Source organism: Salvia hispanica, chromosome 3, assembly GCF_029641045.1.
Source record: "Salvia hispanica isolate PSC_SH4W2 chromosome 3, Shi_PSC_v1, whole genome shotgun sequence".
Lineage (NCBI taxonomy): Eukaryota > Viridiplantae > Streptophyta > Magnoliopsida > Lamiales > Lamiaceae > Salvia > Salvia hispanica.
The window spans coordinates 52,609,869-52,749,517 of record NC_142694.1 but is presented as its reverse complement, the minus strand read 5'-3'; the positions used below and the strand labels follow the sequence as shown (position 1 = coordinate 52,749,517).

Sequence of the window (139,649 nt, the reverse complement as noted above, 5' to 3'; positions counted from 1 at the left end):
ATTTGGAGAAATCTTTAAGATGCATTTTTCTGATATTATATTTCCGTATGAATCTTCAAAGCGTCGTGGAAATGGCTGTGATATACAAATGAAATATAAAGGTTATATAATTATTTAAAATAATACGTTAATTACATTTAATAATTATCCTACTCCTATTATTGTAAATATCTAAATTAAATGATTGACTTTTTACTCATTCTAATTTAAATGATTTAATTTCTGTTTTGTTCTAAATTAAATGAGTAAATTTCTACTTATGATAAACATAAATTTAAATAAAATATTTGTTGTATATGTAATACTCCTATATAGATTGTAAAGTAATCAATTGTTACCATCATTTTTGTATGTCTGGAAGGATTGTAAACTTTGTGGAAAGTTGGTCTCCACTTGCATAATATTAACACTGTTTCAGATGAAATTTTGGTTGGTCTGCAATATTCAAAATAATGTGTATGGTTTTATATGTAAACAAAAGTTTCGAATTTATTTAAACAGATTGTGTTAAAGATGGAGTAATATAATAATAAATTTTGTGCTTAAAAAAATTAAATTTTTATCGTGTTGTTTCTTCAGAGTCTTCATGTTCATCTTCGTATGCTGGCTTCATTTGATTTTTTCCTTGTGATTTTTGATTTGAGTTTTATTCCAAATTGTTTGGTTGAGGTGTTAGAGTAATGAAGTCTTCAAGATTTTATGTTGCATTTGCTTCAATCCAACCATAGCATGGACGATGTACTTTGAAGTTTTTTGGTTGTTTAGAGTAAGAAGACATGGTTTGTTGAAAAAAATAGTATTTTGGTAGCAATATGGTAGTAGTAGTAGTATATAACTAATAGATTCTTGGAAAATTAGATTTTGTTTAATTTGTTGGTTTATGATTAATTATGAAATGACATTTGTCAGTTTTTGCTATGAATGTAAAGATTGAGTCTTTTCAATCTTTTTAATAAATGTTGGTAGTTATTATTTTTGTCATTTCGAGTGTTTTCACATTATTTATTGAGTACTAAATCATTTAATATAGTATTAGATTTTGTTATTGAAATTTTATTCATGTAAATTGAATCTCTGTGATTTAATTAGGTGATTTTTTGATTTTATTCTTTTTTGGAAAGATCGTATTTTGATCAAAGTTGATGATTTCATGGTTATTTATCATTAATTAATTTTATCCCTATAAATTTAGTTGAAGTACAATATGCATACAATAAAATTTACATTTGTAATTTTAATTTAATGTTATCAGTATATTTACTTCTATTGTTTCAAGTACTATGAAGTAATTTAATTTGTTTTATTAGTGATTTATACACTATGTATCGGATTGAACGCGTCACATAGTTAGACAGAGAAGCAAAGTCATTTAATTATTGATATAAATAGGGTTCTAGGTTTATAGATATATGATAAGACTAATTTCATGCAATGGTTATGGGGTTATATTCTATAATTTCCCGGGTCTGACAAGGTTTTGTAAGCCAGGTGTGTAGAGAAAAGGCTAGATCCAGGAAGAAGATGAAATCGCCTGGAGAAGGAAGCTGGCAGAGGAAGCAAGTAGAAAAGGGAAGAAATTTACTAGACGGAGGAGAATTCTAGACAAGGGCAGAATGGGAAACACAAGGAAGAGTCTAGAAGCTCCATCCCTTATAAATAAGAGCACGCGACCTACATGGAACATCCATCATCCTTTAGCTCTTAGCTTAGCTTTCTCACTCTCTACACACACACACATTTGGGGAAATCAATTTTGGGGGGTTCACAGTCAGAAAATTCATCGGTAGTTGTGTAACACCGTCTCCACGGGAGGCGAAGATACAATCTATTTCCTGCTTTTAGTTTATATTTCCGAACTTCCCGAGTCTTCGCTGTTCGAAGCTCGGTCGTATTTTGTTAAATTTCCGTTGGATATTGCACTCTTTTGCTATGGAATTCACTGCTATGGTTTTGTTTCATGTTATCGCTGTATTTTCCATTTACTTTTGATGCTTTTTGGTGATTGATCTGAGTTTGGAGTTGAATTGTATGGAGATTGTAGTTGATCGGTTGAATCTGGTTAAATCTGTGTGATCGGAGATGGAATTTTCTTTGGTATGTTGTGGATGGCTTGGATCCGGTGTTTGGATCTGTTCACATCTGCATGGTTTTGATGATTAATTTCTGTTTTCTCGTTTACCTCGTCTAGTAATAGTAGATCTGCTTTAGTTTCAGTAGTTGATCGCATTAATCGGTTTAATTTCGTTTGCTCTGTTTCGCTCTGTGTTTTTGCTCTATGGTTCCTCTGCATTTCATGATCAAAGTTTTTGAAAAGATGATGTCGCTGTTAGTTAAGCCTTTAGTTAGTTAATCTGTAGCTTTTTATTCGTACCCTGCTATTGTGGGAAATGGTCCTCACGCTCTGTTTTTCCTCTGTCTAGGCATTTTAGGAAGTTGTTTACCAGGTCTAGTAGTTGTTTCCGCTCTGGGAGAATTTGAGTACGTTGGTTTTTCGTCATGCATGTCCCGTCATTCCTGCCTAGATCTAGCTGTTAGGATAGAGCATTTTGTTTCCCCAGTCTAGTAGTTAAATCTCAACCCCAAAAATGCGTGGCAGCCGCCAAAAACAGTTTTCAGGTGTCCTTACATGTTTACATACGCATCCATCTCTGTGGGATTCGATCCCTACTTCCCTGTACTATTCCTTTTTAGCATAGTGGGTTGAGAGTTTTGAAAAGCAGGAAGTGATTGTGTGCCCAACGACAGGTGATTTCGAGGGTTCTCTGAGTTCCTAGACCCTGTGATCTAGTGGATTCTCTGGATCTGAGAAGTTTGAATATATTGACATACTCGCACGAGAATTTCCTAGCTCTTCAAATGACGCCGTTGCCGGGGATGGATGGCGTAGTTTGTTTACGTGCTTAGAGATTTGGTGTAAATACTTTTAATTCCCTTTTATTGTTTTTCTTTGCAGTTTATGAGCAAAGGCTCACGGTTTGGAAACGGGAGTAACTCGTCTGGGTTAAGGAACGTTCAATTCAGGTGGCAGGTTGATAAGACTAATTTCATGCATCGGTTATGTGATGAAAAATCACCATTTACTGGGTCTAACACATTGTTTAAGCCAGGTGTGTGAAGGAATTCGCCAGGTCCAGGAAGAACTGAAGGCAGTGGACCAGCGAAGGAAGGAGGTGAAAAGTGAGCAGAATCAAGGAAGAAAATGGCTAGACGAAGGGAGTCCGAAGCTGAGGGCAAAGAAGACTATTCACACAAAAGAGCCCCTGCTGGACCCACTTCCACGCCTATATAAGAAGGAGCATGCAACACACATGATAGAAGATATAGCTCTCAGCTCACACACACACACACAGACTTGGGAAATGGGAATCTTGGGGTAGAATAGTGGTTTCATCTTCGGGAAAATTTGTGCAACACCGTCCTCAAGGAGGACGAAGATACAATCATTTACTTTTCAGCACTTATGTTTGTTTCTGTCGAACTTCGCCGTTTCGAAGTCGATTGTCCGTTTTGCTACTTGCTTTCTATCTATGAATTTTATTTCATAGTGGCAGGCGAATGCTTGCGATATGAGGTAAGCAACCGTACGTTCCTCGAAAAGCGGAATTTGAAATTCCAAATGCAACCGTCATCCCTCCAATTTGCAAGAATCTTCCTCCCCCTAGTAACAATTATGAAACACCAAATTCTCGGGTCGGAGATCATAAGTGACAAAACAATTTCCCCAGAGAGTTTGGTGCTTCGAAAAATATTTTTGGGAAGAACTTTTTTTTTTTTTTAATTTGTTTGGGTTTTCTTATATTCGAAAGCAACTGAACTATTTACATAGCAAATGAGTATCCTCAAGATTTCTTAGGTCAGTGTAAAAATAAATTTTTGTTCCCCACTTTACCTGACCTAGGAATTCATTGAGGATATCCACTTGCCTGACCATCTTAAGATATAATAGCAGATGCATGTAGTGGCGTCTCTTCCACCACATGCATATCTGTATTATCTTTGTATACCTTCACTCTTTGCCCATTTACCAGGAAAGGAACTGAGTTTGGGGCGCTCCCTTGAATCTCTACAGCTCCATTTGCTCGAAGGCCAATGATCGTGTATGACCCTATCCACTTGGATTTCAGCTTACCAGGCATTAGCTTTGGCCGGGATTGAAAAAGGAGTACTTTCTGCCCTACCCGAAGTTCCTTGACTCGGAGATTCTTATCATGCCAGAGTTTGGTTCTTTCTTTATACCACATGGCCGAGTCGAATGCCTCCAGTCTTAGTTCCTCCAATTCCTGTAGCTACAGTTTCCGTTCCTCTTCACAGGCATGTGTCTTCATGTTCATCTCTTTAACGGCCCAGTAAGCTGTATGTTCCACCTCCACGAGTAAATGACACATTTTCCCGAACACCGATCTATACGGTGACATCCCGATTGGTGTTTTGTAAGCAGTCCTATATGTTTTTGATTTCTCTGTGGTGTTCACCGTCTTTTCCAATATGTTTTTGATTTCTCTATTCGAGATTTCCGCTTGACCATTCGACTGGGGATGATAGGGTGTAGATAACTGATGATGTACACCATATTTTCTCATCAAAGCTTCTATTGTGCGGTTACAAAAGTGCGTTCCCTGGTTCGAGATGATGGCTCTGGGCACCCCATACCTATTGAAAATATTGGTCCGCAGGAATTTAGCTATCTCCTTTGACTCGCAAGTGGGCGTAGCCTTTGCTTCTATCCATTTGGATACATAATCCACCACAACCAATATGTATGTATTCCCATATGAAGATGGGAAAGGGCCCATAAAGTCCATGCCCCAAATATTGAAAATTTCACAGACTATTATCGGATTCTGTGGCATCTCATCTCTTCTAGAAATTCCCCCGGTCAGTTGACATCTTTCACAGACTTGACAAAACTCAAAAGAGTCCTTGTTCAGAGTCGGCCAATAAAATCCATTGTCCAAAACCTTCCTGACAGTTTTCCTAGGCCCAAAATGACCCCCACAGGCTAAGGCATGGCAGTGGTTCAAGACATCTTTCTGTTCCTACTCCGGGATGCATCGTCGGATAACCTGGTCTAAGCACATCTTCCAGAGGTAGGGATCATCCCAGAAGTAGTACTTGGCTTCACTCTTCAGCTTCATTTTCTGGGCCCGGGAAATTTCGTGGGAACCTGGCAGTTCTCCAGTGACTAAGTAATTAGCCAGATCAGCGAACCATGGCTCTGCATTCATCGGTCGCTTACCCCTGTCTGATGTTCCTAGACCTGTTACTGTTAACACTGCTTCCCAGTCAATAGATCTAGCAGACTTCCATATATAATAAAGATGTTCCTCGGGGAAGGCATCAAGTATAGCTTCATCTGTATCCCCTTGGAATATTCGGCTTAAATGATCTGCAACTTTGTTCTCCGTCCCTTTCTTATCTTTTACCTCCCAATCAAATTCTTGCAGCAACAACACCCATCTAATCAACCTTGGCTTAGACTCCCTCTTGGTCAGGAGATACTTAATCGCAGCATGATCAGTGTAGACTATTACTTTCGACCCTAATAGATACGGTCGAAATTTCTCGAATGAGTACACCACTGCCAACATCTCATTTTCTGTGGTATCATAGTTCTTCTAAGCCTGGTTGAGGGTCTTCGACGCATTAAAAATGACATAGCTTTTCCCGTCAATCCTCTGACCTAGGACCGCTCCCACTGCAAAATCACTCGCATCGCACATTACTTCGAAGGGGTAATTCCAGTCTGGTGCGCGGATTATGGGGGCGGAGACAAGTCTATCCTTCAGCATCTGGAACGCCTTCTTGCATCCTTCATCAAAATCAAACTCCACATCATTGTGCAAGAGATGCGTTAGCGGTTGGGCAATTTTTGCAAAATCCCTGATGAACCTCCTACAAAAACCTGAGTGACCCAGGAACCCTCTAACCTCCTTCTGATTTGTGGGGTAGGGCAGTTTCGAGATTACATCCACCTTGGCTTTATCCACTTGAATTCCTCTCTCAGAGACTACATGACCGAGGACTATTCCTTCTGGTACCATGTAATGGCATTTCTCGAAGTTTAGGACTAAATTCTTCTCCTGACACCTTCTCAATACCAGATCCAAATTAGCCAAGCATGCATCGAAGAATTCTCATACACCGTGAAATCATCCATAAAAATTTCAATGCACATTTCCAACAAGTCTGAGAAGATGCTCATCATACAATGCTGGAATGTACTCGGTGCATTGCATAATCCAAACGGGCAGGTAAAGGTTGTCTTCTCCTTATCTTCCGGATCCACATATATCTGGAAGTATCCACTGTATCCATCTAGGAAGCAAAAATATTGCTTTCCAGCCAACCTCTCCAACATCTGGTCAATGAAGGGCAAAGGAAAACGATCCTTTTTAGTGGCTTCATTAAGCTTCCGGTAATCGATGCACATTCTCCATCCAGTCACCAATCTAGCAGGCACCAACTCATTCTTATCATTTTCTACAACTTGTATTCCCGACTTCTTTGGTACCATGTGAACTGGGCTGACCCATTCGCTGTCTGGAATGGAGTAAATAATCCCCAATGATAGCAGCTTCAAAACTTCCTTCAGAACCTCTTCCCTCATGTTCGGGTTTAGCTTGCAATGTGGGTCTCTACGCGCCTTTGCCCCCTCTTCCAGTTGGATGTGGTGCATGCAAAGGTCTGGGCTGATTCCCACCAGGTCGGAGAGCGTCCACCCTATGGCCTTCTTGTTCCTCCGGATCACTTCCAGTAGATCATACTCCTGTTCCGCTGTCAAGTGGTTGTTGATGATCACTGGCAATGTTTCATCTTCCCCAAGGTAGGCATACTTAAGGGTCTCGGGTAGTTTCTTCAACTCTTTCTTTGGTGTGATAGCTTTCTGGGGCAGGGGGGTTTTCTCTAGACCTCCTGTTGCCATTTCACCCAAGTTGGTTCCCTTGTCTGGACCCTTAACTTGAACAGACCCCGTAGACTCGAATGACAGTGGCTGTTGGCAAAATGCCATGATCGCTTCACTGATCTGTTCGTCTGTCAGGTTCTGAGTTAATAGGGTTTCACACCATCCTGCAACCTCCATGTCAACAGACTGACTCAGCTCCGAATTTTTAAACTGTTCCTGCATTAATTCAGTCTCAAGATATTCCTGGACCAGGGGGTTAATGATATCGACAGAATGCAAATTCTCAAAATCCAATGGCTTTTTCATAGCTTCATCGATGTTAAATGTATACTTTTCCCCATGATAGTCCAGGCATATTGTTCCATCAAACACATCAATAATAGTCTTAGCGGTGCGTAAGAATGGCCTTCCTAGAAGCACTCTGCTAGACTCAGCAGATTCATTATCACTCATCTTTATCACATGAAAATCAGCTGGGTATAGGAAATCATGCACTTTTACTATCACATTCTCCAGCACACCTTCGGGTGAAATGCATGTTCTATCGGCTAACTGAATTACCACTTTCGTATCCACCAGACTCACTCCTATCAACTTCTTATATATCGAAAGTGGTAACACAATTATCGAGGCTCCTAGATCACACATAGCATGCTCAATTTTTATGTCACCCAGAGAAATGGGCAAAGTGAACATACCTGGGTCTGTGCATTTTGATGGTATCCTCCTCTTCTGTATCACAGCCGACACATTTTCTCCAATTCTATTTTCCTGTCGGGCTTGGTTTTCCCTGCTATGAACTCCTTGATGAATTTACTGAATGTAGGTAGCTTCAAAGCTTGTAGGAAGGGCAGGTTGATCTCCAGCTTGCCGAAAATCTCCATGAAGTCTTCGGTGTCGTCCTTCTTCTTTTTGGCTTCCCCCCGATGAGGGAATGGCTTCATGCACTTCAACGTTCCTGTTGGACCTGGGACTGACGATTCTCCGACTTCTTTGCTTCATTCCTCAATCTCCACTCTAGGCTCTGGGTCTAGGAAAAATGGATCAGCCATCCGAGGTAGTGGTTTCTCCAGATCCCCTTTTTGAAGACCGTGTTCTACTCTGATATCCCTTACCTCAGTATCCTCTAGGACAGGAGTTCCGCCTTCCTTGCTCGTCTAAAGAGGTGTACTCTCATCACCGGACCTTCATAGCCCCGTCCTGACCTCAAAATTATCTGACTAATATTTGCCCGATCAGGTGGTTTGACTGAAGCTGGTATCCTTTCCTCGTGTCCCCTCATCTCATTCAACGAAGTGGCCAATTGTGACATTTGTTTGGCTAACATATCCATAGCAGACTTATGCTCTTGTTGAGCATCTTGAATTTTGTATACCACATCATTGTTTGCCTGCATATTGTTCTGCATGTGTTGTTGAGAGCTGACTTGGTCATGTACCATCTCATCCAGATTCCTCGGAGGCTTGTAGTTCGATTGATTTGAACTTGACCCTGATTGTGGCTTGGTCCACTCCCCTGATTTGGGCGATAATTACCCTGACCTCCTTGATTGTTACCGAACTTGCTCCCTGACCCTTGATTTCCCGGGTGTGTATGCTGAAAATTCTGATTGTTTCCAGTGGCATTCCTATGATGTGGTGGCACATAAGAACTCCCTTGATTACTCTGGTTCCTGTTGTTCCAATTGGACTGGTCCCCTTGATTGTGATAACTCCAGTTATTCGGTCCTTCCTGGTTTTTCCCTGACCAGTTTGAATTATGCTGGGGTCCGTCCTGACCACGGTTAGGCCAGTTTTGCTGGGCCTCTGCTGGACCTGGGTACTGTAGCTGGAGTTGTTGGTTTCCGTCTGCCCACCTAAAACAAGGGTTGTCTCTCCATGGTGCCTCCTTGATCTTCTACTAATTCCAGCTTGTATTGTGATTATTTTGATTCCAATTCCCCACTGCATCTACCTGGGCTTGGAACTCTCCATCGGGCGGTGGACCGTAATAGAGCTGGAGTTGATTTTCCTCTGGACCTGGCGGTTTCTCTTTCTCCTGCGAGGTCGGGGAATTCTTTTTCTCAATTGCACTCAGAAGTGCCTTCTCCAACCGATCTATCCTGTCCCCAACTCTTTCTCCTTCTTGTTCCTTGATTGCGTTGGCTGAACCTCTCCTTATGATACGGGGGTGGTCGTATGCCTTTTTTGCGTCGATCAACCTTCCCAAAATCTCACGTGCTTCATTTGCCTTGTTCTTTGTAAAATTCCCCCCCGCTCGAGGAATTCATTAAATCCTTTGACTCAGGATTAGCTCCTTCATAGAATAGGTAAAAGGTCTCAGCCTCCATCATCCTGTGATTGGGACAGGCGTCGAGCAGCCCCTTAAAACGAGATCTGTACTGACTCAAGGACTCATCGTAATCCTGCTTGCATTCCTGAATCTCCTTCTTCAGGGCATTTGTTTTGTTGGACGGGAAGAAATAATCTAGGAATTCCAGCTTGAAATCCTTCCATGTGTTGATTGAGTCTGGTGGAAGCCTCAGCAGCCAAGTATTAGCCTCCCCTTAAGGGCAAATGGGACTGCACGCAGGCGGTAGTCCTCCTCAGTAGCCTCGTTGGGTCGCTTTTGGATACTGCACAGCTTACTAAACTCGTTTAGGAATTCGTAAGGACATTCATTCCTTCGTCCAGAGAATGTAGGTAAAACACCCAGCACATTTGTTTTGATATCAATAGACCTCTAGCGCTGGTTCGAGACTATTGCATGGGCGGGTTCACCGTCCAGATGCGCGGTGAGTGAACCTCTCTCCGGGTTGGGATCCTCCAGGTGTGCCATATCTATGTCTTCCTCCTCCTCAGTTTCGGAGTGCTCGGTTTCTGTAGACGACTACGGGTCCTCTCCTCCTGACGAGTTCCACTCCTTCTCACTTTCTGATTCGAATGGGAATGGATCTACTGTCGTAAACCCTGATCTGGTGGTGATGGTGGATGTTGATTCCTTAACCTTCCACCTGACTTGAGCGTCCCTGACCCATACGGGTTACTCCAGTTCCCAAATCGTAAGCCCTTGCTCATAAAATGTCAAAAAAAAACAAATAACACAAATTAAAACTATATACACCAAATCCTCAAACACGTAAATGTGTTTGTGGTGAAGAGCAATGGTATTTATTTAGCACATGATGATCCGGGGTCATCTTTGAAGAAATATGCTTCATGGTAGCTTTGATTCGATTGTATTCGAGTATCATCTGAATATTTAGTGCTTTATAATTTGAATACACAATAATGAGAATTTGTATGCAGCATTTCCAGCGACTAATTTGTATTCCAATTTATCATTAATGCACGTTTGAACACTCCAATATTTATTTTCTTTGATGCGAGTTTAAAATGGCCTATGGAATTCAAAGTGTTACAAAAGTACATAAAAGAAATGAAGAAGGTTGAAAAAAATGAATTCTTGAATATGCAAGAGCAAATTTCGTTAAGATCAATAACATTATTTTCTCATGCAAAGTGTTTGCCAAGACTCTACAAAAGAGCTTACATTCACAATTCAAAATAAGCTTATATTCTCCATCACAAAACTCTTGGAGAGAAATAAAGTGTTAGGATTAAGTGTCACGACTGCATTTTTTAAGAATATAAAACACGATTGATCGTGACTATGGGGGGATTAAAGAAGCGGGGAAAAAGGGCGCGAATCGACCATAGTTCGAAATAAATGTGAATAGCTGGAATAAAATCAGAGTATCATTTTGATGATCAACAACTCAAAATTAATATCATCTTAACAATACATGAAATTAAAAAAAAAAAAAAAAAACATTGTTTAGCGGAAGCGTACGGGAGAAGAATAATTGAAGTGCTGAAAGTTTAATGGTCAGCGAAAGAGTGTTCAAAATTAAAAAAACCCTCGATCCAGAAAATCCGCTAGACACTGGGTCTAGGAACTCAGAGAATCTTGAGCTACCTGTCGTTGGGCACACAATCACTACCTTAACTCCCCCTTCAATAAACCCTCAACCCACTTTAGCTAAGAAAAACTAGTACAGGGAAGTAGGGATCGAATCCACAGAGATGAATGCGCAAGTAAACATGTTCGAAGACTTGGGAACTATTTTTGGCTGCTGCCACGCAATTTTTGGGGTTGAGCTTTAATTCCTAGACTTGGTAAATGAAATATTCTACTCTAACAGCTCGATCTAGGCAGAGACATAAAAGCATGCATATTAACCGAAATAGAGCGAGACAATTACTGGACTAAGCAGACAGCTTCCTAAGCTAACCTAGACTTGGGAAAAGCTAAACGTGGGGACCATTCACCAAAACAGCATAGTACGACTGAAAAGCTGCAAAATAACTAACTAAAGGACTAACTAACAGCGACATTATCTTCTCCAATATTTATCACAAAACAACCAGTTAAAACAAAGCAAAACGAAGATCGAAGCAAAGTAAACGAAATTAAACCGATAGAAATGAAGCTAAAGCAGATCTACTACTACTAGACGAGGCAAACAAGGATGCAGAATTTAAACAACAAAATCAAGTGAACACAAGCAGATCCATCCACGGGACGCTTAATCCACTCCGGATCCAAGCCATCCACAACAACCAAACATTATTTCCATCTCCGATCCTCACAAGTGTACGTAGATTCAACCGATCAACAACAAATTTCTTATAAACCAACTCCAAACTCAAATCAACCAACAATAATCGGCAAATCAAACCAACAACACCACAATAAAACAAACGAAATAAAAGTAGCGACATCCATTGCAAAATATGAAGTATTCAACGATGATAACGAAACAGAGCCGAGCCTCGAACAGCGAGGACTCCGCGAGTACGAGAAGTAAACAGAAAAGCAAAAGATGATTGTTTCTTCGCCTCCGTAGAGACGGTGTTGCGACACTATCGAACTGAAATGTGAACCCCCGCACCAAATTCCCCGTGAGTGTGTGTGTAGAGATGTGAAAACTAAGCTAAGAGCTGAAAGTGATGATGCTCATGTCAAGCGCATGCTCTTATTTATAGTGGACGGAGCTTCCAGACTGTTCCTGTAATTTCCATTTTGCCCTATGATTTGATGCTCCTCAGTCTAGTGACTCCTCCTTTTTCTACTTAACTTTCCCGCTAGCTTCTTCTCCCCGGAAATCTTCATCTTCTTCCTGGGGCTAGCGTTTTCTCTACACATCTGGCTCATAAAACCTTGTTAGACCCATGAAATCACATAATTTTACCCCATAACCAATGCATGAAATTAGTCTTATCAATAATATTATGTATGAAGACATATATATTCAGAACTATTTGTCATCTTCTTCACTTTCATGCTCAACACTCACCGTGCTCGTCACAGCTCAACCTGCACATAGGTAAAATCCATGCAGGACTGAGTACTTGATAAACCCAGTGGACTTATGCCAAATCATTTTAGTATACAACACTTATGTCATGTCACCATTGAGTGAACTCAAGATTTTAACCTTGAAAAGCTTTGACACACTAAAATTATTTCATAAGCATAAACTTTCGAGTCATCATCAAGTCTTTTTCCACATAATTTCAAAAACACGACCATTTCTCCTTAAGTTATTTGAGCCATTGTCATAATTGTTCTTTCACGAAATCAAAATCGGCCGACACATTCGATGACTCACGGTCTACATCATGTACACTAGTCCAAATAGGGACTCACCCTTACTAGTACCCAAATTCGATTACTATCATCATGCATAGTAGGATCACTCCCCTCCCTATCCCATCATCAAAATTATCAACAACATCTTGTGAAACGAAAATGTGGCCACAAACTCGACCACTGGACTGCCTGACCCAAAAGATGGCTCATGATCCCCATCGATGTATACTAGCCTGAATAGGGATTCACTCCCTAGTCAACCCCAAATTCTATTGGAATAGGTCTAGTAGGGATACTTCCATTGCTAAACAAACTGATAGACATTTCTCAAAATAAAACATGACATGACATAACCTTCACAACTTTAATTTTCTCATATAACGAATCTGAAACATAAACCATATTCCAGTCAGGGTCGATATCAAATCAAATCATGTCGACAAAGTAGAGCAACTGACAAACCACTCAAAAGCTATAAATACACCCATATGTATCGAACCATTCAAGGCATACCAGTATTATTAAAGTTTTTGATAGTGTTGTTTGAATTAAATCACAATTTTAAAGTTGGCTAACTACATAGTGAAGACCAAACTATATGCAAATATAAATGAGGCTAAGAGCGAACCTTGTGCCGAATAGGTTGGGCAGGCCCAAGCCAAGCCCATGAGATCCGAACAATGTAATCAAGAAAATTACTACTTACTATTAACCATTTAAAGTGAAAATTTATTAGTAGATTGGATATTGACTTTTTATATATTGATTATTTCAGTTTATCGGCATTAGTTATTGTTAATCTTATAGTGATAGATTTTGTGTTTAGTTATAAGATTGTTGTGATTGTTTTTGTTGAATTTTGAGACGTTTGAGTATATAGATAGTATTTCCACATAAACTATTTTTGGGTCGATTCTATATATATTAGGGATGTGATCAATTGCTAACTAATTAATAATTCAGAATTAATGCTAAGTGGATTATATTTTAAATTCAAATGTTTATTAAATAAAATTAAAGGGTATTAATCTCAGTTTTCTTTTATTAAAATTATTCCAAAACTTTAAATTTACGTAACTCTCTTAATTTAAATTATTTTTTCGTAAAAAATATATCAAATTAAAGATACTTCATTCACTATAAGATTATGTTAAGAAATTGTGTGGGATGCATACACGTTTGAAATCTTTGATCTTGTTCCTCTTTTTCAGGCTGTTCCAGATTGGGTTGCATATTCGAAGTGGGCTTAAAATGAAAATTAATAAATGACTTGGACTCATAACATAAGGTTTCCTTAATGATGAGCCCAAGGTTCTTATTCCCTTCCCTCATTAAAATTGGTCCAACTAATTAAATAAGAAATTGGTCCAAAAGGATTTAAAAGTGGAGCCATACTTTTCATGATTTACTAATCAAAGTCTAACGAGGAAAGGAGGCATCACACTCTCACATCTCCCTCTCGTCTCTCTCTTTCATCCACCATTTCCTCCCTCCAACCAACTCTCTCTGTCTCTCTGCCTTACACCCTCCCTCTCTCTGCACTTTCTAAATCACCACATGAAGAAAATTATCACTAGATGATTAATTGATGGTAGTATTTTTGTGGTGAATCAAAAGAATTAAAGTGGGAAGAAGTTAGGAGAAGTAGTGGGTGCATGAAATTTATGGATAAAAGCTTGATTAAGGAGGAAATGCATTGTCTAATGGTAAGAACTTTTTACTAAAAGGAATAAGTAGTCACTTCTCATTCTCACTATCAAATTAGCAAAAATGTTATGTTTTGTTGTCTTATAAAATAATGGCTATCTAGTTCAATTGTAATTCGGAAAACGTGCGCCGTCATTTGAGAAACGTGTTTGATTTGATGTAATTTTGTCGAACATCTTGTCTTGATTTGATGTAAAAAAGTATTTAGACGTGGTCTATTCTTTCGTGTAGAAAGTCCATAGGCGTGCAATGCGGTTGTCTGGTGCGAGCTCACGTGGCTGCCCGGCGTGGCACGGTCCCTTGTGAAGTCCAACGATTAGTTGTTATTTGAAACTTTGTTTTTATCTCGTTGTAAAACATTGATGAACTTTTATTTGAAGACTACAGATTATTGAAACGTTTGTTACTCAAAACGACAAACAACTATTTTTCATTCACCATTCGATATTGTATTTATCTCGTTGTAAAACGTTGATGAACTTTTATTTGAAGACTACAGACTATTGAAACGTTTGTTACTCAAAACGACAAAGAACTATTTTTCATTCACCATTCGATACGTACTTCAAACATGATACTTAATCAAAATTGGTAAAAGCCAAAAGGGATTAAGTATGAATAATTTAATACTAAGTTGTTTTCCCAAAACACTTAGGAAATGAAAGGGCAGACGTTACACTCAACACTCAGGAAATGAAAGGACAGACGTTACACTCTTGCAATTGATTAAAAGGCATTCAGAAAAGAATATAAAAAATTACAAGATCTATAAATACCACATATTGGAAAATAGAGAGAGTAGTGTATATAGAATATTGTTAACGGTGACAATTTAAATATTCAATCGTAAATGCCACTTAATCAAATTAATTATATTATTGGAATGCAAGAATAAGTGACGGGTACATGATCATGAGGACGTGGGTGATTGTTACTTGATAATACAATAATTATTACTCTCAATTTATCATTGTTATATTCTTGGAATTCCATGTATGAAAAATAGTCCATGAATGTCATTTTGATCCTGAAGCAATTTCTATGGTTAACGTTAACATTTGAATCGAATATAGAATATAGAATATTCTGTATAGAATATTGTATATACAAGAATATTCTATAAAAAGTAGAATATATAGAATATTGTTAACTGTGACTATTTAAATGTTCAATCATAAATGCCACTATTAAATTAGTTTTATAATATTGGAATGCAAGATTAAGTGACGGTTACGTGATCATGAGAACGTGGGTGATAGTTACTTGCTAATACAATAATTATTACTCTTAATTTATCATCGTTATATTCTTGGAATTCTATATATGAAAAATAATCCCTGAATGGCATTTTAACCCTGAAGCAATTTCTATGGTTAATGTTAACATTTGGTCGAGTATAGAATATAGTATATTGAATATTCTATATAGAATATTATATATAGAAGAATATTCTATATTCTATATAGAATATTGTATATACAAGAATATTCTATAAAAAGTAGTGTATAAAGAATATTGTTAACGGTGATAATTTAAATGTTCAATCATAAATACCACTTAATCAAATTAATTTTATATTATTGGAATGCAAGAATAAATGACAGTTACGTGATCATGAGGAATTGAGTGATAGTTACTTGCTAATACAATAATTAAGACTCTTAATTTATCATCGTTATATTCTTGGAATTCCATGCATGAAAAATAGTCCTTGAATGACATTTTGACCCTGAAGAAATTCCTATGATTAATGTTAATATTTGGATCAAATATAGAATATAGAATATAGAATATTGTATATACAATAATATTCTATAAAAAGCAGTGTATATAGAATATTGTTAACGGTGACGATTTAAATGTTCAATCATAAATGCCACTTAATCAAATTTTATATTATTGGAATGCAAGAATAAGTGACGGTTACGTGATCATGAGTACGTGGGTGATAGTTACTTGCTAATACAATAATTATTACTCTTAATTTATCATCGTTATATTCTTGGAATTTCATGTATGAAAAATAGTCCCTGAATGGCATTTCGACCCTGAAGCAATTTCTATGGTTAATGTTAACATTCGGGTCGATACAAATTTCAATGCATAATTGATAAAATAAGAAAGAGGTAGGAAATATATATATATATATATATATATATATATATAAAGTATTGTTAGTAGATAATAGGTCTCACTTTATTAAAGATAAAAAAAAAGATTCTAAAATTAGAATGTTTATACTTTTCAGGGATAAACTAAAAATAAAATTTGTCCATACTTTTCAGGACGATAGTATAAAATTACAAATTCTAATGATACGATTCAAAATGTAATAAACGTAAATTATCAAAAAATAAATTCTAATTAATCAATTTTGGTCCATCACATAGCTTTAAAAATAATATTAGAGGAAATTAATATTTTCTTAATCTTCTCATTGATTTTGATTAGAGGAAATTGTCTAACCGAAAGTGAAATACGTAAACTTAATCCTACAATTTAATTCTAGACGGATAATCATATGATAATTAGTCATAGTCATCCACTCCAACTAAAACAATCTCACGATTTAATATATCCTAAATTGATAATAATATAATAATGAGTCGATGTACGATTTGTAACATCTATATCTTCGATGAGCTAAATTTAGCAAGTAAACCTTTTGTTGGCCTATATAATGAAATCAATGGGGTGAATTATTTGATCACCTTACCCTCTCATTTTCAACATGTCCAAGACTTATTTAGTTGTTTATGTGATACCAATCATTTTGCAGTCATTTGCTGCTCAAGGCTGCTTCCTCCGAAAAACTGATAATAGGGTTCGTATTATAAATTCTCTCCCGGAAAAGTCCAAACCTTTAACATTGCACTGTGCATCCGGGGATGACGATTTAGGGTTTCATAAAATCACTGTAGGTGAAAATTATTCGTGGAAGTTCTGCCCTAATATTTCGGGCTCTACTTTATTCTTTTGTCATTTTTGGTGGAATTCGAAGCAAGTAGCTTTTGATGTTTACAAAGTTAGAAGTTACAAACTTAATCATACCTTAAATGTGTTTGTGGTGAAGAGCGATGGTATTTATTTAGCGCACGATGATCCCGGGTCATCTTTGAAGAAATATGCTTCATGGTAGCTTTGATTCGATTGTATTCGAGTATCATCTGAATATTTAGTGCTTTATAATTTGAATAAACAATAATGAGAATTTGTATGCAGCATTTCCAGCGACTAATTTGTATTCCAATTTATCATTAATGCACGTTTGAACACTCCAATATTTATTTTCTTTGATGCGAGTTTAAAATGGCCTATGGAATTCAAAGTGTTACAAAAGTACATAAAAGAAATGAAGAAGGTTGAAAAAAATGAATTCTTGAATATGCAAGAGCAAATTTCGTTAAGATCAATAACATTATTTTCTCATGCAAAGTGTTTGCCAAGACTCTACAAAAGAGCTTACATTCACAATTCAAAATAAGCTTATATTCTCCATCACAAAACTCTTGGAGAGAAATAAAGTGTTAGGATTAAGTGTCACGACTGCATTTTTTAAGAATATAAAACACGATTGATCGTGACTATGGGGGGATTAAAGAAGCGGGGAAAAAGGGCGCGAATCGACCATAGTTCGAAATAAATGTGAATAGCTGGAATAAAATCAGAGTATCATTTTGATGATCAACAACTCAAAATTAATATCATCTTAACAATACATGAAATAAAAAAAATAAAAATAAAAAAACATTGTTTAGCGGAAGCGTACGGGAGAAGAATAATTGAAGTGCTGAAAGTTTAATGGTCAGCGAAAGAGTGTTCAAAATTAAAAAAACCCTCGATCCAGAAAATCCGCTAGACACTGGGTCTAGGAACTCAGAGAATCTTGAGCTACCTGTCGTTGGGCACACAATCACTACCTTAACTCCCCCTTCAATAAACCCTCAACCCACTTTAGCTAAGAAAAACTAGTACAGGGAAGTAGGGATCGAATCCACAGAGATGAATGCGCAAGTAAACATGTTCGAAGACTTGGGAACTATTTTTGGCTGCTGCCACGCAATTTTTGGGGTTGAGCTTTAATTCCTAGACTTGGTAAATGAAATATTCTACTCTAACAGCTCGATCTAGGCAGAGACATAAAAGCATGCATATTAACCGAAATAGAGCGAGACAATTACTGGACTAAGCAGACAGCTTCCTAAGCTAACCTAGACTTGGGAAAAGCTAAACGTGGGGACCATTCACCAAAACAGCATAGTACGACTGAAAAGCTGCAAAATAACTAACTAAAGGACTAACTAACAGCGACATCATCTTCTCCAATATTTATCACGAAACAACCAGTTAAAACAAAGCAAAACGAAGATCGAAGCAAAGTAAACGAAATTAAACCGATAGAAATGAAGCTAAAGCAGATCTACTACTACTAGACGAGGCAAACAAGGATGCAGAATTTAAACAACAAAATCAAGTGAACACAAGCAGATCCATCCACGGGACGCTTAATCCACTCCGGATCCCAGCCATCCACAACAACCAAACATTATTTCCATCTCCGATCCTCACAAGTGTACGTAGATTCAACCGATCAACAACAAATTTCTTATAAACCAACTCCAAACTCAAATCAACCAACAATAATCGGCAAATCAAAGCAACAACACCACAATAAAACAAACGAAATAAAAGTAGCGACATCCATTGCAAAATATGAAGTATTCAACGATGATAACGAAACAGAGCCGAGCCTCGAACAGCGAGGACTCGGCGAGTACGAGAAGTAAACAGAAAAGCAAAAGATGATTGTTTCTTCGCCTCCGTAGAGACGGTGTTGCGACACTATCGAACTGAAATGTGAACCCCCGCACCAAATTCCCCGTGAGTGTGTGTGTAGAGAAGTGAAAACTAAGCTAAGAGCTGAAAGTGATGATGCTCATGTCAAGCGCATGCTCTTATTTATAGTGGACGGAGCTTCCAGACTGTTCCTGTAATCTCCATTTTGCCCTATGATTTGATGCTCCTCAGTCTAGTGACTCCTCCTTTTTCTACTTAACTTTCCCGCTAGCTTCTTCTCCCCGGAAACCATCATCTTCTTCCTGGGGCTAGCGTTTTCTCTACACATCTGGCTCATAAAACCTTGTTAGACCCATGAAATCACATAATTTTACCTCATAACCAATGCATGAAATTAGTCTTATCAATAATATTATGTATGAAGACATATATATTCAGAACTATTTGTCATCTTCTTCACTTTCATGCTCAACACTCACCGTGCTCGTCACAGCTCAACCTGCACATAGGTAAAATCCATGCAGGACTGAGTACTTGATAAACCCAGTGGACTTATGCCAAATCATTTTAGTATACAACACTTATGTCATGTCACCATTGAGTGAACTCAAGATTTTAACCTTGAAAAGCTTTGACACACTAAAATTATTTCATAAGCATAAACTTTCGAGTCATCATCAAGTCTTTTTCCACATAATTTCAAAAACACGACCATTTCTCCTTAAGTTATTTGAGCCATTGTCATAATTGTTCTTTCACGAAATCAAAATCGGCCGACACATTCGATGACTCACGGTCTACATCATGTACACTAGTCCAAATAGGGACTCACCCTTACTAGTACCCAAATTCGATTACTATCATCATGCATAGTAGGATCACTCCCCTCCCTATCCCATCATCAAAATTATCAACAACATCTTGTGAAACGAAAATGTGGCCACAAACTCGACCACTGGACTGCCTGACCCAAAAGATGGCTCATGATCCCCATCGATGTATACTAGCCTGAATAGGGATTCACTCCCTAGTCAACCCCAAATTCTATTGGAATAGGTCTAGTAGGGATACTTCCATTGCTAAACAAACTGATAGACATTTCTCAAAATAAAACATGACATGACATAACCTTCACAACTTTAATTTTCTCATATAACGAATCTGAAACATAAACCATATTCCAGTCAGGGTCGATATCAAATCAAATCATGTCGACAAAGTAGAGCAACTGACAAACCACTCAAAAGCTATAAATACACCCATATGTATCGAACCATTCAAGGCATACCAGTATTATTAAAGTTTTTGATAGTGTTGTTTGAATTAAATCACAATTTTAAAGTTGGCTAACTACATAGTGAAGACCAAACTATATGCAAATATAAATGAGGCTAAGAGCGAACCTTGTGCCGAATAGGTTGGGCAGGCCCAAGCCAAGCCCATGAGATCCGAACAATGTAATCAAGAAAATTACTACTTACTATTAACCATTTAAAGTGAAAATTTATTAGTAGATTGGATATTGACTTTTTATATATTGATTATTTCAGTTTATCGGCATTAGTTATTGTTAATCTTATAGTGATAGATTTTGTGTTTAGTTATAAGATTGTTGTGATTGTTTTTGTTGAATTTTGAGACGTTTGAGTATATAGATAGTATTTCCACATAAACTATTTTTGGGTCGATTCTATATATATTAGGGATGTGATCAATTGCTAACTAATTAATAATTCAGAATTAATGCTAAGTGGATTATATTTTAAATTCAAATGTTTATTAAATAAAATTAAAGGGTATTAATCTCAGTTTTCTTTTATTAAAATTATTCCAAAACTTTAAATTTACGTAACTCTCTTAATTTAAATTATTTTTTCGTAAAAAATATATCAAATTAAAGATACTTCATTCACTATAAGATTATGTTAAGAAATTGTGTGGGATGCATACACGTTTGAAATCTTTGATCTTGTTCCTCTTTTTCAGGCTGTTCCAGATTGGGTTGCATATTCAAAGTGGGCTTAAAATGAAAATTAATAAATGACTTGGACTCATAACATAAGGTTTCCTTAATGATGAGCCCAAGGTTCTTATTCCCTTCCCTCATTAAAATTGGTCCAACTAATTAAATAAGAAATTGGTCCAAAAGGATTTAAAAGTGGAGCCATACTTTTCATGATTTACTAATCAAAGTCTAACGAGGAAAGGAGGCATCACACTCTCACATCTCCCTCTCGTCTCTCTCTTTCATCCACCATTTCCTCCCTCCAACCAACTCTCTCTGTCTCTCTGCCTTACACCCTCCCTCTCTCTGCACTTTCTAAATCACCACATGAAGAAAATTATCACTAGATGATTAATTGATGGTAGTATTTTTGTGGTGAATCAAAAGAATTAAAGTGGGAAGAAGTTAGGAGAAGTAGTGGGTGCATGAAATTTATGGATAAAAGCTTGATTAAGGAGGAAATGCATTGTCTAATGGTAAGAACTTTTTACTAAAAGGAATAAGTAGTCACTTCTCATTCTCACTATCAAATTAGCAAAAATGTTATGTTTTGTTGTCTTATAAAATAATGGCTATCTAGTTCAATTGTAATTCGGAAAACGTGCGCCGTCATTTGAGAAACGTGTTTGATTTGATGTAATTTTGTCGAACATCTTGTCTTGATTTGATGTAAAAAAGTATTTAGACGTGGTCTATTCTTTCGTGTAGAAAGTCCATAGGCGTGCAATGCGGTTGTCTGGTGCGAGCTCACGTGGCTGCCCGGCGTGGCACGGTCCCTTGTGAAGTCCAACGATTAGTTGTTATTTGAAACTTTGTTTTTATCTCGTTGTAAAACATTGATGAACTTTTATTTGAAGACTACAGATTATTGAAACGTTTGTTACTCAAAACGACAAACAACTATTTTTCATTCACCATTCGATATTGTATTTATCTCGTTGTAAAACGTTGATGAACTTTTATTTGAAGACTACAGACTATTGAAACGTTTGTTACTCAAAACGACAAAGAACTATTTTTCATTCACCATTCGATACGTACTTCAAACATGATACTTAATCAAAATTGGTAAAAGCCAAAAGGGATTAAGTATGAATAATTTAATACTAAGTTGTTTTCCCAAAACACTTAGGAAATGAAAGGGCAGACGTTACACTCAACACTCAGGAAATGAAAGGACAGACGTTACACTCTTGCAATTGATTAAAAGGCATTCAGAAAAGAATATAAAAAATTACAAGATCTATAAATACCACATATTGGAAAATAGAGAGAGTAGTGTATATAGAATATTGTTAACGGTGACAATTTAAATATTCAATCGTAAATGCCACTTAATCAAATTAATTATATTATTGGAATGCAAGAATAAGTGACGGGTACATGATCATGAGGACGTGGGTGATTGTTACTTGATAATACAATAATTATTACTCTTAATTTATCATTGTTATATTCTTGGAATTCCATGTATGAAAAATAGTCCATGAATGTCATTTTGATCCTGAAGCAATTTCTATGGTTAACGTTAACATTTGAATCGAATATAGAATATAGAATATTCTGTATAGAATATTGTATATACAAGAATATTCTATAAAAAGTAGAATATATAGAATATTGTTAACTGTGACTATTTAAATGTTCAATCATAAATGCCACTATTAAATTAGTTTTATAATATTGGAATGCAAGATTAAGTGACGGTTACGTGATCATGAGAACGTGGGTGATAGTTACTTGCTAATACAATAATTATTACTCTTAATTTATCATCGTTATATTCTTGGAATTCTATATATGAAAAATAATCCCTGAATGGCATTTTAACCCTGAAGCAATTTCTATGGTTAATGTTAACATTTGGTCGAGTATAGAATATAGTATATTGAATATTCTATATAGAATATTATATATAGAAGAATATTCTATATTCTATATAGAATATTGTATATACAAGAATATTCTATAAAAAGTAGTGTATAAAGAATATTGTTAACGGTGATAATTTAAATGTTCAATCATAAATACCACTTAATCAAATTAATTTTATATTATTGGAATGCAAGAATAAATGACAGTTACGTGATCATGAGGAATTGAGTGATAGTTACTTGCTAATACAATAATTAAGACTCTTAATTTATCATCGTTATATTCTTGGAATTCCATGCATGAAAAATAGTCCTTGAATGACATTTTGACCCTGAAGAAATTCCTATGATTAATGTTAATATTTGGATCAAATATAGAATATAGAATATAGAATATTGTATATACAATAATATTCTATAAAAAGCAGTGTATATAGAATATTGTTAACGGTGACGATTTAAATGTTCAATCATAAATGCCACTTAATCAAATTTTATATTATTGGAATGCAAGAATAAGTGACGGTTACGTGATCATGAGTACGTGGGTGATAGTTACTTGCTAATACAATAATTATTACTCTTAATTTATCATCGTTATATTCTTGGAATTTCATGTATGAAAAATAGTCCCTGAATGGCATTTCGACCCTGAAGCAATTTCTATGGTTAATGTTAACATTCGGGTCGATACAAATTTCAATGCATAATTGATAAAATAAGAAAGAGGTAGGAAATATATATATATATATATATATATATATATATATAAAGTATTGTTAGTAGATAATAGGTCTCACTTTATTAAAGATAAAAAAAAAGATTCTAAAATTAGAATGTTTATACTTTTCAGGGATAAACTAAAAATAAAATTTGTCCATACTTTTCAGGACGATAGTATAAAATTACAAATTCTAATGATACGATTCAAAATGTAATAAACGTAAATTATCAAAAAATAAATTCTAATTAATCAATTTTGGTCCATCACATAGCTTTAAAAATAATATTAGAGGAAATTAATATTTTCTTAATCTTCTCATTGATTTTGATTAGAGGAAATTGTCTAACTGAAAGTGAAATACGTAAACTTAATCCTACAATTTAATTCTAGACGGATAATCATATGATAATTAGTCATAGTCATCCACTCCAACTAAAACAATCTCACGATTTAATATATCCTAAATTGATAATAATATAATAATGAGTCGATGTACGATTTGTAACATCTATATCTTCGATGAGCTAAATTTAGCAAGTAAACCTTTTGTTGGCCTATATAATGAAATCAATGGGGTGAATTATTTGATCACCTTACCCTCTCATTTTCAACATGTCCAAGACTTATTTAGTTGTTTATGTGATACCAATCATTTTGCAGTCATTTGCTGCTCAAGGCTGCTTCCTCCGAAAAACTGATAATAGGGTTCGTATTATAAATTCTCTCCCGGAAAAGTCCAAACCTTTAACATTGCACTGTGCATCCGGGGATGACGATTTAGGGTTTCATAAAATCACTGTAGGTGAAAATTATTCGTGGAAGTTCTGCCCTAATATTTCGGGCTCTACTTTATTCTTTTGTCATTTTTGGTGGAATTCGAAGCAAGTAGCTTTTGATGTTTACAAAGTTAGAAGTTACAAACTTAATCATACCTTAAATGTGTTTGTGGTGAAGAGCGATGGTATTTATTTAGCGCACGATGATCCCGGGTCATCTTTGAAGAAATATGCTTCATGGTAGCTTTGATTCGATTGTATTCGAGTATCATCTGAATATTTAGTGCTTTATAATTTGAATAAACAATAATGAGAATTTGTATGCAGCATTTCCAGCGACTAATTTGTATTCCAATTTATCATTAATGCACGTTTGAACACTCCAATATTTATTTTCTTTGATGCGAGTTTAAAATGGCCTATGGAATTCAAAGTGTTACAAAAGTACATAAAAGAAATGAAGAAGGTTGAAAAAAATGAATTCTTGAATATGCAAGAGCAAATTTCGTTAAGATCAATAACATTATTTTCTCATGCAAAGTGTTTGCCAAGACTCTACAAAAGAGCTTACATTCACAATTCAAAATAAGCTTATATTCTCCATCACAAAACTCTTGGAGAGAAATAAAGTGTTAGGATTAAGTGTCACGACTGCATTTTTTAAGAATATAAAACACGATTGATCGTGACTATGGGGGGATTAAAGAAGCGGGGAAAAAGGGCGCGAATCGACCATAGTTCGAAATAAATGTGAATAGCTGGAATAAAATCAGAGTATCATTTTGATGATCAACAACTCAAAATTAATATCATCTTAACAATACATGAAATAAAAAAAATAAAAATAAAAAAACATTGTTTAGCGGAAGCGTACGGGAGAAGAATAATTGAAGTGCTGAAAGTTTAATGGTCAGCGAAAGAGTGTTCAAAATTAAAAAAACCCTCGATCCAGAAAATCCGCTAGACACTGGGTCTAGGAACTCAGAGAATCTTGAGCTACCTGTCGTTGGGCACACAATCACTACCTTAACTCCCCCTTCAATAAACCCTCAACCCACTTTAGCTAAGAAAAACTAGTACAGGGAAGTAGGGATCGAATCCACAGAGATGAATGCGCAAGTAAACATGTTCGAAGACTTGGGAACTATTTTTGGCTGCTGCCACGCAATTTTTGGGGTTGAGCTTTAATTCCTAGACTTGGTAAATGAAATATTCTACTCTAACAGCTCGATCTAGGCAGAGACATAAAAGCATGCATATTAACCGAAATAGAGCGAGACAATTACTGGACTAAGCAGACAGCTTCCTAAGCTAACCTAGACTTGGGAAAAGCTAAACGTGGGGACCATTCACCAAAACAGCATAGTACGACTGAAAAGCTGCAAAATAACTAACTAAAGGACTAACTAACAGCGACATTATCTTCTCCAATATTTATCACAAAACAACCAGTTAAAACAAAGCAAAACGAAGATCGAAGCAAAGTAAACGAAATTAAACCGATAGAAATGAAGCTAAAGCAGATCTACTACTACTAGACGAGGCAAACAAGGATGCAGAATTTAAACAACAAAATCAAGTGAACACAAGCAGATCCATCCACGGGACGCTTAATCCACTCCGGATCCAAGCCATCCACAACAACCAAACATTATTTCCATCTCCGATCCTCACAAGTGTACGTAGATTCAACCGATCAACAACAAATTTCTTATAAACCAACTCCAAACTCAAATCAACCAACAATAATCGGCAAATCAAACCAACAACACCACAATAAAACAAACGAAATAAAAGTAGCGACATCCATTGCAAAATATGAAGTATTCAACGATGATAACGAAACAGAGCCGAGCCTCGAACAGCGAGGACTCCGCGAGTACGAGAAGTAAACAGAAAAGCAAAAGATGATTGTTTCTTCGCCTCCGTAGAGACGGTGTTGCGACACTATCGAACTGAAATGTGAACCCCCGCACCAAATTCCCCGTGAGTGTGTGTGTAGAGATGTGAAAACTAAGCTAAGAGCTGAAAGTGATGATGCTCATGTCAAGCGCATGCTCTTATTTATAGTGGACGGAGCTTCCAGACTGTTCCTGTAATCTCCATTTTGCCCTATGATTTGATGCTCCTCAGTCTAGTGACTCCTCCTTTTTCTACTTAACTTTCCCGCTAGCTTCTTCTCCCCGGAAATCTTCATCTTCTTCCTGGGGCTAGCGTTTTCTCTACACATCTGGCTCATAAAACCTTGTTAGACCCATGAAATCACATAATTTTACCCCATAACCAATGCATGAAATTAGTCTTATCAATAATATTATGTATGAAGACATATATATTCAGAACTATTTGTCATCTTCTTCACTTTCATGCTCAACACTCACTGTGCTCGTCACAGCTCAACCTGCACATAGGTAAAATCCATGCAGGACTGAGTACTTGATAAACCCAGTGGACTTATGCCAAATCATTTTAGTATACAACACTTATGTCATGTCACCATTGAGTGAACTCAAGATTTTAACCTTGAAAAGCTTTGACACACTAAAATTATTTCATAAGCATAAACTTTCGAGTCATCATCAAGTCTTTTTCCACATAATTTCAAAAACACGACCATTTCTCCTTAAGTTATTTGAGCCATTGTCATAATTGTTCTTTCACGAAATCAAAATCGGCCGACACATTCGATGACTCACGGTCTACATCATGTACACTAGTCCAAATAGGGACTCACCCTTACTAGTACCCAAATTCGATTACTATCATCATGCATAGTAGGATCACTCCCCTCCCTATCCCATCATCAAAATTATCAACAACATCTTGTGAAACAAAATGTGGCCACAAACTCGACCACTGGACTGCCCGACCCAAAAGATGGCTCATGATCCCCATCGATGTATACTAGCCTGAATAGGGACTCACTCCCTAGTCAACCCCAAATTCTATTGGAATAGGTCTAGTAGGGATACTTCCATTGCTAAACAAACTGATAGACATTTCTCAAAATAAAACATGACATGACATAACCTTCACAACTTTAATTTTCTCATATAACGAATCTGAAACATAAACCATATTCCAGTCAGGGTCGATATCAAATCAAATCATGTCGACAAAGTAGAGCAACTGACAAACCACTCAAAAGCTATAAATACACCCATATGTATCGAACCATTCAAGGCATACCAGTATTATTAAAGTTTTTGATAGTGTTCTTTGAATTAAATCACAATTTTAAAGTTGGCTAACAACATAGTAAAGACCAAACTATATGCAAATATAAATGAGACTAAGAGCGAACCTTGTGCCGAATAGGTTGGGCAGGCCCAAGCCAAGCCCATGAGATCCGAACAATGTAATCAAGAAAATTACTACTTACTATTAACCATTTAAAGTGAAAATTTATTAGTAGATTGGATATTGACTTTTTATATATTGATTATTTCAGTTTATCGGCATTAGTTATTGTTAATCTTATAGTGATAGATTTTGTATTTAGTTATAAGATTGCTGTGATTGTTTTTGTTGAATTTTGAGACGTTTGAGTATATAGATAGTATTTCCACATAAACTATTTTTGGGTCGATTCTATATATATTAGGGATGTGATCAATTGCTAACTAATTAATAATTCAGAATTAATGCTAAGTGGATTATATTTTAAATTCAAATGTTTATTAAATAAAATTAAAGGGTATTAATCTCAGTTTTCTTTTATTAAAATTATTCCAAAACTTTAAATTTACGTAACTCTCTTAATTTAAATTATTTTTTCGTAAAAAATATATCAAATTAAAGATACTTCATTCACTATAAGATTATGTTAAGAAATTGTGTGGGATGCATACACGTTTGAAATCTTTGATCTTGTTCCTCTTTTTCAGGCTGTTCCAGATTGGGTTGCATATTCAAAGTGGGCTTAAAATGAAAATTAATAAATGACTTGGACTCATAACATAAGGTTTCCTTAATGATGAGCCCAAGGTTCTTATTCCCTTCCCTCATTAAAATTGGTCCAACTAATTAAATAAGAAATTGGTCCAAAAGGATTTAAAAGTGGAGCCATACTTTTCATGATTTACTAATCAAAGTCTAACGAGGAAAGGAGGCATCACACTCTCACATCTCCCTCTCGTCTCTCTCTTTCATCCACCATTTCCTCCCTCCAACCAACTCTCTCTGTCTCTCTGCCTTACACCCTCCCTCTCTCTGCACTTTCTAAATCACCACATGAAGAAAATTATCACTAGATGATTAATTGATGGTAGTATTTTTGTGGTGAATCAAAAGAATTAAAGTGGGAAGAAGTTAGGAGAAGTAGTGGGTGCATGAAATTTATGGATAAAAGCTTGATTAAGGAGGAAATGCATTGTCTAATGGTAAGAACTTTTTACTAAAAGGAATAAGTAGTCACTTCTCATTCTCACTATCAAATTAGCAAAAATGTTATGTTTTGTTGTCATATAAAATAATGGCTATCTAGTTCAACTGTAATTCGGAAAACGTGCGCCGTCATTTGAGAAACGTGTTTGATTTGATGTAATTTTGTCGAACATCTTGTCTTGATTTGATGTAAAAAAGTATTTAGACGTGGTCTATTCTTTCGTGTAGAAAGTCCATAGGCGTGCAATGCGGTTGTCTGGTGCGAGCTCACGTGGCTGCCCGGCGTGGCACGGTCCCTTGTGAAGTCCAACGATTAGTTGTTATTTGAAACTTTGTTTTTATCTCGTTGTAAAACATTGATGAACTTTTATTTGAAGACTACAGATTATTGAAACGTTTGTTACTCAAAACGACAAACAACTATTTTTCATTCACCATTCGATATTGTTTTTATCTCGTTGTAAAACGTTGATGAACTTTTATTTGAAGACTACAGACTATTGAAACGTTTGTTACTCAAAACGACAAAGAACTATTTTTCATTCACCATTCGATACGTACTTCAAACATGATACTTAATCAAAATTGGTAAAAGCCAAAAGGGATTAAGTATGAATAATTTAATACTAAGTTGTTTTCCCAAAACACTTAGGAAATGAAAGGGCAGACGTTACACTCAACACTCAGGAAATGAAAGGACAGACGTTACACTCTTGCAATTGATTAAAAGGCATTCAGAAAAGAATATAAAAAATTACAAGATCTATAAATACCACATATTGGAAAATAGAGAGAGTAGTGTATATAGAATATTGTTAACGGTGACAATTTAAATATTCAATCGTAAATGCCACTTAATCAAATTAATTATATTATTGGAATGCAAGAATAAGTGACGGGTACATGATCATGAGGACGTGGGTGATTGTTACTTGATAATACAATAATTATTACTCTTAATTTATCATTGTTATATTCTTGGAATTCCATGTATGAAAAATAGTCCATGAATGTCATTTTGATCCTGAAGCAATTTCTATGGTTAACGTTAACATTTGAATCGAATATAGAATATAGAATATTCTGTATAGAATATTGTATATACAAGAATATTCTATAAAAAGTAGAATATATAGAATATTGTTAACTGTGACTATTTAAATGTTCAATCATAAATGCCACTATTAAATTAGTTTTATAATATTGGAATGCAAGATTAAGTGACGGTTACGTGATCATGAGAACGTGGGTGATAGTTACTTGCTAATACAATAATTATTACTCTTAATTTATCATCGTTATATTCTTGGAATTCCATATATGAAAAATAATCCCTGAATGACATTTTAACCCTGAAGCAATTTCTATGGTTAATGTTAACATTTGGTCGAGTATAGAATATAGTATATTGAATATTCTATATAGAATATTATATATAGAAGAATATTCTATATTCTATATAGAATATTGTATATACAAGAATATTCTATAAAAAGTAGTGTATATAGAATATTGTTAACGGTGATAATTTAAATGTTCAATCATAAATACCACTTAATCAAATTAATTTTATATTATTGGAATGCAAGAATAAATGACAGTTACGTGATCACGAGGAATTGAGTGATAGTTACTTGCTAATACAATAATTAAGACTCTTAATTTATCATCGTTATATTCTTGGAATTCCATGCATGAAAAATAGTCCTTGAATGACATTTTGACCCTGAAGAAATTCCTATGATTAATGTTAATATTTGGATCAAATATAGAATATAGAATATAGAATATTGTATATACAATAATATTCTATAAAAAGCAGTGTATATAGAATATTGTTAACGGTGACGATTTAAATGTTCAATCATAAATGCCACTTAATCAAATTTTATATTATTGGAATGCAAGAATAAGTGACGGTTACGTGATCATGAGTACGTGGGTGATAGTTACTTGCTAATACAATAATTATTACTCTTAATTTATCATCGTTATATTCTTGGAATTTCATGTATGAAAAATAGTCCCTGAATGGCATTTCGACCCTGAAGCAATTTCTATGGTTAATGTTAACATTCGGGTCGATACAAATTTCAATGCATAATTGATAAAATAAGAAAGAGGTAGGAAATATATATATATATATATATATATAAAGTATTGTTAGTAGATAATAGGTCTCACTTCATTAAAGATAAAAAAAAGATTCTAAAATTAGAATGTTTATACTTTTCAGGGATAAACTAAAAATAAAATTTGTCCATACTTTTCAGGACGATAGTATAAAATTACAAATTCTAATGATACGATTCAAAATGTAATAAACGTAAATTATCAAAAAATAAATTCTAATTAATCAATTTTGGTCCATCACATAGCTTTAAAAATAATATTAGAGGAAATTAATATTTTCTTAATCTTCTCATTGATTTTGATTAGAGGAAATTGTCTAACCGAAATTGAAATACGTAAACTTAATCCTACAATTTAATTCTAGACGGATAATCATATGATAATTAGTCATAGTCATCCACTCCAACTAAAACAATCTCACGATTTAATATATCCTAAATTGATAATAATATAATAATGAGTCGATGTACGATTTGTAACATCTATATCTTCGATGAGCTAAATTTAGCAAGTAAACCTTTTGTTGGCCTATATAATGAAATCAATGGGGTGAATTATTTGATCACCTTACCCTCTCATTTTCAACATGTCCAAGACTTATTTAGTTGTTTATGTGATACCAATCATTTTGCAGTCATTTGCTGCTCAAGGCTGCTTCCTCCGAAAAACTGATAATAGGGTTCGTATTATAAATTCTCTCCCGGAAAAGTCCAAACCTTTAACATTGCACTGTGCATCCGGGGATGACGATTTAGGGTTTCATAAAATCACTGTAGGTGAAAATTATTCGTGGAAGTTCTGCCCTAATATTTCGGGCTCTACTTTATTCTTTTGTCATTTTTGGTGGAATTCGAAGCAAGTAGCTTTTGATGTTTACAAAGTTAGAAGTTACAAACTTAATCATACCTTAAATGTGTTTGTGGTGAAGAGCGATGGTATTTATTTAGCGCACGATGATCCCGGGTCATCTTTGAAGAAATATGCTTCATGGTAGCTTTGATTCGATTGTATTCGAGTATCATCTGAATATTTAGTGCTTTATAATTTGAATAAACAATAATGAGAATTTGTATGCAGCATTTCCAGCGACTAATTTGTATTCCAATTTATCATTAATGCACGTTTGAACACTCCAATATTTATTTTCTTTGATGCGAGTTTAAAATGGCCTATGGAATTCAAAGTGTTACAAAAGTACATAAAAGAAATGAAGAAGGTTGAAAAAAATGAATTCTTGAATATGCAAGAGCAAATTTCGTTAAGATCAATAACATTATTTTCTCATGCAAAGTGTTTGCCAAGACTCTACAAAAGAGCTTACATTCACAATTCAAAATAAGCTTATATTCTCCATCACAAAACTCTTGGAGAGAAATAAAGTGTTAGGATTAAGTGTCACGACTGCATTTTTTAAGAATATAAAACACGATTGATCGTGACTATGGGGGGATTAAAGAAGCGGGGAAAAAGGGCGCGAATCGACCATAGTTCGAAATAAATGTGAATAGCTGGAATAAAATCAGAGTATCATTTTGATGATCAACAACTCAAAATTAATATCATCTTAACAATACATGAAATAAAAAAAATAAAAATAAAAAAACATTGTTTAGCGGAAGCGTACGGGAGAAGAATAATTGAAGTGCTGAAAGTTTAATGGTCAGCGAAAGAGTGTTCAAAATTAAAAAAAACCCTCGATCCAGAAAATCCGCTAGACACTGGGTCTAGGAACTCAGAGAATCTTGAGCTACCTGTCGTTGGGCACACAATCACTACCTTAACTCCCCCTTCAATAAACCCTCAACCCACTTTAGCTAAGAAAAACTAGTACAGGGAAGTAGGGATCGAATCCACAGAGATGAATGCGCAAGTAAACATGTTCGAAGACTTGGGAACTATTTTTGGCTGCTGCCACGCAATTTTTGGGGTTGAGCTTTAATTCCTAGACTTGGTAAATGAAATATTCTACTCTAACAGCTCGATCTAGGCAGAGACATAAAAGCATGCATATTAACCGAAATAGAGCGAGACAATTACTGGACTAAGCAGACAGCTTCCTAAGCTAACCTAGACTTGGGAAAAGCTAAACGTGGGGACCATTCACCAAAACAGCATAGTACGACTGAAAAGCTGCAAAATAACTAACTAAAGGACTAACTAACAGCGACATCATCTTCTCCAATATTTATCACAAAACAACCAGTTAAAACAAAGCAAAACGAAGATCGAAGCAAAGTAAACGAAATTAAACCGATAGAAATGAAGCTAAAGCAGATCTACTACTACTAGACGAGGCAAACAAGGATGCAGAATTTAAACAACAAAATCAAGTGAACACAAGCAGATCCATCCACGGGACGCTTAATCCACTCCAGATCCAAGCCATCCACAACAACCAAACATTATTTCCATCTCCGATCCTCACAAGTGTACGTAGATTCAACCGATCAACAACAAATTTCTTATAAACCAACTCCAAACTCAAATCAACCAACAATAATCGGCAAATCAAACCAACAACACCACAATAAAACAAACGAAATAAAAGTAGCGACATCCATTGCAAAATATGAAGTATTCAACGATGATAACGAAACAGAGCCGAGCCTCGAACAGCGAGGACTCGGCGAGTACGAGAAGTAAACAGAAAAGCAAAAGATGATTGTTTCTTCGCCTCCGTAGAGACGGTGTTGCGACACTATCGAACTGAAATGTGAACCCCCGCACCAAATTCCCCGTGAGTGTGTGTGTAGAGATGTGAAAACTAAGCTAAGAGCTGAAAGTGATGATGCTCATGTCAAGCGCATGCTCTTATTTATAGTGGACGGAGCTTCCAGACTGTTCCTGTAATCTCCATTTTGCCCTATGATTTGATGCTCCTCAGTCTAGTGACTCCTCCTTTTTCTACTTAACTTTCCCGCTAGCTTCTTCTCCCCGGAAATCTTCATCTTCTTCCTGGGGCTAGCGTTTTCTCTACACATCTAGCTCATAAAACCTTGTTAGACCCATGAAATCACATAATTTTACCCCATAACCAATGCATGAAATTAGTCTTATCAAAAATATTATGTATGAAGACATATATATTCAGAACTATTTGTCATCTTCTTCACTTTCATGCTCAACACTCACCGTGCTCGTCACAGCTCAACCTGCACATAGGTAAAATCCATGCAGGACTGAGTACTTGATAAACCCAGTGGACTTATGCCAAATCATTTTAGTATACAACACTTATGTCATGTCACCATTGAGTGAACTCAAGATTTTAACCTTGAAAAGCTTTGACACACTAAAATTATTTCATAAGCATAAACTTTCGAGTCATCATCAAGTCTTTTTCCACATAATTTCAAAAACACGACCATTTCTCCTTAAGTTATTTGAGCCATTGTCATAATTGTTCTTTCACGAAATCAAAATCGGCCGACACATTCGATGACTCACGGTCTACATCATGTACACTAGTCCAAATAGGGACTCACCCTTACTAGTACCCAAATTCGATTACTATCATCATGCATAGTAGGATCACTCCCCTCTCTATCCCATCATCAAAATTATCAACAACATCTTGTGAAACGAAAATGTGGCCACAAACTCGACCACTGGACTGCCTGACCCAAAAGATGGCTCATGATCCCCATCGATGTATACTAGCCTGAATAGGGATTCACTCCCTAGTCAACCCCAAATTCTATTGGAATAGGTCTAGTAGGGATACTTCCATTGCTAAACAAACTGATAGACATTTCTCAAAATAAAACATGACATGACATAACCTTCACAACTTTAATTTTCTCATATAACGAATCTGAAACATAAACCATATTCCAATCAGGGTCGATATCAAATCAAATCATGTCGACAAAGTAGAGCAACTGACAAACCACTCAAAAGCTATAAATACACCCATATGTATCGAACCATTCAAGGCATACCAGTATTATTAAAGTTTTTGATAGTGTTCTTTGAATTAAATCACAATTTTAAAGTTGGCTAACAACATAGTGAAGACCAAACTATATGCAAATATAAATGAGACTAAGAGCGAACCTTGTGCCGAATAGGTTGGGCAGGCCCAAGCCAAGCCCATGAGATCCGAACAATGTAATCAAGAAAATTACTACTTACTATTAACCATTTAAAGTGAAAATTTATTAGTAGATTGGATATTGACTTTTTATATATTGATTATTTCAGTTTATCAGCATTAGTTATTGTTAATCTTATAGTGATAGATTTTGTGTTTAGTTATAAGATTGCTGTGATTGTTTTTGTTGAATTTTGAGACGTTTGAGTATATAGATAGTATTTCCACATAAACTATTTTTGGGTCGATTCTATATATATTAGGGATGTGATCAATTGCTAACTAATTAATAATTCAGAATTAATGCTAAGTGGATTATATTTTAAATTCAAATGTTTATTAAATAAAATTAAAGGGTATTAATCTCAGTTTTCTTTTATTAAAATTATTCCAAAACTTTAAATTTACGTAACTCTCTTAATTTAAATTATTTTTTCGTAAAAAATATATCGAATTAAAGATACTTCATTCACTATAAGATTATGTTAAGAAATTGTGTGGGATGCATACACGTTTGAAATCTTTGATCTTGTTCCTCTTTTTTCAGGCTGTTCCAGATTGGGTTGCATATTCAAAGTGGGCTTAAAATGAAAATTAATAAATGACTTGGACTCATAACATAAGGTTTCCTTAATGATGAGCCCAAGGTTCTTATTCCCTTCCCTCATTAAAATTGGTCCAACTAATTAAATAAGAAATTGGTCCAAAAGGATTTAAAAGTGGAGCCATACTTTTCATGATTTACTAATCAAAGTCTAACGAGGAAAGGAGGCATCACACTCTCACATCTCCCTCTCGTCTCTCTCTTTCATCCACCATTTCCTCCCTCCAACCAACTCTCTCTGTCTCTCTGCCTTACACCCTCCCTCTCTCTGCACTTTCTAAATCACCACATGAAGAAAATTATCACTAGATGATTAATTGATGGTAGTATTTTTGTGGTGAATCAAAAGAATTAAAGTGGGAAGAAGTTAGGAGAAGTAGTGGGTGCATGAAATTTATGGATAAAAGCTTGATTAAGGAGGAAATGCATTGTCTAATGGTAAGAACTTTTTACTAAAAGGAATAAGTAGTCACTTCTCATTCTCACTATCAAATTAGCAAAAATGTTATGTTTTGTTGTCTTATAAAATAATGGCTATCTAGTTCAATTGTAATTCGGAAAACGTGCGCCGTCATTTGAGAAACGTGTTTGATTTGATGTAATTTTGTCGAACATCTTGTCTTGATTTGATGTAAAAAGTATTTAGACGTGGTCTATTCTTTCGTGTAGAAAGTCCATAGGCGTGCAATGCGGTTGTCTGGTGCGAGCTCACGTGGCTGCCCGGCGTGGCACGGTCCCTTGTGAAGTCCAACGATTAGTTGTTATTTGAAACTTTGTTTTTATCTCGTTGTAAAACATTGATGAACTTTTATTTGAAGACTACAGATTATTGAAACGTTTGTTACTCAAAACGACAAACAACTATTTTTCATTCACCATTCGATATTGTATTTATCTCGTTGTAAAACGTTGATGAACTTTTATTTGAAGACTACAGACTATTGAAACGTTTGTTACTCAAAACGACAAAGAACTATTTTTCATTCACCATTCGATACGTACTTCAAACATGATACTTAATCAAAATTGGTAAAAGCCAAAAGGGATTAAGTATGAATAATTTAATACTAAGTTGTTTTCCCAAAACACTTAGGAAATGAAAGGGCAGACGTTACACTCAACACTCAGGAAATGAAAGGACAGACGTTACACTCTTGCAATTGATTAAAAGGCATTCAGAAAAGAATATAAAAAATTACAAGATCTATAAATACCACATATTGGAAAATAGAGAGAGTAGTGTATATGGAATATTGTTAACGGTGACAATTTAAATATTCAATCGTAAATGCCACTTAATCAAATTAATTATATTATTGGAATGCAAGAATAAGTGACGGGTACATGATCATGAGGACGTGGGTGATTGTTACTTGATAATACAATAATTATTACTCTTAATTTATCATTGTTATATTCTTGGAATTCCATGTATGAAAAATAGTCCATGAATGTCATTTTGATCCTGAAGCAATTTCTATGGTTAACGTTAACATTTGAATCGAATATAAAATATAGAATATTCTGTATAGAATATTGTATATACAAGAATATTCTATAAAAAGTAGAATATATAGAATATTGTTAACTGTGACTATTTAAATGTTCAATCATAAATGCCACTATTAAATTAGTTTTATAATATTGGAATGCAAGATTAAGTGACGGTTACGTGATCATGAGAACGTGGGTGATAGTTACTTGCTAATACAATAATTATTACTCTTAATTTATCATCGTTATATTCTTGGAATTCTATATATGAAAAATAATCCCTGAATGGCATTTTAACCCTGAAGCAATTTCTATGGTTAATGTTAACATTTGGTCGAGTATAGAATATAGTATATTGAATATTCTATATAGAATATTATATATAGAAGAATATTCTATATTCTATATAGAATATTGTATATACAAGAATATTCTATAAAAAGTAGTGTATAAAGAATATTGTTAACGGTGATAATTTAAATGTTCAATCATAAATACCACTTAATCAAATTAATTTTATATTATTGGAATGCAAGAATAAATGACAGTTACGTGATCATGAGGAATTGAGTGATAGTTACTTGCTAATACAATAATTAAGACTCTTAATTTATCATCGTTATATTCTTGGAATTCCATGCATGAAAAATAGTCCTTGAATGACATTTTGACCCTGAAGAAATTCCTATGATTAATGTTAATATTTGGATCAAATATAGAATATAGAATATAGAATATTGTATATACAATAATATTCTATAAAAAGCAGTGTATATAGAATATTGTTAACGGTGACGATTTAAATGTTCAATCATAAATGCCACTTAATCAAATTTTATATTATTGGAATGCAAGAATAAGTGACGGTTACGTGATCATGAGTACGTGGGTGATAGTTACTTGCTAATACAATAATTATTACTCTTAATTTATCATCGTTATATTCTTGGAATTTCATGTATGAAAAATAGTCCCTGAATGGCATTTCGACCCTGAAGCAATTTCTATGGTTAATGTTAACATTCGGGTCGATACAAATTTCAATGCATAATTGATAAAATAAGAAAGAGGTAGGAAATATATATATATATATATATATATATATATATATATATATATATATATATAAAGTATTGTTAGTAGATAATAGGTCTCACTTTATTAAAGATAAAAAAAAAGATTCTAAAATTAGAATGTTTATACTTTTCAGGGATAAACTAAAAATAAAATTTGTCCATACTTTTCAGGACGATAGTATAAAATTACAAATTCTAATGATACGATTCAAAATGTAATAAACGTAAATTATCAAAAAATAAATTCTAATTAATCAATTTTGGTCCATCACATAGCTTTAAAAATAATATTAGAGGAAATTAATATTTTCTTAATCTTCTCATTGATTTTGATTAGAGGAAATTGTCTAACCGAAAGTGAAATACGTAAACTTAATCCTACAATTTAATTCTAGACGGATAATCATATGATAATTAGTCATAGTCATCCACTCCAACTAAAACAATCTCACGATTTAATATATCCTAAATTGATAATAATATAATAATGAGTCGATGTACGATTTGTAACATCTATATCTTCGATGAGCTAAATTTAGCAAGTAAACCTTTTGTTGGCCTATATAATGAAATCAATGGGGTGAATTATTTGATCACCTTACCCTCTCATTTTCAACATGTCCAAGACTTATTTAGTTGTTTATGTGATACCAATCATTTTGCAGTCATTTGCTGCTCAAGGCTGCTTCCTCCGAAAAACTGATAATAGGGTTCGTATTATAAATTCTCTCCCGGAAAAGTCCAAACCTTTAACATTGCACTGTGCATCCGGGGATGACGATTTAGGGTTTCATAAAATCACTGTAGGTGAAAATTATTCGTGGAAGTTCTGCCCTAATATTTCGGGCTCTACTTTATTCTTTTGTCATTTTTGGTGGAATTCGAAGCAAGTAGCTTTTGATGTTTACAAAGTTAGAAGTTACAAACTTAATCATACCTTAAATGTGTTTGTGGTGAAGAGCGATGGTATTTATTTAGCGCACGATGATCCCGGGTCATCTTTGAAGAAATATGCTTCATGGTAGCTTTGATTCGATTGTATTCGAGTATCATCTGAATATTTAGTGCTTTATAATTTGAATAAACAATAATGAGAATTTGTATGCAGCATTTCCAGCGACTAATTTGTATTCCAATTTATCATTAATGCACGTTTGAACACTCCAATATTTATTTTCTTTGATGCGAGTTTAAAATGGCCTATGGAATTCAAAGTGTTACAAAAGTACATAAAAGAAATGAAGAAGGTTGAAAAAAATGAATTCTTGAATATGCAAGAGCAAATTTCGTTAAGATCAATAACATTATTTTCTCATGCAAAGTGTTTGCCAAGACTCTACAAAAGAGCTTACATTCACAATTCAAAATAAGCTTATATTCTCCATCACAAAACTCTTGGAGAGAAATAAAGTGTTAGGATTAAGTGTCACGACTGCATTTTTTAAGAATATAAAACACGATTGATCGTGACTATGGGGGGATTAAAGAAGCGGGGAAAAAGGGCGCGAATCGACCATAGTTCGAAATAAATGTGAATAGCTGGAATAAAATCAGAGTATCATTTTGATGATCAACAACTCAAAATTAATATCATCTTAACAATACATGAAATAAAAAAAATAAAAATAAAAAAACATTGTTTAGCGGAAGCGTACGGGAGAAGAATAATTGAAGTGCTGAAAGTTTAATGGTCAGCGAAAGAGTGTTCAAAATTAAAAAAAACCCTCGATCCAGAAAATCCGCTAGACACTGGGTCTAGGAACTCAGAGAATCTTGAGCTACCTGTCGTTGGGCACACAATCACTACCTTAACTCCCCCTTCAATAAACCCTCAACCCACTTTAGCTAAGAAAAACTAGTACAGGGAAGTAGGGATCGAATCCACAGAGATGAATGCGCAAGTAAACATGTTCGAAGACTTGGGAACTATTTTTGGCTGCTGCCACGCAATTTTTGGGGTTGAGCTTTAATTCCTAGACTTGGTAAATGAAATATTCTACTCTAACAGCTCGATCTAGGCAGAGACATAAAAGCATGCATATTAACCGAAATAGAGCGAGACAATTACTGGACTAAGCAGACAGCTTCCTAAGCTAACCTAGACTTGGGAAAAGCTAAACGTGGGGACCATTCACCAAAACAGCATAGTACGACTGAAAAGCTGCAAAATAACTAACTAAAGGACTAACTAACAGCGACATCATCTTCTCCAATATTTATCACGAAACAACCAGTTAAAACAAAGCAAAACGAAGATCGAAGCAAAGTAAACGAAATTAAACCGATAGAAATGAAGCTAAAGCAGATCTACTACTACTAGACGAGGCAAACAAGGATGCAGAATTTAAACAACAAAATCAAGTGAACACAAGCAGATCCATCCACGGGACGCTTAATCCACTCCGGATCCAAGCCATCCACAACAACCAAACATTATTTCCATCTCCGATCCTCACAAGTGTACGTAGATTCAACCGATCAACAACAAATTTCTTATAAACCAACTCCAAACTCAAATCAACCAACAATAATCGGCAAATCAAACCAACAACACCACAATAAAACAAACGAAATAAAAGTAGCGACATCCATTGCAAAATATGAAGTATTCAACGATGATAACGAAACAGAGCCGAGCCTCGAACAGCGAGGACTCGGCGAGTACGAGAAGTAAACAGAAAAGCAAAAGATGATTGTTTCTTCGCCTCCGTAGAGACGGTGTTGCGACACTATCGAACTGAAATGTGAACCCCCACACCAAATTCCCCGTGAGTGTGTGTGTAGAGATGTGAAAACTAAGCTAAGAGCTGAAAGTGATGATGCTCATGTCAAGCGCATGCTCTTATTTATAGTGGACGGAGCTTCCAGACTGTTCCTGTAATCTCCATTTTGCCCTATGATTTGATGCTCCTCAGTCTAGTGACTCCTCCTTTTTCTACTTAACTTTCCCGCTAGCTTCTTCTCCCCGGAAATCTTCATCTTCTTCCTGGGGCTAGCGTTTTCTCTACACATCTGGCTCATAAAACCTTGTTAGACCCATGAAATCACATAATTTTACCCCATAACCAATGCATGAAATTAGTCTTATCAATAATATTATGTATGAAGACATATATATTCAGAACTATTTGTCATCTTCTTCACTTTCATGCTCAACACTCACCGTGCTCGTCACAGCTCAACCTGCACATAGGTAAAATCCATGCAGGACTGAGTACTTGATAAACCCAGTGGACTTATGCCAAATCATTTTAGTATACAACACTTATGTCATGTCACCATTGAGTGAACTCAAGATTTTAACCTTGAAAAGCTTTGACACACTAAAATTATTTCATAAGCATAAACTTTCGAGTCATCATCAAGTCTTTTTCCACATAATTTCAAAAACACGACCATTTCTCCTTAAGTTATTTGAGCCATTGTCATAATTGTTCTTTCACGAAAACAAAATCGGCCGACACATTCGATGACTCACGGTCTACATCATGTACACTAGTCCAAATAGGGACTCACCCTTACTAGTACCCAAATTCGATTACTATCATCATGCATAGTAGGATCACTCCCCTCCCTATCCCATCATCAAAATTATCAACAACATCTTGTGAAACGAAAATGTGGCCACAAACTCGACCACTGGACTGCCCGACCCAAAAGATGGCAAATGATCCCCATCGATGTATACTAGCCTGAATAGGGACTCACTCCCTAGTCAACCCCAAATTCTATTGGAATAGGTCTAGTAGGGATACTTCCATTGCTAAACAAACTGATAGACATTTCTCAAAATAAAACATGACATGACATAACCTTCACAACTTTAATTTTCTCATATAACGAATCTGAAACATAAACCATATTCCAATCAGGGTCGATATCAAATCAAATCATGTCGACAAAGTAGAGCAACTGACAAACCACTCAAAAGCTATAAATACACCCATATGTATCGAACCATTCAAGGCATACCAGTATTATTAAAGTTTTTGATAGTGTTCTTTGAATTAAATCACAATTTTAAAGTTGGCTAACAACATAGTGAAGACCAAACTATATGCAAATATAAATGAGACTAAGAGCGAACCTTGTGCCGAATAGGTTGGGAAGGCCCAAGCCAAGCCCATGAGATCCGAACAATGTAATCAAGAAAATTACTACTTACTATTAACCATTTAAAATGAAAATTTATTAGTAGATTGGATATTGACTTTTTATATATTGATTATTTCAGTTTATCAGCATTAGTTATTGTTAATCTTATAGTGATAGATTTTGTGTTTAGTTATAAGATTGCTGTGATTGTTTTTGTTGAATTTTGAGACGTTTGAGTATATAGATAGTATTTCCACATAAACTATTTTTGGGTCGATTCTATATATATTAGGGATGTGATCAATTGCTAACTAATTAATAATTCAGAATTAATGCTAAGTGGATTATATTTTAAATTCAAATGTTTATTAAATAAAATTAAAGGGTATTAATCTCAGTTTTCTTTTATTAAAATTATTCCAAAACTTTAAATTTACGTAACTCTCTTAATTTAAATTATTTTTTCGTAAAAAATATATCGAATTAAAGATACTTCATTCACTATAAGATTATGTTAAGAAATTGTGTGGGATGCATACACGTTTGAAATCTTTGATCTTGTTCCTCTTTTTCAGGCTGTTCCAGATTGGGTTGCATATTCAAAGTGGGCTTAAAATGAAAATTAATAAATGACTTGGACTCATAACATAAGGTTTCCTTAATGATGAGCCCAAGGTTCTTATTCCCTTCCCTCATTAAAATTGGTCCAACTAATTAAATAAGAAATTGGTCCAAAAGGATTTAAAAGTGGAGCCATACTTTTCATGATTTACTAATCAAAGTCTAACGAGGAAAGGAGGCATCACACTCTCACATCTCCCTCTCGTCTCTCTCTTTCATCCACCATTTCCTCCCTCCAACCAACTCTCTCTGTCTCTCTGCCTTACACCCTCCCTCTCTCTGCACTTTCTAAATCACCACATGAAGAAAATTATCACTAGATGATTAATTGATGGTAGTATTTTTGTGGTGAATCAAAAGAATTAAAGTGGGAAGAAGTTAGGAGAAGTAGTGGGTGCATGAAATTTATGGATAAAAGCTTGATTAAGGAGGAAATGCATTGTCTAATGGTAAGAACTTTTTACTAAAAGGAATAAGTAGTCACTTCTCATTCTCACTATCAAATTAGCAAAAATGTTATGTTTTGTTGTCTTATAAAATAATGGCTATCTAGTTCAACTGTAATTCGGAAAACGTGCGCCGTCATTTGAGAAACGTGTTTGATTTGATGTAATTTTGTCGAACATCTTGTCTTGATTTGATGTAAAAAAGTATTTAGACGTGGTCTATTCTTTCGTGTAGAAAGTCCATAGGCGTGCAATGCGGTTGTCTGGTGCGAGCTCACGTGGCTGCCCGGCGTGGCACGGTCCCTTGTGAAGTCCAACGATTAGTTGTTATTTGAAACTTTGTTTTTATCTCGTTGTAAAACATTGATGAACTTTTATTTGAAGACTACAGATTATTGAAACGTTTGTTACTCAAAACGACAAACAACTATTTTTCATTCACCATTCGATATTGTTTTTATCTCGTTGTAAAACGTTGATGAACTTTTATTTGAAGACTACAGACTATTGAAACGTTTGTTACTCAAAACGACAAAGAACTATTTTTCATTCACCATTCGATACGTACTTCAAACATGATACTTAATCAAAATTGGTAAAAGCCAAAAGGGATTAAGTATGAATAATTTAATACTAAGTTGTTTTCCCAAAACACTTAGGAAATGAAAGGGCAGACGTTACACTCAACACTCAGGAAATGAAAGGACAGACGTTACACTCTTGCAATTGATTAAAAGGCATTCAGAAAAGAATATAAAAAATTACAAGATCTATAAATACCACATATTGGAAAATAGAGAGAGTAGTGTATATAGAATATTGTTAACGGTGACAATTTAAATATTCAATCGTAAATGCCACTTAATCAAATTAATTATATTATTGGAATGCAAGAATAAGTGACGGGTACATGATCATGAGGACGTGGGTGATTGTTACTTGATAATACAATAATTATTACTCTTAATTTATCATTGTTATATTCTTGGAATTCCATGTATGAAAAATAGTCCAGGAATGTCATTTTGATCCTGAAGCAATTTCTATGGTTAATGTTAACATTTGAATCGAATATAGAATATAGAATATTCTGTATAGAATATTGTATATACAAGAATATTCTATAAAAAGTAGAATATATAGAATATTGTTAACTGTGACTATTTAAATGTTCAATCATAAATGCCACTATTAAATTAGTTTTATAATATTGGAATGCAAGATTAAGTGACGGTTACGTGATCATGAGAACGTGGGTGATAGTTACTTGCTAATACAATAATTATTACTCTTAATTTATCATCGTTATATTCTTGGAATTCCATATATGAAAAATAATCCCTGAATGGCATTTTAACCCTGAAGCAATTTCTATGGTTAATGTTAACATTTGGTCGAGTATAGAATATAGTATATTGAATATTCTATATAGAATATTATATATAGAAGAATATTCTATATTCTATATAGAATATTGCATATACAAGAATATTCTATAAAAAGTAGTGTATATAGAATATCGTTAACGGTGATAATTTAAATGTTCAATCATAAATACCACTTAATCAAATTAATTTTATATTATTGGAATGCAAGAATAAATGACAGTTACGTGATCATGAGGAATTGAGTGATAGTTACTTGCTAATACAATAATTATTACTCTTAATTTATCATCGTTATATTCTTGGAATTCCATGCATGAAAAATAGTCCTTGAATGACATTTTGACCCTGAAGAAATTCCTATGATTAATGTTAATATTTGGATCAAATATAGAATATAGAATATAGAATATTGTATATACAATAATATTCTATAAAAAGGAGTGTATATAGAATATTGTTAACGGTGACGATTTAAATGTTCAATCATAAATGCCACTTAATCAAATTTTATATTATTGGAATGCAAGAATAAGTGACGGTTACGTGATCATGAGTACGTGGGTGATAGTTACTTGCTAATACAATAATTATTACTCTTAATTTATCATCGTTATATTCTTGGAATGTCATGTATGAAAAATAGTCCCTGAATGGAATTTCGACCCTGAAGCAATTTCTATGGTTAATGTTAACATTCGGATCGATACAAATTTCAATGCATAATTGATAAAATAAGAAAGAGGTAGGAAATATATATATATATATATATATATATATATATATATAAATAAAGTATTGTTAGTAGATAATAGGTCTCACTTCATTAAAGATAAAAAAAAAGATTATAAAATTAGAATGTTTATACTTTTCAGGGATAAACTAAAAATAAAATTTGTCCATACTTTTCAGGACGAGAGTATAAAATTACAAATTCTAATGATACGATTCAAAATGTAATAAACATAAATTATCAAAAAATAAATTCTAATTAATCAATTTTGGTCCATCACATAGCTTTAAAAATAATATTAGAGGAAATTAATATTTTCTTAATCTTCTCATTGATTTTGATTAGAGGAAATTGTCTAACCGAAAGTGAAATACGTAAACTTAATCCTACAATTTAATTCTAGATGGATAATCATATGATAATTAATCATAGTCATCCACTCCAACTAAAACAATCTCACGATTTAATATATCCTAAATTGATAATAATATAATAATGAGTCGATGTACGATTTGTAACATCTATATCTTCGATGAGCTAAATTTAGCAAGTAAACCTTTTGTTGGCCTATATAATGAAATCAATGGGGTGAATTATTTGATCACCTTACCCTCTCATTTTCAACATGTCCAAGACTTATTTAGTTGTTTATGTGATACCAATCATTTTGCAGTCATTTGCTGCTCAAGGCTGCTTCCTCCGAAAAACTGATAATAGGGTTCGTATTATAAATTCTCTCCCGGAAAAGTCCAAACCTTTAACATTGCACTGTGCATCCGGGGATGACGATTTAGGGTTTCATAAAATCACTGTAGGTGAAAATTATTCGTGGAAGTTCTGCCCTAATATTTCGGGCTCTACTTTATTCTTTTGTCATTTTTGGTGGAATTCGAAGCAAGTAGCTTTTGATGTTTACAAAGTTAGAAGTTACAAACTTAATCATACCTTAAATGTGTTTGTGGTGAAGAGCGATGGTATTTATTTAGCGCACGATGATCCCGGGTCATCTTTGAAGAAATATGCTTCATGGTAGCTTTGATTCGATTGTATTCGAGTATCATCTGAATATTTAGTGCTTTATAATTTGAATAAACAATAATGAGAATTTGTATGCAGCATTTCCAGCGACTAATTTGTATTCCAATTTATCATTAATGCACGTTTGAACACTCCAATATTTATTTTCTTTGATGCGAGTTTAAAATGGCCTATGGAATTCAAAGTGTTACAAAAGTACATAAAAGAAATGAAGAAGGTTGAAAAAAATGAATTCTTGAATATGCAAGAGCAAAGTTCGTTAAGATCAATAACATTATTTTCTCATGCAAAGTGTTTACCAAGACTCTACAAAAGAGCTTACATTCACAATTCAAAATAAGCTTATATTCTCCATCACAAAACTCTTGGAGAGAAATAAAGTGTTAGGATTAAGTGTCACGACTGCATTTTTTAAGAATATAAAACACGATTGATCGTGACTATGGGGGGATTAAAGAAGCGGGGAAAAAGGGCGCGAATCGACCATAGTTCGAAATAAATGTGAATATAGCTCGAATAAAATCAGAGTATCATTTTGATGATCAACAACTCAAAATTAATATCATCTTAACAATACATGAAATAAAAAAAATAAAAATAAAAAAGCATTGTTTAGCGGAAGCGTGCGGGAGAAGAATAATTGAAGTGCTGAAAGTTTAATGGTCAGCGAAAGAGTGTTCAAAATTAAAAAAACCCTCGATCCAGAAAATCCGCTAGACACTGGTCTAGGAACTTAGAGAATCTTGAGCTACCTGTCGTTGGGCACACAATCACTACCTTAACTCCCCCTTCAATAAACCCTCAACCCACTTTAGCTAAGAAAAACTAGTACAGGGAAGTAGGGATCGAATCCAAGAGATGAATGCGCAAGTAAACATGTTCGAAGACTTGGGAACTATTTTTGGCTGCTGCCACGCAATTTTTGGGGTTGAGCTTTAATTCCTAGACTTGGTAAATGAAATATTCTACTCTAACAGCTCGATCTAGGCAGAGACATAAAAGCATGCATATTAACCGAAATAGAGCGAGACAATTACTGGACTAAGCAGACAGCTTCCTAAGCTAACCTAGACTTGGGAAAAGCTAAACGTGGGGACCATTCACCAAAACAGCATAGTACGACTGAAAAGCTGCAAAATAACTAACTAAAGGACTATCTAACAGCGACATCATCTTCTCCAATATTTATCACGAAACAACCAGTTAAAACAAAGCAAAACGAAGATCGAAGCAAAGTAAACGAAATTAAACCGATAGAAATGAAGCTAAAGCAGATCTACTACTACTAGACGAGGCAAACAAGGATGCAGAATTTAAACAACAAAATCAAGTGAACACAAGCAGATCCATCCACGGGACGCTTAATCCACTCCGGATCCAAGCCATCCACAACAACCAAACATTATTTCCATCTTCGATCCTGAAACATAAACCATATTCCAGTCAGGGTCGATATCAAATCAAATCATGTCGACAAAGTAGAGCAACTGACAAACCACTCAAAAGCTATAAATACACCCATATGTATCGAACCATTCAAGGCATACCAGTATTATTAAAGTTTTTGATAGTGTTCTTTGAATTAAATCACAATTTTAAAGTTGGCTAACAACATAGTGAAGACCAAACTATATGCAAATATAAATGAGACTAAGAGCGAACCTTGTGCCGAATAGGTTGGGCAGGCCCAAGCCAAGCCCATGAGATCCGAACAATGTAATCAAGAAAATTACTACTTACTATTAACCATTTAAAGTGAAAATTTATTAGTAGATTGGATATTGACTTTTTATATATTGATTATTTCAGTTTATCGGCATTAGTTATTGTTAATCTTATAGTGCTAGATTTTGTGTTTAGTTATAAGATTGCTGTGATTGTTTTTGTTGAATTTTGAGACGTTTGAGTATATAGATAGTATTTCCACATAAACTATTTTTGACACTCTCACATCTCCCTCTCGTCTCTCTCTTTCATCCACCATTTCCTCCCTCCAACCAACTCTCTCTGTCTCTCTGCCTTACGCCCTCCCTCTCTCTGCACTTTCTAAATCATCACATGAAGAAAATTCTCACTAGATGATTAATTGATGGTAGTATTTTTGTGGTGAATCAAAAAAATTAACGTGGAAGAAGTTTAGTATTTGTAGAAGAAGTGGGTGCATGAAATTTATGGATAGAAGCTTGATTAAGGAGGAAATGCATTGTCTAATGGGTAAGAACTTTTTACTAAAAGGAATAAGTACTTACTTCAATCATTCTCACTACCAAATTAGCAAAAATGTTATGATTTGTTGTCTTCTAAAATAATGGCTATCTAGTTCAACTGTAATTCGGAAAACGTGCGTCGTCATTTGAGAAACGTGTTTCATTTGATGTGATTTTGTCGAGCATCTTGTCTTGACTTGATGTAAAAAAGTATTTAGACGTGGTCTATTCTTTCGTGTCGAAAGTCCATAGGCGTGCAATGCGGTTGTCTGGTGCGAGCTCACGTGGCTGCCCGGCGTGGCACAGTCCCTTGTGAAGTCCAACGATTCGTTGTTATTTGAAACTTTATTTTTATCTCGTTGTAAAACATTGATGAACTTTTATTTGAAGACTACAGATTATTGAAACGTTTGTTACTCAAAACGACAAAGAACTATTTTTCATTCACCATTCGATAAGTACTTCAAACATAATACTTAATCACAATTTGTAAAAGCCAAAAGGGATTAAGTATGAATAATTTATTAATAAGTTGTTTTCCCAAAACACTTAGGAAACGAAAGGGCAGACGTAGAGTTTTCAACTGCGGCCCAGGCTCGGCCCACTAATGAAACGAAGTAGGTCTGGGCTGGGCTCATTAGTTGAGATGGGCTCCAATTGGGCCGATTTGTAAACCCAGGCCTAGCCCAGACCCATGACCATCTGAAGCCCAGCCCAGGCCTGGGCCCATCAGAGGTCCACCTTCTATAATTAGTGTTTTTTAATGTAATTAGGTGATTAATTACTAATAATAGTATATTTTCCTATTTATGCATGTTATCTTGTGCACGAGACATGTTAATTTTGTCTAATATTTCAATTTTTTTGGTGTCTCCGAATGAATTGAAACAGTAAATAGTTTAATATCAACAAAAGTTTCCTACTAAATCATGATTGCGACATTCAATTTTGACTATATCTAATTTTTTTCTTATATATTTTTTTTATCTAAGAGGTAAAAAAGATGGTTTTGAAGTTTAACTTTAAGAATATTACGTGTTCAAACCTTGATATTTGATGAATAATTATAAATTTTTTTAAATTTGTTAGGTTCGTATACTTGTAATTATAAAATGCAACATCAACTCATGTGTCATTATCTACTAACAAAACTAACAATATTAGTTATTCCTTTAATTATACACTTTCTTTTAAATAGAATAAAAAATATGAAAAATATTGTTAATACAAAGTCAATAAAATGAACTTAAACACATTATTTAAATTTAGATTTAGTTAATGAGATATAAATACAAGTTATATGTTTTATTTTTGCGTATAATACATTTACGATATTTTAAAAATACAAATACACAAAATTGAAATAAAGCCCAGCCCAGCCCACCCCTGCCCAGCCCAGCCCGCCTCAGACATGGGCCTGGGCCTCGGTGGGCCCGGGTTGAGCTGGGCCGGCCCGGTCCACTTGACATCTCTAGGCCGGCGTTACACTCAACACTTAGGGAATGAATGGACAGACATTACACTCTTGCAATTGATTAATTTTCTGATATGAATATTTTATTTAAAACTTGAATAAAACATTAATAAAAAGAAAATAAATAAATAAAAAAGGAAAAAATAAGAGTGATCAACTAAATGGTTGTTTAAAGAAGTGCAGAAACAAATTTCTTGAAAGAAATAAATGCAAAATAGATAAAGTGGGCAAGATGAATTTACTCCACCATAAAAGTTGTGAGCACTAATTCCGATTTTTTTTACTACTGTATCTCCAACACGCTCATGACCTGCATATCACACTTGCGTGCGTGGTTCTTGATCATATTAATCAAAACAGAGGAAGAAGAGAAATTATCACGATTTTTGGTGGATTTGGTTAAAGAATTAGTAGTAATCAGGTTGAACGCCATGGGTTCTACTTCTGAAATTGGTAAGTTGATTACAAAACCCTTTCTGTTTCAATTATCACCAAACTCATTTTACAATCGGTAAAAATGGCAGGTGCAGCGATTATTGAGGCTGCTGCTTATGGACACCTTAACCAACTTAAGGGTGAAGTCTTCTTCTTTCTTCTTATTTCTTGATTTCTGCATTCTCGCTTTTTTCTGATACTACTACTTTTTTAATTTCTCAGCAATCAGAAAAAAGGTTGATGATGAGTGGGAGTTCCGAAAAATATGCGATGAATATAGTGACTTCTCCACTGGCCGGAATGTCTTGCATCACGCCGCTGAAATTGGTCATTTTGAGATTTGCAAATTCTTGATTAACAACGTCAAAGTTTATACAGATGCCTTGACTTACAAGAGTTCTCTCTTTCTCGCTTCTTCTTAATACTCTTATTAATTTCACACTTACTATGATTCTTGTATACTGACACAATCAAACTGATTCAGGGGTTACTCCTCTGGCAGAAGCTGCCAAAAGGGGACATGTCAAAATTGTGGAGCTTCTCATCAAACATGGTGCTGATATTAGTCTTCCAAATATTGCGGGAGTTTCTCCGTTGCACCATGCACTTCTAAAAGGTCACTGCTTTTGTGGTTGTAGCACTTTGCTAATAGTGTTATATTCTCAAATTAATTGGTGTTGTTTCAGATAATATGGAGCTTGTGGACATGTTGCTGGTGGGAGGTGCTTTAGTAGAAGTAGATTCTTCACATGGAACACCTTTACAAATTGCTATTTCTCGTGGAAATGTTGAGGCTGTCCGGGTTCTCTTGTTTCTTAGCGCGGATGTGGGCAACCGCAACCTTCAGTCTTGTTTAAATCATTGTTTGTTATTAGTCCAGCAGTTTTTCTGTCTTATACGATGACGAATATAATTGTTAAACTTTTGATTTGTATAGCATGTGAAGTTTGGTTCTTTAGCTAATCACAATGATCTGATCCTTTGACTTAATATAATCTTGTGAGATAATACCCTTTGCTGCTTTCCATTTTGTAGCCCAATTTTTATCTTGAAGTTTTGGACACCCCTCTTGTATGTGCAGTCAAGTCTCGCTCATCTCGCGCATTTGAATGCCTGAATATGCTGCTTGAGGTATGCTTTTGTGAAATGGAAATACTCGAAAGGAAATATCTCAGGTTTCTTTAGCTCTGTTCCTCATTTACAGGTTTCTTGAATTGCTTTTCAAGTGTTATCATATCGGTTAAGAAGTACTTTCTCTTTGCAGGTTGGTGCGGACCCAAATTTGTATTGCGGTGGGTCAAGTCCTTTAACATCTGCTGCAAAAGAAGGCGACACAAAATTTCTCAAGCGTTTACTTGAAGCTGGATCAGATCCAAATTCCTTAGTTAATTTCTCTGTTTCCCTTTATTTACCTGTGATATCTTCAGACATCCTTATTTGAAACCAACTAATTCTCGTGTCTTTTCACGACTCAAAGAATATAAATTTGGTGCGTTCTGTCCTAATATCTCGATTTGTATTGATATGACAGGATATCTTTAAACCTATTGAGGAAGCTGCTATTGTGCATAATCGTGCAGCTGTGGAGATTTTGTTTCCAGTGACTGAACGAATTGCACATTATCCAAACTGGACTGTCGATGGCATAATCGAGTACATTGATTCAGAAGACTTTAGAACAATGGTCTGAAACTACTTTTACATTGTATCAACCTTCCTCTCTCACTCTCTCTCTCATCACATCTCTTGCAGAGTGTGGAGAAACTGACAATGGGGTTGACTGAACTAAAGCTCGGAGGCATGCATGACGCGAGCAACAAGGAATACGAGCAGGCAATGATGAAATATAAAATGGTAAACTTTTGTTCTTCTAAGTGAGTTGATCATCTCGTCTGTAAATAATATATGTGATGCGTTATGCGTAGGCTAGTCATCTTGATCCATCTAACCCCACATTGATATCAAAGCGAAGCTTGTGGGAAGCGCACTTGGGTTTAGGCAATTATGCAGTTATAGATGCTCTGAAATGGTTTAGACTCAAGCCAGACCTCACCGACCCCATTCATCTAAACAATGCTGCTGCAGCGAATGAGATATTCAAGGTGATCATCAAACTCCATATCTGCATCACTGGTATCAATTCAGCATCTAACAGTTAATGCGTGTGTTTGTGAAGAAATTCCTCTTGGCAGGCCTTGCCTTCTCGTTAGATCCTCACGACAACGAAGCCTGTTTTGCATTGGGGTATCTATACAAATTCTAATATTGTTTCATTTCTTTGTTACTAAAATACTTATAGTGTTGTGTTTTTTGTTGACAGATTTACTATGTTTGATTGCTTTGCCTTGTTGTGTCAGATGAGCAGCCCCCACGAGATTATGGACTTGTATTGTTTCCCCAATTTTAGATCATAGTAATTCTTGTCACACTCATGTAGTACATTTGATTCATATTCCACTGCAAATATTTGTTGCCAACTGAATCAAATTTGAGATACTAAATTCAAAATGTATGCACTCAAATATTTGTTCTACTTTCCTCCGTACAACCACCTGTTGTTTTCCTAGCTTCCGGTTCTTTCCGCATCAAAACTTCCACTTCATGCTATGGTGTCTGATCCCGCCTGCCCCACACAATGATTTTGCTCAAGCAATTGCGCAAAATATTATTGAAAAAATATTGTATGATTTCAAAATACTTATCCTCTTGTTTCTCTCTTGATGTGCATATCTCTCTCACATCTTCTATTTCTATTGTCAATGTCACAACGACGACATTTGCACAAAAATATCTCAAAAACGTTAATAGTTAGTAGTTTGGACCCTCCAACATAAGAATTCTAGAACCTCCCGTTCACTGCTAATTATGGACAAAGCACTTATATTTGTTTTGTTTTTATTTTAGAAAGAGGAATTTTTTTCAAATGCATCTTTATAGTTGTATAGTACGTATAATTTTTGTTTTATTGGCATTGGAATAATAGTTTTGGGCATTTTGCTACAAAAGAAAAAAAATAAAACGCTGCTAAACGATCTCCTGCCCAATTTTGGCGGCACTCTATAAATAAGGTGGAGCGGTTAAAATCAATTTCTCTTAAGAATTTGAATGTCATGGCTTCAAATTCTGAAAATGGTAACTTGCTTAGCTCCCGTTCTGTTTCAATTTCTTGCGCCATATCTCTTCTTGATTCAATTTTACAGTTGGTGAAAACGGCAGGTTCAGCGATTTTCCAAGCTGTTGCTAATGGAGACCTTGAACAACTTAGGGGTGAAGTTTTTTCTTGATTTCCGATTATAGTTTTTTTTTTAATGTCGGATTCTAGTACTTAGGAAAAAGGTTGATGATGAGTTGGAATTCCGCTAAATTTGCGATGAATACAACGAGTTTTCTACTGGCCGGACTGTCTTGCATCACGCGGCTGGAATTGGACATTTTGATATTTGCAAATTCTTGATTGAGGACGTCCAAGTTCATATAGATGCCTCGACTTACAAGAGTTCTCTCCCCTCATATATTCATGCTATTTTGAGTCAATTTGATCTGAGGATTGTAATGTTTGATCTGAGGATTGAATACTGATTCAGGGGATACTCCTCTGGTAGAAGCTGTCAAAGGGGAAAATGTCAAAATTGTGGAGTTTCTCATCAAACAGGGTGCTAAAATTAGTCTTGCAAATGTTGAGGGATTCACTCCGTTGCACTTTGCAGTTCTAAACAGTCAGTGGTTTTGTAGTTGTAATGCTGTGAAAGACTGTGCTGTTGGTGTTATAAGCTCTAATCCAGTGGTTTGGTTCCAGATAAGATGGAGCTTGTGGAATTGTTGCTGATAGAAGGTGCTGTTGTAGATGCAGATTCTGTAGATGGAACACCTTTGCAGATTGCTGTTTCTCGTGGAAATGTTGAGGCTGCCAAGGGTCTCTTGTCTCGTGGCGCAAATGTGGGCCACGAGATTAATCCCTTTGTCGATGATAGTTATGAATATCTTTATTGTACTCGCTTATGATATAATCTGGTGAGAATGATCCCTTTGCTGCTTTCCATTTTGCAGCCAGCTTATTATTATGCAGTTGCCGACACCCCTCTTGTATGTGCAGTCAAGTCTTGCTCATTTGAATGCCTAAATTTGCTTCTTGAGGTATGTTTTTGTGAAATGGAAATATCTGTCTTGTGTAACTTTCTGTTAGCCATGTCGTTGTTTTGAGATTGGGGGATGTCCGTTGATAAATTATGCACTACATGTTGCTTTCTCTTTGCAGGCTGGTGCAAACCCAAATTTGTATTACACTGGTTTTAGTCCATTGGCATCTGCTGCAAAAGAAGGCGATAAAAAATTTCTTAAGTGTTTGCTTGAAGCTAAAGCAGATCCAAATGCATTTCAATCAGTTAAATTCTATGTTTACTTTGCTATGATTCATTTTCTACTTGTGATATCTTCAGCCTCTCTTGTTGCAGGCATCCTTCTTTAAAACCAATGAACCGTCGTTTAATCTTGTAGATTAATGTTTTCAACTGGACACTTATTGTATTGATAATGACGACTCACAGGATATTATTAAACCTATTGAGGATGCTGCTATGGTGCTTAATCGTGCAGCTGTGGATATTTTGTTTCCAGTGACTGCACGGCTTCCACATTATCCAAATTGGACTGTTGATGGCATAATCGAGTACACTCATTCTGAAGAATTTTGGTGCGTAATTCATTCTGAAGAATTTAAAACAAAGGTTTGAAACTAATGTTCCTCTCTCTCTGTCTCTGTCTCTCTCTCTCACATAACATGTGTTGCAGATGGAGAAGAGAATGAGAATCTGCCTGGCAGTATTAGACCTCAGAGGGGAGCAGGATGCGAGCAATAAGGAATACAACCATTCCATCGTAAACTATAGAATGGTAAGCTTTTCTTCTTCTTAGTGAATTGTTCATCTCATCCTTGGCCATGTGTTATGTGATGTGTGGGCTACACAGCTTGAACCATCAAACCCTACGTGGGTATTAAAATGAAGCTCGTGCGAAGATCGCATGGGTCTACGCAATCATGCTCTGTTTGATGCTCAGAAATGAAACAATAATAAGAATACCATAAGTTTGATTATGACTGCAAAGATCATTACTTACCAAATCTCTCTAAGTACATACATTCATTCATGCTAGATAGAAATAGAAGAATAACTTAACCACCATTCCCCTTGATAGTAAAGAATGTCTTATCCCATGCATGAGAACTTGATTTTTTTAATAGTACTTATTATTATTAATAGTATAATAGTACTTTTTAAAATAATAAATTTAAATTTAATTTTCTAGTTGCGGTTAAAATAGAAGCACAGATTTCTAAGAAATTGAGCGCCATGGATTCTTCTTCTGAAATTTGTAGGCTAATTTGAAAACCCTCTTCGTGTATACTTCATGATCCATGTGTGTGTATGTGTGGGGCTTCAAGAACTCATTTTGCCGTTGCATCGATTATCGAAACTGGTGAAAGTGGAGACCTTTACCAACTTAAGGGTTAAGGCTTTTTTTCTTGTCAATTCTAGACCTTTTTGTTGATTTACGTGTTCTTAATTTTTTGAATGTCTGATTCTTGATTTCGCAGCAATTAGAAACAAGTTTGGTGATGAGTGGGTGTTCCGGAAAATTTGCGATGAATACAGTGATTTCTCCACTGGCCGGAGTGTCTTGCATCACGCGGTTGGAATCGGACATTTTGATGTTTGCAAATTCTTGATAAACAACGTCAGAGTTGATATTGATGTCTTGACTTACAAGAGTTCTCTCTCCCTCTCTCTGCTCTCTCGCTTCTTCTTTGGATATTTATACTAATTTGAAAAAAAAAGCAGTGCTTAATACTCTTATTAACTTTGATGTGATTCTTGTATACTAACACCATAAACTGATTTAGGGGATACTCCTCTGGCAGCAGCTGCCAAAAGGGGACATGTCAAAATTGTGGAGTTTCTCGTCAAATATGGTGCTGAAATTAGTCATCCAAATATTGAGGGATTCACTCTGTTGCACTATGCAGCTCTAAACAGTCAGTAGTAGTGTTTTAAGCTCTAATTGATTGGTTTTGTATCAGATAATAAGGAGCTTGTGGAATTGTTGCGGATAAAAGGTGCTCATATAGAGACAGATTCTGTAGACGGAACACCTTTACAAGTTGCTGCTTCTCGTGGAAATGCTGAGGCTGTCAAGTCTCTCTTGTCTCATGGCGCAAACGTGGGCAAGCAAAACTTTCAGTTGCACTTTTTGCTGGTTTAAATTATTGTTTGTTTTGTTTCTTGTAATAACTTTAACTGGTTTCACTTGGGGTTTGAGAAATAGTCTTAAATCATTAATTTTTTGCATGTGGATAAGTGATTGATTTGTTTAGCCAAACACACTAATATGATCCTTTGGCTTACTGTATTAACTTATGAATATATAATCTTGTGAGATCAATCCCTTTGCTGCTTTCCATTTTGCAGACAAATTTTCTTGTGCAGTTGTGGACAACCCTCTTGTATGTGCAGTCAAGTCTCGTTCATTTGAATGCCTGAAATTGCTGCTTGAGGTATACTTGGTGAAATGGAAATGCCTGTCTTGTTTAATTTTCTGTTAGAGATAGAAGTATGTTGTTTTGTGATAAATTATTCCATGTTTAGTGCATTTAATCAAATGGAAATCCTTTGCAGGGTAAAGCAGACCCAAATTTTTATGTTGCTGGATTAAGTCCTATGCAATGTGCTGCAAAAGAAGGCGACACAAAATTTCTAAAGTATTTGCTTAAAGCTAAAGGAGATCCAAATTCATCTGACAAAGTTAATTTCTATGTTTCTCTTTGTTTATTACCTTCTTTGGATCTTGTTGTTTCATCCTGATGTTATCAACAGGAAACTTATTTGTATTGCTAATGACGACTTTCAGGATATACATAGACCGATTGAGGAAGCTGCTTTGGTGCATAATTGTGCAGCTGTGGAGGTTTTGTTTCCAGTGACTGAACAGCTTGCACATTATCCGAATTGGACTGTTGATGGCATAATCGAGTACACTCATTCTGAAGAATATAAAAAAATGGTCTGAAACTACTCTGTCATTGTATCACAACTCAACAACACTTTGATTTCTCATCACATATCTTGCAGAGTGAGGAGAAATTGACAAAGCGCTTGAGTGCAATAGACTTCCGAGGGTTGCTTGATGCGGGCAATAAGAATTACTACCGAACAATCTTTCATTATAGAATGGTAAACTTGTCTTCTTCCTCATGAGTTGGCAGCCATGTAGTAAGTAATACTATATGTGATGCGCAGGCTTCTCATCTTGATCCATCTAATGCCACCTGGGTATCGGCGCGAAGCATGTGGGAAGCACGCACGCATAAAAGCATTAATGCTCTGTTAGATGCTCAGCAATGCTTTAGGCTCAAGCCAGACTGCCCCGTCCCTTACCACAGAGGAGACGATGCTGCTGCAGCAAATGAGATATTCAAGGTGATCGTCAAACTCTATATCTGCATCAGTGGTATGCATTTGTAATCTAACGTTTAATGTTGTGTTTTTGTGAAGAAATTCCTCAAGGCAGGGCTCGCCTTCTCGTTGGATCCTTACAAAAGAAAAAAGTGTCATGCATTTAGGTAATATTCTTCATTTTTTTGGTTACCAAAATATACAGTAGAATTTGTGAAAGCGATAATAGGTGTTTTGGTTTTTGGTTGCAGAGTTACTACTTTGCTTGGTTGAGTCAGATGAGCAGCGCCGAAGAGATTTTGAGTTTTAGCTGTGATGATTAACGCTGTAGAGTTTCCCCATTTCTTGGAGTAGATAATATTACTCAATTTTCAATGTGCAACTTTTCAATAGGAAAAAAAAACCTGAAACACTGCAACTTTTCGATAGGCAAAAAAAGAAACTGAAACACTGCCGCACAATAGAATCGAACTGCCTACCTCTAGGCTAGTAGAGGCATAAGCAAACCAGCTCTGCTGCATGTAACTTTTTTAACTTATATTTGAATATAATATATATACATATATATTTCAAATGGCTGGGGGGTTCTCTCTCTATCAAATTCGAACCATTTACATAAAACCGACGAGACCACTTTTTGGTAAAATCTCAAATGGTAAGAATTCCTTGAACATTTTTGGTGGCAATCGATAAACAAGGTGGAGCAATTAAGAGAGTAATCACATTTCTCTGAGAAGTTGATCACCATGAGTTGTACTTCTGAAATTGGTAAGCTAATTTGAAAACCCTCTTCTGAAAATGTCATGTGTCAGAATGACTTGAAATTTGCACGATGTTTGAAGTTTGAAATGCTTGAAATTCGCACGATGCTTGAAATTAGCCATTGATTTTGAGATCTTTGCTACTTACATTTTCGTCCTTAGAATAGTTAATAATGTAAGGACGATGACCGAAAACGGGCTGAAAATGTCATGTGTCGGAATGACTTGAAATTCGCACGATACTTAAAATTAGCCATTCATTTTGAAATCTTTGCTACTTACGTCATTTTCGTCCCTAGAATGGTTAATTATGTAAGAAAGATGACCGAAAACGGACTGAAAATGTCATGTGTAAGAATGAGTTGAAATTCGCACGGTACTTGAAATGCTTGAAATTCGCACGACACTTGAAATTAGCCTTCTAACATCGTTCCCGAAAAAGATGATTTACTACTTTGGAGAGCGATCGGAGAAGAAGGCTACAAACTAGTCAAGGAAGATCCGAGGAGAGTAATTCATGCGAAAAAGATGATTTACTACGGTGTCTTCTTCCAAGCATCGGGCGTCGACGGATTATTGACCATCACGACCGTCATGGGCGTATTCGAGTACACCGTGGGTAAGTACTTTCTTGCGGTGGGAGCCAAGGCACAAGAAGTTCCGGTGCTGTCACCCATGGGACCAATACCTCGTGATCGGGTCGGCTACCCAGGAATGCGCCTACAAGATTGAAGGGCACAGCAGCTACCTCGTCGCGGATGTGCAGACGCCAATGGAGCTCCGGATGAAGATCCAAGACTTATGCACGAATATCAGCTTCGAGTGCGGCTTAGCCCTAAAGGAGGTCGCGGCCGGGCTTCGGACGATGAAGTCATCTGTGTACATCGAGATACACATCGCGGACGCGAAGGCCGCAGCCGAGACGCTCAAAGGCATGATGGACACCGAGTTTTGGCACCGCGGGGAGTTCCGGGACGCACCCCAGCTGTGACGGTGGCGACACATCTGATCGAGATCGTGGCATGCACGACGAAGATCCTAGACTCTGTGGAGGTGCTGTCAACACAGGCCAAGTTCGAGAAATCCGACCCGACGTTAACTGCAGTGGTTGATTTATAGACCACCATGAAGCTGTTGCCACTTAAGCTGACTCAATGTACCAAATTTTTTAGTGTATCAGACCTGCACATATCTATTTGGACTTAGTTTGTTGATTTTTTACACTTGCATTTTTTGCCAAAGATTAGTCTCCAATGCTTTGAATGTGGTTGTGGTGATGAATAAGTTCACACAATTTTGAAATTTTGATCTTGTGTAATATCCGCTCTTTTAAAAGCCCTTTTCCTTATGTTTTGTCGAACTAGAGAAATGTCGCTTTCTTGTTCGTTGAAATGAATGGAATGGTCTGAAAATGTCTTGTGTCAGAATGACTTGAAATTCGCACGATACTTGAATTTCACATTGTGCTTGAAATTAGTCATTTGACATCGTTTAGGGGGCGAAAACGATAATTTACTACTCCCTCCGTTCCATAGTAAATTAGTAATAGAGTCATTTTGTCATTTTGGTACGTTCCATAGTAATAAAGTCATTTCTCTTTTTCTCTTTTCAGTAAAAGTCAACACATTTTTCCACACCTACTTTATTCTCTCTTACTTTTTTCATCCTTATAATGGGTAACAATATAAAGATTATGAACGAAAACGAGCTGAAAATGTCATGTGTCAGAAATACTTGAAATTTGCACTGTGCTTGAATATGCAAATTTGTAATATCAGCGCTCAAATGTAATTCCGACTTTTGGAAGTAATGTTTCCATGGGTTTGACAACAATGTTTATTCTTTGTAGGTATAATGGAAGATGCTTGAGACAAAGTTACAATTATTTCTTTTTCTGCTTTTTGCTTTTTGATTAAGTTTAGAGATGTTTTTTATAAATCTAGTTTAAGGACTGTAATTTAATGTAAGACCTCGTAGGATTTGTCTCCTAAGAGGATTGTTTATCAATATATATATTTTTTTGTTTGATATCCTATTATATTAAACAAATTACTTTTAAATTTGCTCTTTCTTAAGTATAAAAAATAAGAGAAATGATTTTTGACACTATGGCAATGCCACAATAGGGGCTAAATAGTCATTTTAATAGGATTTCATTTCTTATTAAATTAAAAATCATTTCTCTTATTTAGACATTACTAACTGAGTTTACATATTTTTTTAAGAATTTCATAATTTTTATTTTAACTATTTAGTTTTTAAAATTCTACTTTTTTTAATTCTTACTCGCTCCGTCCATAAAAAATAGGGCACATTTACCATTTTTGGTCGTCCACAAAAAATAGAGCATATTCATTTATGGAAAATTTTCAAAAGATAATAACCCTACGCATTATTTCCCTAACATTATATCTCACTTACTTTTTCTCATTCTCTATTACTTTTTTTTCTTTCTCAATTCTACATTAAAACTCGTATCATATACCAATTGCCCTATTTTTTTTGGACGGATGGAGTATTAAAATAATAAATTTTATTAGTAAGAAGAATAACTTTTATTAGTAAAAAATATTAACTTTCACTCATAAGAATTATAAATTTTAGTCATATATAATAACTTTAATTTATAAAGAAATAGAGTAACTTTTATAAATAAAATAATAAATTATATTTTTAAGAGCAATCATTTTTAATTTTATATTTTAAAAATCATATGAGCTCTTTCTCGTACAAAATATGTAGGTTTTAAAAATTATTATTTAATTGATAAATTTTATGCTATTAAGTAAGTACGTAAAGAATAAAAAAAAAATCAAATTGTCGCATCATTTCATAAAATTATAATTAAAACTATGGATACATAAAATTATCCCCAAAGCATTTATATTTGTTTTGTTTTTATTTTAGAAAGATGTTATTTTATTCAAATGCATCTAAGTTTATTCAAATGATCAGCTGCTAAACAATCACATGAAGAAGTGATTGCAATGCTTCCCCAATATTGGCGGCAGTCTATATAAATAAGGTGGAGCGGTTAAAATTGAATTCTCTAAGAATTTGAATGCCATGGCTTCTATTTCTGAAATTGGTAACTTGTTTAGCTCCCTTTCTGTTTCAATTTATTGCGCCATATCTCTTCTTGATTCAATTTTAGAGTTGGTAAAATGACAGGTTCAGCGATTTTTCAAGATGTTGCTAATGGAGACCTTGTACAACTTAGGGGTGAAGTCTTTTTCTTGATTTCCGATTACTGTGTTTTTTATGTCGGATTCTTGTAATGCTTTTAGTTTCGCAGCAATTAGGAAAAAGGTTGATGATGAGTTGGGATTCCGCAAAATTTGCGATGAATACAACGAGTTTTCCACTGGCCGGACTGTCTTGCATCACGCGGCTGGAATTGGACATTTTGATATTTGCAAATTCTTGATTGAGGACGTCCAAGTTCATATAGATGCCTCGACTTACAAGAGTTCTCTCCCCTCATATATTCATGCTATTTTGAGTCAATTTGATCTGAGGATTGTAATGTTTGATCTGAGGATTGAATACTGATTCAGGGGATACTCCTCTGGTAGAAGCTGTCAAAGGGGAAAATGTCAAAATTGTGGAGTTTCTCATCAAACAGGGTGCTAAAATTAGTCTTGCAAATGTTGAGGGATTCACTCCGTTGCACTTTGCAGTTCTAAACAGTCAGTGGTTTTGTAGTTGTAATGCTGTGAAAGACTGTGCTGTTGGTGTTATAAGCTCTAATCCAGTGGTTTGGTTCCAGATAAGATGGAGCTTGTGGAATTGTTGCTGATAGAAGGTGCTGTTGTAGATGCAGATTCTGTAGATGGAACACCTTTGCAGATTGCTGTTTCTCGTGGAAATGTTGAGGCTGCCAAGGGTCTCTTGTCTCGTGGCGCAAATGTGGGCCACGAGATTAATCCCTTTGTCGATGATAGTTATGAATATCTTTATTGTACTCGCTTATGATATAATCTGGTGAGAATGATCCCTTTGCTGCTTTCCATTTTGCAGCCAGCTTATTATTATGCAGTTGCCGACACCCCTCTTGTATGTGCAGTCAAGTCTTGCTCATTTGAATGCCTAAATTTGCTTCTTGAGGTATGTTTTTGTGAAATGGAAATATCTGTCTTGTGTAACTTTCTGTTAGCCATGTCGTTGTTTTGAGATTGGGGGATGTCCGTTGATAAATTATGCACTAAATTTAAAACAAAGGTTTGAAACTAATTTCCCCCCCTCTTTCTCGCTCTCTCTCTCTCTCACATCACATGTGTTGCAGATGGAGAAGAGAAAGAGAATCTGCTTGGCGGTATTAGACCTCAGAGGGGAGCAGGAAGCGAGCATTAAGGAATACAACCATTCCATCGTAAACCACAGAATGGTAAGCATTTCTTCTTCTTAGTGAGTTGTTCATCTCATCCTTGGCCATGTGTTATGTGATGCGTAGGCCACACAGCTTGAACCATCAAACGCTATGTGGGTATTAAAACGAAGCTCGTGTGAAGCGCGCATGGGTCTACGCAATCATGCTCTGTTTGATGCTCAGAAATGCATTAGACTGAAGCCAGACTTGCCAGTCCCTTACCATGGAGAAATGGCTAATGAGATAGTCAAGGTATTAATGTGATCTTCAAACTACATATCAATTCGTCATCTAACGTTAAATGATTGTGTTTTGTGAAGAAATTCCTCATGGCATGCCTTGCCTTCTCGTTGGATCCTCACAGCATGGGAACCGGTGATGCATTTAGGTATCTACTCAAATTCTAATGTTTTTTTTGTTACTAAAACATTTCTTGAAACTAATTGTGTTATGGTTTTTGGTGGCAGAGTTAGTTTGTTTGACTACTTTGCTTGGTTGAGTCAGATGAGCGGCCCCGACGACATTATGAGTTGTACTATTCTATTGTAGAGTGGTAGATAACATCATAACAATGTACAATTTCCCCATACAGATTGTCACACTCATATAAATTGATTCATAAATCATAAACCATTGCACATATTTGTTTAACAATGTAGAATTTCCCCATCTATTGTAGATGATAATATTCAATTATCAGTCATATAGTCATCTACAATGAATTTGATTCATAATCCACTGCACAAATTGTGCTGCATTTTTTTTCTTAATGCTTCATTTTCGTTTAATAAAAGCTTAAGGAAGCATAGTGGTCTTTTATAGGCCCACGGGATTTTGGACCTGTAAAATTTCGTTTTATTATACTCCTATAATACTCATTCCGTCCCTAATAATTCGTCACCATTTGATTCGGCACGGATTTTAAGAAATATAATAGAAAGTGAGTTGAAAAAGTTGGTGGCATGTGGGTCCTACTTTTATATATTAGTTTTATAATAAAATATGAGTGTAAATGAGTTAGTGGAATGTAGGGTCCACTACCAAAAATGGTAAAAGTGAAAGATGAAATTTTTATAGGGACGGACGAAAAAGGAAATATGTGACAAATTTTCAGGGACGGAGGGAGTATATTAATAGAAAAGATAATACGCATGATATAGCGTAGTTGGTTGGCAACCCTGAGCTGGCGCTTCTGTGTGATTTTTAATAACCTAAACAGTGACTAATTTTTTTGTGTTCGAATCTTGAAAGTTCTGGCTCATTCACATCGAATCTTGAAAGCTGGGGTTCATGTTCTTTTTTTTGCATTCGAATCACAACATAAACAGATCTTGAAGACTAATTTTTTTGTGTTCGAATCTTGTGTTCGAATCTTGAAAGTTGTGGCTCATGTTTTTTTGTGTGTGTGTGTGTAAGAATCACATCGAATTTTGAAAGATGGGACTCATGTTCTCTTTTTGTGTGTGTTCGAATCACAACCTAAACAGATCTTGAAGACTAATTTTTTTTGTGTTCGAATCTTGAAAGTTGTGGTTCATGTTCTTTTTTTTTTTGTGTTCGAATCACATCGAATCTTGAAAGTTGTGGCTCATGTTCTTTTTTTTTCGAATCACAACCTAAACAGTGACTAATTTTTTTGTGTTCGATTTTTTTGTATTTTTGTGTTTGAATCACAACCTAAAGACTTAATTTTTTTGGGTTCGAATCTTGAATTTTTTGTGTTCGAATCACAATCTAAACAGTGACTAATTTTTTTGTGTTCGAATCTTGAAAGCTGAGGCTTATGTTCTTTTTTTTTGTTCGAATCACAACCTAAACAGTGACTAATTTTTTGTGTTCAAATCTTGAAAGCTGGGGCTCATGTTCTTTATCCATATGCTAAACAAGAGTAATTTTTTTTACTTTATTACTAGTTAATTTTGTTTACTTCTTCGTTTCATTTGTATAAATATTAAGTAATGATTTTTATAATTTAATTACCCTCTTTAACTCAATATATATACACATTAATATAGTACTTCCTCCGTTCCATTGAAGATGACACACTTCCTTCTCTTTTACTCTACTAGTGTTATCACCCGTGCTATGCACGGGAAATAAAATTTTCAAATAATGAAGATAAATTCTAAGGTAAGTAGATTTTAAAAAGAGGATTAAAAAAAGAGGATAAAGAGAATATTAATGATGTTCATAATTAAGGATATGTGTTAATTACAATAAGTATTCATAACACTATAAACAATTAAAATTATTATAAATAATAACAAAAGAGAAATGTACTTCTCTCAACCCACTTTAAATGAAACATTTCATATTCGGCCAACGTTTTTATACAATTTTAATTTCTGATATGAGTTGAGTAAAATAAAATAAAACAAATGACAAAGAGGAGATGTGCAGTGCGACTATGGATCAAAGAGTATGGATTAGTAAGAATAAGATATAAGATATACAAATAAAAGAAAATGTGCGACTTGTGACTCTTGATACATCAATATACAATTTATGTGAACTGAAGACTGACTTTTTCAAAAATAATCCAACATGAGAGACACATTGACCTTGACTTTTGTTAATCGTCATTATATACGACATGGCCAGAAGGAAATATTCGTCGTTGAAATTTGAATGGCAACCTTGGATCAAATAATATTAACAATTATAAAATAAAAATAAAATACAAAAGAAAAGAAAAAATAAAAAATAAAATAACATTTCGAGCCAATCCAGTGATGATCATAGTTATCCAAATATACATGTAATTTTTATATCACAAAAATTTCTGACACTTGTATGGTAAAAAGAAATTATAGTATTTGCATACTTGCATACCCAATTACATAAAAAAATGATTAAATATTTAGTTAAGCTTATATGCCAATGCATAAAAAAGGATTTTGGCAAGTCTTTCGTTAAAAAATGACATTTAAATATGCATTTACAAAGTTAATGATATTCAAAATAAAGAGTGAAAAAAATTTACCGTCGTCTCAATTTAAAGTTGACGAAACGAAATTACTCCCATCACTCATTCACAATATTATGAATTTTGTTCACCATGAACAACATCACTTATAAGAATACGACTTTCAACGGATTTATCCACATCTGTTAAAAAAAATACTTATATGCATTTTAAATTACATAAACAGAAAAATTATATGATTAAAAATTTAGTTAACGAACTTATATTTCAACATAGTATAAAAATGTGTTGAAGATAAAAGTCTTTCATGAAAAAGTTCCATTCCTAATGCATTTACATATATACTGGAGTACAAAGGATAACAATTCACACTTTTTAACATATTACTATAACAATAATAAAAATCAAAAGATAATAAAACGTAACATAGCCATGTAGGTTTTTTCCATCACCCAATTATAAAAATGAGTAAATAATACGTTGCATACCCATGTTGATTTTTTCATCACCAGAATGCCCAATTATATTGCTCCCTCCCTCTCATAGTAGATATCACACTTTATCTTTTAATTTGCCCCACAAAAGATGTCACACATTCTCACATTAATATAAATAGTATAATATTTTCTCTTGAAAGATTGAGGGAGTACTATAAAATTGAGAAAGGCGGCCGAAAAGGTCCTAACATCAACATGTACTACAATATGGTGGAAGAAAGGAGGCTTGTGCTACAAAATTTGAGAGGCTATGCAAAACATAAAATTGGATTAGATACTGGCCAAAGGGTTTTATTTAAGGTAACCATATTTTATAGCCATCATTTTAGATTGAAAAAAAACTAAACATGAAAAAAATGCACCAGCTTAATCAACATTGTACTTACATAGTTTTAGTTACTAATGCACAAATTTTGACAGAATTTGTTATATGAAGTGTTAGATAGAGTTTTTTTTTTTTTTTTTTTCCATGAAAACGCCTTCATGGCGGAGGGTTAGGCAGACCCTCAACCTGTACATATCCACAAACATAGAGGTTACAAATTAGCCCAAAAGTGGCGGGAGGTACAAAAGACTAATTACGCTAAAGAGTAGATAGGGGACAAGCCTACTGAGTAGGGATCGATACCCACATACTCTAAGGTAAGATGAAACTAATCATTAAGACTGTGGACGAACTCAGGTCTCTGTATCTTCAAAACTGACGTAAGGCACTCCACGTTGTTCGAGACAGATGATGGCTCTAAGAAGCCTAGAGATGGAGCCAACTTCCAATCTACGAAAAAGCTTGGGGTATCGCTCAACGAGGCGAGGTGGGCTGCGGCCGTGTTGCCTTCCTTTGGAATGGTGGTAAATTTGGACGAACACGATCGACGGAAGAGGGTGATGCTTGCCAGGATGTGTCTTGTGTGGGCTGGGCCCTTATTCGTCGAGTTGATGAGGGCAGTAGCTTGCAAGGCGTCCGATTCCACCCAGATGCTATCTCCCAATTCTTTTGCAATTGTTAGACCCCGTTGAATAGTTAAGAGGTCAGCTTCTAATCCAGACTTGGCCGTTAGGGGTGTGGAGAAAGCTGTTAAGAATTCTCCTTGATGGCCCCTGACGATGCCTCCCCCACATGCCCATCCTGAGTTCATTTTGTATGACCCCTTCGTGTTTAACTTTATCCATGGAGGTCAGGAGGGTTCCATTTGATTTGCTTGGGCGGCCGAACTGAAAGTTGTCCCCTGATCTGGTTTGGAATCGGGAAGGCCAAGATGACTCCTTTCCATTGTTTGGGACCGATGCGTCCGTTGCTGATGAGGTTTCGGACGTGCATTTGAACTTGCCACATCACGTTTTGAGGCTTGAAGAGGACCTCTTTGTGACGGCACCTGTTACGTTCCCCCCAAATAAACCAATGAATAAGGCAGGGGATTACACGACTAAGGTGGGTCTTTTCCGTTTGTTGTATCCTGTTCGCCCATCTTTCAAGCCAATCTGGGATTGTGTCTCCGTTCCGCAGTGGCTCGGTTGGGCCATAAAACCAGCCATCGAATGTTCTCCAAACTTTAGCAGCTCCCCACCCTTGGATGAAAAGGTGCTGGAGTGACTCGGTGTTAGGCCGAAGCGGGCAGCAGCAACATTTCGAGGCCAGGGCGATCTTTCTCCACTGGAGTTTAGAGTCTACTGGAATGCGGTTCGAAAGTAGTCTCCAGACGAAGATAGATATTGAAAATGTCAGCCCCTCGTTCCAGATATCATCTAGAGCGGGGATGATCGGCCGTTGCGATCGTGTGGTCTCCCATGCCGAGGTAAAGGAGAAATTTCCATGGTTGGTCAGGGTCCATCTCGGAGTATCCCGTTCATCGACAAGGATCGGTGTTTGAAGTACCTCATCGATAATTTGTTGTGGGAGACCTGCTTGGGTGTGCAGCCTCTGCAGTTTCGTCCGGCTCCATTGCCCATTCAACCAGAAGTCGGAGATTTTTATCGTTGAGTTCAACCTCTCATCCGGGCAAAGCTCTCGAAGCGGAGTATCGTTGAGCCAGATATCATCCCAGAAGAGGATATTTCCTTTTCCGATGACCCACCGCATATGAGGATGCGCTTGAAACCACGCCCTTGAGAGTCTCTTCCAAGTGGGACTGCTTCTCCCCGATACAGAGGAGCAAAGGGGGGACGATGTTCTGCATTATTTATTATGCATGTGGGTCGCCAAAAGAGAGTCTTGTTCTCGGAACCTCCACCAAAGCTTTAAGTTAAAAGCTCTGAGTACTTCATCAAATTTTCTGATCCCGAGACCCCCTTCCGATGTTGGGAGGCAAATCTGCTCCCACCCGATCCAATGAGTCCCTCTCTGTTCACTCGTCACACCCCAGAAAAACCGAGCAAGTTGTTGCTCTAGCGACTTAAGGGCTCCACTTGTTGGCTCAATAGCTTGGAAGATATGAAGAGGAATGGCCTCGAGGGTAATTTTAATAAGAGTGAGCCTACCTCCGAAGGAAAGGTGTCTATGGGCCCATCCACTAATTCTCCTAGCAATCTTCTCCCGAATGAAAATGAACATGTCTGTCCGTTTGTGTCCTCGATAAATCGGGACACCCAAATAGAGGAATGGGAAAGTACCTCTCGGAAAGCCGCCTTCATTTTGGATTGAGGTCACCCATCCTTCATGCGCATCGACAATGTAGAAGTTACTTTTATCAGAGTTGATCCGCTGCCCCGAGGCTGCTTCTAGTTGTTGAGACACTGTCGGAGACGCCGCATTGCGTTCGCATTGGCCTGAGTAAAAATAAGGATATCGTCAGCATAGGCAAGGTGGCTAATTTCCTCACATCCTCTCGTGGATTTGAATGCCAGCTCCTTTTTCCCAAGAATGAGGTTGTCGAGCGATCTTGAAGGATACTCTGCAGCGATGACGAACAAGGCAGGGGAGATGGGATCCCCTTGTCTGAGTCCTCGGGTCGATTTGAAGAAACCAGAGGGGACCCCATTGATTAAGATAGAGAACCAACACGATCCAATACATCTCTCAATTAGATTGATCCAAATCTGGGGGAACCCCATTTGCCTGAGAACTTTGAAGAGAAATGGCCATTGAACCCGATCATATGCTTTGGCCATATCAAGCTTAAGCGCAACATTTGGGGAGGGGTAGCTTCGACCGAGCTCATGGAACATTTCCTGTGCCAATAAGACATTATCATGGAGCAGTCTACCTTTGACGAAGCCGCTTTGATTGGGAGAGATGGCAAGAGGGAGAAGAGGCGTGAGTCTGGCGGTGATTATCTTAGTGATGATCTTGTTCGTCACGTTACAGACTGATTGGACGGAAGTCCGCCCATGTTTCAGGGGACTTTTTCTTGGGGAGAAGGACGACCGAGGTTGCTGTGAAGCTTTGAGGAAGATATGCTCCCGCAAAAACCTGTCGAACTGCTTCGACCACATCTGGGCCAACACAAGGCCAGCATGATTGGAAGAAAGTGGTCGGGAACCCATCAGGTCCGGGTGTGCTATCTCCGGAAATATCGAACACTGCCTTGATCTCTGTCTCTCCCGGGAGCTCTGTGAGTTCATCCCATCTGGTTGAGGCGGGGAGGGGGTGGATGAGATCCAGGTTAGGTTCGCAAAGATGTATCGGGTATGGGGCTAAGAGCTCTCTGAAGTAATCTTCCGCAGACTTGCGAATATCAGCTTCCTCAGTGATGGTCGTGTCTCCCACTCGAATGGCATGAATATGGAGACGAGTTCTTTTTTGCTTTACCCAGCTTTGGTAGAACTTGGTGTTCTTGTCCCCATCCGATAGCCATCTAAGTGCAGCCTTTTGTTTCCAGAAATCATCCTCCATTTTGAGAAGGAGGATGTATTGCGCAATGTGTTTGTTGATGGTAGCACGGTTGCAAGGAGAGGGGTCCGCTTCGAACATGGCATGGGCAGTAGAGACCTCCACCTCTGCTTTTTCGAGATTTGCATGGAGATTCCCAAAGACATCTTTGTTCCAGCTCTTCAATGCCTTCTTGATCCAGCTTAATTTGGTTTGGAGGTTAAGGAGGCCTCCTGCATCAGTAGATTGTCCCCACACTTCTCGAATAAGATCCATGAAGGTGTGGTGTCTTATCCACATGTTTTGAAAACGGAAGGCTCTGTTGACGGTGGAGGTCGTCTTTCGTTTGCACCTAATGAGAACTGGACCATGATCGGAGGAGACCCTTGGCAAGTTTGTAACCCTGGTGGTCTCAAACGTTTCGACCCATGGTTCACTAACAAATACCCTGTCCAGTCTTTCAAAGAGGTTATTTTTGGACCAAGTGAAGTCCGCTCCATCGAAGCCGGGATCCATGAGCCTGCAGTCTTCGATTGTTTCAGCAAAATCCACCATCTCCGCTTGTCTATTTGTTTCACTGCCCTAAACCCTAAACCCTATTTGTTTCACTGCCCACTCTATCTTGGAGGTGAAGGATGGTGTTGAAGTCTCCACCAACTATCCTTGGAATATTCACGGTTGTGGCAGCATGAAGCCGGAGTTTGTCCCACAACTCATAGCGTTCTGCCCGGGAACATTTAGCATAGATCGCTGAGACCATAATTGGATTAGCGAGGCTGGGTACGGAGATTCTCCCCTGTATTACTTGTTCTGAATCATCAACCACATCAAAGGTGATCCCCTGTTTCGTGAAGATCCAAATTTTCCCGGAAGCGTTCGCCCTTTGAAAGACCAAGCCCAGCATTCTTGAGTATAGCTCCGGGTTTGGAAGGACGAACAGTTCCATTATCACAAGGAAAGCAACATTATATAAGTTAATCAATCTTTTAAGGACGTTTTGGGTAGGCGCGTTAGCGATTCCCCTAACGTTCCAAAACATCATATTGACTGACATAATTAACACACGAGGTTCTTACCCATAGGATGTAAGGCTCCCTTTTGTTGGTCTTTCAGTTGATCTGCGTTGGCCTCTATGTATCCTCCAAACATTACATCGTCTTGACCTTCCGGCCCATTTCCGTGTTGGTCAAGGAGTTCCATGTCATCCCCCTACTCATCTTCAAACTCCTTTGTATTAAAGGACCCATCTTCCATGAGCTTATAATACTTATTGGTGCTCAAAATGTTTCTCTGTTGTTCGCCCCGTGCTTGTGTCGGAGGGTGTGGGGGGTTAGCGCCTCGTGCTGAGCGGTAGTTCGGAGATAGTGAGCTTTTTCTAACTCCATCAGGATTATTCGTTGCACGAGGAGGTCGGTTTGAGCGCCCCCTCGTGTATCTCTGGACCTCCCTTTCCTGAAGGATCGGTTCCTCATGGTCCATCACCTCCGGGACTCCCACAATATCTAGGAATAGCTCATGCTTCTTTGTTCCACTTCCACCAGCCCCGTCCGAGAGAATTGTGTTACCATTGATGTTTCTGTTTTGGCAGGACTCTTCATTCTTCTTACTAGTTACCGTAGGTGCACCTCCTTTCCCTCCTGGCAATCCTTCATTGCGATTCATCATCTTTGGAGGGAGGTTGTAGTTTCTCTTTTCTGGTCTTGCATTCTTCCCTGCGGCATAGCAATGAGCGCTTGAATGGCCGACGTGTCGACACTCCAAGCAGTAAGGGGGAATCTTATCCCATCTTACCTTTTGCCTAGTTTCGCGTCTACATAGGTCGAGAATGATCTCTTCTGTCGGGGCCTTCGTGATATCAATTTCTACGCAGATGCGCGCAAATGATAGTCTCGATTTAGATGTTGTGGCGTGGTCGATTTGAATCGGCGTTCCCTGAAGCTTCCCGATGGCAAAAAGGGCTGAAGTATCGAAAAGATGGATCGGGAGGCCGATCAGATTGCACCAAATTGCAGCGATTGGTGACTCGTTATACGAGTCGAACTGTGGAGACCATTTGAAGACTCTCATCGGGTGTCGATCAACATACCAAACCGGGGTACCTTTGGGACCATTCAGCAACTTTGCGTAGTCCGAGAGATCGTCGAGCTGGATAAGGATGTGCTTCGCGTTGATATAGCTCCATGAGTAACCCCGAGTGAACCTAATGTTATCCAGAGCCTTCTGGATTTGGCGTGAGGCTGGAAGGGAATGTGAGAATTTGCCAATGATGGCGTGGCCCATGTTATCAGCAAATTTTTGAGTTTCTGACCCTGAGAAGTAGATTGAAGGAACACCATTGCAGTGGCTGGCGTAGCCGATATTCTCAATTTTTTCCGGCTCAAAAATTTGATGTCCTCGAGTGCTGGAGCCTTCTCGAAGCATATCCGCCATGGATTTTGTGCCATCAAATGGTTTCGGCCCAGTAGCAGCTGTCGGTGGTGGCGTCGAGGTGTTTTCGAGGAACACGCGGGCTGGCTTATCCTTCTTCCCATTCAAATCCCCTGTTTCCGGTTGAGTTGGCTCTGTTTCGTTTGGCCCTGGGTAAAGGCTGTCAGACCCTTCTCGTACTTGTCGCATAATTTCCTTGTCCGGCCACGCTCCAGCGGGGGAAAGTGATCCAAAGGTGCTTCATAGATAGTTACTGGTGCAGGGGTGATCCAAGCATTTTCGACCTCCTTAAGCCCAAATGTCACCTCTTGAGCTTGCGGCAGAGGCCGGAAGAGTGACCTTAGGTGTGTGCACAAGAGAAGGGGTTGAGCAGCAATATTGTCGAGCATCTCCGTAGACTCAGCCGCCGCAAGTTCGAGGAGAGGTTCGGCTCTAGGCAGGGGTAGAGAGCTGCAGCATGAGAGATCACGTGACCCCCCAGGACGGAAGATGGCTAACTGACTTTCTTTTTGCTCTTTTGTAATGTTTCCCTCTTTAGGTAAGTTGACCAGGCAGCCTGTAGATTCTCCTTTGTCTTGCAGATTTGCTAGACTATTTGGGGCAGACTGCAGCTCCGTCGTATCTGGCTGCTCAACGGTCATAATCTCCGTATCCGAGAAGGTCATCTTTTCCACCTCCGACGACCGGACCACGAGCACAATCGGAGGAACAGCTTCGGCGACGAGCTTCGTAGACGATTCAATGTCTCAATGTTGACGGTGTCTTCCCCTGCCGGAAGTGGGGGGGGGGTGTTGCTTTAGGTGCTCCTCCCTTCCTTACCGGAGCACCTTCCGCGGTTGGAGAGAAGGAAATCGGCATCCTGCAACTTGAGACATTTTCCTTTGTTTCAGCATTCTCTTCAAAATCATTTTTTTTCCTCATTGGTTTATCTTCTGGCGCCAGAGATAGGATAAAGCGTTTTCGTCCCGGTCCTTTAGTTGAAGGAGCCAGCGTATTCTTTCTAGTCCGAAGCCGAGTGGCTACATTCTTGCCCACCAGTTGCCTTGAGCTTTTTTCGGGAGGAGAAAGAGGCTTGCTTGCTTTGAAAACCATTTGGTGGTCGGAGAGTACGGGTGCTTTTTTGAGAGGCTACCGTCCTCCTGTTCTGGAGGCTCCATGGGAGGCAGCCGGTGCAAGTTCTTTGATGGTTTGGCAGAGATGAAAGAAGGGAATGAGGGGGAGAGGGCAAGGTTAGCAATGGAGGCGGAAACCGGCGGAGAGACAGCCGGGAAGGATCACCGGCGAGGCATGGGTAGGGGTGACATGTTGGGAGAGAATTCAATTCTTAAGCTCTTGTGACAGGGGAGTTTCTTGAGTCTTCAACAATTACAAAAGGCATGATTACTACAAACATCAAAATTCAAGGTACACTTCTAGCTCAAATAAATTCAAATGTGTGATGTGTTGACACACAAAATTAATATGTTGCAAAAAGCAAAATTCTTTCATTCTTGATTGCTTAACACAATCAGTATACACAAAAGCATAGCTGAATTAGTCTAACATTTAAAATAGTGAAAAAACATAAAATTAGCCATATACTACCTTGGTTGCTGAAAAAATTTGTTGAAACTTAACACATTAATGTCTTGTCCATACTCTTTCAATTTGTACTGCTGACTTAAGTTGGACCACTATAGGTGTAAAACACCAAAAAAATGACCATTATGCCAAGTTTTATTTGAAATAGAAATTGCTCTTCATTTAAGTATTCAAATTAGAAAATGACCTAACACATGGTGTAACAATTACCAATTATATAGATAGTGGTGGATCATAAAGGATAATAGTGCATCATTAACTTCTATAGCAGTGTAGAGAACTTCAAATTAGATTATTGCTGCGCCAATACAAAAACATAATAAAGTTGCTCACCACAACAGCTTGATTACTATTAATTGATGTCAAAATCCAAGACAGAAAACAAAAATGGCTTCCAACAAAGATTGAGATGAACAATCAGATAATTTAAAAAAGGGTTGCAAATTAACATATAAAAACACATAAACCACTAATCTGTCACTTCGGTTGAAATAACCAATTTCTTCTTATTTAGAGCATTCACCTCACCGTAGAAATAACAATTTTCTCATGGTTCATATCACAATCACCAATTTCTTCTTCTTGTTAATCTCATCATCACAAACTGAGAACTCATCATTCATTTTTCCTTTTAACTGAGCAGCACATATAGCATCAACCTGATTTTGTTAAAGTGGAAAAATTAAGTGTGAACTTGGAGTAACCAATTTGAATTAAAGAAACAAATATTGTGTAAACAATAAAGATGGCGGAAAAGTAAGGAAAATAAATGGTTACAAATCTTCTTCAGGTATAAGAAAATTGAAGTACCTAAACTTCGGTTGCTATGTGATGAGTGGAGAAAAAACTATACCATCTAATTTTTTTCAGAAAATATATTATTCAATGTTGCAGGTTTGAGATGAAAAAAGAACCCATGCAACGGGAAGAGAGAAGACTCGTTGAAGGGGAAAGAAGAAAAGAAGTTTCAAAAGCAAGAATCTATGAGGTTGTATAAAAAGACTGAAGCACCTAAACTTTCCATTCTCTTCTTTCATAAGTTCTGTTGCTAAATTCAATTTCTCCATTCCCCTTTAATGAATTTAGCAACTGAAAGTCTAGTAAACAAATTTACTAATTCAATGTTGCAGGTTTGAGATGAGAAAAGAAGAACACATGCAACGGAGAGGACTCATTGAAGGAGAATAGAGAGAAGAAATTTGGAAATAGAATCGATGAGGTATAAAACTGAACTACCTAAACTTTAAGTTGCTAGAACAGCTGACGAGTGATTTTGGAAGTGAATAATAGGGTATTTATAGGAGAAGAGCCTAAATGGGTATTTATAGGAAAAAAAAAGAGGTAAGCCTGCTCTTTAGTGCATGTTCCCCAAAAAAACACAATAATGCAAAAGACCTTCCGTATAACAAATTAAAGATTTATCAGATAATAATATTTAAAAAAATTAAACTATAAAAAATAATTAAGTAATATTTCAGTAAAAACCTTAATTAGAATAATCGAAATTTTTAAAAAATAGGAGTAGAAATCTATATCTAATTTTATACAAAAATCTATATCAATTTAAAATTTTTAAAAATTGTTGGGTAAATGTTTAAAAAAAAAAAAGTTTCATATATAAACCTAAATTAGAGTAATATAAATTTGTGAACATTAATTTCAATGAAACGGAGTAAATCTGTAAAAGGTAAGAATATGAAATCTGGAAAATGGCGAAGAAAGCCTTGAAATTTGGGAGGTTGGAGTCTATAAAATCATTACAAAAGGATCACGGACTACAACAACACATGGTAGTCTCTGTAAGTCTACACTTTGCATTAAGTAGGAATACACATAGCAAGGAGTAAGAAGTATAGGAAGAAAGAAGAAAAAAAGATATAAATCGTAGTAAGTATTACTCCCTCCGTTCCCTCATAGTTGAGGCGGAACTTTTCGTCACAGAGTTTAAAAAATGAATGTTGAGTGGGTTAAATAAATAGATAAAAAAGTAAGAAAGAGAAAAAGTTAAAGAGAATAAAGTAAAAAGTGAATAAAGTAGAGAGAATAAAGTAAGAGAGAGTAAAGTAAGAAAGAGGAAAAAGATACTATATATGGAAATGACTCAACTATGAGGGAACTTCCCGAAATGGAAAAATGACTCAACTATAAAGGAACGGAGGGAGTATATTAAAAGTATTGTTTTAAAATTGGTTCACTCAAAATTCAAAGAATGTTTTAGACCCGTTCAAGTTAAGTTTAAATTTTAATTATAGTTATTTTAGACATAATGTAGATTAGGTAGGTCTTTCAATCATTTTATTCAAGTCAAATTTAAATTAGAGTTACTACTCTTTCACGTCAAATTTAATTATTTTTCAGATCCCAAATTCAATCTAATTTAAATTAGTGCTACTAATCTTCCTTTTGTAATTTGCAAGGAATGTTATTTCTAATTAACAGGGTATTCAAGTCAGTTTAAATTAGAGTTACTAATCTCTTTTCATTCACATAGAACATAATCCTTTGTTAGAGAATCCATTCAATTTTAATGTCATGCTTTGAATATAGCTAACTATTTTCAGGAATTTTTTTTATGTTTTAAATTTATGTATAAAAGTTTAGATATAGTAGATTTTATTTTCAGGTTTATGTAAGAATTGATTTTTTGTACTTATATAATAGTACTCCCTCCGTCCCATTAAAGATGACTCACTTTCCTTGTTGGTTTGTCCCAACTAAGATGACTCATTACTTAAAATGGAAACTCCTTTATCTCTACTTTACCCTCTCTCTCTTACTTTACTCTCTTAATTTAACACACAAAATAAAATTGCATAAAATCTCGTGTCGCCCAAGAAAAGGGTCATCTTCCTTGGAACGGAGGGAGTACTATTTGTTATGATATTTTAAACGTATAACCTACTCCTATTTTGTTTTGTCAGGTTAAGATCTTTTGGAAAGAGGAGAGAATGGATCATTGCCGGCTTATAAAATGGAAGAATTGATTTTTTTTTTTTTTTTTGTAGTAATAGAATACTCTGTATTCAATGCTTCCACTTTCAAAAACCGTAATATTTTTCTTAACCAAAATAGCCATGCATCTTAAACATAAAATGTAGGTCTACAGTTTAACATATATAGGCCTGCCAGTACACAATTTTCCATAAGTGTGCCGAAAATTCTACAATTAGATTTACATTAAAATACAGATTTTAATACAACCAAGAGCAGTTATTTTCCCGCCAAAAAGGGCAAAATTGGTATTTAAAAAAGTTTCCTAAAAATTCTCACTTTATATATTGATAGATTATCTCCAATTCACACACAAAATAAAATTGTATAAATTTTCGTGCCACCCATAGGTCATCTTCCTTTAGGACGAAGGGAGTATATATTATAAAAAAATATATATGTTTCTCAATTATTTTGGCGCTGCCAATAATACCGGATGCATCAATTATCTCACCATAAAAATCCTGCGTCCGCCACTGGGGCTTAATTAAAATTTTTCATACCCACTTTCATCCATAAAAAATAGTCTTATTTTGTCATTTTGGGATATCCACTAGTCCCATCTATACATATATAAAAGGCGAGTTTTGGCCTTCTTATGAAATACTTATAAGTTTTGTCCTCATTCTAGAATATTTATAAATTATGGAATTAATTTGAATATTTATGAAATAACTAATTCATTGTATGCGCAATGATAAAATTATATACGGCAGTTACATCTTAAATGCAGCCGTTAATTTGTTCTTTATAATTAAGAATTATTAATTGATTAATGAACCTATATAAATTTTAGAGTTATTATATTGAAAGGTCAACTAATTAAATGCTAAGTCTTGTGGACTTTAATATATAAAAATAAAACGCTTCTTATTCCATAAACTTAGATTACGTTTATCAATTATCACTATAGTTCTTCATAAGTAAAAAAAACAAACAAAAATGAATGTAATCATGCAAATTATTAATTTGTAACAGTCACACTTATGATTCCTTTTCAATACTTTATATATCTATAAATATGTATCAATTGCAAGATGCTATTTCATTTTTCAATTTCTCTCTTCACTTCATCACAACTTTCCGCTAAAATATAAATTTGTTCACATAATGGAATTTCTTTAACGATCTACAGTCAGTAATTTTAGGCCGGTGCGTGCGCGTTTATAAATTCATTAAACCTGGACAAACCAATGTAATCTCCTTGGAGTGTGTGTTCCACGATCGAATGGTATGCATGTCGTTGCTTAGCTTATTACTATTTTTTAAGTCTTTTACTAAAACTAAAATCATACATTGTTTATTTTTTTGATGCAGGGAACAAGAATTTAAGACACGGTTCCCAGGAATGTACATAATACTTTTAACTTTTTTTCTTTGAATATGTATCATTTGCTAGGTTATAATTTATTCCTCATTGTCTTGTCCCATTGTATCATGAATTCTCTGCAAAAGGAAAAATATTTCTCGGTATGGTTATTACTCTTTACCTATAGTAGTACATTTATGTAATATTATTTTGTTTTTTTTTTTTTTTTTTTTCCATCCAACACCTTCATGGTGGAGGGTTGAGTAGAACCCTCATCCCATATATATCATGTCAAAAAAGTTAGTACAATCCGGCTCACCCAAAAGTGGAAAGCCCAAAATCAAGAAAGAGTATTACAAATTCCTACTCTCTCCGAAACCCCACTTAGCTATCAAAACCAGAAAAAAAGAAAAAGCAATCAGCCAAAACTAAAATTAGGCATGCCCATTTGATCTAGTCTAGCCAAAGCTCTCACTCTAGATGGGATCGCAGCTCCTCTAAACCTCGTCATCAACTGCCTATCTTTCCCAAGAGCTGCCAAGAAGTCAACCGCCTTGTTCCCTTCTCTTCGGATATGTGAGATCCTCCACGACACCTCCCGAAGCGCAACTCTGATCTTCACCATATCATGTCTCAGATAAGCCGGCCCAAGCTTTCCCTTGTCAAGTAACGAGCATAGAATTTCTGCATCCACCTCCAACCAAATACAGTTACCATGTGTTTTAGCCATCAATATCCCTTCCAGCAGGGCCTTCACCTCTGCTTCCAGCCCTGTAACAGCAGCCAACGGAGAACAAAAAGCTTCCAAGCACCTGCCCAAATGGTCTCGGACCAGGCCACCTCCCCCAGCCATATTTGCGGTTCCTCCAAAAGCCCCATCAGTATTTAATTTGATCCACGGCCAGTCCGGCGGCTTCCACAAAACCTTCTCCACCCTCCTAGTCTTAGCCCTTCTCGTCTGCACACCCATGAAATCCACTCTCGGCATGCTTCCACTCCAATGTTCCGGGCCAAGATGCCCTGCCAAAACCAGATTCCTCAAGTGTAAAATACACGTTTGCACACATTCTCCACCTTAAACACTTTCTCCCGATGTACGCATCCATTCCTCTCTGTCCATAAATACCAGAAGATAAGACACGGAATGAGGGTACAAATATGGTTCTTATGAGTACTTCCCAAATGTCGTTGCCACCATCTTAGCCGCCCTTCTAAATTGTTCCCTTGCCTTCCAAACGCCGGAGATTGTGGAAACCAAAGTGAAAAATGGTTCCAGACCTCCGTAGCTGCCTCCCCATTCACAAAAAGATGTAATCTTGTTTCAACATTCGCCTTTGTACAACATCTACACTTAGAGGCAAGAGATACTCCCCTCCATTGTATTTTAGCATCCACCGGGATGCGATTAGCTAGTAATCTCCAAAGGAAGACTGAGACTGTAGGATTAATTCCTTTGTTCCAAATAATATCATAAACATCCAAAGGTTCCCCCCTATGTCTCACAAGCTCCCAAGCCGAGGCCATAGTGAAGTTTCCATGGGGCGTCAGAGTCCATCTCCCCAGGTCTTTCCCAGCCGGATCTACTGGAATGAATAAGATCTCCTCCGCCACTTCCATTGGTAGTCCCCATTCCTCCACCAGACTAAAGAGGGCTAGCTCATTCCATCCAGATATTATTTTGTTTCGGTAATGTTAGTTTATATTTAAGTTTTTCTTAGTTAGATTGTTTTATTTTTTGTGGTTTTGTTTTAATTTTTCCGTCCATGCTATAATAGTTCTTTTTTCCACAAATATAGAAATTGCATAAATTTATGACTATCTATATTATTTTGAAGCTACAACTTTACATATTTGTCGCCAACTTCGTTACTCCATAGTTTTCATGCAAAGAAAACACCTAAACCAACAAAATGATGAAAGGAAGCAAAGAAGACGAAGATCATAAACTATCACATTTGTTTTCGCGCATATGCATCAATCATTAATTTGGAGTTTAAGAAGGAAAATAAGGTTGGGTAAGAGTCAGCGGGATATTGGAGTTTGGGTTTTATTTTATATTTGTTCTTTATTTTGCTATTCTTATAATTGTACAATGAAGGCTGTTCACATATAAGTTTTTTACATTCTTACGATCTATTGTTTATTATTGTCCTCATCATACGTTTTAGTTGTGTATTAAATATTTTATACCAATTTATTATTATTATAGTACTGAAGTATATTTGTTGTAACAATGATATTTTTCTTCAATGTGGAGACCTATAAGTGTCGTAATTAACAAATATTTTCATGTTGGTTTAATTTAGAATTTATTTAATTTTACATGTATAATTATTTAATATATTATACAATATAAATATATATTTTTTAATCTTATGTAAAGATTTTATTTTTATTTTATTTAGTTTATTCACAATGTAATTAGAACAAAAATATTATGTGTCGCGCATTGCGCGTGGGCTAACACTAGTTTGTGAAAATGGAAAGTTTCTTTGTCATATTTATATCTACTTTTCTTTCTATCTCTTTTACTTTTTCTCTTCCTCTCTTACTTTATTAATTTCTCATTAACACTCGTGTTGTCTACAAATGAGACTATATTTTTTGTGTCATCATCTCTCATACTTTACTCTTTTCATTTATCTTACTTTATCCCAACTACCATTAAACACGGATGAAGTAAAAATTATAAAAATGCATAAATATCTAATACTATATAAAATTAATTCTAACACAAGTTTAACAAAAAGAATAATATAATTCATGTTCTAGTTGTGTTTTAATTTGCTAAAGCAATAAATATCTAATACACCATAAAAATGTTAGTAATATTTTTAAAACATAGTTACACTATTCACAATATTTGTAGAGCTAGAAGTTAAAACGTGCCACCATTTAAGTATGAGGAATAGGGAATTATTATAATCATTTAAGTTTAAGATATTTTATTTATTTCTTCTTCTTTCTCATCCCTACTCCTATGCGGCCATTATTACATGAAGTTTTCTCTGTAATTTTATTTTTCAGCCCCTCCTTCTCACTAAATTCTTTGCCATTAAACCCCAAAAATATTAATTTGGGAAGGACTGAAAATAGTTTTTAAGAATTTTGAAAAAAAAATAGTAGAAATTTATTAAAAAAAAATAGTTTGGAGAGGGCTTAAGCCCCTCACCTGCTCCACCTGTGTCCACCACTGTCTACGCTTACCATGTTAACTCTGCAATTCACAATTTTCTCGGGTTATTCAATATTTTTAGAAAAAAAAAATAATTACTCATCGAACCTTTCCTCCCAAAATCTCAAAGTTTGCAGATAATTATCATCTAGTACTAAGTTTCAAGTTTAAGAGCAATCTTAAATTTGGTTCAAGGACGAATGGACGATATCCCTACATATTTAAGAACAATCTTGAATCCTAAATTTAGTTTAAGGATGATATCCTACTAGTTTAAGAGCAATTTTGAATCTTAAATTTAGTTTAAGGACGATACTTCATAGTAGGGCCTCATCAGAAGATTGTTCATTATTATCTATTTTAGATTGATATATTTCATTTTTTAATCTATTTTTTGTTATTACTATGTCTATCTATTTTCTCTAACAATTTGGTGCGATCCGAACGTAAAATTAGTGGCGGCACAAAATATAAATATGCATATGCAAGTGTTAGAGAAGGCGGTGAGGGATCAAATTAACCACCTAGAAGCAATCGAGAATGTTTAGAAATCATTGTTCAGAATGTTCCTGCAACAAAATGATGCTTAGTACAACCTTCTAGGCTGTAAATAGATGATACCAATTCAAGTAGACAAGGAAATATCGAGTGGCGTTTACCTATTACACCAATAGTTCAACTCCTACAACTATTACAACAACACTCTTCGTTATGTCCAGCCCATCGTCTTTGCCACCGCCCACCGGCCTTGACTCCTTACATTCCCATTGTTTTGTTGCCACAACCACCACACCTTAATAAGTAAATAACCTTTGTTGGTTTGACGAAGTAAAATCCACGTGCATAAGAAAATATCATCACTTCACACATTTATAATTGACTAATGTAGTACCTTTTAAAGTTGAACAAAAAAAAATCTCATGATAAAAAAACACGTACCATCATAGTATTAGTAGGGCATATATGTCTCTCAATCTTAAAATCTTATTGCACCAATAGTTTATTCAAAAATATTTTTAATTATCTATGTTGTAATAGTTCTAATAAGTCCAAAGATTGAAAGGTATAAACCCAAAATTCGCCCCAATTAACCATGCAAATGATTAAATAATTGTAAAATACTATGTTATTCAAACTACAAAATTGGTAAACGGAAAATGATAATTGCACCATTTTGGTAACTGAAATAGAAAAGGAGTAATATCTTTAACTCGCTGAGACGGAAGCAGTAGTGTCTTTAATTCATTTATTGATTATCTATATTATAAATAAATAATTTATCTTAATTTATTGGCATTGGATTAATAGTTTTGGGCATTTCGCTATCTGCAAATGAAAAAAAAATATTAGCAGCTAAACTATCTCCTGAAGAAGAATTGCACAATTTTTGGCGGCACTCCACAAATAAGGTGGATCGGTTCAAATTGATTTCTCTAAGAATTTGAACGCCATGGCTTCTTTTTCTGAAATTGGTAACTTGATTATCCCGATTGTATTCTTCTTGATTCTATGTATGTGGGCGCCTTCGAGAACTCATTTTACAGTTGGTAAAAGTGGCAGGTTCATCAATTTTCGAAGCTGCTGCTAAAGGAGACCTTAAACAACTCAAGGGTGAAGTCCTTTTTCTTGATTTATTATTGGCTATTTGAATGTCTGATTCTGATACTACTTTAAATTTCGCAGCAATTAGTAAAAAGGTTGATGACAAGTGGGAGTTGCGGAAAATTTGCGATGAATACTACGATTTCTCCACTGGCCGGAATGTCTTGCAGCACGCGGCTAGAATCGGACATTTTGATATTTGCAAATTCTTGATAGAGGGCGTCCAAGTTTCTATAAATTCCTTGACTTCCAAGAGTTCTCTTTCTTCCAAAAAATAGTGTTATTAATTCTTGAATTGTTTGATCTGAGGATTGTATACTAACACCAAAAACTGATTCAGGGGATACTCCTCTGGCAGAAGCTGTGAAATGGGGACACATCAAAACTGTGAAGTTATTGATCAAACATCGTGCTGTAAATGGTTTTGCAAATATTGATGGATTCACTCCATTGCATCATGCAGTTCTGAAAGGTCAGTGGCTGGTTTGGTAGCTGTAATGCTGTTATAAGCTCTAATCGATTGGTTTGGTTTGTTTTCAGATAATGTGGAGCTTATGGAATTGTTGCTGGTGGAAGGTGGCTCGGTAGATCGTGATTCTGTTGATGGAACACCTTTACAGCTTGCTGTTTCTCGTGGAAACGTTGAGGCTGTCAAGTGTCTCTTGTCTCATGAAGCAAACGTGGGCAGCACAACCTTTGTCGATGATAGTCTTTGTTCAAATCATTGTTTGTTTTGTCATCTCATGATGTTATTAGGACAGCAGTTTTTGTTTCATTTATAAATTAACTTTCTTAAATCATTACACTTTGGTACTTTATGCAAACATAATGATATGATCTTTTGATTAAGTTAGGAATATATTTCTCGCTTATTATATAATCTTGTGCGATTTTTCCCTTTGCTGCTATCCATTTTGCAGCCATCTTATTATAATGCAGTTGCCGACACCCCTCTTTTATGTGCTGTCAAGTGTCGCTCATTTGAATGCCTGAATTTGCTGCTTGAGGTATGTTTTTGTGAAATGGAAATATCTATCTTGTTATAACGACTAAACTATGCTTGATAATCTATCTTCTTTAGCTTTGTATTGGATGCCTCATTCAGTATTTCAGTTGCTTTTCATAATCTATCCTCTCTTTGCAGGCTGGTGCGAACCCAAATTTGCATTATGCTGGGTTAAGTCCTTTGGGATCTGCTGCAAAAGAAGAGGACACAAAATTTCTTAAGCGTTTGCTTGAAGCTAAAGCAGATCCAAATTCATTTAAATCAGTTAAATTCTATGTTTCTCTTTCTTTACTCTGCTATGCTTCAACTTCTACTTGTGATATCTTCAGCCTCGTTTGTTGCAGACATCCTTCTTTAAAACCAATTTAACTGTCGTTTAATCCATTTGCCACTTGTGGAATATTTGTTTGGTGCTATTATTCATCTTCAGCCTGTCTCTTGTTGTAGACACCGACCCTTCTTTATTTGCCACTTGTAGAATAATGTATTGTATTGACAATGACAACGTGCAGGATTTTACTAAACCTATTCAGGATGCTGCTATGGTGCGCAATCGTGCTGCTGTGGAGATTTTATTTCCACTGGCTGAACAAATTGCACTTTATCCAAATTGGACTGTTGATGGCATAATCGAGTACACTCATTCTGAAGAATTTAAAACAAAGGTTTGAAACTAATTTCTCATTGTGTACAACTCAGCAACACTTTGATCTTCAATTGAATTTGCAGAGGAAGAATAAAATGACAATCTGCTTGGCAACATTGGACCTCAGAGGGAAGCAATCTGCGAGCAATAAGGAATACAACGATTCCATCATAAACTATACAATGGTAAACTTTTCTTTCTCTAAGTGAGTTGATTGGGAATGTGTAGTAAGTAATATATGTGATGCGTAGGCTTCACACCTTGATCCATCAAACCCCACATGGGTATTAAAGCTAAGCACGTGTGAAGCACGCATGGGTCTACGCCATCGTTCTCTGTTTAATGCTCAGATATGCATTAGACTCAAGCCAGACTTCACCGTCCCTTACCATGAAGGAGAAATGGCTAATGAGATAGTCAAGGTATTAATGTGATCTTCAAATTACATATCAATTCGTCATCTAACGTTTAATGATTGTGTTTTGTGAAGAAATTCCTCATGGCATGCCTTGCCTTCTCGTTGGATCCTTACAACTCGGAAACCGCTCGTGCATTTAGGTAACTACTCTAATTCTAATGTTTTTACTACAATTCTTGAAACTAATTATGTTTTGGTTTTTGGTGGCAGAAGTAGTTTGTTTGATTACTTTGTTTGGTTGGGTCAGATGGGCAGCCCCGACCAGATTTTGAGTTGTATTCTATTGTAGATAACATTGTAGAATTTCCCCATTTTTTGGAGGAGATAATATTTTGGATCATTTACTATTACTCCACATTGATTCATAATCCGTTGCAAATATTGCTTCATATACTCCACATTGATTCATAATCTATTGCAAATAGTATTTGTTTCCGACTGCATAGATTGTGCTGCATGTTTTTTTTCTTTATGCTTCATTTACGTTAAATAAAAGTTTATGAAAGCAGATATTTGAGCGGTCTTTGAGACGTTATTTTATAATGTTGATTTAATTCTTACCATTTTACCTCCTCAATTTTTTTAATAAAATTAATATTATATTAATCCTATGTATAACTGTCCCTAGTGACATCTCCAATAACAAAATTCCTAGGGTTGGAATTTCCCAGTCGATGTATACAACCAATATCTGGGCAATCGGTCATCTTTCATCTTATCTCGCAGCTCTAACTTAATGTAAATGTGACCATCATAGATCCTACGATCATATCCGAAGCTTTTGTATTGTTTTTATCCAATGGTGGTTTCAGTCAACTCCGCCCAAGCCCACATCTATGTGTCATTGTCGTCAAAGGCTTCTGTATTGTTTTTAGTACTAGTATTACTATTTCAATGCATCTTGTTTTTCTATTTGTCTCAAATTTGTGAATATTTTAAATCTTATCAAAGCGTAAAATAGATGAGAATATGAAAAGAATAAAACAACGGAAAACATAAGAAAGAAAAAGAAAATGAAAAACAAAAACAAAACGCTCTAGTTTCTGGAAATATATAATGCAAAAAAAAAAAAATTTAGCAATCATGTTTGTGGTAGAACTTGATCACCATGAATTCCGTGTATACTTGTTGCTTCAAGAAGTCTTACATTTGGTAAAATTGGCAGGTGCAGCGATTATTGAGGCTGGTGCTACTGGAGACCTTAATAAACTCAAGGGTGAAGCCTTTTTTTTCTTGTTATTTCATCGCAGCAATTAGAAAAAAAGTTGGTGAAGAGTTGGAGTTCCGGAATGTGTTGCTGAAATCGGACATTTTGAGATTTGCAAATTCTTGATAAAGAGCGTCAGAGTTTACATCAATGCCATGACTTACAAGAGGAATACTCCTCTTGCAGAAGCTGTCAAAATTGTGGAGTTTCTCATCAAACATGATGCTGTAGTAAGTCTTCCAAATATTGAGGGATTCACTTTGCCGTTCTAAAAGGTTGGGGTTTTGCTGTGATAGACTTGTTAACAGTGTTTTATTCTCTAATTGATTTGTTTTGTTTCAGATAATATGGAGCTTATGGAATTGTTGCAGAAAAAAGGTGCTTTTATAGATGCAGATTCTGTAGATGGAACACCCTTACAGATTGCTGTTTCTCGTGGAAATGTTGATGCTGTCAAGTCTCTCTTCTCTCATGGCGCAAATGTACTCTTGTTTACTTTGTCATGACTTTACTCTTCCTGTTAGGAGTTAGGACAGCAGCCTTTGTTTCTTGTAATACCTTTAACTGATTTCAATTGGAATATAAGCATGTTACGATTGGTACTTTAGCCAATCATGCTGATATAGTTCTTGTACATAAGTTTGTGAGATTAATCCCTTTGCTGCTTTCCATTTTATTATGCTATGTGCAATCAAGTCTCGCTCATTTGAATGTCTGAATTTGCTGCTTGCGGTATGCTTGGTGAAACAGAAATACCTGTCTTGTGTCACTTTGGTTTGAGATTGGGGGTGTGCTTCATTTATGGATATTATGCCTTTTTTTCGTATAAGACTAGTTACTCAAATGTAAATCTCCCATGCTTCCTTAGCTCTGCTATTATATGTATGTGATGCCTTATTCAGTATGTTAGCATTTGGATGAAGAGTACTTTGTCTTTGCAGGCTAATGCAAACCCAAATATGTATTACACTGGGTTAAGTCCTTTGGCATTTGCTGCAAAAGAAGGCAATACAAAATTTCTCTCGACTTTGCTTGAAGCTGGAGCCAATCCAAATTCATGTCAAACAGTTAATTTCTAGTTTCCCTTTCTTTATTGTGCTACTATTATCTATCTTCTACTTGTGATAACTTCAGCCAGTCTCTTGTTGCAGACATCCAATTTTAAAACCAAGCATCGTTTAATCATTCTGCCACTTGAATAATATAAATTTGGATCTTGTTGTTTCATCCTGATTTTACCAACTGGACACTTATTGTGTTGATAATGATGACTTTCAGGATATCTTTAAACCAATTGAGGAAGCTGCTATGGTGCAGAATGGCGCAGCTATGGAGATTTTGTTTCCAGTGACTGAATTATCCAAATTGGACTGTTGATGGCATAATCGAGTACATTCATTCCGAAGACTTTAGAGCAATGGTCTGAATTCACAACCTTCCCGTCTCTCTCTATAATAACATGTCTTGCAGAGTGAGGAGAAACTGACACGGTGCTTGAATGAACTAGAAGTCGGAGCTGTGCAGGATGTGAGCAATAAAAATTACAACCACGCAATCATACCATATAGAACGGTAAACCTTTCTTCTCCCTAGTGAGTAATCATCTCGTCCTTGGCCATGTGTTGTAAGTAATATATGTGATGCCTAGGCTACTACTCTTGATCCATCTAACGCCGCCACATGGCTGTGTGAAGCGCGTGAGGGTATATGCGTTCATGCTATGTTAGATGCTCAGAAATGGACTAGACTCAAGCCAGACCTCCCCGTCCCCATCCCTCACCACGGAGGAGAAATTGCTGCTGCTGCTGCGAATGAGATATTCAAGGTGATCATCAAACTCCATGCCTACACCAGTGGTATCCATTCATCATCTAACAATGAATGATTGTTTCTGTGAAGAAATTCCTCATGGCATGCCTTGCCTTCTCGTTGGATCCTTACAACAAGAAAACATGTCATTTATTTAGGTAATAGTTTTCATTTTTTTGTTACTACTATAATATACTCTAATTTTTGTAAAATACTGTTTCACTTGGTTTCTGGTGGCAGAGTTAGTTTGTTTCATTACTTTGCTTGGTTGAGTCAGAGAAGCAGCCCGGACGAGATTCTGGGTTTTAGCTGATGATTAACATAGCTATTGTTCCCAGCTTAACCAGTCGTGCTGCATCGTTTTAGTTTGTGAATAAGGGCTTATATGTTACTATCATTCACAAATCGAAATTACTCTTGATTGTGAATAAGAAACTCAAATTAGTACTGCCTTTTTGGGGTAGGAATAGGATACAAGTTTTTAAGTTTGATCATTTGGAACGAAAAAAGGTTAAAATAATAAATCAGTTATCTGAGTTGGCATGATCATTTCCGATCTAATCTAATCTATTAGCTCCATATATTTTTGTATGATCCAATATTCTCGCATTCTTTTAATAGTGTAGTACATTCATATAACTACAAAATTATTATGGGTAGAAAATATATTTATGTTAATTGACAATGATATTTAAGTCCCCTCAAAATACTTACACCCTCACAAGTTTGTCAAAAATAAAAATCACACTTATTTTACTGTCAAAAATAAAAATCACAACCACTTTCAATGACACTTCCACCGCTAATTATTGGCAAAAGCATTTATATTTGTTTAGTTTTTATTTTGGCATGCACGGATATTTTATTCAAATGCATATAAATTTAAATTTACTGCCATTAGATAAATCGGTTAGGTCTTTTTGCTATTTATTAAAGAAATAAAAAGGAAAATGTTCAGCAGCTAAAGTGATTGCAATGCTTGCCCAATTTTGGCGGCAGTCTATGAATAAGGTGGAGCGGTTAAAATTGAATTCTCTAAGAATTTGAATGCCATGGCTTCAAATTCTGAAAATGGTAACTGGCTTAGCTCCCTTTCTGCTTCAATTTCTTGCGCCATATCTCTTCTTGATTCAATTTTACAGTTGGTAAAAACGGCAGGTTCTGCGATTTTCCAAGCTGTTGCTAATGGAGACCTTAAACAACTTAGGGGTGAAGTCTTTTTTCTTGATTTCCGATTGTTGGTTTTTTTGAATGTCTGATTCTAATAGTACATTTAATATCGCAGCAATTAGAAAAAAGGTTGATGATGGGTGGGAGTTTCGGCAAATTTGCGATGAATACTGCGATTTCTCGACTGGCCAGACTGTGTTGCATCACGCGGCTGGAATCGGACATTTGAAGATTTGCAGATTCTTGATAGAGGACGTCAAAGTTCATATAGATGCCTCGACTTACAAGAGTTATATTTTTAAAATACTTTTATTAATTCGATATGATTCTAGAATTGTTTGATCTGAGGATTGTATGCTTCAGGGGATACTCCTCTAGCAGAAGCTGTCAAAGGGGGACATATCAACATTGTGAAGTTTATCATCAATCATCGTGGTGTAATTGGTTTTGCAAATTTTATGGGATTCACTCCTTTGCACTATGCAGTTCTAAAAGGTCAGTGATTTTGTAGTTGTAATGCTGTCAAAGACCTTGCTATATTGGTTCTAATCCGTTGGTTTGGTTTCAGATAATAGGGAGCTTGTAGAATTGTTGCTGGTGGAAGGTGCTTTTCCAGATCCTGATTCTATAGATGGAACACCTTTACAAATTGCTGTTTCTCGTGGAAACGCTGAGGCTGTCAAGTCTCTCTTGTCTCATGGCGCAAACGTAGGCAGCACTGTTTAAATCATTGTTTGTTTTGTCATGGCCTTATTGGGATAACTTTAACAGATTTCACTTGGGGTTGAGATATTATTTATAAATTAACTTTCTTAAATCATTAAACAATGGAATGTGAATATTAGTTTAACTTGTTTAGCATGCCAAGTTTGGTACTTTAGGCAATCATATTGATATGATCTTTTGATCAAGTTATGAATATATATCTTGTATTCGTTTATTATATAATCTTGTGAGTTTAATCCTTTTGCTGCTTTCCATTTGGCAGCTAGCTTTTTATTGTGCAGTTTCCGACACCCCTCTTGTATGTGCAGTCAAGTCTCGCTCATTTGAATGCCTCAATGTGCTGCTTGAGGTATGTTTTGTGAAATGAAAATATCTTTCTAGATAAATTATGCAATGCACTTGCTTCGGTAGCTATGTGTCGGATGCGTCATTCACTATTTCAGTTGCTTTTCATAACCATGGGTTAATTACTTTCTCTTTGCAGGCTGGTGCAAACCCAAATTTGTATTACACTGGTTTAAGTCCTTTGTCATCTGCTGCAAAAGAAGGGGACACAAAATTTCTTAAGCGATTGCTTGAAGCTAAAGCAGATCCAAATTCATTTCTAGCAGTTAAATTCTATGTTTCTCTATCTTTACTCTGCTATGATTCATCTTCTGCTTGTCATATCTTCAGCCTCTCTTGTTGCAGAATGAACTGTCGTTTAATCTTTTTGCCACTTGTGGAATATTTATTTGATGGATTTGTATCCTAATATTTCACTTTGTTTCATCCTGATGTTGACTTATTGTATTGATCATGACGACTTTCAGGATATCTTTCAACCGATTGAGGATGCTGCTATGGTGCGTAATCGTGCAGCTGTGGAGATTTTGTTTCCAGTGACTGCACGGCCTGTACATCATCCAAAATGGACTGTTGATGGCATAATCGAGCACTCTCATTCTGAAGAATTTAAAACAATGGTCAGAAACTACTTTTTCATTGTCTACAACTCAGCAACACTTTCATCTTCAATTGAATTTACATTTTTCCTCTCTCTCTCTCTCATCACATGTGTTGCAGATGAAGGAGAAAATGACAAACATCTTGGAAGCATTAGAGCTTGGCGGGAAGCAGGATGTGCTCAATAAGGAATACCACCATTCCATCGTAAAATATAGAATGGTAAACTTTTCTTCTTCTTAGTGAGTTGGTCATCTAATCTCTGGCCATGTGTAGTAGTAAGTAATACATGTGATGCATAGGCTACAAGGCTTGATCCATCTAACCCCACGTGGGTTTTAAAGCAAAGCGTGTGTGAAGCACGCATGGGTTTACGCACTTATGCTCTGTTTGATGCTCAGAAATGCATTAGACTCAAGCCAAACTTCGCCTTCCCTCACCATGAAGGAGAAATTGCTAATGAGATATTCAAGGTATTAATGTGATCTTCAAACTACATAACAATTCATCATCTAACGTTTAATGACTGTGTTTTGCAAAGAAATTCCTCATGGCATGCCTTGCCTTCTCGTTGGATCCTTACAGCATGGAAACCAGTCGTGCATTTAGGTAACTACTCTAATTCTGATGTTTTTACTTCAATTCTTGAAACTAATTATGTTTTGGTTTTTGGTGGCAGACTTAGTTTGTTTGATTACTTTGTTTGGTTGAGTCAGATGAGCAGCCTGGACGACATTCTTAATTTTATAATATTGTAGATAACATTGGATCATATTCAGTTGTCACACTCATATGGAGTATACATTCATTCATAATACATTGCAAATATTTGTTTCCCCGACTGCGTAAATTGCGCTGCATCTTTTATTCTCTATTCTTCAATTTCGTTAAATAAGCGTTCTTTGTATTATCATTGCCAAGTCGTGACATATCTAATAACAAAATTCTTCCTAGAGTCTTCTCGATGTATACAACCCAATATATTGTTCAACCGGCCAACTCTCATCTTATTTCGCTGTTCTAACTTAATGTAAATGTGACCATCGTAGATTGTCAAAATTAGATCCCGTCCTAGACAATTGTTGTGTCTGCCTTCACGTGGGGTGCTATTATGAAGCAATTGCTATAGCAGTAGCAAAAGGGGGATCAAGTATTTCTTTTTGTTACTAAAATATACTCCCTTCCACCCACAATTGGCTTCCTTAATTATATCTCACTTCCTTCATATTCTATTATAAAATCAATATAAATTCTATTATAAAATCAATATAAAGAAGTAGACTCATTCCACTAAAATTTTCAATCAATTATTCTTTATATTCCTTAGAACTCGTATTCACACCAAATGTGACTCCTATTATGGAACAAAGGAAGTATGAAAAGTTAAATGATGTTAGATACAACTAATACAAAGATAATCCATATTCTAGTAATTTTTTTCACTAACTTTTCTTAATAATTCTTAAAATTTGTGTTGAAAAGAAAGAGGCTGGAGGGAATATTTTAAATATTAATTAATATTAAATCAAAATTTAATTTACCACTAGCCGTTAAAATAGAAACAGAGATTGGTTTCAGAGAAATTGAAAGCCATGGATTCTTCTTCTGAAATTGGTAAGCTAATTCGAAAACCCTCTTCGTGTATACTTGTTGTTTCACGCATGGCTTCAATACCTCATTTTACAGTTGGTGCATCGATTATCGAAGCTGGTGCTAGTGGAGACCTTTACCAGCTTAAAGGTGAAGTCCTTTTTCTTGATTTATGTATTCTTGATGTTTTAAATGTCTGATTCTAATACTTTTAATTTCGCAGCAATTAGAAACAAGTTTGCTGATGAGTGGGAGTTCCGCAAGATATGCGATCAATATAGCGATTTCTCCACTGGCTGGAGCGTTTTACATCACGCCGTTGGAAACGGGCATTTTGATATTTGCAAATTCTTGATAAAGACCGTCGGAGTTCATATTGATGCACTCACTTACAAGAGTTCTATCTTCTCTCTCTCTCTTCTATTAATTTTGATATGATTCTTGAATTGAAAAACAAGGGATTGTATACTAACATCATAAACTGATTTAGGGGATACTCCTCTGGCAGAAGCTGCCAAAAGGGGACATGTCAAAATTGTGGAGTTTCTCATCAAACATGGTGCTGGAATTAGCATTCCAAATATTGAGGGATTCACTCCGTTGCACTATGCAGCTCAAAATGGTCAGTGGTTTTGTGGTTGTAATGCTGTGCAAGACTTTTCTTATAGTGTTATTTACTGTTTTTGTTTCAGGCAATAGGGAGTTTGTGGATTTTTTGGTGAAGGAAGGTGCTTTAATAGACGCAGACTCTGCAGATGGATCGCCTTTACAAATTGCTGTTTCTCATGGAAATGTGGAGGCTGTCAAGGCTCTCTTGTCTCATGGTGCAAAAGTGAGCAGCACGCACTACCTTCTGTTTGCCAATGATAGTCTTGTTTACATCATTGTTTGTTTTGTACTACTTTTAACTGTTTTGTTTCTTGTACTACTTTTAACTGATTTCAATTGGAATGCTATAAGTTAACTTTGTCAAATCATTAAACTTTTGAATGTGGATAATAGTTTGATTTGTTTTACATGTCAAGTTTGGTACTTTAGCCAATCATACGGATATGATCTTTATGAGTATATTTCTTGTATTAACTTATGATGTAATCTTGTGAGATCAATCCATTTGCTGCTTTCTGTTTTGCAGACAAATTTTTGTTGTGCAGTTGTGGACACCCCTCTTATATGTGCAGTCAAGTCTGGCTCATTCGAATGCATGAAATTGCTGCTTGAGGTATGTTTGGTGAAATGGAAATACCTGTCTTGTCGTGTTAGAGATTGAAGTTCTTTCATTTTAGTCTAGTTATTCAAATAGAAATATCTCATGCTTCTTTAGCTCTGTTGTTGTTGGTATCTGATGCCTTATTCAGTATTTTAATTGCCCTTTCATGATCAAGGGTTGAGTACTTTCTCTTTGCAGGCTGGTGCGAATCCAAACGATTATTATGCTGGATTAAGTACTCTGGCATCTGCTGTAAAAGAAGGCAACACAGAATTTCTTAAGTATTTGCTTAAAGCTAAAGCAGATCCAAATTCATCTAACAAAGTTAATTTCTATGTTTCCCTTCTTTGGATCTTGTGTTTCATCCTGATGTTAGCAACAGGACACTTATTGATAATGACGACTTTCAGGATATCTTTAAACCAATTGAGATTGCTGCTATGGTGCAAAATCGTGCAGCTGTGGAGATTTTGTTTTCAGTGACTGAACAGCTTGCACATTATCCAACAAATTGGAGCGTCGATAGCCTAATGGAGGCCGTTCATCTTGAAGGATTTCAAACAATGGTTGAAGCAACTCAGCCACACTTTGTCCTTCAATTGAATTTACAACTTTCCTCTTTCTCATCACATTATCTTGCAGATGGATAAGAGAATCACTCGCCGCTTGAATGCATTAGATATTGGAGGGTTGCGTGACGCGGGCAATAAGGATTTCTTCCGTGCAATCTATCAGTATAGACTGGTAAACTTTTCTTCTTCCTAATGAGTTGATCATCTCGTCCTTGGCCTTGTGCAGTAAGTAATATAAGCGATGCGTAGGCTTCTTGCATTGATCCATGTAATGCCACATGGGTATCAAACCGAAGCCTGTGGGAAGCGCGAGCGGGTAGATGCGTGCATTCTCTGATAGATGCTCAGAAATGCATTAGGCTCAAGCCAGACCTCCCCATCCCCGTTCCTCTAAACAATGCTGCTGCAGCAAATGAGATATTCAAGGTGATCATCAAACTCCATATCTGCATCTGTGGTATCATTTCATCATCTAACAGTTTATAATTGTGTCTGTGAAGAAATTCCTCTACGCATGCCTTGCGTTCTGGCTGGATCCTTACAACGAGGCAATGTGTGATGCATTTAGGTAAATTCTAGTAATATTTTTTTTTGTTTACCAAAGTATACAATTTGTGTAACTAATAGTGTTTTGTTTTTTTGGTTGTAGACTTAGTTTGTTTGATTTCTTTGCTTGGTTGATTCAGATGAGCAGCCCAGATGAGATTCTGAGATTTAGGTGATGATTTGCATTGTAGAATTTCTTCATATACATTGAAATAAATGATAACGTAAACGTAATACTCCTTTGAGCAAGTCAAAATGGAAGAAAAGAATGTTATCACGTTCATGAAAATTGAATGAGTTGCTCAAAATTGGAAGATATAAAATGTTGTCACGTTCATGAAAATTGAATGAGTTCCCTTCGAGTTAATTATTTTATTGCATGTATATCTCCAAAAATCTTGCAATGTTATTATACATATAGACATGAATCCTATTTCTGCACCACACAATCACTTAATAATTGTTCTTTTATTTTATTTATTTCAAAATGACCATTTACCTAACATATAGTAGTAGTATAAAATTTTGTGTATTAAATTAAATATTATCCGTTTGGGTTGCACGTCAAGGGGGATAACACTCCTCAAATGGTGTCAATTCTATTGACCAATCTCTTCTCCAAATCAACTTAGCCATGACTACACCTAACTTAGATTTAGTCCTAAAAATCTATCCAATTTCTCACTTCATCATTTTGACAATTTCAAAAATACACAAAATCTTAATAAAATTTCCAGGCTCAAGTTGTATCCATATTTGAATAAGTTAATGTGCATACAGGACAATTTCCCCCCTTCAAATTGCTTTTCGGATTTGGAAATCATTTGGATAGTATTTATTTTGTTAGTGCTTTTTTTTTTTGGAAGTTATCCTTAAATTACTTTTTTATGATTAAAAACATAAATATATTTCTGAATACAAATTTAAAAGCGTTCCTTTTGGTCATACTCTCATTTATGTCACCGCATTTTGAGACCAGAATTCCGGGTTATTTTCCGAGTTAAATTAGAGCTCAATCATCACTGATTAAATATACTTTCATTTTCCATATTTTTAAGTAGTCAATTCAAAGCAGGAAATTGTTGAAAGTCATATTCCAAATGGTGATAATATCGATCTTTTCTCGAAAACTATATGCCATTTTATCTAGATAATTGAATTGCATAAATCTACAATACAGTAAATTTTACTTAGTCTAATTGATGGTTAGCTAGCCAACCATTTGAAGTGTCACACAGTGCTTATTTTCCAAATAAAAAAATGTACGTAGTTATCTTTCTTTTTTCTGATAATCGGTCAAGGGGATATTTTCCATGATAAAGTCTCAACGTCGATCATATGACTCATATGTTGAACTTTTATTTCATTTGTCAAATTCAAAATATTGAAAATAAATAATATTTTCGTCTCTTATATATTAAGCTTTAAAAGAAAGGTTATACCATATTGCATTCAATAAAATACTTTCTACAAAGCTCTAAATTATATTTGTATACTCCAACATATGAAATAAATTTAATAGTACTACTATATTTGTTATTAAATAGTACTGCATAATCTACAATTTTGTGATAATGATAAGTAGTTTATTAAATTTGATAATCAGGCAATTTTATGTTAAAACAAAAATATGCTATAATGATACGAAAAAATCACATCTGTGTCTCAAGTAGATAAACGAAATTTCTTATCGCGGGAATAATGTTGTAATTAGTATTCATAATTCATATATCTCTATAATAAGTTATTAACGAGTACGAGTTGGCACAAATAGTAAGTTCAGTTTTTCAGTCATTTAAGATTTCTATTTTTGGAATATCATTTGATTAAATATTTAATTAATTAAGTTATCCTAATATACCATAAAAATAAGCATAACATTCTTATGATATACTTTCACCTCCAATGCATAAATAAAATAAATACATATATTTTAATCATTAATTAGTTAACCACGCCACACATCAGTAATATGGACATATTGCACGTAGTGTGTCCAACCAATCATAATTGCATTACTCCTTCGAGCATCCGTTAAAATCGATAAGTAGAAGATTAGCATGATCCCACACATGAATCGAGAAATGTCTAACAAACCACAATTGGAGAAAGAGAGAAAAGAAGGAGAGAAGTGTTTTTCCCGTTTCTACAATTATGATTGATTGGACACGTCACGTAACAGTATGTGTTAGATTTCGACCATCAATTAATTATCAAAAATGGAATTTTACTATTTATATACATGAAATATATAAAAAAAAAATCTAAAGTTTCCAACTATTTGAAAATTAAAATATAGTAATACATATATATGGTTGACTATAGAAGATGCACCGGAGTATTGTTGGGGCGCCGGCGAGAAGGGGTTAGAAATATGAACAAATGCACCTAAGAAATGGGTTTGGCCATTTTCTTGTTTCCTAAAAAAATTTAATGTTAGTGTCAAATAGCCGGACTTTATCAACTACTTCCAAATGCTTCATTTGACCTCTTCTATTATTCATTATAATACGTTACTAAATCATCACACTATTTTGTTTTATTTTTCGTTTCATCATCTTTTTTCAAGTGGAGGTTGGAATTGGAATATGGTAATAAAACAATAATAATGAGTTTACTTTTACTGTACAAGAGGAAAAGAACCTAATTAATGAAAGGATATATATGAGCATGGTTGTTTTTTTCTCTATTTTCCTATCCAAATTATGGTATGAATTGGTCAAAAGAATTAAGTATGCTTTTGAAAAATAAGAGAACGCATTTTTTGAAATATAATTGTGAATAAAATTAAATATGAATCATTAATAAGCGTTTCCCATTTTGATAGTATTGGTTTTTTATTTTTCAGTTTATATTCAAATATTTTTTTTCCTCAGTATATCAGATACCATTACCTTCATTTCTTGAAATATCAATGTATGGAATATAGTCAATATATTATTTACTCTAACTTATAAGCCAATTTATTACTCTCTACGTCCGCGAATAAGAGTCCCATTTTTCCATTTTAGTTCGTCCATGAATAGGAGTCTCGGTTCACTTTTACCATAAATGGTAATAGGGTCTCACCTTCCACTAACTCATTCCACTCACATTTCATTTAAAACTAATATATACAAGCGTGACCCCTATTTCACTAACTTTTTTCCACCCACTTTTCTTAACATTTCTTAAAACTTGTGCCGCCCATGAATGAGACTCCTAATGGCGGACGGAAGCAGTGGCGGATCTAGGGGGGCAGGAGGGGGCGGTCGCCCCCTCCGTGCGACTAATTCTCTCTTATTCGGACATAAATTTACCATGTCCGCCCCCTCCGGTTGCCCTGACGTCGTCCCGAAAAAAAAAAATTTGTCGTTTTCGCCCTAAACCAACCTACTAATATACATTTCGCCCCCTCCGTTTATGAGTCCTGGATCCGCCACTGGACGGAAGGAGCAGTAATTATGAAAGTGCGTTTGAACTTTGAAGTATGCTTTGAAACTGATATTAAGATTTTGATTTGAACAAATATTTCTTTGAAAATTTCTTTACTTTTCCATATATGTAGTTATTTGGAATAAATTGCTCTCGTGTTCCCATAATTGATGGGTTGACATAATTTTAGGTTAATTAGGATACTCGAATATTACAAACATAAATTAAATTAGCTTTTGAAACATATTATTATAAAGTAAGTGGATTTTGAACTTGTTTTAATTGACCCCAATCCCATTGTGTTTTAATTACTTCTACTGTCTCATAAATGAAAAATATCCATAGAAATCAGTCAATTCACAAAATATTTTCTTATTTCTTTTTTTTTTAGCTTAAATATTTATTTATAAATATGTGCTCTCTACTCTCCCTCCAACATAACTGTCACTCCGTCGTCTCCGCCGCTCTCTCTACATTTCAATTCCTCTTTCTTCCTCTCATCCCTCCTTCACTGTAAACCTTCTCCAATGGAAAATCCCCTACCGATGGCCGTCGATTTGCCTCGGACGGCACGGGATATCGCCGCCTCCGATTTCCCCAATCAATACATCCAAACCGATTTCGATGCCAAAATTGCACCCAAAACCGATGCAATCAATGCGAATTCACCCAACCTTTCCGACGATCGATCGGATTCTCACCATAAAGGAACGATCATCCCGCCGCACTCGCTGCTTCCGAAGCCGGAAGCGCCGCCTGGGCTGCTGGAGAGGTCGCTCTCCTTGCCGGAGACGTTCGATTCCTCGGCCTCCGCCATCGGGAAATTCTTCCGGGAGAAGAGCAACAGCGTGTCGGAGGTCCTGAAGCGCATATCGTCGCTAACGAAGGACGACGACGACGATGAAGAAGGTATCCTGGTGAAGGAGTTCGATCTGGTCGGAGTTAAGGTGGTGAAGACGCTGAAGCAGGGGACGAAGGAGCTGAAGGGGAGAATTAGCTTCTTCTCGCGGTCGAACTGCCGCGATTGCACCGCCGTGCGGTCGTTCCTGCGGGAGAGGAATCTGGCTTACGTGGAGATCAACATCGACGTGTACCCTGGGAGAGGGAAGGAGTTGCGAGAGAGGACCGGCGGCGCATCCGTGCCGCAGCTGTTCTTCAATGAGAAATTGATCGGAGGACTGGTGGCGCTGAACTCGCTGCGGAACAGCGGGATGCTGGAGGCGAAAATGGAGGAGATTTTGGGGACGAAGTGCCCCGAGGACGCCCCGGCGCCGCCGGTGTACGGATTCGACGAGGAAGGAGAGGTTGTGGTGATGGATGAGATGGCGGAGATTGTGAGGGTGGTGCGGCAGCGAGTGCCGATCCAGGACCGCATAACGAAGATGAAGTTCGTGAAGAATTGCTTCTCCGGCGCCGAGCTCGTGGAGGAGCTCATCCACCAATTAGATTGTGGCCGGAAAAAGGTGCACACTGCTCTCTCTCTGAATCACTTCTTTATTTAATTAATTATTAATTTATTAATTTTACCGTCCGAGCGTTGGATTCAACGTTACATCGAATGCCAGGGATTTCAGTTCTGATTTCTAATTAAATATACTAAAGTTTTAACGGAAATGTGAGGATGCCTTTATTTTTTCACATAATATTTTTGTGAAAGGACATGCTTTTTTTAATTAATGTGCATGTTTTTAGCAACCTTTTTCGATGCATCAAAACTTGTTCAAATAAATTGCTCATGTGGTTTGTTTTCAATGATACTGAATAAATGTGTGTTGTTGGTAGTACAATATGGACACCTTTTTTGATTATAAAGATTCCCCTTTTTAGTGACGAACACGAACTTATTACTACTAAAAAAATAAATTATAATGCGCAGCTCACGGAAAATTTTAAGAGTCGAGGTTTAATGAAATCAAGATAAGATGGTGATAAATGATTTTTTAATATGATTAAGATATTGTTTTTGGTGATCCTCTTATAATGTATAGTTGAATATCAAGACCGTTGAATGTAGTTCACCGGATTAGTTTTTTTTTTATTAAAATATTTTAATAGTTGAAAGCAACTATAAGAGGAATGTGGGTGATCTCGTGTTTTAGTTGTGGAAAATAATCAAGAGATGTGAAAGCGCTAATAATCAATGCCACAAGGAGATTAATGATTGCTCTCTATGGCTAAATTACCCAATCAAGCAATGATGAAAGTTGGGTGCTCAAGAATTGAGTGTGTTACTTATTCTTTCTCTTTTATTTATCTTTACAGAAAATAAAATAAAATATATTTATAGTAAAAAGTATTGTTACACACGGTTGTTTTATTTATGGCTAAGGAGTATTGTTTTTGATAATATTTTTAGTCCATAACTTTTATACTTTAAAAAGACTCATTTTTCATGACCGATGGCCATAAAATATTTGATATCTATTCGAATTCGTTCGAAGCTTTCTCTAGGATGCAAGATACGATTTTTATACTTTTAAAATAAAAAATTGTACAATTTAGAATTAGGATAAGCTTTCCTGAGCCGCGTGCGAAATGGTTTAATTTGATTTCCGACTTTAGAAAATTCGTTGATTAATATGTTGATTTCGTCAATAAAACGGATATGAATGATAATTAATTCTAAATTTTTGATTGGTGTGTTGCATGTCAAATTTCCATGTAATTGAATTACGTCACTCGGCTGTGGCGGTCAATTCGATAATCGCGTCTTCGTAAATGCCGTTGATTTTGGCAAGATAAACGTCGTTCCTCATAGTCTAATAGGACTGATGAAAAGTTGGAAATTGGACTCATATGTGAGGTCGCAATAACTATTTTATCGAAGTTATTTTTGCCTTTAACTATAGTAGTAGTAGTTATTTTAGCACTAGCTTGAGTTGACTTTGGTTATTAATATTATTAACTTATTGTGTTTATATTTCAAACGTCCCTATCCAATTTAAAGTGATTGGTTTAGAGTCTACTTGACTTTGCAGTGCCTGCATGCTTTTTTACATCATTTTCCATATATTTTTGCTGGAAATTTCCACATTAAAACTTCAATAATTTCTTATACGCGTATTAGTCTCTTGAATTTTTATGATCATGACCTGAAACAGAGCTAAACAGAATATTCTTTTCATTGCATTATTTCCATTGATTTCAAATTAGTGTTGCAAGTTATGACACTGGAACTAATCACATATTGGGGTCCAAGAAGGGTTATTCTTGGTGGTGATAGACTATCTTTGATAGTACTCCTATATAGTTTCCAACTGAAATATTTGTTTAGTAATACCATTTACTTCCTCAGGCCGTTGAGATAGGAAAGCAGCTTGCAAGAAGGCATTTTATTCATCATGTCTTCGGGTAAGAGCGTTTTTCATGAACTCAGGAAAAGATACTGCATATTTAGAGCGTGGAATGTAAAATTTGTATGTTGATGCAGTGATAATGAATTCGAGGATGGGAATCACTTCTATCGATTCCTAGAGCACGAGCCCTTCATACCAAAATGTTACAACTTCAGAGGAGTGGTGAATGATTCTGAGCCCAAGGACGTGGCTGCATTGAGCCGAAGGCTCACCTGTATAATGTCGGCCATACTCGAGTCCTACGCCTCAGATGACCGACTCCATCTTGATTACCTTGGAATCAGCAACAGCGAAGAGTTCCGGAGGTGATGTGGATCTGAACCTTGAGCTTGTTGCTTCAGTAAATGTGTGGAGGAAATACTTGGTAAACTAAATTTGAATTTTTATTCTCAAATGCAGATATATAAATGTGGTGGAGGAGCTTCAGAGAGTAGACCTCCTCACTCTTTTCCATGATGAGAAGCTGGCATTCTTTTTGAATCTGCACAATAGTATGGCCATCCACGCTGTTATCAGAATCGGTCACCCTGGAGGAATGATTGATAGGAGACCCTTCTTTTCTGATTTCATGTATGTAATCGGGGGCCACCCGTATTCTTTGAATTCTATTAGAAATGGCATTCTCAGAGGCAACCGTAGACCACCATTCTCGTTAATAAAGCCCTTCAGCAAAGGCGACAAACGCCTTGAGGTAAAGAAACTTGTGTTTCTGCCCAACTTAATGTGCTCAGCTGTAAAATGCTTTTTCACTAAATATCCCAGCATGCCATTGTTTCTGCAGTTGAGTTTTGACAAAGTGAATCAATTGATCCATTTTGGGATGTGGAATGCAACAAGAGGAAGCCCATCAATCAGATTCTTCAAATGCCAGGGTATCGAATCTGAACTGAAGAACGCTGCAAGGGAGTATTTCCAGAGGGAGGACGGCATGCAGGTGGACCTGGCCAAGAGGACGGTCTACCTCCCACGTATTTTCAAGTGGTGAGTGAGATCTCTTAAGCTAAACCATACCATCTCCATGAAATAGACGACGTCCTCAACTTTTGAACGTTGCAGGTACAGTGCTGATTTTGGTCAAGAAAAAGATATCCCGAATTGGATCATCAACTACTTGGATGCAAGTAAGACAGGCCTTTTGACGCACCTCATTAGTGATGGGGGCTCTGTCAACATAGCTTACCAGGATTATGACTGGTCTATTAACCTCTGATCAAGCCATGATGTGCAGCCACAAGCATTTCTTCTACTACAGTATCAATTGATGAGATATATATCTATATACATATATATTATGCGTGATTGACTCCATCGCATGATGGATGTGGGAGTGGTGTACATAGTTTAGAGTTTTGGTGTGTTGGGTTTGATACAAAAATCAAAGAGTCCTACTGAGTTTATTATAAATGTTAGCTTCCATTCCGAGGTTTCATGAAAATCTGCCATGAACCAGGATTTTGGTTACATATTGTTATAGTGTTTTATACAGAATATTTATCGACCTTCAACAAGTTCAACTTCTTCAGAAGATGGATGATTGCATCTCTGCTTAGAGCACTCTCAATGGCACTCCCTTATTTCTCCCTTATTTCTCCCTAACTCCTGCCACATCAGCGCCACATCAGCATCACATTTTATCCCCAGTTTTTAGCCAACTGCTACATTGGTTTCTCCCTTATTTCTCCCTTATTTCTCCCTAACTCAACATTTCATTTTTACATCATTATTTTTTATATTATTTAATTTTCCCTACAAATGTATTTAATAAATAGACTAATAATGAACAATTCATCGTTGTATTAATCATTGGAAAATATAATACAACGAGAAAAAAAAAACTACAAATAAAAAACGCAAATAAACAAAGATTTTTAAAAAAAAAAACTAAGACGGAGGGGCCGGAGGGGCGTCGGGATCGAGGCCCATCGTAATCTGCAGGCTTTGGATGCATTTCCAGAGGGCCGCCTTTTCTTCAGGGGTCCCGCCGCCGGTGAAGTACAGCGTGTACATCTGCGTCAGATTGGCGACATTGCTCGAATAAGTGGCTTTTTCTAAGTCGATGTGGGGTTCCGACTCGACTTCCGACGTTGTGCCCTTCCCCTTCCGCCTCCCCTTCGCCTTCTTCGCTCCCTCCGGGCGCTCGTGCGGACCATCCCCACTCAAGTCGATGTGGGTCGCGCTCCCCTCGCTCTCCGAAACGCTAAGTCGCGAGCGCACCGATTTCCCGTGCAGCGCGACGTGCATCCCCGTCCGGAATTTGGGGAGATCCTTCAGCTGATCGTAGATGTTCCAATACTTGAACCCCTTCGACAAGTACTTGCCACAATACCTCTGCATGGCCTCATCTCGGACCATATGCTCGTTCTGGCCACTGGGCATGTTCGCCAACAAGTTAGAATAAATACCGTTGAAGTGGCCGCAGTCCCTCATGAGGCGCTCCCAATGCCGACGGATCGCCTCGCTGCCATGGTCCTTCATGGAGGCAGTCTTGTGGCTCCTGTACTTCGCGGCAACCCGCTCCCAGAATATGATCTCAGTCTGGTAGTTGCTGCACTCCGCGTTCTGTGACGTGTCCGCCCAGCAGGTGGCTATCAGCTCGGACTCTTGCAGAGTGTAAGTAGTCCTTACCCGCTTCGGCCTCTCATCGGAACCCGTATCAGTCGCAGCCGACGACGCCGGCGCCTTCCCCCTCCCGCTCCTAGAAGGCGGCTCGGTGGGCGTTTCTTCCACCTCGAAGTCCTCCGCGCTCAGTGTCGCGGCCTGAGATTCTTGGTCGCCTGGGGTTGATCCGGGGGTGTCGAACTGGGGCCGATACACATCGTCGGCTGGAGAGGGCATTCTGCCGGCAGAGTTGAAGTACGGAGAAAGTCTCCGCGCTGGAGGAGTCTGCAAAGGAGACGGACCCGCGTATGGAAGTTGGCCGGGAGGAGAACCCATCGCCAACAACGAGTGCATCCACTGCTCGTTTGCTTCATCCGTGTTGGGAATTTGTGAACTCGACTCTTTCCCCTTACCCTTACCCTTACCCGAGCGGGAATTTTTCTTCCAAAAGCTCATAATTTTTGGAAGATTGATGAAGATTGAAGATTGGGAGAAGAGATTGAAAATGGAGAGAATGAAGATTGTGGGTGATGAATGGAGGAAGTGGAGGAAATATTTATAGGGGTGGGATGTAAAAATAGCCGTTGGGCCGGAAAAAAAAAAAAAAAATTTAAATATCGCCGAATTATCGTCGAGCGTCGCCCACAGTGGCCGGCGATCGCTCGGCGATAATCCGGCGAAAAAACGCCGGTTGGCGAAATAACGGTAAGATTATCGCCGGATTATCGCCGATTTCACCACAACGGCCGGCGATAATCCGGCGATGTTCGGCGATTTTTCGCCGGATTTTCGCCACTCCCATTGGGAGTGCTCTTATACATTCATTTAAAGCCGGAAGAAAAACAATTCAACTTAAGCTTGAAATTTTACAAATTAATGTGATTTGGTTTCATAGTACAACATTTGCATGCTAAGAGGAAGCCGCGGTTTCATATTACAACATTTGTGTTCCTTTTTTCTATTGTGAATGTCTCATATTAAATGTTTCATTTGATTTAGTAATTGTGTTAATGGACCATTTTATAAAGATTTTATAAAACTACTCCATAAAAATAGAACTTTGGTTCCATTTTTATAACATGTAACAAATGAAGGCACATAATAAAGTATAAATGGAGTTAATAGCATGTAAAAAATCACAATCACAAAAATTGAAAATTGCATACATATGTTACATTTTTTTGAGTAATAAGTAATTTTCGGCCTAATCCAAAAAAATGAAACAGTTTCATCATCACACATTCATTTTCTTATTCTCAAATTTTCATAAAAAATGAGAGAAAAAAAAATTGCAATTGGCTTAAAAATTAAATTTCACCTTCATTTTCTTATCCTCAGATTTTTATTAATATGATGAAAAATATAATTTTTGCTTAACTGAATTAAAAATAAAAAGAAAAGGAAGAATTAGAAAATTGAAATTAACAATATAAAAACTAGTAGTAGTACTAGAAGTTTACTTATAGCCAATAGGTACACCTTTATGCATAGTATTGTAAGTTTACCAAGACCTAACCTTAAATTTAATAATTAAATCATTATAACAATTAATATTTTATTTATATTGGTCATTTATCTTCTTCTTCAATATGGGAAGCCATTTCTGCAACTTAAAGAAATTTGAGTTTCAGCCCTCTTCATCCTTGGCTTTCTATCGATCTAATCTTCTAAGTCCCTAATTTGGTGAGGACTAAACTTGATTTTCTGAAATTTCAAAAAAATTATAAATAGAAAAAAAAGGAGGAAAATTATTTGGTACGGCCTATATCACAACTCTATAAAAAAATTCCCAAAAAATAGTAAATCATCTTTTTTTCGCCCCCTAAATAATGTCAAATGGCTAATTTCAAGCACCGTGCAAATTTCAAGCATTTCAAGTACCGTGCAAATTTCAAGTCATTCTGACACATGACATTTTCAGTCCGTTTTCGGTCATCTTTCTTGCGTTGTTAACCATTCTAAGGACGAAAATGACGTAAGTACCAAAGATCACAAAATCAATGGCTAATTTCAAGCACCATGCAAATTTCAAGCATTTCAAGTACCGTGCAAATTTCAAGCCATTCTGACACATGACATTTTCAGTTCGTTTTCAGTCATCTTCCTTGTGTTGTTAACCATTCTAAGGACGAAAATGACCCAACAAAAAGAGGAACGTTGGGGACGAGATATGTCGAGTAGGAAAAGCAGTCGAAAGAAAGAACGCGTGGTAGCCCCATCACCTCCTCAACCTAAGTAGAGAGTTAGGAATATTATTATAAGAATTTTCGCATAGGAAGAAAATGGAGGGAGTGTTGGGAGCTCTGATGCCCTTTTCCTTAATAAATCAAAATCGGTTTGAACGAAGTAAGGACGATAGAATATGCCTCAACTGATCTAGTTGTGAAGCCTTCCATAAAAGTGAGTTATAAGCCTCAAACACTTTATACTAACACAAAATGAGAGGGCTGCCAATTTTCTATTTAATATCCGTTTTGTTTTTACTTTGTTTCTTCCCTAAGTTAGTCTTGATGCTGCATGATTGAGTGACACAATTGTGTATGATTTAATATAACTTACTTCATAACTGTGACAGAGTTCTAGCGAGTTAGATCCACTTAGTAGCAAATTTCAAGTCATTCTGACACATGCATTTTCATTCCGTTTTCGGTCATCTTCCTTTTATTGTTAACCATTCTAAGGACAAAAATGACGTAAGTAGCAAAGATCTCAAAATCAAACGAATAATAATATGACACTCGATTCAATCCTTTTTCCATGGGTCACAACATTTTTAAGATAGAAATGAGAAATCACTTACCCACGGTATACTCGAATACGGCCAGCAGCGGCGGATCCAGGTGGGGTCGAGTGGGGTCGGCCGACCCCACCACCCAGCCCTGGAGTGCCGCCGATAAGCTCCTTTCTTCGACCTCCAACTCTACGGAGTTCACGTCTCCGCCCCCACCTCACGCGGTGTGAGATAAGACCGAGCAAAGAGAAAGAAAGGAAGTGAGACAGGACGAACTCCGGAATCTGGCGGCGGCATCAAGGCGGAGGAGGCAGATGTCGAGAATGGAGAAATGTTGAGAATTCAGAAATGGCTTTCAGTTTTTTACGCTGAAGAGAGAGAAAAGAAATGGGTTTGTCGACGTGGGTGAGGAGAGAGAAAAGAGTTATCATTATTATTTTTTCTTCACTTTTAATTATCTTAATTAATTCTGTTATGATATGGGGCGAGATTTGATTTATATTGGATTTCTTTTGCGATTATTAATTAATTCATGAGTGAACTACAAAAATAGTCCTTGGACTATGTGTTTATCTCGCCAATGAACCCTGGACTTTAAAAATATCCCCAGACAACTCTGGACTAAGCGTTTATCTCGAAAATGGTCCTTTTCACTGTTTCGTGACGAAAATACCCTTTTGGGGAGTTTTGGGGGGTTTGGGCAATTTGGTCTTTTTACATTTTAAATATGATATTATTTCATTGATGGACTAAATCTGATATTATTTCAAAATTATCATTCTTCTTCCCTTTTGTCATCCTTCACTTTGTTTCTTTATTTTAATATTAGATTTAAATTTATAAAATTATATTTTAAATTTTAAATATAAATAATTTTTTTTAATTATTAAAATTACTATTAAATAACAAATTAATAGTTTTAATCAATATTTGATAGTGTCTAATATTTAATCAATAATGTACGATGCCGCCTTAGTTTTAATCAATATTTAATAGTTTATATCATAAATATATCATATAACACAATATATTCCGAAATAAATATGCATCTAATGTATATTATTATAATAATTAATTAATATATAAATATTATTTAAATATTTATAATGTGGTTCGACCCCACAATATTTAGTTTCTGGATCCGCCGTTGACGGCAGGACGGTCGTGATGGTCAATAATCCATCGGCGCCGGAGGCCTGGAAGAAGAGTAGAAGACGCTGTAGTAGTGGAGGAGAGAGAGCGCGCCCAGGGCTACCCCGACTTTGACTGCATGTGCTACTCTCCTCGGATCATCCTTGCCCAGTTTGTAGCCTTTTTCTCTGACGTTGGTGATCGCTCTCCAAAACCTTTTGCTTCACCCTCCATTTTTGAAGCTTGGATGTTTATTTGGTGTGGGAGATGGAAGCTACGTCGGAGAGATCTCTTCCTTCAGGCTGATTTACCATACCAAAAGGCAAAAGATAAACATAAAATTGACGAAAATTTTATACGAATGCAGTTTATACAGAGCAAAAGGCATCGAAACAGCTTTACACTTCTATCACCTAAAAACTTCACAACACAATCGACATATTTAGAAGTTATGCAGCTAATTACCTAGCAGATAAGATCCAGCGACGGAGGAGCGGTTTCCTCTTTGCTGAATATAGTTGTCACTTCGCGGGAGAGTTGTGTTGAGTTCAGTTTACTTCGAGGGAAGAGATCATGATGAGGTGAATCGATGGCAGCTGAACCGCCCTCCTCCTCCATTGACATTTATTTACTTTGACTACAATACTCCTCCGAAGATTGGGATGAATTTCGTGTTTGGGAGGAGAATTGAAAGCTAATTCAGCCGTTGATGAGAGAGGAGGAGAAGCAAGGGAATTCTGCAGTGTTTATCACGTGCCTGCATTTTCGAGCATAAACTCTCTTCAACGGAAGCATTCATTCAATTGAAGAAAAACATACACTACAACGAAGTTTGAACATTGATTTATTTTATTTAATAAAATTCGTCACTTAATTGATTGATTCCAATTCCACCATTGTTTGGTTTAGAGTCTATAAAATACCGGATTAAATTTTAAATTATTAATGCCAACTTTTTTACTTTTTAAATATTAGAGTTCAGTTCGCAAATAGTACTAGGAAATACTCCCTCCGTTCCATAGTAATGGAGGCGTTTCCTTTATACAAGGAGATTAAGAAAAATTGTGTTAGGTGAGTTAAGTAGAGGGAGAATAAAGGGGAAAATGAAAAAAAGGTAGAGAGATGAAGAGAGAAAAAAGTAAAAGAGAGAGTAGAGTAGGTGTGGAAAAATGTGTTAACTTTTACTAAAAAGGGAAATTACTCTATTACTATGGAACGTACCAAAACGACAAAATGACTCTATTACTATGGAACGGAGGGAGTACTATCTGAGTAATGAAAGCATTATGTGAAAATAGGAGATCTATTATTATGAATCCGATCTAAAACTTGTGTTTCCTTAAATTGAAAAATATCAACGTTAAGTATTAAGTAGTACTCCCCCATTTCCATGTTAATTGAGTCATTTCTATATTTGGCAAAAAGTAATTGTTTTTTTTTTACTTTATTCTCTCTTCATCTCTTTTACTTTATTCTCTCTTACTTTCTTCACCAACCATTTAACACACTATTTTTAAACTCTGTGCCGAAAAGAAATGTCTCTATTAATAAGATACTCCCTCTGTTCCATATTAATAGAGACGTTCGGCAGCCACGAGATGCTCTCGAAACACAAGCTCACGATGTTGGATTTCCTTAGGTACCGGTTGTTGTCGTTGCTGCAGGACCCTCTCTTAATATTGCCAACCTTAGTTCAACATGAACTCATCTTCGAAATCCGAAAACTCATCGGCAAAATTCATTTGAAATAGAGAGTAGGAAATGTAGAAATAGAAAAAATAAAGTAGGGATGGTAAAATGAGGAGAAGAAGGTGAATATTTATAGATAAGAAATAGGAGTATAAAGAAAAATCATGTCCAGCACCCTCACTCCTCCACGCGCACGGTGCCAGCGCCTAGCGCACCCTCATTCCTCCACTTGCAATAGCGCCGGAAATTCCGCCTCATGCGGCGGTCTGGAATCCTGGCGCTATTGCGGATGTTGTTAGCCTCTTAGAAAGGTTACTAATATGTATATGCCCTATACTCAAGCTTCGTTTACTATGCCTTTAGTCCATGATTTTTTTAGTCTAAGACTCTTGAGTAAGTTTTTACAGATTTTTTAGTTTATGATATTCAAATATGGTACCTAAATAAAACAAATAAATTTTATAATACATAATTTATACCCATTCGTCTCAATTAAGTTGAAGCAAACTTTTGGACATGAGTATTAAACATTATGTTGAATGGATTAAATGAAAATAAAATAAAACAAGAGAAAAAAATAAAATAACAAAGATTGAAGTAGATGATGAAATAAAATAAAAATGATTAGATATTTAATTTTTTTATAAAAGAATAATTCAACTTAATTGAAACATATAAAATCTATACATATATAAAAGGCGAGTTTTGGTCTTCTTTTGAAATATTTATAAGTTTTGTCCTCATTTGGGAATATTAATAAGTTATGGGATCAATTTGAATATTTATGGAATAACTAATTCCTTCCAATGGCTATTACATGCAGAAACATATAGTTATCACCATATTGTATATATGTATTTACATTACATTGTCACCACACCAAAGAGAACAATTTGTGCATTATTTTTCAATAACGTCTAAAATTCCACCTCAAAAAAATATTTCCAAGTGTTAAGGACCAAAAATGATAGTTTGGGAAAGTTCACAACCAAAAAAAATGTCCCCTCAAAAATCTAAATAAATAAATGACATAAAAGGCAAGTTTTAGCCTTATTTTGAAATGTTTATAAGCTATTTCATGAATTTCAATATATATAAAATATTTTATAATCAATGTAGAAATGAATGAAATTATACTGCGGCCAATATAATAGATGCAAATATGAATATAGCTACGTGATTTCAGTTACAATGTAAGAGTGATGAACGTTAAAACTCATTTTAATTTGGCCGTTACTTTTTTTTTTTAATTAAATTGGCATTCAATCCGCAAACAATATGTTAGGTTTGGTATACTGAAAAGCATGTTTCGAGCAGGTTTCGCGAGAATAGAATCTTGCTTGTATACGTAAAACTCTACAATCCACTTTTAACCCGATTCAGTATTATTCGAGCAGTCTCGCACGAATAGAATCACTATTATTATTACATTGTGTTTGCTTGTGCATTTATAAGATGTTTTATAAACATTTAAATGCATAAGAAGTAAACAAAGTCTAAGTCTTTTGCTTAATAGACCGGTTGTGGGCGTCGTCCACTTTAAGGTAACACGGTCAGATCTATGCAATGCTTTGCAAAAGAAAAAGAAGAATTTCACAACCTAGATAGGCTTAGACTACCTATCGTGAAAGGTTGCAATGTCAGTCCGCATATTTCTAAGCCTTACTGAAATAAGATGACATTGGTGTGGTATAGCACTGAACGGATCTAACAGCAAGACGTGTCTTTATGCTATCTACTGAAAGACTAGGTCTTGATAAAATATTTTTTCTTAATCTACATATGTTAGTATTGAGCATACGGTATTGATTATGCACTACTTTGACTTATCAAATGTTACGGGTTTTTCGCAACCCAATAATCCTGATATATTGGGTAGTGGTGATTAATATCTAGCGGTGCTAGGATTGCTATTATGTTGAATCGTGCGCGAGGTGAGTCTCGTTTGATAATGTCCTCAAGAGGAGCTCGAACAAGGTTTTATTATTCGGAAAACTGACCAGTTGGAGTTTTATTACTCTATGAATAATAAATAAATGTTTCTTGCTAAGTCCACTCTTGGAATTAATAAGATATTAATTAATTAATTTCATAGCAGACATTATAATGGACATTTATATCTTAAGCGCGAGAAATAAATAATAAACAAAGTGGAAACCCGGATTACTTGTAAGAGTTCAATATTACTTCTGTAGTGATTGCTCGTAATATTCCAATATAAGCTTGTATTAAATTGTGGGTTCAATTTAATTACTCCCTCCGTCCCGGCTAAGATGACACATTGCTTAGCCGGCACGGGGTTTTAGGAGTTATTGGTTAAAGTGTTTAATTGGAGAGAGAGAAGATGGGTGTAAGTATTAAAGTAGAGAGATAAAGAAAGATGGATATTTTAATATGAGTGAGAAAAAGTGGTTGAGTGTATTAATTGGAGAGAGAAAATTACCAAAAAAGGAAATGTGTCATCTTAGTTGGGACAAACTAAAAAGGAAAACGTGTCATCTTAAGCGGGACGGAGGGAGTAGTAAAAAGCTAATTGGGCGAGCCCATATCCAAAACCTTCCATAGATCCCTGTCTGGACCCAAAAGGAACTTAATATAAATAGGAGAATAAAGGAGACAAAAATCATTATTATTATTACTCATAATTTTCGTTCCCCTCTACCTAGAGGAGTTCGAAGTTCTCTCCTAATTGGAGAAGGATTTCTTCTATCTTCTTTATTCGAGTCCTAGTATTTTGATAAGATCAGTCCACCCTGATATTGAGATACAGTTCGGGAACCAGAGAGAAGATCCGTGGTCTAGTATCGAAGATCATCACGTGGAGAAGGCGCGAGTAATCGACTATTCTTTGGAGAATCAAATCGGTAACTCTAAACCGTAGAATTCATGTTTTAGGATTTACTTTCTTTGAGCATGAATTATTTGCGTTCTAGCATGCAATTATCTGTTTAACATGTGAATTGATTAATCGCATAATCGGTCAAATAGATTATACGTCTGATTTATTTGTTTTGTACAAGTCTTCCACTGTGCAAGGGGCTCCAAACCCCAACACAATATATAACAAATGCCCATTATTATATATAGTATATCGATTTCAATAATGTCATAATTTCGTAAAAGATTAGTAATCCTTATCTAAAAGTCTTTATATATATATATATATATATATATATATATATATATATATATATATAGAGTTGTGATCAATGTCGAACCAATTTTAAAGACCGAACTAGAGACCAAATCTAGGCCATTAGATCTAGTTTTTTTTATGAGATGTGCTGCTGTGAAAATTTTTTTCTGCTTCATTACTAGCCCATTTTACTTCATTGTATAGGTTTATTACTTCATTTTGTACCTAATACCTTGAAACTACAACATGTTTTTACTTGCTTCCAGTAGGTTTTGAAATTATTCAACATATGTTTCATTCAAATTCATTGACGTGGGTTTTTGCTTGATTAACATTTAAAAATGCAATTTATTCAAGTGAGTTTATTACTTCATTCAGGAACGTTATTACTTCAATGGATAAGATTTTTACTTCATTCCAGTAGGATTTCAAATGCTTCTACACATACTTCATTCCAATAATTTATTACATTATTCCATGTGTTTATTAAACCAATATTAGTGTCATGGCGGTGGTGATAGATATTGTAGAGAGAAAGAACGGCACGCGACGGCGAAACCACATTTACGTACTGGAATGAAGCAAAAACCTAATGGAATGAAGTAAAAACCTAATAGAATGAAGTAAAAACCTACTAGAATGAAGTAATATATTCTGGAACGAAGTTAAATCTTCGTAACATGTTAGTATGCTTCCGATGAATTAAAATAGGTTCGTGATGTTTATTAGAAAATAATTTATAAATTTCTGTATCTTATCCATAAAAAACTAGATCTAAAAGCCCTAATTTGGTAGGGTTCGGTGGTTCGGTCTTTAAGAGTGGATTTGTGGTCATAATTTCGTAAAAGATTAGTAATCCTTATCTAAAAGTTTTTATATATAAATATATATATATATATATATATATATATATATATATATATTCAAATTCATTCCTCAATTTAACCTTTCATTCTCTGAATTGATTATGACATGGAACTATACAATTCGTACTTTAAAAAATAAACATATCGATCATAGAAGCAAATATACTATTTTTTAATGTGCATCAAAATTGCACCTAGCTTATAATTAAAGAAAAATTAATACTTCCAAGAAGAAAAGAAAGTACAAATATTAAGTTATATCTTATTATAAGAAATAATGTGAATAATGTGTGACCCCTATAACGTCTGGATCCCACCAATCAATGAAATTAATTATTCAGTTTTTTTAACATTTTTTTCATATTTATAGGTTTTGATTGTAGGAAGTTAATTCCGTTTATTTTAATTATAAGTGGAGGAAGTGAAAGGGACTTCTTTTTTCTACTATAAATATACGGTATTTGATAGCTTATAATCCACACATTTCTCTCTTTTTTCTCATTACATTATTTGTTGATTTTTTTACACAGATATGATCCGGTTTTAGGTATTCTCTTGGATCTCCATCGATATTGTTTTAATATGAAGTTAGTTTTCTATATGATGATCTCCATCGGACTATTATCTAAATCGTTTAGTTATATTTTATTACTATATATTGCATGCCTATTTTTAAAATTTGTTGTTATTAAGTGTGTTGTATATAACAAAATAGTCATAAGTTAAAGTGGTCTAATATTGATTTAAAACCTATTTATTTACATTATACAATTTTTATATAGAAAGTAGTTCGTGAGATGTTATTGTTTTGACTGATTCTAATATATATATTTTATATTATTATGTTATATTTATTTGAGCATTAAATTAAAGTTGTAACTATTATAACTAGGATCTTTTGTTATAGGAGATGTGAGTGGATTTATTTTTTTCATTCTTAAAGCTTAATCAAATGATGTTTCAAATATCTCCATTCATATATTGAAAATTAAAGCTCTCCAAATTTTTATAATTTATTATTATTTATTTCAAGTTTATGGTATGTTTTAGTTGTATAATTCATAGTAATTTTATTTACAATTTTTATATAATGATATTGTTTCTAATTTTATTAATTAATTTACAATCTAAAATTAATATTATTAAAATATTATAATTTGTGCATCGCACGAGTGTGATACTAGTAGAAATAAAACTCAACTTAATTTTATCATAAAAAAATTAGATGCAACTGCCTCACATCATATACTAACAGACTTTTCACAGTACATGATTAAACAACTGCCTCACATCATATACTAACAGACTTTTCACAGTACATGATTAATTCCAACGTAACCTTTAATTTTTTGTAATCCTGAAAACATAAAACGGCAGAGATTAATTATAGTATTTGGTGGATTTAATTATATATGATTATCTTTGAATAATTGGACACATCATAAATGATGGCACTTATTAATCATTGCGACTGTATTTTAAATTTTCACGTTGGGCTTTGAGATTTAAAAACTTACCATCTTAGTTTTAATTCACCGTCCAAACCTCACATCCCCAAACAAATAATTTCACCTCAGCACCGCATTTCAAATTCATTCCACTGCAAATACTTTGAAAGCGATCTTCCATTTCTGAAGCTGCGAGGTTTCAATCCAGAGTAATTGCCAAGCTGGGATCTGGAAAACAACCCCTCTCTTTCCTTCTCTTTCACACACACACCTGCGCACATAGTTCAATTGTTTTGGGGACTGGAGGTGCATTGTATCTCTGCCGCCTCAATTTGTTTGTTTTCTTCTACCCCGCTGCTCGAATCACCGCCGACAGTTCAGATTTGTCGACCCCAGACTTGAGGAAGACGAATGGAATTGGAAACTGACTCGGTCATTTCGTCGAACACAACGTGAGCTATTGAATTTGCGCTGTATTGGATGGATGCGGAGGTGGGCTGGCGTTTATCTTCTGTGATCTGCCGCACTGTCTCCGAATTGTGCTAGGGTTTTTGCGCTTTTGATTTCCACTTTCGGAGTAAGGAAATGACGACCACCACCAAACGAGCTTACAAGCTACGTATCCTTGTTGCCAAGTTTAAAAGTTCATTTCATTCTTTTCTGTTTTTTCACCTCGTATATATGGAATAGAGTAATGCAGTGCTGTACAGCGTATTCTAATTGGATCTTTGGTGCTATTCAAAATTATTTCTTATCTTTTTGATTTTTCCGTGTTTTGATACATTCATTTGGTGAACATTTTTATTGAGAATGATAACATATCATATTCAAGATTCCTGCAAAATCTCAAAAATGTTAAACTCATAAATGTAATTCTTTGTTGCCAAAGATGGGTTTATGAAAATAATACTGCTGCTTCTTCACGGTGTTTCTATTTATCTTCTATCACATGTAAAGCTTTTATTTTCTGGGAGGGGGTAAGTTGCAACATATGAAATTAAATCATGCGATAGTCATGTGACGAGTAGAGTTTGAGTGGATCATATGAATTATGCTGGCTGATATCAAGTTAACTGCGCTTATTGCTATGTTATATATGCATGTATACCTACGAATAATTTATTATTAACTGAATCTAAACACCAACAGAATTGAGCGTTAATTTTGGAACTATTTCATCTTTCTTGCATTTATTAAAAATAAAGAAGCATTTGATGCTGTACTTTATGCTTCACAAGTTGATGACACTTATAGTAATGGACTTTATCTTACCTTATGCTTCTTTCCTGAAAAAGCAGTATCATTTTCAAGGTATAATTATCATAACAAACCATATGACATTGTCATTTCTCTGGATACCTCATAGATCATTAAGAGGAAGTTAAAAAGTAAGCAAAATTTTAATTTGAATGCCTTAACAAAAACTTGTCGCAGAGGAATTTGTAGCTCATTCTTCTAGTGTGAACTGCCTAAAGATCGGGAGGAAATCATCAAGGGTTCTTGTGACTGGAGGAGAAGATCACAAGGTCAATCTCTGGGCTATTGGCAAGCCCAATGCCATACTGGTCAGTTCACTTCCATTTTTGCATTATTCGTTTCATCCATTTTTTTTTCTTGCCTGTTTTAATGAGCTACACAAGATTGTTATTCTCTCATGTCCCCCCAAGTGAGTCTTGTCAGAGTTGTAGCTATAATCCTTTGCAGGGCTTATGGGAATGGGCCTAGGGGCTATGGGTTGTATTTGTATAAGGAAGATACCATTTCCATTTTATTTTTTTTAAAATTTAGCCAACATTATCTTGTAAGTAATGAGGTTTTTCAATTTTAATTGCTGTTGTTGCTTATTCCCTATGTCTTTACAAGATAGCTTCTGAGAACTTCCAATCCTTTAGAGTTTGTCAGGCCATTCCAGTGGAATTGATTCAGTTAGCTTTGATTCATCGGAGATTTTGGTTGCTGCTGGAGCAGCTAGTGGTACCATTAAGCTCTGGGATTTGGAAGAGGCTAAGAGTAAGCTTTCTACTTTTTAATTTGTCAACATAGTTTAACAACCAGGGGAAGCCATTGACTTTCATCTGTTTAACCTTTTTCATATCTTTTATAGTCATGCGTACCCTCACTGGTCACCGCTCCAATTGCATATCCTTGGACTTTCATCCTTTTGGAGAGTTCTTTGCATCTGGTTCCCTGGACACAAATCTCAAAATATGGGATATCAGAAGGAAGGGGTGTATACACACCTACAAGGGTCATACTCGAGGAGTTAACACAATCAGGTTTACTCCTGATGGGCGGTGGGTTGTTTCTGGTGGAGAGGACAACACTGTGAAGGTTAAAATCTTTAATTCCATTTTTCTACCCTCAACACTTCCTCCTTTCTCTTTGTAGTTGATCTAGCATAGAACTCAAACATCTTGTTTCTTCTTTTATCATGTTATTGTTTAAATAGTCTTGACTTATCTAGCCCTCTTACTGTCTTGTTTTGCTTTCTGTTTTTGAAATGGAAATTTCAACGTATGCATCAATTAAATACTAGTTTTCGCATGATTTCAAATGCCATACTAGTTTTTAAAGGTTTTGTGCTGCAATATTGCACTTTACAAAAGAACAGCTCAATCTCTCTGATTGCTTTCTGGTCCTGCAAATGCAGCTATGGGATTTAACCGCTGGCAAGCTTTTGCATGATTTCAAATGCCATGAAGGCCAGGTTCAGTCCATCGATTTCCATCCACATGAGTTTTTGCTGGCAACAGGTATCTTTGCATTGCTACATTTGCTAAACTTATGTGGTCATAAGCTGTTTGCAATGTCTTGCTGTTGTCATATTCTACAATAGATGAAACAAATGGAATGACTGCCCCTTTAAACACCCTAGAAAAAGAAGAATCAGATTACTAAGAATGTAGCAATATTAATAAGCAACTAGTTCTATCAAGTCTATGGTACATTTTCTTGTTTTTGTTGGGAGGTGTGTGTGCAATATTCCAGCCAAGTGAACAATCATTAGCATTTTTCTTAAGGATAATAGGAAAAAGTAGTCGAGCAAAAACTAAATTGTAGGAGTATCTAATAGAAAGTTACTTAGTTTCTGTTCCTTGTAATTATTTGATACTTATATGATATCTGCTCATTTCTTCTTTCTATTATTGCTGAACATTGTATTTAAATAGCCATTGATTAACTCATCAAGTGTTTTTTCTTGATGTGGTTGATGTTATGGCATTTCGATTTTGTACAGTGGATCCGGATCGGTCTATATTTTCATCTAGCCCTAGTGTCCTAAGTGAAAATAATCATATTTTATTAAATTTATTGCCCGTTTCTAACTGAAAACGGAAATAAAGGATATAGAACTGAGGATCAAGAAATAATCGAGGAACATGTATTCAGAGTACTTTGGATAGTTGCCAGTAGGATTTGCATAAATTATGTTGTTTAAAATACATGATGCAGGGATAGCTCCTAAGCACAATCATTTTGTTTTGTTAACTTATTAATGCATAATTTTTGTTTGGGATAAGATCATAAGAAACATAAAATTTTATTCGAATTAAACTATTAAAGTAAAAATGATCATTGCAAACTCCCCATAATACTTAACTTTTTCCAGGATGAATCCTTCTACATTGTATGGAAGCATTTATTTATTTATTTCCATGATGGATCCTTCTACATTGTATGTATCGAATCATTGTTAGACTAATACCCTCAGGCTGGTTCCTGTTAGAATGCACCAACTTATTGAGAGAAGGAATTTTGAGTAACATCTGTATAATACATACTGCTGTCAAGCAACTTATCCTAGAAAACAACCACGAGAAGAATTGGATATTCTAACTTCTAAGTACTGAAATGTTCCAAGTTCCAAGTTCCAAGTTCCAAGTGGATTTAAAAAGGCAAATGAAGGGTAAGAATTTTCAATAAAGAAAAATTTCAGGAAGAAAGGATGAGCAAAGACACTAGATGAATTTCATACATACCTCTTGACATCCTCATCATCCTCTGAAAAAGGTTAACTCCATCCAAAAATTGTCAAAAGGTGAAACATAACATTCACACTTAAAAATTGTAAAGAAAATGAACATCCCAGGAAATGGTGGGATCGCAAGATAAATTAATTGGGGGGGGGGGGTGCTAAAGAGGCTACAGTTAATGATGTAATACAGACATCTTTCCAAATACAACACTTTATTTCAACTTCTTACTTTAACCATAATCATTTGATGGAATCTTAAATAAACTCTTGTTGATACACATTTTCCACAGGTTTCTTTAGGTGTTACTGAAGCAAGATTAATGTCACACTTATTCTCCTAAGTCATATTTTTGAACTTCTTAGAGACTTGATGTTTTTACTTTTCATAGCTAGTTCCTGAAACGTCACAAGTTTTTATAGTGGTTTGCATTAGGGTTCACTTTATGGTTCCAAATTCTTAAGCAGAATGTATTCTACTAATGGTTTAAGAAAAAGAGATCAAGCTTTTCTTCCTTTTGATCAACATCTGCATTTTTCTTATTTATATTCACCGTGTGCTGTCATGAAATATGGTTTATTAAACTATTACTTTCAGTTTTTCTGCTGAGTATCTTTATGATTGCTATACTTTCTGATTTTTTTTTTTTTGTTTTATTTTTTAATTCTCTGACAGGCTCAGCTGACAGAACTGTAAAATTCTGGGATCTTGAAACATTTGAGCTAATTGGCTCGACTGCACCTGAGGTTTTTTAATTTAATCCCTAATTCTGCTCCTTGCAGCTTCTCTACATATCTCCCCTATCTTTAACTCTCTAACTTAGGCCGGTTATTGGCATTCTTGACTGAGCTTTGAGTAATTATTGTTTAATTGTTCCAAATCCAGACCACCGGAGTACGCAGTATGATCTTCAATCCTGATGGGAAAACCCTGCTTTGTGGCTTGCATGAAAATTTGAAAGTATGCTCTTGATGTTTTAGTTATTTCCAAGGTACTGTATATATTAGGCTGTTGTATGTCCCATCTAATATTCTTTTTTTTTTCTTTATGCCTTGGCCGTAGGTTTTCTCATGGGAGCCAATCAGAAGTCATGATACTGTAGATGTGGGGTGGTCTAAACTATCAGATATGAATATCCATGAAGGAAAGCTTCTAGGATGTTCTTATAATCAGAGTTGTGTTGGAGTTTGGGTTGTAGACATTTCGGTATGATTAACAAAGTCATAGTTTCTACTATTCATAAAACCCTCATGTTGTTTGTGTCCAAACTCCTGACTGTTATTCCCCCTTGTGATGATGCCAGCGGATTGAACCATATGCTATTGGAAAAACTGCTCGATTAACTGGTGATAATGATGCAAAATCAAATTCTGGTGGTTCATCAGTAACCACAGAGGATAATGTGAAGGTCAATTTGGGCAGGCTTTCTATTTCAAATAATGCCGAGGCGGTGAAGGAAACTAGATCTCTTACAAGGCTCTCTGTCCCCCAAAACTCAGATAAGGATTCTAAATCAAGTGCATGTAAGCCTCATTTTTGTGTTCTGTACAGTCCCTCCCTCAGCTGTATTTGATTTTTCAGTTAAACTAAATGTTCTTTTACCTGCTCACTGTAGCTACTCCAAGCACTCCTCAAAAGTCAAATATCAGTGTTGTTTCAAAGACAATGCAGGCCAATGCACCATCAATTTCCAGTTCAACAAACCCGAAGCGGCAAGCCCCAAAGGCCCAATCAGTAGCAAATGTCTTATTCCACAGATCTGATGTAATACCTGTGATTGTGCCAAGAAATAATCCTAGAGCTGAGCAAGTTAATGAATTTAGAAAAGAAGATGCTCCAGTTAAAGCTGTACCTTTGCATTTACAGTCCAAAACTTCTGATGTTAGTAAAACTATTAACACCAGAGATGTTTTTGAGAGAACTAATATTCCTACTCAGCCCGATAATGAGCCCCCAAAGTCCATGGATTCGAATGTCCCAGATAGAACTTTCAGTGCATCAGTTAAGAACTCAATGAGTGGACTTGCTGCAGACAGAAAAGCCAGAGATGATAAACATATGATTTCAAGAAGAGTTGATACAAATGCTGCTATAGATACCCTTGCTAGATATCAGCATGAAAGTTGTATGTGTCCCTTTTTCTTTTTGTTTCTTATCATTTTTGAATATTTGCTATGTTCTTTTCTTATTGCAAACCTGTTCTGGAGTAGCATTTTCTCTTGTAGCTTGGACTTTAGTGGACTCTTTCAATGTAGACTAGTTGGTGAGAGGAGAATAAGTTCTTAGGAGTAGATTTTAAAAGAAGAAACTCTGGCTGAGTGTTTCACATACTATTGGAAGAAACTCTGGCTGAGTATAAAAATGAGTTATGGTGTGGAAGGCCCCATTTTGGTGAGCTTGTAGAGTGTTTGTTCCACATGCAGTGGCTAAATTTTGTATTTCTGAATCTGTTGGGTAAGAATAAACTATTAATTGCAAAATCTAAAAGCTCTTAAGTATTTTGCGCAATCTGAGACGCAGCTCTAATTGGAGAGGTTGTGTGCTTTTGGCTGCAGTACTGTCTCAGAACGAAGTTGATCCATAATTGTAGCACGAGGAAAACAAGTTTAATGATAATGAGTCCAGTGTTTTTATGTCAAATTTGAGTGCAGTAATTATGATTCAGTGGTCGAAAATAAGAGACTAATCTGGTTTTACTTTATTGTAAAAGTTGCAGAACCTTCTCTATTCTGTACCATCCTAATGTTCTAGGTTACATATGATTGAAAATGATAGCTTTTTTATTACAGATGAATTTCGAGGAAATAGTATGAATGTGGAGGCATCTCATGTAGAAGGTCAAAGAGGAGGTATAACTACAGAATGTAGTGTGCTACTGTGCTTTACTACTTGAAACTACTTGTATATAAGGGTTCTGCAGTGTTATGAACACTTCCTCATTACTCTTAATAACACTAGGTAGAACACAGCTGATTCTCCCTAACTGGGAACAGAAAGGAAGAAGTTCTTACCGTCCAGGTATTGCTTCAAGCAATATCTCTGGGAGATTAAATGCTGTAAGTACCCTCAATTTTATCTAGGGCACATATGCCTTGATTTCCAACCACTGTTTGACCCCAAACCCACTTATTATTTTTATATGACCCTGATCTTGATAGGAGGTGTATTTTGCTTTGTTGTTTATAAGGAATTGGCCATTGGGACTTTCACACTTTTTTGTTGCTTAGGTTTCCAATTACCGAAATATATAGATATTCTGCTAATTTAAACTAGTTTTGTTCCCACAAATGCTAATGTTACCATGTTCTTGTCATTATCTACTTTTGTAGCTGGCAATCCTCCTGAAATTTTGATCACCATCTATTTATGATACTTAGCTTTTGCAGAGGCAATGATCTAAAGGCTCAATTTTTATGCTTGACATGTGCAGTCTATGGCTATGCGAAACATTTTCAAACCATAACAATTTTTTAATGAACTTCCCTAGTCTATCTATGTTCAGCTCTTGAGGGTTCTGTTACCTGTTCTGACTTCTCTAATTAGCTGCTAGTATATTCTATAAGCAGCTTGAAATGCTTACTGATCAAAATTTTGTATGATTGACTGTGATGTTCATTCACATCTTCCATGACAGAGAAGTTATCCTTCAACTGATGAAAACGAGTCAGTCTCTGCTAGTGATGAAGATACTATTGCTGATTTGGTACAGCAACATGATCAATTTGTTGGCTCAATGAGGTCTCGATTAGGCAAACTGCAGGTATTTTGTTGTTGTATTATCTTAATATCGATTTTATTCCTTATAATGGCACTGCATTTCTTAATAGATTCATGTAGAGTGCCATTTTTTGCTATTAGAGTTATCATACCATGGAATAGAATTGCTTTTCATAATATTTGATCAGAAGCATTCTGTGGGGATGTTAAGTTCTCACATCGCATTATATTAAACCTCATAGAACCATAGATAGACCAATGGTAGTTTCAGTTATTTAGAAGTGCTAGTGATATCTCAGTGCTTTACTGCTAACTGGATTTAGCACATGCTGCACATCATGATTACTTCCTTATTTTCCTGCCAAACACTGCCTTTCATGGCTCTAGCAACTTAGGTCACTCGTTATGCACTATTTCAATTCAAGGTTTCTACCTTTTTGCATTATATGCTTGAGATATCCTCCGATAGATTCTGGATAGTAATGCCTATCTATTTTCTTTGAGATTGTTGTAGGTTAGAGTGACTAAATTCTATACAATTGTTGATTGTGCTTGGTTTTCTTCATGGCCAGATAGTCCTTAACTACTGGCAGAGGCATGATATAAGAGGGGCTCTTAGTGCAATCAGCAAAATGGGTGACCAAAGTGTGAGTATTATACTGATATCTATGATTAATGGATGAATAATGAGAACTGTTATGCAACTAGCAGATTACTCATTCTTCTCTTTCTAATCCTCCTCGTGTTGCAGGTGCTTGCTGATGTAATGAGCCTATTGGCAGAAAAAACTGATGTTGTCACATTAGATATTTGTTCATGTCTTTTGCCACTCCTGACGGGACTTGTGGAAAGTGATATGGACAGGTGAGCAGGCCCATATTAATTTTTGACCTTTTTAGCAATCTGAGTCATCTGACACCATCTTAGTGTTGTGACATGTAGGTAATATACCCCAAAGAAGAGAAAGCTTCTTAGCAACCAAGTGCTGTTGTTTGTTGAAATGGCTGAAAATAATTAAATAATGAAATATATTTTACCCTAACATTATTGACCAATTAACCTCTTCGTTTCATTGGATCTGTTTACTAGTTGGAATGTGTCAGCAGATTGTAGTTTCTGCAAGACCGAAGCAAACCTATTCTAAGTTTCTTACCATTTGAAGGATAGAAAAACATGGTATTAGTGTGATGAATGCTGATGATAGAGTAGGTACTAAGCAAGAATGAGCCAAGTACAATTTCGCTAGTTTCCTTGGTGTTGTCAACCTTCTAATTATCTTTAGCTTATATTGTTGCACGCTGGATCCAGCAGAGCCTTGCTCTCGTTATTATATAAATAAAGCACAAAACCTTGCCACTGTATTTTTTCTAGATATGGCATCATGACTTTGTTTTAGGGTTATATCGTTGAATCTCAAGATTAATTAGTTGTCCTTTCAATTATAATACTAGCAGAAAGAATGTGCATTCAGCGTGTAGCAGTGCTATTTATTTGATAAAAAGAATAAAACATAAGTATATTATACTTATCTAATAAGAGATAAGTTTCAATGACTTTTCACTCTTGTGCCTAGAAGGTTATGGTGATGTTTCTTGAAAACTTTATCTTCTTGCAGTTGGTCTCGTGTCTTGTGAATAAGAGCAAGAACAGCTTCTGGTGGTCTTTTTAAAACTGACAACTTTTAATCCTGTAGGCATCAAGATATAGCATTGGATATGCTCATAAAATTGGTGAGAGTATTTGGCTCTGTGATTTACTCTTCACTGTCAGGGCCTGCATCTGTTGGTGTTGACATCGAGGCAGAGCAAAGGTCTGGCTGGTTCTTCTTCACAACTCTCTTTAGCTTATTCTTGCACATTGCTGTTCCATTGCTACTATTATTCGCATAATTTAATGTATGATTGTCATCTTAAAACTATCTTACCATTGCTTTCTTTGGCTCAAGGCTGGAGCGTTGCAATCTCTGCTATGTGGAACTTGAGAAATTGAAATGCTCCCTTCCAGCTCTTTCAAGGTATGTTTTTCTCATGAAAATACTGCTTCAGGTTGATGCAAAATCCCAACTTCTGTCTGCTGTTTTGTTTTGCAGAAGAGGGGGTAATATCGCCAAATCAGCACAGGAACTGAATCTGGCGCTTCAGGAAGTTTGAGTGTCTAATGTTCACACTATATCAGCACTATACATACGGGGCAGACGGAATTGCTTCCAGGGAGGGGACTGCAGATTCTGAATCTGTGGAAATGCCCTAATTTGTTATGCTCGAAAGACGATAGTGCTTGTAAATCCGTGCTCAGATGAATTATTGACCTGATTCTTTATCTTAACTTAAAGTTAGGTGATGGACGACCTGGTGGCTGCCACTCAAAACTGCTAGTGGCTGAAGCTTCATCAGTGGACGCAGATCCATTCTTACTGTTTTGTTGTCTTAACCCAAACGTCAACTTGGTATTCTCGAGTGAAGATGAATTGTTTGTAGTTTAGAGAGATTTGTGCAGATCCAGTTGAAGGGGCATAGAGCAAGTTTGCTTTGTATGATGTAAGAGTGTTTTGATATGCGAGTGTTTTTGACTAAGAAATATATGCTGTATCCTCGAGCAATAACCTTACCAATCTCCTAAATATATATATATAGTGCTTTCTTGGCCTATATTTTGTTTTGTTTTATTTTGTTTTGTTTTGCCTCATTAGCTTAGGTGTGTAACATTGCTTTGTAACATGGAGATTATTTGTGAAATTCATGTGTTTTTTTTTCCTTACTTTTGTCCAATCGATGTGACCTTGACATAGATTTGAATGTAGGTTGAAATTTCGTACAAACTGATTCTTCTTTGCTTGATTGATGTTGTGTGATTGATATTTATTGTGTGAGACCCCTTTTTTATTTGCATTCTTGTACCATTTTTTTTTTAAAATAAAGGAAAATGTACCATAAATTCAGTTGAAATAACTTTCCAGCATAAAATGGATACAATAATCTCATTTATAGTTTTGTAGAAATCATAAGTAACTTGTGATTGATTTGGAATGTTCTTGGCATCTATTTAAGCAGTGATAGTGACCCCTCAATCTCAAAAACACACGAAATTAATTAGCAATAATTTGTTCCATACAAATGTTTGTGGGAAGCCCTTATTCAAAGCAGCTATTATTCAAGATATCCCTCAAGATATAGGCTTGAGTATGTACATCTTGCATGAATGAGAATCCACTGTTGCCGTCAATATATCCACAAATCTTTGCTTCAATGTCTTGTGCTGCCACAGGTCTCTTGCCACCACAGTGCTACTCGGAGGGATGCCGATATCGTCCCAACGAGCAGTCATCACCGTACGCCATGCCCCCCGGTTGAGCAACACCACTGCTACTCTGTACCCAGAAAGAGGCCCTGCCCACACCTATGGAACAACCCAACAACAATTTACTATGTTTTACAAATTTCCAAACACGTCACTCGTCACTCTATCTAAGCAAGAATTTACCTCGAGATCTCCCTCCATTCGGACCTTCTTCGCTTGAACACCTAGCTTATCTGCAAATAATGGCACCACAAACTCTAAGCGAACTAGGCCAACTGAGGGTTGTGAATTATGTAGGTGGTTTTTGGTTACCTTGGTTAACGTCGATCACCTCCTTATTTGATATGATTTCCATTGTTTCTTTAGTCACATTTCTCACATCACAACCAATAAGAAGTGGAGCCTACGAATGAAGGATCAAGCGTGGGACATCGGTATGAATATGGCCACGGAGAAAAAAACTTATCTTTGGTAGAGTAAAAATACCTTGGAAATTGCCCATAAACTGAAATGGACTATGTACTCATCTTTGGTCATTCCTCCATTGCCAACCTCAAGCATGTCAGGGTCTGTAGACAACAAATCCATTTTCAAGCAGACATCATTTTTCTTGATTGTCACAAATTAGGTCGTCTATATATAGTTTATATAGGCCGTGTATAATGTACATACCGTTCCAGCCACCTGGTCTGGCATATTCTGCATAGACCTCGTTCTGGTCTGCTCGGGAAACCATGCTGTAGGAGGATCAGAATATGTAAAGAACAATCTTGGAAATGCAAAACATTCAAGTATCAAACAATGTTAAAGAGACAATTATACCTATCCCAATTATCAGAAATGTCGTTTGTGGTTCTCCAACTGTTTCCTACGTTTGCACCCCACAAGGCTGGGTGCATATCTCCCCTAATTCAGTGATAGGAGAATCATAAACTTTAAGGACACAGAAATAATATGGTAGGCATTGAAACGGTAGAAGAGATACAAGAAAGATACCATTCACACAGCGAAAAGAAGATAGGGCGGCCAGCGTTCATGAGAGCTCTTGTCATGACTGGATATCTAAACAAGGAGAATCACATTCAGCAAGGAAGTAAAAGCACACGAACGATGAGAATCAGCTATGTATGAAGTGCTTTTGTTACCTGACTATTGGCTTTGATCCGTCGTTGTTACAGTTATCGTACTTCAGATAGTCTATGCCCTGCAGGAATTAGGAAATTTACTTAAATTTCTGTCTTGAGCTAGAAACTCAGAAAACTAAACGTTCCACTTGTCTAGTACTACTAATAATAGTTAGGCTAATTATACGAGAACACTAATGAAATGTGACATAGAATTTGCAATGACGAACAATCAAAAATCGTATTGTTTACCCATGAAGCAAAGGTGTTTGCATCCTGCTCCTCGTGTCCGAGTGAACCAGGCATTTTCTTGCTACAAGTGAAATAGCTGCAGGGAAATTATGCATTTGGATCAGATGCACTCATATATTCACACACACACACACACACACATCAATTGAAGAATCAAAATTACCCAGCATCAGAGTATATTCCCAACTTAAGTCCCTTGCTATGGACGTAGTCGGCCAAAGCCTTAATACCAGAAGGAAATGTGGAATTCTTAGGCACTAGTCTGCCCTGAAACACAATTCCCATTTAGTAAACCAAGACAGCCATTATCATCTATAATAGCTCAAATCAGTAGAAAACACTGCAAAAGTTGTGAACCTTTTCGTCTCGAGAGATTTCAGCCCAGCAGTCATCTGCAGAAAGTTTAAGAATGAGATGATTGAGCAGTAAAGGCAATGAGCTGTGAGAATATAGAATCATGAAGCTCAAGACCTACCGATGTTAACAAATTTATATCCGAGATCCGCAAGGCCAGTTGAGACAAGAGCATCAGCTAATAAACACAGGAATTATTTGGATTACTGTTAAAAACAGAATAGAAAAGAATGAATCAAGAATTGCATACCAGTTTGTCTAATCATTTGCTCATCAATAAAACAGTTGAAATGGTTCCAGCTATTCCATCTGAAAAAGATTAATCAATCAAAAAGTGCATGTAACTTAGTATAACAGTTTAGCATACAGATAAAGATCCAAAGAGTATTAAGATAGGGTTGACCAATTAAATGAAGAACACACACAATCCATAGAGTGAGATACAAAAATTGTGAGATGACAAATGTAAAATGCAGTTCCATATAGAAGTAAAGAACACAATTTATATGAGATAGAGAGAGGGGTTACCCCATAGGAGGAGTAGCGGCGAGGCCGTTAGCAAGCAGAGAGCGTCTATCAGCATTAACGGCAAGAGTTAAGGTTAGCAGCAGCAAGCTTATGGACCATGCCCGACCCTCACCTGATCCCTCCATACCTCAATCCTCCTACTTCTAGCACTGCAAAGATGCTGCTCACTATATAACTACTGCTCAAATACTACAAATCAACCTTTGACATCAAATTCCATATACTTAACAATATTGCATCAGACAGGCCCACCTTCGTCTTCATCTCTCCTTTTGCTGACGTGGCTGCGGATTTTTTATATGTCATCCTCCCTAAAATATCTCCAATTTGGATGGGTTTCACTTTCCCATCTCCGAGAATTAATTAGTAAGATTAAAAAATACTCAATTACTTTTCTATAACCACCCACATATATACCACAATTTGCATATGTTTTTTGGTAAGCAACCAAAATTTGCAAAAGTAAAAAATAAATGCTTTTATAATTAGTTTACCCATACAACACCACAAATTGGACAAAAATTCATTTTATATAATTAGTTTAGCCATACAACAACACAAATTGGACAATAATAATTTGACACGCACTTACTTATTTCATGATTGTAAAGCTTACTAATCAGGGGGAGTGGGGTTATTGGTTTAATTGTTTTGGTCTAAGGGCAAGATTCCACAATCCACATCAAAGTAAAGCCAAATAATAATCTATTAATAATTACGTAACATCTTCTATCTGTAGTACTAGTAATTATAGATGACTGTCACGTGTTACAAGAAATTGAAAATATAGTATATGATATATACTTCTGTGATATCAATACATGTTTAACTTCACGCGGAAATAATTCTTAAATAAAAGATGTCACATAGAAGACTCAACTTGATAACAAAGGAACACAGTATGCGTAAAACTATTGTTGAATTTCTTAAAAGCTTGTAAATCTTGTCAATCATTAGATTAATCTCCTTTGCATAATAAACTAAGTTTTCTTTTCCTAATTTTCATATTAAAGTGTGCGACATTATACTAGCAGTTTAAACTATGGACACGAGGACACCTCATTTATTCTCTTACCTTAGATTATTATATTTTCAAAAGTACCTACTGTATAATACTATTATTCAATTTTAGTGCACCTCTCATAAAGAAGAGTGATTCCAATAGAAATACTTTGTAAGTATTCAATTTGAATGGATTTTGGTAACACAACTTTTTTTTGTTTGTGTCCCTATTTCACGAATGGTCCATTTTACTTTAAAACTAAGACTGGACAAAAAAAATTGCCCTTTTCTTTTGTCCAATCCACACATTCAATTACCAACATATGACTTTAGGAATCATTAATCAATACTTTTACTTTTGAGTATTTAATATGTCTTATTATATCTTTTTCTTGTTGTTGATAACTTGTCTTCATATCTTGCTAATTTTCATCATCGAGCTACCTACCAATAACACACATTATTTTTAGATATATTTTCATATAATCATACCTTGGACTAACTTTTATCATCGAACTTGTAATGTATGGCAATCTACCAATATATATTGTACTCAATATATCAATTGATTTATTCTTTTTACTAATAGTTTTCAATCAATATTAACCCTCTCTTTGAGGTATGACAATTTCTCTGCGCGCCTAATATACTCTATTTTCCTATTGAATTAAGATAGATTTGAATTATTAGTTGTGGAAAAAATTCGAATTCTTCTTAACTCTTAACACAAATTAGTCTTAATAGCTACTTAATCTTAAGAGCAATTGTAGACCTTGTGCATCATATCATAATCGGCCACGTCTCAACATAACAGCCTCATCTTCATCCCCAGTCAAAGTCTCCAAATGTGAGTGCATATTAAAATTATTAGTGTATATCCTATTTAAGTTTTGGATTCAAATTCCAATACATCATCATTTTATGACAGCAAAAAATGAAAAAATCGAATTTGATTATTTTAAATCATTCCTAAGAGCACTCCCAATGGGGGTGGCGAAAATCCGGCGAAAAATCGCCGGATATCGCCGACTTATCGCCGGCCATTGGGAGGATTTCGGCGATTTTTCGGCGAAAATCCTACCGATTTTACGCCAAGCGGCGTTTTTTCGCCGGATTATCGCCGAGCGATCGCCGGCCACTTTGGGCGACGCTCGGCGATAAATCGGCGATATTTAATTTAATTTTTTTTTTCGGCCCAACGGCTATTTTTACATCCCACCCCTATAAATATTTCCTCCACTTCCTCCATTCATCACCCACAATCTTCATTCTCTCCATTTTCAATCTCTTCTCCCAATCTTCAATCTTCATCAATCTTCCAAAAATTATGAGCTTTTGGAAGAAAAATTCCCGCTCGGGTAAGGGTAAGGGTAAGGGGAAAGAGTCGAGTTCACAAATTCCCAACACGGATGAAGCAAACGAGCAGTGGATGCACTCGTTGTTGGCGATGGGTTCTCCTCCCGGCCAACTTCCATACGCGGGTCCGTCTCCTTTGCAGACTCCTCCGGCGCGGAGACTTTCTCCGTACTTCAACTCTGCCGGCAGAATGCCCTCTCCAGCCGATGATGTGTATCGGCCCCAGTTCGACACCCCCGGATCAACCCCAGGCGACCAAGAATCTCAGGCCGCGACACTGAGCGCGGAGGACTTCGAGGTGGAAGAAACGCCCACCGAGCCGCCTTCTAGGAGCGGGAGGGGGAAGGCGCCGGCGTCGTCGGCTGCGACTGATACGGATTCCGATGAGAGGCCGAAGCGGGTAAGGACTACTTACACTCTGCAAGAGTCTGAGCTGATAGCCACCTGCTGGGCGGACACGTCACAGAACGCGGAGCGCAGCAACTACCAGACTGAGATCATATTCTGGGAGCGGGTTGCCGCGAAGTACAGGAGCCACAAGATTGCCTCAATGAAGGACCATGGCAGCGAGGCGATCCGTCAGCATTGGGAGCGCCTCATGAGGGACTGCGGCCACTTCAACGGTATTTATTCTAACTTGTTGGCGAACATGCCCAGTGGCCAGAACGAGCATATGGTCCGAGATGAGGCCATGCAGAGGTATTGTGGCAAGTACTTGTCGAAGGGGTTCAAGTATTGGAACATCTACGATAAGCTGAAGGATCTCCCCAAATTCCGGACGGGGATGCACGTCGCGCTGCACGGGAAATCGGTGCGCTCGCGACTTAGCGTTTCGGAGAGCGAGGGGAGCGCGACCCACATCGACTTGAGTGGGGATGGTCCGCACGAGCGCCCGGAGGGAGCGAAGAAGGCGAAGGGGAGGCGGAAGGGGAAGGGCACAACGTCGGAAGTCGAGTCGGAACCCCACATCGACTTAGAAAAAGCCACTTATTCGAGCAATGTCGCCAATCTGACGCAGATGTACACGCTGTACTTCACCGGCGGCGGGACCCCTGAAGAAAAGGCGGCCCTCTGGAAATGCATCCAAAGCCTGCAGATTACGATGGGCCTCGATCCCGACGCCCCTCCGGCCCCTCCGTCTTAGTTTTTTTTTTTTTAAATCTTTGTTTATTTGCGTTTTTTATTTGTAGTTTTTTTTTTTCTCGTTGTATTATATTTTCCAATGATTAATACAACGATGAATTGTTCATTATTAGTCTATTTATTAAATACATTTGTAGGGAAAATTAAATAATATAAAAAATAATGATGTAAAAATGAAATGTTGAGTTAGGGAGAAATAAGGGAGAAACCAATGTAGCAGTTGGCTAAAAACTGGAGATAAAATGTGATGCTGATGTGGCGCTGATGTGGCAGGAGTTAGGGAGAAATAAGGGAGTGTCATTGGGAGTGCTCTAAGCGGCTTAGCCGATGTTTGTACCTAAGAATTTCATCTGATCGCCTAAGAATATGTCAAACCGAATGTTTTAGTTATAAAAGTACACTATAAGTAGTATTCCTAATGATTAAGAAACTGTAGAATACTGTGTATATATATCACACACAATTTGATATTCCCTTCGTATTAAAAAAATAAAAATAATTGAAACGACACAGATTTTAATACATAATTAGTTTAGTAGATGAGAAAAATGAGTAAAGTAAGAGATAAAAAGAGAATAAATAGTGAAAGTAAAGTTAGTGGATTGCGGGATCTATATCCTAAAATCGAAAGATTCTCAAATTTTTATTTTTTTAGGAACAAACCAAAATGAAAATAGTTGCTATTTTTGAAAATAAGATAGTATTTTTACATTGAAATCCTCTTTGTTACACATTAGATCTAAGCCCAAGTTCTAAGTGTATCCTAATTAAAGTGATGAATTGGGCCACTTTCTCAGATTAGGGCCCAGCTTTCTTGGACTTGGGCTGCAACTTCATGGTTGTTTAACTCTTCCTCTCTTTTTGGTTGAAGCCCGACTCCTTTATGAACCATTTCATAATTTCAAATGAAAATTATGAAATCAATGTAAACGCATAATTGTTTTGTGCATATAATAATATTTTATTTAATAATTTTATATTCTCGAATATCAGACTCGATTATATTTTTGACTCACCATATTCCGCTTTAAGCATTTTATTGTTCCAAGTCACGTATATAGAAGCAAGTTTAGGTAATAGCTAGTAAAAGCATGAATATATATCATCTCTTCAAACAATAGTCTTCTTACATTTAATTATCAAAAACATAATGTAGTATCACAATAGGAACATACTAGTTTTTTACTAATTAAACATAAAATGTGGTATACTCTTATTCCCTTTCTAAACAATGATACATTTATTTGACTTATATATTGTATGAATAATTATGATCGTAGAAACCTAGATAGGCCGAATTTTCGACCAAATAATCTGGCATCTTCCTGCACTTTGGCTCTATACTCTGCAAAGGTGAAATTAGTATAAAGAGATGGCTGTTTGCAACTCTTGATCAAAGACTCATAAGAAGGGCAAAGAAAGTAGGCCACTGAGAATCTCTCTACGTTAGGATTGGCCATCACTTTATGCTCCACACTCTTATACAAATTGTTACTCCAAGCCTGCACAATTAATAAATACTTGCTTTAATCAAGATTCCAAAACAATAATGTACGTAGTATTAAATTAATCAAGCATTGATTCTAACTGTCAACAAACGTGTTTGACTACACCACTAATGGACATATACAAAGTGACAAATTCAGTTCATTCAAGGCCAAAGGAATATAAATATGCACCTAGCTACTCCTCTAAGGGCTTTTATTATAAAATTTATAATTGATGGAGAATGAGATCATTGAGGGACAGAATGTTAGTTGCAACTTCCATGCATCCTTTTGGAGTATGTATAATTTGCAATTTATTGTCTTGTGACATTGAATTGCTAATAAAATATTTTTTATAGGCGACAAAGATGTGATTGATACATATATTTTAACAATATAGGACAAATCTTAGCTTTTTAGTAGCTTCATGAAATTATAGAATGGAATCATGTCAAATAAATTATGTTGCTGTCATGAGTTAGGGAAGGGAATCAAACCCTTTTTTCCATTTTCACAATGTATAATTTTATTTAATTATTTGTCAATTTTATGAACCCGACAAGATCACCTCTATAATTAGCAAACTAAAAACGACCAAATTTTAAAATACTCAAATTACGGTTGTGACATGAAATAAAATAGTATGTTGATTAATTATTATTATTACCTGAAAAAGATCACCAATGTTGACAATGAGTGCATCTTTGTTGGGTTTGACAGCGACCCATTTGGAGTCTTTGATGAGTTGAAGCCCTCCAACTTCATCTTGATGTAATATTGTGAGGAAATCACTATCTGTGTGTGGCACCAAACCGAATATTTCTGCGGATAATGGACATGCCGGGTAACGGTTCAATCGAAGAAAACATGTGGTCTCGTCGCATTTGATCGTCTCCTCAAAATCTCCCAACTTTTGCCCTAGATTCTTGATCAGCACCTCGGCTAGCAGCTTGGCTAGTTTCTGCATTGCGGCCGCATATCCGACCAGCACTTCCCTGCACAAAAATACACGATCAACAACTATCTCGTAGATGCTACACTTGGGTGAGAATGTGGGGGCGTGTCCAAAGCCTAAGACTGGCTTTGAACTTGTTAGGTTGCAAACTCATCCCACATCAGAGAGGAAAGTTGGAAGTAGCATCCCTAGCTTATATAAATACATACCTTAGAGAGGTAAATTCGCCATAGCAAGATTGGTCGGAGATCTTGATTAGGGGGATGTGGAACGCCTCGGACCACGAGAAGTTGTCGGGGTTGGTGGCCGAAGGGGACCCCCAACGGTACGAGTTGTTGAGAAGTCCACAACTTGACTTTCTTGAGAAAGGAGTCTTGAAAAGCTCGATTTGCTCTTTTCTCATTTGTTTTATGAGGTCCGGGTTGACCCCATGGTTGACTATTTGGAAGAACCCCCATTCCGACGAAGCGGCCGTGATTTGGGACGCACATTTGACCCTAGCATCCTCATCGTCGCCCATCAGACCCGCGAGGTCAATTACCGGTAAGTCTTGGCATCCGTCATCATTTTGCAAGTTTTGGTCGCACGATATTTTTTTATGCGCCCGATCATGTACTATTCCGGTATAGTGTTGGGCTAGTGGTGGAGTGGATTCGAAAGCAACCATATTTGGAATGTATGGGGGTTTGAAATAGAAGGTGTGGAAAATTGAAGAATTGAGAAGTGGTATATATAGGGTTAGGAGAGACGGCAAGAATAAGTTGGTGATTAAATTGAAGAAAGAAAGAGACAGTGATTAGGGGTGTGACAATTGCCGGATAGGGGTTAGTTTGTTCAATAAGTTCACGTGTGACAGATTAATGTTTGTGAATAAGTCTTAGTATATAGTTTGAATAAGTATTAATTAATGGTCTAAGTCTATGTATATTATAGATTTTGGCACCACACTAAGTACAAATGGTAGCGAACAAAATAGTTGGACAAGTTGAATATGAGGCCATGATTTGTCATCTTTGACTTTTACTTTCATCGTCCTATTATTATTAAATTTTCCATAAATACAAAAACATGATATAAGTTCGTTCGTCTGCTTATCATAGAGGAAAAGAGAAGAAGAAATATTTAACAAGTTTTGAGTTTTGATAAGAGGAAAAACCCCTAATAGATAAAATAACAAATAATGTTGTAATAATTGAATGAACCATTTTATAAAAGTATGATTAACCAAAATAATGGAGAAAGAGAATCAACTATAGAACGAAAGAAATCTATATGAAAGCAATGATTAACCAATAATAATACAGAAAATTCATAAATTATAAAGCAAAACCATACCTTGATCCATATAAAATTGAATAATGAAGTTGCTTCGACTACTATGATCTTACGTAGACTATTTATTAATATATTGTAGAAAGAATACATAAACTATGCTAAAACGCCAGCTTAGATTTTTAAAGAATATAAGATCTTTTATTTTTTATTTGATAACATCAGCTTATAGGTTGTGTTAAAATGACAATCCCTCTTAAAGTGACACCGTAACACTACTTATACAACAATATTATAAACGCTACACAGCAATCTATAGATTGTTGTATAGCGTGTTGGATATTGCTGGCCAAGAAAAATTGTTGTATATTATACAAAATATTGTTGACCAACTTTTTCATAATTTTTTTTTGCCACGTGGCAGCTTATTATTCGTCCACGTGTACAAATGATTGGCTATGAATGGTAGTGTGGTGTTATTTTAAGATATGGTGGCACTCTAACACTCCCCTACTTATATTTATAAAGAATATAAGGCCCTTTATTTTTTATTTGATCCATCTCCATTATGAATAAACAATTTCATATATTTATTTGAATAACAAATTAAATATACTTTAACCGAAAATTCTAACAGTTAAAAAATTAAAGTTAGGCATCAAATTAATTTCAATAATATGTAGCGATTTTTTAGGAGAAAAATGTAGCGATTTATTAGGCATCGTGGGCTATTCTATTGATTCAGCCCAGACTAGTTTAAAACGGTCTGGGCCTCATTGCACTATCACCTCATCCTAATAGCAGCGTATGGGTTTCTTCATGTGGGTCCATAGGCCCAAACGTATTTTTCTTTGTTCAATGATTTCATAATGTGATTTTTTTTTCCTTTTTATTGGAATTTAAACTTTCTAATGATTATAATCCTGACCTGCGTTTTTTTGCTTTATCATGTATTTTCTCTGATTATTCTTCTTTCTCTTTCTTTTTTCATCTTTTTAAAATTTATGATCGCGTGAACGAAAAAATTATTGATTGAAAAAAATACTCCAGCATATAAAGGTAGGGAATGTGTGGGGTGCAGATTAAATTGAATCGTAACCTAAAGTTGTGACTTGTTGAATTATAGTTTGTGTGTGTTATTTTCTAAATAAAATACAATAGAATTGTGGGCACCTACAATTCTTGAAGGAAGTTTCTTGGAAGGTACGTGATAATCTCGGTCTTCAAGTCATTTTTTTTAATTTTTTTTATATATTTAGGTGGAATCAAGTCATTTTTATTTGGTATAATTAATTAACAAATTGAGAATTACATAATAGCTACGGTTTAATTGACCGATATTTGCTATTTAGGCAACTAATTACTTTTACAGCCTTTCGTCAACTTAATCAACATGTTCTTAACTTTGTCGTTTAGATCCCTATCTAGAACTATCATAATATAGTATTGAAAAGTATTTCAGCGTTTTATAAGACCAAATAGTGCTCAAAATATCCAAACCAAAGTTATTGAATTCAGTGTACGGTCTTCTTAAACAAACGAATAACATTAATCTAACCAAATAAGGTCATAACTCACCGACCAATATTCAATGAGTAGCTTCTTAATTCGCATGATTGATAATGAAAAGAAGAGTTACTAAATTATCTATTCAAATCTAATAAGAAGCTCGTGAAGAAGAAAAATAGTCATTTATTAGAATAAAGACCATCGCACAGTATGGATATTCTAAGAAGACAACGGTTTAATTTTCTTATTAGGAATAAAAAAATTGATGTAGACTCGTGATTGTATTTTCCGGCGTATTTTAGCTTCTATTTTCGTATTTATATCTTGGTTTTTGTAAATTGATTTATTTTAAATAACCACGCATTAATTATATTTACCCATAATTATATTAAACACCCCTTCCGCCTGTTATTAATTAGCTCAATTTTCTATTTCTATCCGCCCACGAATAATATCTCATTTATATTTACTATATTCTTATGTTAATAGATTTTACATTCAATTAGTTTTGTTTATTCACAAATTATTATAAAAACTAATATACTGATAGATACTTATCACATTTCACTAAGTTTTTACGAATTCCAGGTACATAAACTATATTTTCTAACAATAAAGAATTTCCAGAGGTAAATACTAGGCTAACAGATCCTATTCCTTTGATTGGTTCAGTTGCAACATTGCCCATCTTCAAGGAAGATCCATCTTCAATTGGTTTAAAGTCCTTGAACCATTGACGATCCTTGCATACATGACATGTTGCACCCGAATCAATCCACCATGAGAGATCATCATCCTGCACATAAAATGCTTCAGAGATTATTGATGCATAATAATTCTCAACCGAATGATCATTAGGTACAGAAAACGAACCTGATTGCTTTTCAGGATCCTTGGATCCATTTGGACCAGCCTCGTTTTTCCCTTTTCCTCCACCCTTTTCAGACTTACAATCCTTCTTGAAGTGCCCGGATTTGCCACACTTCCAGCAAGTCAGTTTGGGCTTCTTATTCCCATCCTTACTGTAATTCCCTTGAAACTTCCGTTTGCCTTGAAACTTACGTTTCTCTTTACCAGCCTTTGAGGATTCACCCTCTTCCACCATGTTCACAGAGGAACCAACGATGTTTTTAGTATTACCTACAGAACTCTTTTCCATATCACGTATGGACTGTTCAATCTGGAAATCACTTCCAAGTTCGACCAAGTTCAATTCCTCCTTCTTGTGTTTCAGATTATTTTTAAAATCCTTCCAAGAAGTGGCAGTTTATCAATAATACTAGAGACAGAAATGGATTCATCCATTTTCATATCATATTGGGAAAACTGTCCCAATATCCTCAACAACTCGTTGTATTGTTCCATGACAGGCCTCGAATCAACCATTTTATAGTTAATAAAATTACCAACAAGAAATTTCTTGCTAGAGGCATCTTCTGCCATATATTTGGCTTCGAGGGAATCCCACAATTCCTTAGCAGATTCAACATTTTGATACACATCAAACAGAGAATCAGACATACCGTTTAAGATGTGACCACGACATATGTAGTCATCGTTCTCCCACTTCATTCGCCTCCTTGTCTGTTCCAGAGTTTCATTTTCAACAGCCTCGGGGCATGGGAGTACTCAGAACGTACACCACCTTGAGATTTGTCAGCATGAAGTGCATCTTCTTTTGTCAGCGCCTGAAGTCCTGGCCAGCAAACTTATCCAACTTCGCGAAACCTTTCGCTCCTTCCTTCATCGTTTCTTTGTTCGACATATTTGATTTGATCTTTGTTAGGGAGATTCAATATAGAGAACAAGAAAACGGATATCTGAAAGTCGTGCAAAACACTTTCAGATCAAATCAATTTCGGTGGTTCTACCAAAGTTATTTGATCGGATAAAATTCAGAGAATGCAGAACCTTCTTATGTGTATTCGAGATT

At 36.0% G+C, this 139,649-nt stretch overlaps 13 protein-coding genes and 1 pseudogene across 23 annotated transcripts; 11 read left to right on the top strand and 3 right to left on the bottom strand.

Moving 5' to 3' along the window:
- The first annotated feature begins 50,437 nt into the window (after positions 1-50,437).
- Positions 50,438-53,174, top strand: LOC125212300 (ankyrin repeat domain-containing protein SAT10-like). Of its 3 annotated transcripts, none has more exons than XM_048112425.2 (12): positions 50,438-50,659; positions 50,737-50,781; positions 50,864-51,037; positions 51,126-51,257; positions 51,328-51,467; positions 51,677-51,772; positions 51,906-52,025; positions 52,173-52,325; positions 52,394-52,495; positions 52,567-52,743; positions 52,818-52,885; positions 52,962-53,174. In XM_048112425.2, exons 1-12 carry the CDS (start codon positions 50,512-50,514, stop codon positions 53,053-53,055), a joined length of 1,449 nt encoding a protein of 482 aa, XP_047968382.1. In that variant the 5' UTR covers positions 50,438-50,511; the 3' UTR covers positions 53,056-53,174. The 3 variants fall into 3 exon arrangements, with proteins under 3 accessions (XP_047968382.1, XP_047968383.1, XP_047968381.1); XM_048112426.2 differs by having other exon boundaries at positions 50,439-50,659; positions 50,731-50,781; positions 50,864-50,968; XM_048112424.2 differs by having other exon boundaries at positions 50,439-50,659; positions 50,731-50,781.
- Positions 53,175-53,290: 116 nt separating this feature from the next.
- Positions 53,291-55,179, top strand: LOC148931064 (uncharacterized). The gene is made up of 6 exons (XM_089068125.1): positions 53,291-53,773; positions 53,842-53,908; positions 54,226-54,357; positions 54,438-54,577; positions 54,689-54,775; positions 54,897-55,179. Exons 1-6 carry the CDS (start codon positions 53,747-53,749, stop codon positions 55,104-55,106), a joined length of 663 nt encoding a protein of 220 aa, XP_088924251.1. The 5' UTR covers positions 53,291-53,746; the 3' UTR covers positions 55,107-55,179.
- A 250-nt stretch (positions 55,180-55,429) lies between these two features.
- LOC125209851 (uncharacterized) lies at positions 55,430-58,663 on the top strand. Its single transcript, XM_089068128.1, has 12 exons — positions 55,430-55,531; positions 56,016-56,146; positions 56,235-56,408; positions 56,541-56,672; positions 56,718-56,857; positions 57,075-57,191; positions 57,313-57,438; positions 57,545-57,697; positions 57,766-57,867; positions 57,934-58,113; positions 58,189-58,256; positions 58,298-58,663. Exons 2-12 carry the CDS (start codon positions 56,065-56,067, stop codon positions 58,410-58,412), a joined length of 1,389 nt encoding a protein of 462 aa, XP_088924254.1. The 5' UTR covers positions 55,430-55,531; positions 56,016-56,064; the 3' UTR covers positions 58,413-58,663.
- A 534-nt stretch (positions 58,664-59,197) lies between these two features.
- Positions 59,198-59,969, top strand: LOC125210351 (aluminum-activated malate transporter 2-like; annotated as a pseudogene).
- A 1,838-nt stretch (positions 59,970-61,807) lies between these two features.
- LOC125210352 (uncharacterized) lies at positions 61,808-63,924 on the top strand. The gene is made up of 10 exons (XM_089068124.1): positions 61,808-61,938; positions 62,022-62,072; positions 62,146-62,319; positions 62,408-62,539; positions 62,620-62,759; positions 62,871-62,957; positions 63,136-63,237; positions 63,304-63,471; positions 63,540-63,607; positions 63,687-63,924. The coding sequence occupies exons 1-10, from the start codon at positions 61,917-61,919 to the stop codon at positions 63,766-63,768; spliced, it is 1,026 nt and encodes a 341-aa protein (XP_088924250.1). The 5' UTR covers positions 61,808-61,916; the 3' UTR covers positions 63,769-63,924.
- Positions 63,925-67,804: 3,880 nt separating this feature from the next.
- Positions 67,805-68,719, bottom strand: LOC148931063 (uncharacterized). Its single transcript, XM_089066700.1, has one exon. It carries the CDS (start codon positions 68,717-68,719, stop codon positions 67,805-67,807), a length of 915 nt encoding a protein of 304 aa, XP_088922826.1.
- Positions 68,720-83,244: 14,525 nt separating this feature from the next.
- On the top strand, positions 83,245-86,045 carry LOC148931062 (ankyrin repeat protein nuc-2-like). Of its 2 annotated transcripts, none has more exons than XM_089068122.1 (12): positions 83,245-83,402; positions 83,485-83,541; positions 83,614-83,787; positions 83,873-84,004; positions 84,073-84,212; positions 84,453-84,539; positions 84,677-84,802; positions 85,051-85,203; positions 85,268-85,369; positions 85,436-85,606; positions 85,675-85,742; positions 85,813-86,045. In XM_089068122.1, the coding sequence occupies exons 1-12, from the start codon at positions 83,381-83,383 to the stop codon at positions 85,889-85,891; spliced, it is 1,311 nt and encodes a 436-aa protein (XP_088924248.1). In that variant the 5' UTR covers positions 83,245-83,380; the 3' UTR covers positions 85,892-86,045. The 2 variants fall into 2 exon arrangements, with proteins under 2 accessions (XP_088924248.1, XP_088924249.1); XM_089068123.1 differs by having other exon boundaries at positions 83,250-83,402; positions 83,491-83,541.
- Positions 86,046-86,780: 735 nt separating this feature from the next.
- LOC148931061 (uncharacterized) lies at positions 86,781-89,438 on the top strand. Of its 2 annotated transcripts, none has more exons than XM_089068126.1 (7): positions 86,781-87,039; positions 87,152-87,291; positions 87,751-87,876; positions 88,088-88,229; positions 88,317-88,381; positions 88,458-88,634; positions 88,709-89,438. In XM_089068126.1, the coding sequence occupies exons 2-4, from the start codon at positions 87,157-87,159 to the stop codon at positions 88,184-88,186; spliced, it is 360 nt and encodes a 119-aa protein (XP_088924252.1). In that variant the 5' UTR covers positions 86,781-87,039; positions 87,152-87,156; the 3' UTR covers positions 88,187-88,229; positions 88,317-88,381; positions 88,458-88,634; positions 88,709-89,438. The 2 variants fall into 2 exon arrangements, with proteins under 2 accessions (XP_088924252.1, XP_088924253.1); XM_089068127.1 differs by having other exon boundaries at positions 86,781-87,084.
- A 110-nt stretch (positions 89,439-89,548) lies between these two features.
- LOC148931060 (uncharacterized) lies at positions 89,549-92,295 on the top strand. Of its 3 annotated transcripts, none has more exons than XM_089068120.1 (12): positions 89,549-89,692; positions 89,777-89,827; positions 89,904-90,077; positions 90,152-90,283; positions 90,357-90,496; positions 90,777-90,863; positions 90,999-91,124; positions 91,327-91,479; positions 91,580-91,681; positions 91,762-91,932; positions 92,001-92,068; positions 92,139-92,295. In XM_089068120.1, the coding sequence occupies exons 1-12, from the start codon at positions 89,671-89,673 to the stop codon at positions 92,215-92,217; spliced, it is 1,305 nt and encodes a 434-aa protein (XP_088924246.1). In that variant the 5' UTR covers positions 89,549-89,670; the 3' UTR covers positions 92,218-92,295. The 3 variants fall into 3 exon arrangements, with proteins under 3 accessions (XP_088924246.1, XP_088924247.1, XP_088924245.1); XM_089068121.1 differs by having other exon boundaries at positions 89,554-89,692; positions 89,761-89,827; positions 91,861-91,932; XM_089068119.1 differs by having other exon boundaries at positions 89,558-89,692; positions 89,761-89,827.
- A 712-nt stretch (positions 92,296-93,007) lies between these two features.
- On the top strand, positions 93,008-95,744 carry LOC148931059 (uncharacterized). Of its 2 annotated transcripts, XM_089068118.1 has the most exons (12): positions 93,008-93,073; positions 93,146-93,199; positions 93,273-93,446; positions 93,540-93,671; positions 93,742-93,881; positions 94,185-94,271; positions 94,458-94,583; positions 94,670-94,825; positions 94,902-95,003; positions 95,081-95,257; positions 95,332-95,399; positions 95,481-95,744. In XM_089068118.1, exons 1-12 carry the CDS (start codon positions 93,052-93,054, stop codon positions 95,551-95,553), a joined length of 1,311 nt encoding a protein of 436 aa, XP_088924244.1. In that variant the 5' UTR covers positions 93,008-93,051; the 3' UTR covers positions 95,554-95,744. The 2 variants fall into 2 exon arrangements, with proteins under 2 accessions (XP_088924244.1, XP_088924243.1); XM_089068117.1 differs by lacking the exon at positions 93,008-93,073 and having other exon boundaries at positions 93,077-93,199.
- Positions 95,745-99,242: 3,498 nt separating this feature from the next.
- LOC125210350 (uncharacterized) lies at positions 99,243-103,674 on the top strand. Its single transcript, XM_089066742.1, has 6 exons — positions 99,243-100,254; positions 102,087-102,142; positions 102,222-102,452; positions 102,547-102,838; positions 102,929-103,128; positions 103,204-103,674. The coding sequence occupies exons 1-6, from the start codon at positions 99,319-99,321 to the stop codon at positions 103,355-103,357; spliced, it is 1,869 nt and encodes a 622-aa protein (XP_088922868.1). The 5' UTR covers positions 99,243-99,318; the 3' UTR covers positions 103,358-103,674.
- Positions 103,675-115,833: 12,159 nt separating this feature from the next.
- LOC125214731 (katanin p80 WD40 repeat-containing subunit B1 homolog KTN80.4-like) lies at positions 115,834-126,194 on the top strand. Of its 4 annotated transcripts, XM_089068409.1 has the most exons (18): positions 115,835-116,365; positions 117,181-117,311; positions 117,639-117,756; positions 117,851-118,077; positions 118,397-118,499; positions 120,396-120,466; positions 120,606-120,680; positions 120,783-120,926; positions 121,024-121,243; positions 121,336-121,845; positions 122,510-122,569; positions 122,679-122,776; positions 123,355-123,480; positions 124,010-124,084; positions 124,189-124,301; positions 125,131-125,247; positions 125,383-125,451; positions 125,527-126,194. In XM_089068409.1, the coding sequence occupies exons 1-18, from the start codon at positions 116,332-116,334 to the stop codon at positions 125,585-125,587; spliced, it is 2,352 nt and encodes a 783-aa protein (XP_088924535.1). In that variant the 5' UTR covers positions 115,835-116,331; the 3' UTR covers positions 125,588-126,194. The 4 variants fall into 4 exon arrangements, with proteins under 4 accessions (XP_088924534.1, XP_088924537.1, XP_088924535.1 ...); XM_089068408.1 differs by having other exon boundaries at positions 115,834-116,365; positions 125,383-126,194; XM_089068411.1 differs by lacking the exons at positions 125,131-125,247; positions 125,383-125,451; positions 125,527-126,194 and adding an exon at positions 124,365-125,118 and having other exon boundaries at positions 115,834-116,365.
- A 312-nt stretch (positions 126,195-126,506) lies between these two features.
- Positions 126,507-129,212, bottom strand: LOC125216425 (alpha-galactosidase 1-like). Its single transcript, XM_089069146.1, has 14 exons — positions 128,993-129,212; positions 128,715-128,773; positions 128,586-128,642; positions 128,468-128,502; positions 128,274-128,377; positions 128,111-128,186; positions 127,880-127,938; positions 127,731-127,796; positions 127,557-127,640; positions 127,407-127,471; positions 127,221-127,303; positions 127,047-127,137; positions 126,918-126,967; positions 126,507-126,833 (listed from the first exon to the last, which is right to left on the bottom strand). Exons 1-14 carry the CDS (start codon positions 129,115-129,117, stop codon positions 126,600-126,602), a joined length of 1,188 nt encoding a protein of 395 aa, XP_088925272.1. The 5' UTR covers positions 129,118-129,212; the 3' UTR covers positions 126,507-126,599.
- A 4,549-nt stretch (positions 129,213-133,761) lies between these two features.
- On the bottom strand, positions 133,762-135,602 carry LOC125216426 (gibberellin 2-beta-dioxygenase 6-like). The gene is made up of 3 exons (XM_048118137.1): positions 135,145-135,602; positions 134,648-134,975; positions 133,762-133,995 (listed from the first exon to the last, which is right to left on the bottom strand). The coding sequence occupies exons 1-3, from the start codon at positions 135,600-135,602 to the stop codon at positions 133,762-133,764; spliced, it is 1,020 nt and encodes a 339-aa protein (XP_047974094.1).
- Between the last annotated feature and the right edge of the window lie 4,047 nt (positions 135,603-139,649).

What these genes read in the sequence shown, in the direction of transcription:
- LOC148931062 (XM_089068122.1), top strand. Translation starts at nt 83,381, where the DNA reads ATGGCTTCTTTTTCTGAAATTG. An exon ending in GCCTGAATTTGCTGCTTGAG is followed by an intron (nt 84,540 to 84,676) that starts GTATGTTTTTGT and finishes CTCTCTTTGCAG; the next exon opens with GCTGGTGCGAACCCAAATTT. An exon ending in ATCCAAATTCATTTAAATCA is followed by an intron (nt 84,803 to 85,050) that starts GTTAAATTCTAT and finishes GACAACGTGCAG; the next exon opens with GATTTTACTAAACCTATTCA.
- LOC148931059 (XM_089068117.1), top strand. Translation starts at nt 93,121, where the DNA reads ATGGCTTCAATACCTCATTTTACAGTTGGTGCATCGATTATCGAAGCT. An exon ending in GCACTATGCAGCTCAAAATG is followed by an intron (nt 93,672 to 93,741) that starts GTCAGTGGTTTT and finishes TTTTTGTTTCAG; the next exon opens with GCAATAGGGAGTTTGTGGAT. An exon ending in GCAATGTGTGATGCATTTAG is followed by an intron (nt 95,400 to 95,480) that starts GTAAATTCTAGT and finishes TTTTGGTTGTAG; the next exon opens with ACTTAGTTTGTTTGATTTCT.
- LOC125209851 (XM_089068128.1), top strand. Translation starts at nt 56,065, where the DNA reads ATGTGTGGGGCTTCAAGAACTCATTTTGCCGTTGCATCGATTATCGAA. An exon ending in TGATGTCTTGACTTACAAGA is followed by an intron (nt 56,409 to 56,540) that starts GTTCTCTCTCCC and finishes AAACTGATTTAG; the next exon opens with GGGATACTCCTCTGGCAGCA. An exon ending in TCTTGTCTCATGGCGCAAAC is followed by an intron (nt 56,858 to 57,074) that starts GTGGGCAAGCAA and finishes TAATCTTGTGAG; the next exon opens with ATCAATCCCTTTGCTGCTTT.
- LOC125216425 (XM_089069146.1), bottom strand. Translation starts at nt 129,117, where the DNA reads ATGGAGGGATCAGGTGAGGGTCGGGCATGGTCCATAAGCTTGCTGCTG. An exon ending in GCAAATGATTAGACAAACTG is followed by an intron (nt 128,643 to 128,714) that starts GTATGCAATTCT and finishes TGTGTTTATTAG; the next exon opens with CTGATGCTCTTGTCTCAACT. An exon ending in ATATAAATTTGTTAACATCG is followed by an intron (nt 128,503 to 128,585) that starts GTAGGTCTTGAG and finishes AACTTTCTGCAG; the next exon opens with ATGACTGCTGGGCTGAAATC.
- LOC125212300 (XM_048112424.2), top strand. Translation starts at nt 50,512, where the DNA reads ATGACCTGCATATCACACTTGCGTGCGTGGTTCTTGATCATATTAATC. An exon ending in GCACCATGCACTTCTAAAAG is followed by an intron (nt 51,258 to 51,327) that starts GTCACTGCTTTT and finishes GTGTTGTTTCAG; the next exon opens with ATAATATGGAGCTTGTGGAC. An exon ending in TCTTGTTTCTTAGCGCGGAT is followed by an intron (nt 51,468 to 51,676) that starts GTGGGCAACCGC and finishes TCCATTTTGTAG; the next exon opens with CCCAATTTTTATCTTGAAGT.
- LOC125214731 (XM_089068408.1), top strand. Translation starts at nt 116,332, where the DNA reads ATGACGACCACCACCAAACGAGCTTACAAGCTAC. An exon ending in TTTGGGTTGTAGACATTTCG is followed by an intron (nt 120,927 to 121,023) that starts GTATGATTAACA and finishes TGATGATGCCAG; the next exon opens with CGGATTGAACCATATGCTAT. An exon ending in GCAAAATGGGTGACCAAAGT is followed by an intron (nt 124,085 to 124,188) that starts GTGAGTATTATA and finishes CTCGTGTTGCAG; the next exon opens with GTGCTTGCTGATGTAATGAG.
- LOC125210352 (XM_089068124.1), top strand. Translation starts at nt 61,917, where the DNA reads ATGGCTTCTATTTCTGAAATTG. An exon ending in GCCTAAATTTGCTTCTTGAG is followed by an intron (nt 62,958 to 63,135) that starts GTATGTTTTTGT and finishes CATGTGTTGCAG; the next exon opens with ATGGAGAAGAGAAAGAGAAT. An exon ending in GGAACCGGTGATGCATTTAG is followed by an intron (nt 63,608 to 63,686) that starts GTATCTACTCAA and finishes TTTTGGTGGCAG; the next exon opens with AGTTAGTTTGTTTGACTACT.
- LOC125210350 (XM_089066742.1), top strand. Translation starts at nt 99,319, where the DNA reads ATGGAAAATCCCCTACCGATGGCCGTCGATTTGCCTCGGACGGCACGG. An exon ending in TTTATTCATCATGTCTTCGG is followed by an intron (nt 102,143 to 102,221) that starts GTAAGAGCGTTT and finishes ATGTTGATGCAG; the next exon opens with TGATAATGAATTCGAGGATG. An exon ending in CTCCCACGTATTTTCAAGTG is followed by an intron (nt 103,129 to 103,203) that starts GTGAGTGAGATC and finishes TGAACGTTGCAG; the next exon opens with GTACAGTGCTGATTTTGGTC.
- LOC148931060 (XM_089068119.1), top strand. Translation starts at nt 89,666, where the DNA reads ATGCCATGGCTTCAAATTCTGAAAATG. An exon ending in ATCCAAATTCATTTCTAGCA is followed by an intron (nt 91,125 to 91,326) that starts GTTAAATTCTAT and finishes GACGACTTTCAG; the next exon opens with GATATCTTTCAACCGATTGA. An exon ending in GAAACCAGTCGTGCATTTAG is followed by an intron (nt 92,069 to 92,138) that starts GTAACTACTCTA and finishes TTTTGGTGGCAG; the next exon opens with ACTTAGTTTGTTTGATTACT.
- LOC125216426 (XM_048118137.1), bottom strand. Translation starts at nt 135,602, where the DNA reads ATGGTTGCTTTCGAATCCACTCCACCACTAGCCCAACACTATACCGGA. An exon ending in GGCGAATTTACCTCTCTAAG is followed by an intron (nt 134,976 to 135,144) that starts GTATGTATTTAT and finishes ATTTTTGTGCAG; the next exon opens with GGAAGTGCTGGTCGGATATG. An exon ending in ACATTGGTGATCTTTTTCAG is followed by an intron (nt 133,996 to 134,647) that starts GTAATAATAATA and finishes TTAATTGTGCAG; the next exon opens with GCTTGGAGTAACAATTTGTA.
- LOC148931061 (XM_089068126.1), top strand. Translation starts at nt 87,157, where the DNA reads ATGGAGCTTATGGAATTGTTGCAGAAAAAAGGTGCTTTTATAGATGCA. An exon ending in TCTTCTCTCATGGCGCAAAT is followed by an intron (nt 87,292 to 87,750) that starts GTACTCTTGTTT and finishes TTGTCTTTGCAG; the next exon opens with GCTAATGCAAACCCAAATAT. An exon ending in ATCCAAATTCATGTCAAACA is followed by an intron (nt 87,877 to 88,087) that starts GTTAATTTCTAG and finishes GATGACTTTCAG; the next exon opens with GATATCTTTAAACCAATTGA.
- LOC148931063 (XM_089066700.1), bottom strand. Translation starts at nt 68,719, where the DNA reads ATGCGGTGGGTCATCGGAAAAGGAAATATCCTCTTCTGGGATGATATC.
- LOC148931064 (XM_089068125.1), top strand. Translation starts at nt 53,747, where the DNA reads ATGTCATGGCTTCAAATTCTGAAAATG. An exon ending in GGCTTCAAATTCTGAAAATG is followed by an intron (nt 53,774 to 53,841) that starts GTAACTTGCTTA and finishes TCAATTTTACAG; the next exon opens with TTGGTGAAAACGGCAGGTTC. An exon ending in GCACTTTGCAGTTCTAAACA is followed by an intron (nt 54,358 to 54,437) that starts GTCAGTGGTTTT and finishes GTTTGGTTCCAG; the next exon opens with ATAAGATGGAGCTTGTGGAA.